General features: G+C 40.1%; 6 protein-coding genes and 2 long non-coding RNA genes across 8 annotated transcripts; 3 read left to right on the forward strand and 5 right to left on the reverse strand.

The window, feature by feature from the left end:
- Window positions 1–2,286: 2,286 nt before the first annotated feature.
- Window positions 2,287–14,660, reverse strand: LOC134793411 (uncharacterized). The gene is made up of 5 exons (XR_010144540.1): window positions 14,484–14,660; window positions 9,232–9,435; window positions 5,394–5,656; window positions 2,944–3,185; window positions 2,287–2,496 (listed from the first exon to the last, which is right to left on the reverse strand). It is a non-coding gene; the product is annotated as an uncharacterized LOC134793411 (long non-coding RNA).
- A 14,862-nt stretch (window positions 14,661–29,522) lies between these two features.
- Window positions 29,523–30,252, forward strand: LOC134793966 (uncharacterized). Its single transcript, XR_010144602.1, has 2 exons — window positions 29,523–29,694; window positions 30,026–30,252. It is a non-coding gene; the product is annotated as an uncharacterized LOC134793966 (long non-coding RNA).
- A 3,510-nt stretch (window positions 30,253–33,762) lies between these two features.
- Window positions 33,763–39,350, reverse strand: LOC134793967 (cyclic GMP-AMP synthase-like receptor). Its single transcript, XM_063765678.1, has 6 exons — window positions 39,041–39,350; window positions 38,476–38,704; window positions 37,410–37,715; window positions 36,144–36,353; window positions 35,461–35,625; window positions 33,763–34,475 (listed from the first exon to the last, which is right to left on the reverse strand). Exons 1-6 carry the CDS (start codon window positions 39,328–39,330, stop codon window positions 34,107–34,109), a joined length of 1,569 nt encoding a protein of 522 aa, XP_063621748.1. The 5' UTR covers window positions 39,331–39,350; the 3' UTR covers window positions 33,763–34,106.
- A 3,521-nt stretch (window positions 39,351–42,871) lies between these two features.
- On the reverse strand, window positions 42,872–51,860 carry LOC134793968 (cyclic GMP-AMP synthase-like receptor). Its single transcript, XM_063765679.1, has 7 exons — window positions 51,473–51,860; window positions 49,609–49,810; window positions 46,758–46,975; window positions 46,278–46,413; window positions 45,597–45,728; window positions 44,045–44,188; window positions 42,872–43,705 (listed from the first exon to the last, which is right to left on the reverse strand). The coding sequence occupies exons 1-7, from the start codon at window positions 51,523–51,525 to the stop codon at window positions 43,334–43,336; spliced, it is 1,257 nt and encodes a 418-aa protein (XP_063621749.1). The 5' UTR covers window positions 51,526–51,860; the 3' UTR covers window positions 42,872–43,333.
- Window positions 51,861–54,922: 3,062 nt separating this feature from the next.
- On the reverse strand, window positions 54,923–64,328 carry LOC134793367 (cyclic GMP-AMP synthase-like receptor). The gene is made up of 8 exons (XM_063764929.1): window positions 64,264–64,328; window positions 63,483–63,605; window positions 61,526–61,733; window positions 60,293–60,534; window positions 57,992–58,115; window positions 57,270–57,422; window positions 55,900–56,061; window positions 54,923–55,331 (listed from the first exon to the last, which is right to left on the reverse strand). Exons 2-8 carry the CDS (start codon window positions 63,524–63,526, stop codon window positions 54,951–54,953), a joined length of 1,314 nt encoding a protein of 437 aa, XP_063620999.1. The 5' UTR covers window positions 63,527–63,605; window positions 64,264–64,328; the 3' UTR covers window positions 54,923–54,950.
- Window positions 64,329–67,721: 3,393 nt separating this feature from the next.
- On the forward strand, window positions 67,722–68,657 carry LOC134793921 (uncharacterized). Its single transcript, XM_063765636.1, has one exon. The coding sequence runs from the start codon at window positions 67,722–67,724 to the stop codon at window positions 68,655–68,657; it is 936 nt and encodes a 311-aa protein (XP_063621706.1).
- A 4,398-nt stretch (window positions 68,658–73,055) lies between these two features.
- On the forward strand, window positions 73,056–82,824 carry LOC134793406 (cyclic GMP-AMP synthase-like receptor). The gene is made up of 6 exons (XM_063764981.1): window positions 73,056–73,273; window positions 73,944–74,135; window positions 78,011–78,228; window positions 78,756–79,004; window positions 80,695–80,854; window positions 82,059–82,824. The coding sequence occupies exons 2-6, from the start codon at window positions 73,962–73,964 to the stop codon at window positions 82,779–82,781; spliced, it is 1,524 nt and encodes a 507-aa protein (XP_063621051.1). The 5' UTR covers window positions 73,056–73,273; window positions 73,944–73,961; the 3' UTR covers window positions 82,782–82,824.
- Window positions 82,825–88,850: 6,026 nt separating this feature from the next.
- Window positions 88,851–103,643, reverse strand: LOC134793397 (ADP-ribosylation factor-like protein 8). The gene is made up of 5 exons (XM_063764972.1): window positions 103,400–103,643; window positions 98,675–98,755; window positions 97,875–97,948; window positions 95,908–96,069; window positions 88,851–95,290 (listed from the first exon to the last, which is right to left on the reverse strand). The coding sequence occupies exons 1-5, from the start codon at window positions 103,520–103,522 to the stop codon at window positions 95,167–95,169; spliced, it is 564 nt and encodes a 187-aa protein (XP_063621042.1). The 5' UTR covers window positions 103,523–103,643; the 3' UTR covers window positions 88,851–95,166.
- Between the last annotated feature and the right edge of the window lie 439 nt (window positions 103,644–104,082).

A 104,082-nucleotide genomic window follows, 5' to 3' on the forward strand; every position in this document is an offset into this window, starting at 1 on the left:
CCAAGGAATGTTTCAACGCAAACTTGCCATGTCTAGAGCAAAGTTACACCATTTGAGCATATCAGTTTCAGGATACGTAGTTAAGAAGTAGTTGTTTTTGGTAAAGGTGTTAATTATCGTCAAAAATGGTTTATTTTGAAGTTGATTCAAGTCTGAATTAGTCAAAATGAACCATGTTTGATCATTTATTGATACAAATAGAATAACCTGTTTGGGACACGCGCTTGTAAGGTATATTACTCTATAGTTGGCACTTCCAATGGTTGGCATCTTCAACCTTATTTTAGCAGCAGCAGCAGCGACTTTCCTACAAATCAGGTACCAATTACTGGTACTTTTCAGTGCCAATCATTGTATAGTTTATTTACTCTATGTAAAGTTAATAATTTTACACTGCAGTACCTATACAAATACATCAAAGTTAAAATAAAATCAGGATACTCATGTTAATGTTTTATCAATGACTATACACGCGCAAAGCTTAACGCAGATGACGCTACAATCTTTAAAAAAAATATTGGATATGTCAAATCCAAAGTAACATAAACAACAGACTTGGGTTCCACAAAGCGAGTTATATTGATTAAAAATCGTTAGATATCAAGATATTAAGGGGAATTTTAAACATGTTGCCAGCAAAATTAATCCATTGAATATTTCTGCGGGACTATAAGTGCCAAATTCGACAGTATTAACTAAGAATTCGTAAACCTTATTGCAAAATTTGAGGTCCACAAATGGTCACATTGGTCACCCCTTTGACCACTAAAGACGTCAACTGACGGGTATGGCTACAGCCAAATATCAACCTTCGTCCATTCCGACAAGGTACAGTCACCACACGGGATTCTTATGCCATTTAGGGCTCTTGATAAATTGGTAATTCTATAGCCTAAGTATTGAACAACCAATTTAGCTAGGACCCTAAATGTCGCAACAATCTCGGAGCGGGATGATGATGAAGCATTGCACACGATAGGTGTGGCGTTCAAAGGTGTACGAGTTACTCATACTAATGTTGCATTAATTATTATTTGAATAAATCGTAAAGGCGCCAGACTGTCTAATTGAATGCAAATTCACCATTGTTTTAAAAATGCTCGGTGTTACTTAGTAAACCTATTTAGTTATCTTTACCTGACGCAATCGTAATACCAATTTTGAAATTGCGATTAATGTAATATCAACTGTTTTCAACGATAAAGCGAAACTTCGATAACTTTTTAACACTGTTTGAAAATAGCGGGATCTTTGGTTCCATCGTGTTCTTGCGAGACCGTTTTGAAGGTTTTTTTTTAGTCTATACTGCACTAGTGAGGTTTGAACCCACATTTTAGTAATTTATACGCCAATGGATTAATTATAAATATTGTAATCCAACCACAGATTTTGAGGAAGCTGACGTGGATTTTTTAAGCAAATGTACAGCAGCCATCAGATCCATCAGAGCGGTCAATGTGGTCAAAATATCTGAACACACCTCTATTGTCAAGGCGTTAAGAGTGCGTGTTCAGATAATTTTGAGCACCTCGGCCGCTCCGATAGGTATATCTGATGGCGACTATTTTGTACTGTCAACATTCGCTTATAAAAGTTATAAATTCCACGTCAGCTTTCTCAAAATCTATGGTTGAATTATAATATTAAAAATTATAATGTATATACCTACACGTGCGTGTCCCTTAGTAAGTTAATATTGTTTTAAGGCACTAACGTAACTGTTATACGGTTGTGTCCAGCCCGACTAATTAGTGTAAGAGCCGAGGAGGCGCAAGCATAATTTGTAACGAAGGTGTATTAAATATATTTTGTTTCAATGAGGTATTTTATTTTCATCCATAAAACGTGAGATGTCTAATCCTACCTGTCTAATATTGCGCTTGCACGCGGCGCATGTCGCTTGCACATGTTGATGTTCACAGGTTATAAATGCATAATGTTCCATGTGAACAACACGTAGAGGTAGACCAAGAAAAGTCTGCAGCGATGTTGATAGCCCACGCAGTGCAAGTGTTTAAACGTGAAACTTCTATGAAATTGTGACGTATAAATAACACGTGCACTGCATGGGCTATCAAAATCGCTGCAAGCTTTTCTTGGTCTAACTATATAAAGAACGAATAATATAACAAGTTTACATGAGCAGTTTAAAAGCAGTATCTCGCATCTTGTCGACGCACCCAGGAACAATCGGGTAAAATCGATGGTAAAAGTTAGTAGGTACGGTAAAGTCTATAACTTCTATATACTTAGGTGGTGTTTTAATAAATCAACACGAAGTTTTTTATTAACTTTGTTATTATTCAGGTCCATCTGGCTTAAAGTTTCTTCAAGGAACAATTACAAGTTTTATATGTATAAAATAAAAAATCACAGAATTTATATTATTTTGTTATGATCAAATAGTACCTCTAAAACTTCGATTTCTTTGGTAATCCTTTTTCTACGATGTTTATCTTAACTATCAGTGGCAGGTTTTGGGTCTTCAGGCCATTTCTGTAACAAGTAGTTATAATAATAATCAAAGTTTGTCATATGTATAAATTTAATATACCATAATATATTATAGTCTGTGCGGAAAGAGAAGAGTCGTAGAATGTATGGGCTCCTTTACATTCCACGACTCTTCTCTTTCCGCACAGACCCTTGCAGACTTCACTGTGGGTACGGATTTACGTCGAGAGCCTTCAGCAAAAAACCAACCCAATCGGAGAAGGCCGAGACGAGAAGGGAATACACACTCGTTCTGTGCCTGTCTCGGGGTCTCGACCAGTATGTACAGCTGGCATAAAATAACTCGCGGTACCTACCACACCTAAGCCTTCTCACATCACAAACTTTAGTACGGGAGCGAAAATATTTCTTTCAGTTGCATCCACGTTTAACGCATTTTAATTAAATTAAAAATAAGTACATATATATTTCAATTAAATATCAAATTACCAATCGGTGCTTCAAAATCCTAGGCTGTTCAAAACACTTGCAGCTCGCACTGCAAGGCGGTGGCGGTTTCGCTTTCTTCCTCGGTGGGCATTTGCCTTCCATCCCCCATACTCGACCATCTAGATTATCTAGAGGACCGCCTCTACAGTTGGAGCCCCAGAAGTGATACTTGCCGTAGTACCCTAGTAGGAGAAGAGCTAGGGCTGCGTTCCAGGGGCCTATAGTGCCTAGATAGTTGTATACTGGAAAAATAAAGTATAGGATTAGAAGAAGGAACAGATAGTGATCAAGCCGACCTGCTTGAAAGTGAAGCCAAAGTATGATCTCAATAGCTTTGGCTATTACCACAGAAAAAATAATAGTACTAGGTACAGAAGAATCACTCTCTAACAAAACGCGTCTGTTACGATCAACACAGGTATGGCCGCTAGGTGGCGACAGCGCCACGCGCGGCTTATGGCTAGCCACCAAATTGGGGCGGAAAGGATGTACTTTTAGCTACCTGTAGCAAAGCGACGTAATCGCGGAGTGAGACACGCCTGCTTTACCATAATTGCGAGAAATAAATTGCAATGTATTACATAAGTATGTCTGAAATGTTTCAATAGCTTCGTGATTTTTAGACTACTTATATAATAAGAAATAACAGTCAGCAGCAGCCGCGCAGGGAAGGTGTTCAAAATGAACAGCTAAGCTACTTCTGCAACTGACTGTACCTAAGCAATATTTAGGTATACGTTATACAATTTGCAGAGCAAAAAAAAACTACAGTTTTCCTTCGATAATGTATAAAGTTTCACTATAAAAAGAACAGGTGTAAATAACCGTTGATTTCTGAATTAATAACTTGGCAATTACTTGCCGGTACATTAAATAGGTTTTTCTGCAAATTATACTCATTAATACCTTAATCCGTCGCAAGCTCTTACAGGTAGGTACCATTACTAACTTCTGTCAAACGTGAACCGAAGTCTCTGTACAAACCCCTCCTTATCCCACGCCCCAGCCCCTGTTCCCCCACGGCCCACGCTGATGCCGAAATCGCGTTTGCCGGCGTTAACGTTGCCGCTACCGCTTACATATGCCCCGTTGCCGCTTTCGCATCTGCTTTCAATGCCGCTTTTCCCTTCGCTTTCATTACTAAATAAATAAAATAAATAAAAATTATAGGGACATTCTTACACAGATTGACTAAGTCCCAAGCTCAAGAAGGCGTGTGTTGTGGGGTACTCGGAAAGCGATATTATATAAGTAAATATAATATACAAATCCATGACTCAGGAACAAATATCTGTTCTCATCACTTTGTAGGCAGGGTCACTACCACTACCCACTAGGCCAGACCAGTCGTCAAATCTTGACGGTTATCTTGGCGTGTGAGTGAATTTTTTAATACGCTCACTAGATGAAAGATACCTCCGAAGGGTGCCATATATAAGAATGATGACGCAAGTAAATAAATAAATAATATCTACTTCCCTACGCTAATTTTGGTAACTTTATTTATCAACCCTCACGAGGTTATTACACTCGCACATTGGAGCGACGCGCCAATTCGTATCCAATGTGAAAACAGTCTAATATTGGAGAAGCGAATAGGGATTTCCCCGTATAGTTTCTCCGTTTAGTTTAATATTCAGGGATTCCAGATTGAAGCACGAAATTCAGTAAGGCAATTCGGGGATTCCCCACCAATACACGTGTCTGGTCAATGTCCTGATGTATGCATAGCTAGAAAGATAATGTTATCAACTTATCAGTCATACTGTATAATAATTAATAACTTTAGATCGAGATCGAGGCAAAGCATGAATCATATCAATCGCCTTGTCGATTTTCTTACATATGCTTAAAAATATGTATAAGTATACATAAAAACTAAGTACGCAGGTCTTCCATTTTCCGCTCTCAACTGACACAATACTCGTAAATAATAAACTCTACCTTGGCGGGTGTTTTGGACACCTTATGTTTTAAGACAAAGTTGTGCATTAAGAGTCCCTAGCGAGCTCTGTTCCCTATACAAACGTAGTTACGCTCTCATTTTCTCTGAAACTTTGTACTTACAATAGGATACCTAGTCTTGTAATTAGGATACCTAGTCTTGTAATGTAGCTTCAGATACCATAGTTACAAAAATACAGCGAATTTAAGTTTTCCATGCAAAACTTGTGTTTACTCTATTTAGTTTGTTTTATAAACTGGAGATATATTAAACTAATTACAGGACTAGATATATACCCATGATATACCTCATGTCATTTAATATTGTATATTCAACACGTAATTTTAAAATGTCAGGGAAACTCCGTTTGTATGGTAAGGTGAAATTCGGCCGAGCTTGCTGGTCGTCAGCGGACTTGAGAAGAGTCTTATGAGGAACCCACGGAAACCCAAGAAAGATTAGAAAAACCTAGTTACCCTTTCAGCAAGCTATTTCAAAAACTCACCAGTCACTAGGCAATACTGTCCATGTCCTACATCGTAACGGCAACATTGTTTCACAACTGGGACAACTACCCGAAATTCATTGCGACTACGTTTACGATTTACGTTGTTTTTAGTAAAACACAGACTATATCTGAGGATAATTTTATTCAGTTTACATGTTTTTGCACTTGAAATTTATTTTGATGTCAAAAAGACGCTGTCATTTTTCTCCCTGCCTGGATAACTGTCAGACTGTCAAAATGTATCTTCATTTTTGCGGGCACTGAAACAAGGAGGTAGAAAATATCAAAGGACATAATTCGATTTTTTCAATGGTACCTACCATTGACGATGTTGACGATGACGATACCATTGACGATGCCATTAGCCTTTATCAATAATATGTTGGATGTATGATCATAAGCGTACCCACGGTGGGGCAAGGTGGGGCAGTTGCCCCACCGTGGTCTCTGGCCATAAGCTAAGAATTTTTAGGCACAATAATTAATCTAATGACAAATTTAATTATTAAGGGGCTACCTGAGGTTTTCATCGATTTTGGACTAGTTTTGAATCGTATCTCCTTTTTTTGCAGTACAGATATAATTATAAGACAAACGGTTATCGGTTTTTCAATCCTTTATCTCCGGTTTTGTCCACCGGATTTTGAAAAAAATGAATACTAATTTTTTTATGATTTTTTTAAACATTGTCTAAAAAAACACTTTTTTCGTATCTAGTTTGCAGTAAAGGTTCGTCTTTGACGTCTCGAAAAACGTGTCCAGGGTTTTAATTTTAAACTAATTAACACAAAAGTTATGGCCAGAAAACCAGTTTTTTAGCCTAAAATTGTTCAACTTTGATGGCAAATATCTTGAAGACAATGTACTTTGTAGTAAATATGAGATACTATATTGCTTAAAGCCGTTGCTGTTAATATAATAAGCTACAAAAACCGGCCAAGTGCGAGTCGGACTCGCGTTCCAAGGGTTCCGTATATTACACAATTTTTAACAATCAGTGCCGGATTAAGATATTTTGATGCCCTAAGCATTTCTAGGTGCCCCCTCTCCCTAGGGTCATCAAGATTACATTGATTTTTTGGTAAATTGAGAGAAGTTCATTGCCGCATTACAGCTGAGAATGGAAATCAGTCACATCATTTTATCACGAAAATTGACAGTGCCGCAGCAGTAACGTTGCAACAGAGTAATGTTGCTGCAGTCGCCACCCGAATGGCACCTTTATCATACCTTATAAAGTAATTGAAAACGCGAGCGAAGCGAGCGCGAAAATTTTTCGATATAAAAACGCAATTTTAGTTTTAGTCCCAACCAGGCGCGAATCCAGGATTTCATACAGAGAAGGGATGGGACAGTTTTCTATCAGCCTAGCTTCGCATAGGGCTCGATATTTAAGGGTCTCAGCGAGGTTGTTTTCATGCATAAAATATGCAAGAAAGCAGAGAGCTTGGAATTGAATTGGCGAAGTGTGAGAAAGGCAGTAGGCCCAGCTGCGAAAGAGGAAAGCTTGGATTTGGATCCACGCCCAAGTGTAATTAAGGCAGAAGATCAACTTTGCCGTAAGGCAGAAGGCCTCGCATAAGACCTAGCGCCGAACCGCAAAAGAGTGGGTTGAAATCGAATCTATGCATGTAATCACGACTCTTCTACTGCTACCGATTGTTTCCCAAAGAATTACGCGCCATTATTTTTGCAAATTAGCTTTTGGACAGCTAAAAAAATCGTGTGGTAAAAACGATGTGTCTGTCCCTAATTTTAAAATTTGTTCACCTTTTTCAACCTGGCATTTTGGTGCCCTCCCTGAACGTGGTGCCGTAAGCACGTGCTTGTTTTGCTTATTGGTTACAAAGTCTTTATTAATTCAACCATTAAAGTCGACGAGTACAAAAAACTTTAAGCTAGCTCTCAATTTAACATTTTTTTTAAACATTATTTTTAATTTGACCTTACAATTACTCGTAAGTAGGTAAGACCGTTAAATATTTAAAATGATTATCTTATCAGAAAATTATCACCAATTACTCTAAGAAAACTACTACTCTAAGTAATCCGGCACTGTTAACAATGTATTTTTTATGTGAAACGTGAGTGAAATCTCTTTAAAAAATCCGTAAGGGTCGGATTAAAAACTGTAATTAAGTCCGACTCACGCTTGACTGTACATTTCTAATAGGTTTTCCTGTCATCTATAGGTATAGACCTATTTTATGTATTTTTTTCAAAATTTTAGACCAAGTAGTTTCGGAGATAAGGGGGGGGGAATGGTCATTTTTTGCCTATTTTCTTGAATAACTTCTAAATTGTTGATTCGAAAATTATAAAAAAAAATTATTTGAAATTCTTACAATAAGCTCTTTCATTTGATATGTAACATGATATAGTTTGAAAAAATTTTTTTTTTCATTTTTTCATTTACCCCCCAAAAGTGGCCCTCATGTTTAAAATTCATTTGTTTACGTTACATGTCCGTATTTGGGTCACAAACTTACATATGTGTACCAAATTTCAACTTGATTGGTCCAGTAGTTCCGGAGAAAATCGGCTGTGACAGACGGACAGACAGACAGACAGACAGACAGACAGACAGACAGACGCACGAGTGATCCTATAAGGGTTCCGTTTTTTCCTTTTGAGGTACGGAACCCTAAAAACATTAGAAAACTATGGGATTCAGATCGAAGGTCATTGGCGTGGGGTAGCCCCTTAAGTAGGTTACTATAATTTTTTTACGCAAAAAAATACAATGTAGGTACCCATCTGGATTCTGGACACGTATTTACCACACTGAGAGCGCAGCATTGCCGACAATCATGTTTATGGCTAGATAGTAAGCACTGCTCCTCTTTCCCCTTGACTCCTCTCTCTCTCTCCGGATAGTTTCGTAAATATTCGAGCTGTTTCAACCGTACCCTGTTACAACGTACCCAGCCTCCTCCACTTCTGCCCCATTCCTTAAAAAATGCTGCGTACGCCCATGTGTATGATGGATTAAGCAGCTTCCACAAGAGTGCAACAATTACGCAAATGACTATAGTAAGTCCAATGCTAGAGCGACAGCCGCGACCGCATTAGCTGGCAGGTGAATCTCATGTCCGGTGACGAGGGCGGGAAAATATCGCGCGCGGCGCGGGTGTCTCAATTCTCGCCTAGTGTGAAGAAGGTTAAACCATGCTTCATCGATCTTGCTGTCCCGCACTGTAAGCCAAGACATTATGCCCACAAATGGTTAAGTGTGTTGCTGTTAGTAACTGTGTCTTGGAGTCGCACTTGCACTGGAACGGATAGCCCATCTGCTGGTTAACGTCTTTGTTGTACGAGCGGCTGCCGCCTCAGTACTTGTAGAGCAGGGCTATGAGGGCTAAGACTAGAGATGCAACGGATAGTTGTTCGGCCGGATACCGGATACCGGATATTTGACCTGACCATCGGCCGAATATCCAGTATCCGGCCGCCGAATATTCGGCCAGCGGAACTATACCTACATTTCAGTTTTTCAGGTGCGCATTCTGAAGGTTTGACCTGTTTCCTTAGAGAACGTTCGCGCGGACTCATTTCTAGGTTCGAAATAAGTGCGCGTGCAAGTCAGTAGAATGATTAAATTGTTTTAAAATAATAATCAAGTACTTACGATTATAACCGTGTCTCTTTCTTAAATCCAATTTGTTTACTCCGAAATCAAGCAATGTTACTATCCGGTATCCGGACGGATAGTAGGTCACTATCCGGAATCCGGCCGGATAGTAAAATATTGGCCGGATCGGCTGGATACCGGATAGTAACCGAATATCCGGTGCATCTCTACCTAAGACCCCAGCCCAATGACTAACGTTCGTACCTGTGGCTCGCACTTGTAAGGGCACGGAGAGCCCATCTGCTTGTTGACGCACTTGTTGACCGGGAGGGCCGGGCGTTTTTCGCCAGAGCCGCCCCAGTACTTGTAGAGCAGGGCCAACGCTCCCAAGCCGAGGACTATGCCGGCCGCCAAGGGTACCCAGTCCTTCTCGCGGTCACTCATTTGAGTAGAAGTGGAATAAAAGCGCTGAGAAAGAAAAAAACTAGCATGAATAGCTAGAGGAAGCCGGTAAATGTGTAGTGTAGGGTGCTGTTATAGATATTATTTCATTTATTCAATTAGGGTCTTAGGTTAGGGTTTTACAATGTGAGTATAAAAGTAAAATATAAAAACACTTACAAAACATTACAAAAAATATATAAACACATTATAAAAACCTAACCTATAAGGGTGCCGCCGGCAGCGGGGCAGGGCCCAAGCTGCCGGTGGTCAGGGCCGCAGAGTGAGGAACCGACGTACTATACGCGCCGTGTCCAAAATTACCGCCTTCTGCATCTGACCCTTGATCCAACCACCCAGCGAGAGTCTCTCTAGGTGTTGGTCGAGACTCTTCGCTATGAGACCGTTCACTGACACGACTATAGGAACAATGATCGTCGAGTCAACATCCCACATGGCGGTCATCTCGTGAGCTAAGTCTAGGTACTTGCTGGACTTGTCCTTCTCGGCTTTCACGAGATTCTCATCATGGGGGATGGTGACGTCGACGAGCACGGCCCGGCGCTGCGATCGATCTATCAGCACGATGTCAGGCTTATTGGCTACAATAGTCCTGTCAGTGATGATAGATCGATCCCAATAGAGCGTGGCACGACCATTTTCGAGAACTGGTGCAGGTGAGTACTTGTAGTACGGCATTTCTCAGTCCACAAGGCCGTATAGAAGGGCAAGCTGCTGGTGAATAATTCTGCTACAAGATTATGTCTGTGCAAGTACTCGCCGTTAGCAAGATGAGAACAACCGGAGATAATATGCCTGAGTGACTCTCCGGGACGGCGGCATGCCCGACAAATGTCGACCGTACCGTCCTTCAGGATATATAGATAATTAGATATTATTCTCTTTATTCAATTAGGGTCTTAGGTTAGGGTTTTACAATGTGAGTATAAAAGTAAAATATAAAAACACTTACAAAACATAACAAAAATATATGAACACATTATAAAAAACCTAACCTAGGGTGCCGCCGGCAGCGGGGCAGGGTCCAAGCTGCCGGTGGTCAGGGCCGCAGAGTGAGGAACCGACGTACTATACGCGCCGTGTCCAAAATTACCGCCTTCTGCATCTGACCCTTGATCCAACCACCCAGCGAGAGTCTCTCTAGGTGTTGGTCGAGACTCTTCGCTATGAGACCGTTCGCTGACACGACTATAGGAACAATGATCGTCGAGTCAACATCCCACATAGCGGTTATCTCGTGGGCTAAGTCTAGGTACTTGCTGGACTTGTCCTTCTCGGCCTTCACGAGATTCTCATCATGGGGGATGGTGACGTCGACGAGCACGGTCCGGCGCTGCGATCGATCTATCAGCACGATGTCAGGCTTATTGGCTACAATAGTCCTGTCAGTGATGATAGATCGATCCCAATAGAGCGTGGCACGACCATTTTCGAGAACTGGCGCAGGTGAGTACTTGTAGTACGGCACTTCGCGGTCCACAAGGCCGTATAGGAGGGCAAGCTGCTGGTGAATAATTCTGGCTACGAGGTTATGTCTGTGCAAGTACTCGCCGTTAGCAAGATGAGAACAACCGGAGATAATATGCCTGAGTGACTCTCCGGGACGGCGGCATGCCCGACAAATGTCGACCGTACCGTCCTTCAGGATATATCTCCGGTAGTTATTCGTCATGATAACTTCGTCCGCAATTGCACAGGCAAAACCCTCGGTTTCTCCGAAGAGGTCCCCGAATCGTAGCCAGTTCACCGACGCGGGTAGGTCTACATCGGGTCCCATGAGGGCCTTGTAGAACCGCCCGTGTAGCTGCTTATCCTTCCATACCGCCTTGCGGTCCTCGGTGCTTAGTACTACAGGTTTGCGCCAGTTCTCGTTCGCCAAGGAGAGCGGCGTGAGGCCCTTGTCAGCTGCCACCACATCACGATGCATCCCACACTCGTTGTTGAGGAAATAATTCCTGAGATTGTACACCTCACGGTTGTGGAGATTTTTGGCGTTTAGAAAGCCGCGACCTCCACATTTCCGTGGGATGTACAATCTCATAACAGACGAGCGTGGGTGCAACATACGGTGTGTGGTGAGCAGCTGTCGGACCCTCCGATCCAGGGCATCCAGCTCGGTCTGAGTCCACCTTAGTATGCAAAAGGAGTATACGAGTAGAGGCATTACCCAGGCGTTGAAGGCGCGCACTTTGTTGCCTCCTGACAAAAGACTGTTGAGTACTTTTGTGAGCCGACTGAAAAAGCGCTCCTTCACCGACCGTCTAATACCTTCTTCCTCAATACCCAACGACTGTGACATACCAAGGTATTTATAGGTTTCTGATTCAGAGATGGATCTGAAAGACATTGTCTCAGAAAGTTGTAAATTTGTTGAATTTACAACTTTCCCCCGCTGTACATGCATAACCGCACATTTATCGACACCAAACTCCATGTTGATGGCATTACTGAAGACTTCGGTAGTTTTCAGTAGCTCCACCAATAAGTCTTGGCTATTTGGTGCAAATAATTTGAGATCATCCATGTACAGAAGGTGAGAAATGACTTCACCCCCTCTCCGAAGCCGGCAACCTAGTTCTAAATCCTTCAGCAAGGTACTGAGAGGATTCAGAGCTAGGCAGAACCACAGAGGACTCAGACTATCACCCTGAAATATTCCTCGCTCAATCCTTATAAAATCCTGCGGGCCAGGGCTCTCATCCCCGCCTCCTGGTTGACGAAGGACTGTGGTCCATTGCCTCATACACGCGCTTAGAAAGGCTCTTAAAGCTGTATCAACTTTATACAGCTCTAAGACCCTCTCCAAAGAGCCATGAGTGAGGCACCGAATCATAGGCCTTCTTGTAGTCAATCCAGGCTGCTGAGAGGGCCCCCCTGTTCCGCCGGATTTGTTGGCAGATGGTCATGTCTATGAGGAGGAGCTCTTTAGTACCACGGGACCCAACCCTACATCCATTTTGAGCAGAGGCCAAAATATTGTTTGCGACAATGTGCGCGTTGATTTTTGCTCTCAAAATGGATGTAAGGAGCTTGTAGAGTGTAGGCAAGCATGTGATGGGTCTGTAGTTCTTCGCTTCCGTGGTACTACCGGACTTATAGAGCAGGAAGGTGACACCAGTTGTTAAGGAAGGTGGGGGAGAACCAAGCTCGAGGGCTTGTTGAAATTGTGCTGCCAAGCAGGAGTGTGAGCATCGGAACCATTTTAGCCAGAAGTTGTGCAATCCATCCGGCCCAGGACTTTTCCAGTTCTGGGCCGTGCGAATGGCACAACTTACGTCATCGGGGCTGATGGTGACTGCCCCCATAGGTTCGATGGACTCGCACTCACGCTCGACAACACTCATCCAACTCCCCTCGGTGTGTCCGACAGGCACTGACCAGATGCTACGCCAGAAGTCATTCATGACAGTAGCATCCGGTGGCTGCGAGTAGGACGCACGAGGGTTGGTTTCCTCCCACTTTCGGTACATCTTCCTTTGGTCACTCTGGAAAAGACGGTTCTGCTGGAATCGGTCCACACGCTCTCTGTAGCGGCGAATACGGTTTGCCCATGCATAGACTTTCTGCTTTAGAAAGTCGATGCGCTCCGTAATGTTGGCCATGTAGTCGCGGGGCCTAATATCCGTCCCCGCGAATGCCTGGTTTACAAAGCGCATTACTCGGGGGCGATTGTTGCCCCCCCTGAAGCAGATCAGCTTTGCGATAAGAGTCCTAAAAGAGCTGATACGTCGCTCAATCCGTATTTGCCATGCGGGGGCACCCCCGGCGGTCCTAGGTGCACGTTCAGAGTCCGGAAACTTGACTCGTGCAACACGGCACGCCGCGATGGCTCCGCAATACATGATCGCGTGCGTATCATCTAAATCTTTACTAGTCCGCAAATATGGCTCTAGTAAAGCGTTTAGGGCTCCCATTAGCGCTAGATTGTGTCTATTCATAGGCAAACGTGGTAATCGTGGCCTAGTATTGGGTGGGAAGCGATACTGCGTAATCGCCTCATCCAAAGTCCTCCTCAGTTGCTCATTGGCTGTACTACTCACACTCTGCGCGAACTCCTCCTCGTCGGCACAGAGATCTACCCGCGGCGCCTCCGGTGCCTGGTCGGGTGCCGGCGCCGGATCCGGCGATGTGGCGGGCGGGTCTCGCACCGAGGTGGAGGCTGCGCGAGCAGAGAGAGCCTCCAGGCGAAGCCGATCAAGTGTCGAGTCATCCAACCGCTTTAGCCGCTGGATGACTCGCACCTGATCCGATAGCCGTTGCGCAGTCACGTCGATGGTTGGTTCGAGGGCCTGAAACAGTGGAAGCATTCGGACACGGTACGCGCATAAGTCGGTTCCCCCCTCTGTAGCCCCATAGTAGGCGCGCATGACGTTCTCATTCATGGTTTGAGACCATCTCATGCGACGCACTACACCACCGGCAGCGGGAGCCGTGGGCGGAGCAAGATGTCCCGCAGGCCCCAAGCGTGCCGGCAGCGGTGGCCGCCCGCGTCGCGCTGGTGGTCGTGGCGGCGGCGGCGGCGGCCCGCACTCGTCGCTCGACTCGCTGGTATCGGGCGCAGTGGCGAATTCATCGCCCGATGATTGTGAGGAGACGGACGAGACGGGCGAGGGTGGTGGGCGTGCGTTGGCTGTGGTAGACGCTTGTGAACGCGCTTTACTTCGTGTAATCATTTTCCTCTCTTTGTCATTCAACCATTGTTTGTCGGCTAGTTTCGTACAGTTACATTTTTTGCGGTCACGTATCCTTTTGCGAAGTGTCGCATTATTGTGAAGGTAACTTTTCCACAAAAAAAAATCAACTAAAATGTAATAAAAGCCAGTAAAAACATATTTGATCGCATATAAAAGGAAAATTTAGTAAAAAACGCGTCTGACGTTAGATATTATTATTATTATTTTATATTATTATTCTCGAAGGTAAGATATTTTAGATTTTCAAAATGATCCGGTTCTGAAGTTACAAAAATGCGTCAAATAAAATAAATAAATCATTCGTCAATATAGGGCCAATTTCTCGAACGATATTAGACTAATAACCAGAAATGAACTCACCAGTCACTAGGCAATACTGTCCATGTCCTACATCTAAACGGCGACATTGTTTCGCAACTGGACCAACTACCCGAAATTCATCGTATCTAATTTTATGTTGTTTTTAGTAAAACACTGATATCTGACGATCATTTTATTCAGTTTATTTGCACTTGAAATTTATTTTTATGTCAAAAAGACGCTGTCATTCTTCTCTCTGCCTGGATGTGTCAGACTGTCAATCTGTGCGAGCACTGAAACAAGGAGGTAGGAAATAGCAAAGGATATAAATCGATTTTTTCAATGGTACCATCAAAGAGTAAAGTAAGTGGTACCAATCTAAGATCTATCTAATACCCTTAACCGAGCAATAGGGGATATTACTGCAATGTTTTGTCGCCAGAGTGCACTACCGACTCAGTAAATTCATAGACTAACTTATACATACTGTGCCTTAAACTGTTTTTTGACAAGTTTTCACAGACAATAAAATATGACATTGATGCATCGAGGCGGTTTGTTAGAGTCTGGCTAGCCAAATTTTGTTGACAGATATTTCCTTGTTGTATCACTAATTGTCTATGATTTAAAAAAAAAGTTAAAAGTCTGTCAATTTATGTCATTCATTCAAATTATTCGCAGTTTATAAGGCGTTTATTTTAATTAATATTAATAATCACTATCTATTATATACCGAGTGAGGTCCGCAAACAATTATTTAAGCTCGTAAATAATTACGACAATGTGCGAAGTCGACGTGAAGCGTTGTATAACGAAAAACTGCAATGTTTACAAGTCGTAAACAATTTGGTAGGTTGGTGCTCTATTAATATTTTGATACTTTATGTACTAGTTCTAACATTTGCCTATTACTATGATTATGTTCGTCAATTTATTAAGCCTGAATCTCATAAACAGGACAAGTGTGTAAAGAAACGGATAAACTAGAAGTTCTGGAAAATATCAATAAAATGTAAACATTGGAACGTAAACATATGTGTTTGTCGTTGACTGTACTTTAAATAGTGGTAGAAATTATGTGAACTGACTTTGAGTGCACGTAAACGTATATTTAACTTATTTCCTTAGGTACCTTACGTGTGCACAGAAAATCAAAAATGTTTTCTAGTATCAAAACTATAATTCCTACTACACAAAGTGTGACCAGCCCAAGATTTTTTGAATTTCCCGCCAAATATTTGTGTAATATTTCAGTAGCCAGACTCTAACAAGGGCCTACCGGTAAACGCGAAAATCGAAATTTAGTTATCTGCCTCTTTATTTGGGTCATTCCCACTAGTTACCACCAAGTTGTTACCAGTGGTAACTACTGGGAATTTTTTTCCCAACCATTTACCACTGGTAACTACTGGGAATAAAAATTCCCAGTAGTTACCACTAAACCGAGTTGGTGGTAACTACTGGGAATTATACCACCAAAATTTTGTTACTAGTAAAAACACTATAAATAGTGTAGTATAAATATATAGAGTAATTTAATAAATAATTATAAGTCGATTAGTGTTTTAGTAAACTCCCTTAAAAGTGACCAAAAATATTGAAACAGTTTAACCTGTACTAGTACAAAAACTATGATATATGTACTTAAGGATAAATTTAATAATCCATTAAGATGATTTTTCAAGTGATTTTATTAGGTAATTCATAATAACTCTATTTATACTATTTATACCTACTGTTTTTATTAGTATTTAACTCTAACGAAGTTTTGGTGGTAACTACTGGGAATAACACTAAACCGAGTTGGTGGTAACTACTGGGAATTTTTATACCCAGTAGTTACCAGTGGTAAAAGGTGGGAAAAAAATTCCCAGTAGTTACCACTGGTAAAAACTTGGTGGTAACTAGTGGGAATAACCCCTTTATTTTTGTTGTTTTTTTATTCTCTCTCTTCATGTAATTTCAAACACAATCCTGTATTGTTCATGAATAAATACTATTCATATTCATATTCATATTCATATTCAATTCTTTATTGCAGATAACAGATGATCCATATTAAATTAAAATAATTAAAATTACGTACACAATAATAAAACAATAAATAGGTACACTTAAAAATGATTAAAATAATAAAATTAAAAATTAAAGTATTCAGTCTTACACAAAAAATAAAAGGTACATTTTGGAATTACAAACACAAAATAAATAATAATAATAGTTAAAATTCAGTCAATTATTTACATGCAAACTATTCCAGTGTCTCGCTATGGGGGAGTCCAAACAGCTAGCGATCACACTCAGAATGCCGTTGTTACTCCCACGCATACGGCGCATGATGGAGGCGACCCGCTTTCGAACAATGGCATGGAAGCCGTCTACTCGCATTTCCGCAAACATGCCCGATGCGCTGCAGCACCTGGGCAGTCTCAACAGGATCCTGAGCGTGTTATTATATTGCACCCTTAAGGCACTGACTGCCCGCTGAGTATAGTTCACCCACAGGCAGCACGAATAAAAAGACTGGCAAAACGCCTTAAACAAAGTAATTTTAACTTCATTACTGCATCGCGCAAACCTGCGGGCCAACATATTCCCCCGAACAGCCAGCGCCCTACGCTCCCTCTCAATGTCCAGGTCATCCGAGAGACACTCCGTGACCCAGTGACCCAAGTACTTAAATTTAGCGGTTCTTTTTAGTGGTACTCCATTCAACATAATATTCGGGACCCTATCCACTTTAAAACCGCGCGACTGAAATACGAGTACCTCACTCTTCGTCGTGTTGTACTTAAGTCCATGAGCCACCGCGTACCTCTCACATTTGCCAAGCAGCCTACTAACTGCACACGCAGAGGGCCCCAACAGCACCATATCGTCGGCATAGCTAATATTGTTCACCATTTTACCTGCCACACAACAGCCAACCCTGGTGCTGCTGAGATCCCCTATCAAGGCGTTCGCATACAGATTGAAGAGTCGAGGAGATGATAATCCACCCTGCCTCACTCCACACTTCAAACTGTACTCCTCCGATAATGCATCTGCCCATCTTACGACATTCACCTGGTTCTTGTACCAATAATCAAAAATACCGATCACTTCATCTGGCAGGTTTGTTTCTGATCTTAGTTTATGCCACAGAAGCTCATAGGACACCATATCAAAAGCTTTAGATAAGTCCAAGAAACACGCGTATACTGGAGTTTTTCTCTCAGTATAGTACCGGACAGTATACTTGAGACTTAAAATAGCTGCATCAGTCGACAGCCCAGGCTGAAAACCAAACTGAGCATCATGCAATTTAACATATTTACTAAGCTGTCGATCAAGCAGACCGTCCAGTACCTTGGCAATGGTAGTAGCTAGTGATATGGGCCTATAGTTGGAACTATCCGAATAGTCACCGGTTTTATTTTTGATTATTGGCACCACCACCGTTTTCATACACTTGTCCGGTAAGTAAGAGTGCCGTATACACAACGTATAAAACATGGACAGTACGCGCGGCAGATGTACACCGGCATGTTTAAGGTGCTCAATACTTATGCTATCGTGACCCGGTGATCTCCCCTTCGACATACTACGTATGACAGAGGCGACCTCACCAGCTGAAAAGGTAATAAGTGGGCCCGACGTGCACCTCAAACCTGTCCGAACGGTAGGAGACGTGATATGCAGTGGTTCAACTTTAAAGCTATCTTTAAACATATTAGCTATTTCCACCGGCCCACTGATACCATTAACATTGAGCGGGGCGCGCGGCTTAGGGTTGAGGCTATTAGTCTGCTTCCAGAAATTGCGGAATATGACTATGACCGCATAGCTGGCAGAAGAATGTCATGCCCGGTGACGAAGGCGGGAAAACAGCGCGCTGGTGTCTCAACCTATAGTTCGCTTTTTTTTAGCATTAGAAATAAGGTACTTAAACAATATTGATGTCTTTTTATTGAAAAACTCGTTTTAAAAATAAGTCACGGCAAATATGTAACAATTATATATGAATCTAATACGATTATTTATATTCTTCTGTTTTCTGTAATAGTTACTGATTTTTAAAAAGCGTTTTTCAATTAAATGACATGTCAAGATTACCTTCTTTCTAATGCTAAAAAATACGAACTGTAGTGTGAAGAAGGTTAAACCATGCTTCATCGTCAGGGCCGGATTAACCCTAAGTCAAAGTAGGCAACTGCCTAGGGGCCCCGCCTCGGCTAGGGGGCCCCGGCGGCGGCTCAGCACGCACCAAATAAAATTTTGTTCCATAGGGTCAAAATTCATGAGTAATTTTTTTATTATTATAATAATGAGTGAGCTTTGTTATTGTTTTTTTTTCGATAAATTCTTTAAATTAATAAAATACTGTAATAAAATTGAAGCAATACGTTACAGTTTACGGGGCGTATTCTGCGTACCTGTTGTAAAGTTGTAATAAGGGGTTTTCAGAAAAAATGGTTTACTTTTTTTCGCACAACCAACAACTTTTGGGTTATTTCGTCTCAGAATCACGAGGACTATTGATTAAAACAAAGAAAAAGAAAGAAGACGAACGTGTCCCCAGATTTTCATAGGAATGCTCGACCTACAGCCTCACATTTTACCTAAATTTACCATTGGTTTGTGTTCCACATCTCCTCTACTTAAGCTTAAGCCTATAACCTCGCTGCGTCAAGCTCGGCATGTGGTCTCGCTTTTTAATACAGTGGACATTGGTTCGTGTCTGTGCTCAACTATTTATCCTGAAGCCTGATGAAGCACGGCTTTGACTTCGCATGAATGCTCGTCTCACTGGGGCACTTCGAAATTTTAAGCCCAGATGAAGATCCATACCCGGCCTATTAACACACTTTCACAACTTTCGATATTGTTAACAAAAAATTTCGCGCTCGCTGCGCTCGCGTTTATTTTTGGTTCTTTGGTTACTTTAGGAAAATCTGCAATGATTTTGATAGCATACGCAGTGCAAGTGTTGTTTATACGTCATAATTTCATAGAAGTTTTGATGTTTAAAATAACACTTGCACTGCGAGTGCTATCAAAATTGTTGCAGGCTTATCTTGGTCTAACTCTACTAATTTAAGTAATTTTAACATATGGAAATTCTTTATTAGTTATTAGGTTAATTCTAATCGTGTGGCTCGGCGTTTGGTCTTATAGTCGGACAATCGATGTTCAGCCTCGCAAAATATTAACTATTGAGAAAATCAACTTTGCGGCACTAGTTGAGCTTAGCCTTTCTTTAGCCTCGCTTAAAATTTTCCATTAGATAGGAAAGGGACGCTGAAGCTCACATCTTTGGAATTCCACTGGGAATTGGCCTTAAGCCTAAAGGGCTCTCACCACACTTGACGCGACGCGGAATCGGCAAAAACCGATAGAATAAAGCTTGTAGCCGAGATAAATTGAGAGCAACTTACATAAATCCAGCAGCACCTTGGCGTACCACGTGGTGGTCTATGTATGATGATTGGGAAATCCTCTGCTTTATCGACAGCTGCATATATCCATAAGGGGCACTGGGTCACTAATTAGTCTCTGGTTGATTTTCACTTAGATCGCAGCGACGGGAACCGAAATATGAATTATTTTAATCGGAGCGCGGGTCGAACGCGGCCATTAGTTTTAACGGCAGGTGAAGAGCTTTTTTCCTCGCTAGGTGGCGCGGTTGTGTCGCGCCGGAAGGGCTTTTGAGATAAATGCAGTTGCCAGTTCAAATATCTACTACACGAAAATATATTCTTTCCTAATTGTGTTGCTTTGTATGTAAGAAAAATACCTATTTAAATATGCATAGAAAGTAATTAATACTAATCTGTTCCTCTACGGAACATGCCGCTCACCTTAAAAGCACGTAGTGTCTTTTAAAAGAACATGCGAAAGTTCAACAAGATAAAGAAACTTATACCTAACTTAAATGCTAACATTAAAAGTCGTAACGATTGTAGAAATTATTCTAAGGGTAAGGGACAGACCTTAACTACGGGTCGTTTGAACAATGTGTTCCCACTTTTTAAAGTTACGACGCGAATAACGTGATCAGTGCCCGGATGGACAGCATGAACGCGCGCGAGTTTCCACTGTAACGGCGGCAAGTGGTCATCGCATACCACAACAACAGTGCCTTCACGGATGGCGGGACCGCGATCTTGAAGCCACTTTGTACTCTGCTGCAGTTGATGGAGATATTCACGACTCCATCTACGCCAGAAATGCTGGACAGCTTGTTGTACCCAGCGCCAGCGCGTAAGACGACTAGGGTTTTCGTCGATCAAAGAAACGCCCGGTAGGGCCGTTAAGGGCTCGCCGATTAAGAAATGAGCCGGCGTAAGAGGTAACGGATCGGAAGAGTCTGAACTTAACACGCAGAGAGGACGACTGTTAAGTACCGCTTCGATTTGACAGGTCAGCGTGTGCATAGAATCATATGTTTGCGTCTGTGTACCTATTACGCGATATAAATGGGTTTTGAAACTCTTAACAGCCGCTTCGAATAGTCCACCGAAATGGCTAGCATACGGTGGCTGAAAATGCCAAGTTAATCCTTGTTTTAAAGTTTGTTGGTTGAGAGCGCTCATGACCGAATCGTTACGTAAGAACGCGTATAATTCTTTAAGGTAATTATTACAACCAACAAAGTTACGTCCGCAATCGGTATATATATCTGTACAATATCCTCGGCGGGACGTGAAACGTCGCAACGCAGCTAAAAAACCTTCTGTGGAAAGTTCGGAAACTAATTCAAGATGTACAGCCTTAACGCTCATACATACGAAAACCGCAACATAACATTTTATTATTTTTGCATTACGAACTTTATTAGCGCGAACGTAAAATGGCCCGCAAAAATCGCACGAAGTTTTACTAAATACGCGCGCGGGGCGCAAGCGGACCGAGGGAAGCATGCCCATGCGAGGTTGCACGCGGGTAGGGCGTGCGCGGAAACATGGAATACAACGATGCACGCGTAGACGCACAATATCGCGACCTGAAATAATCCAATATCGCTGTAAGAGCGAGTTTTGCACGCACTGCGGACCGGCATGCAATTCGTGTATATGAGTATCGTCAATAATAAGATTTGTAAGAGGATGTCTTTTAGGTAAAATTAATTGATGTTTTGATTCATAAGGTAAAAATGATTTATGAATACGTCCGCCGACGCGTAATAATCCCTCACTATCTAGAATAGGCGCGAGACGCCGCAAACGTAAGGAAGGGGATTTATTTGACGAGATATTTTTTATGTCGTCTTCGAACACTTGTTGTTGCGTAATCAATATAAGTCGCTTTAATGCAAAGTGGTACTCTGGTACGGTGATGTACTCAGGGAGCGTTTGTTTATGTTTTCTACATTTGTGGTAAAAACGAAATATTAATGCCGTGACGCGAACTAATTTACCTAGCGACGAAAATCGCGTAATAAGAGTATCATCGTCCGGGAAAGTAGGCAATGTGGAAACACATGCGCAATTAATATTTGTTGATTCAATTTTATTACGTTTTTCTTCCGTTGTGTTTACTACCGGTTTTTGTATAGGCCAGGAGTCGTGACTTTGTTGGAGCCATGTAGGACCATGGAACCACAAGTCATTTTGTACGAGCGCGGCGGGCAGCAGACCGCGCGACGCCGGGTCAGCGCTGTTGTCAGCTGACGGGACGTGACGCCAGCATCTCGCCGGGACACGGGACAAAATCTCACTGGTGCGGTTAGAGACAAACGTTTTCCATTCGTGCGGGGGTGACTTAAGCCACGCGAGCGCGACGGAACTATCTGACCACGCGTACACTTGATCGGGGCGAATGCGATCACCGTAAATGCGCATTACTCTTTCTATCAATTTTGACAGGATCACGCATCCCATTAATTCCATTTTCGGAATAGTAAGGCAAATCCGAAGTGGAGCTACGCGGGTTCGAGCTATGACTAAATAAGTTTGAACCTTACCGGTATTGTCCGTAAGACGTATATAAACACAGGCGGCATACGCAATTTGACTTGCGTCTGCAAATCCGTGAATTTCGATTGAATCGAAGTCGTCAGTATTAAAAATATGACGAGGAAATGAAATTTGAGATAAGAGCGGGAGCTCGCTAACAAAACTCGTCCATGAGTTAACTATATCGATAGGGGCTTCGGAGTCCCAAGGAACCTTTGCTAACCATAGCAATTGAATTAAATGTTTGGCAAACAATGTCACCGGAGATAATAACTCGAGTGGGTCGTAAATTTTTGCAATTTCCGAGAGAATAGCCCGCTTCGTACAGGCCCGAGAAGTACTTTGTACTTTGAAACTAAATGAGTCTGATCCCGGATTCCATTGAAGTCCAAGGACTTTGACCCCTTTGTCATTTTCCATTTCCGCAAAATGAACATTTTCGCGCCGCTCACCATGAGAATCTGGGGATCGCGTAACAGCGAGAATAGCTGGCGAGTTACTTTGCCATTTACGTAATTCGAACCCGGCCGTGGCACAAATACCTATCAGCTCCTGCTGCAGAGCGAGAGCCTCGGCTGTGGTATCTGCACCGGTTACCACATCGTCAACAAAGACGTCATTGAGTAAGACTGGGGAGGCGCGCGGGAAACGCTCACCTTCGTCGTGAGCTAGCTGTTTAATTGTGCGCAAGGCGAGATAAGGGGAACTACTTATACCGAAGGTAACGGTACGAAGCCTATAATCGCGCAGAGGCTCCTCGGGCGATTGGCGCCAAAGGATGCGCTGAAAATCCCTATCACTTTCACGCACAAGAATATTGCGATACATCTGTTTGATGTCGGAACAAAATGCAATGTTATGCACTCTGAATTTTAGAAGAACGTCAACAATGTCTAAGTGTAACTTAGGACCTGTTAACAAAGTGTCATTTAACGCGTGTCCACTTGTCGTGCGACACCCAGCGTCGTAAACTACGCGTGTGCGTGTAGTTTCGGAAATTTTTGACACACAATGGTGGGGTAGGTAATAACTCGCGCCAGCGGGGGGGTTATCGTCCGCGAGCTCCATGTGGTTGAGATCCACGTACTCCTGGAGGCAAGCGTGATAATCCGCCTTCAACTGGGGGTTACGTTCTAGACGGTATTCCAATTTATGGAATCGTGCTAGGGCAATTTGCCGAGACTCGCCGAGCGGCGGTGCATCGGGCTTGAATGGCAGAGCGACCACGTATCGCCCTGTTTCATCACGCGTATGCGTCTTTTGAAAAAAGGATTCGCATAGCTTTTCTTCGGGAGTGTAACTCCGCAACTCTGGTACTGACTCCAGCTCCCAAAACTTCTGAAGATTGTCGTTGTCAAACGACGTAAAGCAAGTATGGCGTGGAGTCGAAACATTGGAAGTAAAGTTCACTTTACCTCCTAGCAAATAACCAAACACACTATTAATTGCGGTGGGCGTGCCAGGTTTACCTCTGACAATGCCATCGCGAACAATATCCATGAAAATGTCCTCGCCGAGTATCATGTCGACCGGCTGAGGTTTGTGAAATTCAGGGTCGGCTAAAGCGAGTCCCTGCAAATGAGGCCAATCAGCGAGAGGTGCTAGTGGTACACTAGGCATTTGACGGGTTAACTTCGCCAGAATAGACGCCTCTAACGGAATGATTGGATTTTGTTTGCCCTTAGGCGAAATTGAGCACACGAAGGTACCCCTAGGTTCCAGCGGCAAGTCGCCGACACCGACCAGCGGTTCGCTAACATGTTGTCGCGGTAAATTGAGTCGTTGCATACACGATTCTGTAATCAGAGCTGCTTGTGAACCCCCATCTACCATACATCGAATCGTCGCAACTTTGTTGCCTTCGTAATAAAGGTCAACCAACGCCGTTGATAATAAAACCGTGCTAGGTTGTTTCCCTAAACTACCTAAACTCTGTTCATTCACGCCGTGAACTGCTGACGGGCTGCTAGGGCCGGGCTGCTCCGTAAGAGCGAGCGAGACGGCAACTGATTCCGTAGCTTCATTGATAATCGGCTGCGGAATGTTTGATTCTAAATGAATTAAAGTATGATGTCGTTTATTACACTTACGACATTTAAAACTTGATTTACAATTCCTTAAGTCGTGCCCGGGGCATAAACAATTGTAACATACATTATTTGTTTTAACAAATGCAAATCTATCTTTCACCGATAGGTCTAAAAATTCTAAACATTTATTAAGGGAATGCATTCCTTTACACTTCAAGCAAGATCGAACCTTATTTGTATCGACATAAGGTCGACTTTGAGCTGACGCCGTACTTGTTGCAAAAACACGCTTGGGTGTTATTTGATTTGAATTTATATTTGTATTATTTTTACTACTTAAGGAATGGTTTCGAGTGGACTGTGTATGGGAAACTGAAATCATCTGTTCCGCTGAAAGTTCGCGTTCGAGGAAAGTAATTAGGCCCTGAACTTTAGGTATTTCGCCCGGGTTGGTTAAGGAACGTTCATATTCTTTTCGCGTATTCACGGGAATCTTACGTAATAATAAATTTAACAGAACGAAATCCCATTCCTTAACCGGAAAATCCATGACTTCGAGCGCCTTTATATTTTCGTGATAAACATTAAGTAAATTTCTCATGGCAACAGCTGATCGCGCGGAACAAATATCTATATCGAACAACTTATCTAGATGTTGTGATGCAATAATGCGTTTATTGTCATAACGGGATTTTAGAATATCGAGCGCAATTGCATAATTACTTTCCGTTATGGGAATTGACTTAATTAAATTATGTGGCTCGTTTTTGACAGAAAGGAGCAAATACCTAAACTTCTCCGCATCCGTGTAAGCATTGTTATTGTGTACCAGCGATTGAAATAAATCGAAAAAGGCAGGCCAACCAGTCGGTTCGCCGTGAAATTCGGGAAGCGATAATTTTGGTAAATTTCGACGATCGTTGCTAAGCGTTTCGTTGGGGGTAAGCGCGCGGCTCGCGCGACGCCTTTCTACGTCTACCTCCTTTAGGTTATTTAAATGTGTAACTATCGCGTAATACAAGTCATTAAAATCGTTACGAATCTTAATATTGGCTTCTTTGTTGAAGCTTTGCAATTTAATTAACGCTTTTTCGATTTTAGTTTGAATCTTAGTAAACTTTCGCTGATGCACTGTTAAATCTGTCGTTCTTGAACGAAATTGATCTGTATTTGTCGCTGCGAACTGTAACGTTCTCTTTAATTCGTCGAGAATTAGATCTCGTTCGAATATGTCTTGTGTAATACACGATGTGTCGGCTTCAGTATTGCCGTCTGTAGGGTTAGGAACCATTTTGCGAGACAAAGATGGCGACAATGACAATACTAAATTGAACTACAAACGTGTCTAAACGAAAAAACTGGGTACGAAATACCGCAAAAATCGCAAAATACAAGAGCAACACAACCAGAGAAAGAAAAATCCGGATCGAACGGATCAAAAAACTATGTAGCCGAGATAAATTGAGAGCAACTTACATAAATCCAGCAGCACCTTGGCGTACCACGTGGTGGTCTATGTATGATGATTGGGAAATCCTCTGCTTTATCGACAGCTGCATATATCCATAAGGGGCACTGGGTCACTAATTAGTCTCTGGTTGATTTTCACTTAGATCGCAGCGACGGGAACCGAAATATGAATTATTTTAATCGGAGCGCGGGTCGAACGCGGCCATTAGTTTTAACGGCAGGTGAAGAGCTTTTTTCCTCGCTAGGTGGCGCGGTTGTGTCGCGCCGGAAGGGCTTTTGAGATAAATGCAGTTGCCAGTTCAAATATCTAGCTACTACACGAAAATATATTCTTTCCTAATTGTGTTGCTTTGTATGTAAGAAAAATACCTATTTAAATATGCATAGAAAGTAATTAATACTAATCTGTTCCTCTACGGAACAAAGCTTTATGTCCACGCAATAAGAACGAAAAAGACATCGCTCGATTTGGATCGGCTCGGCCGACGCCTGAAGATTGAAATTAAAAACGCAAACTTATTTCTCTGTACTGAATATGCTGTGTGCATAATTGCTGTAGGGGGCCCCGAGCCTCGCACTGCCTAGGGGCCCCGACATGCTTAATCCGGCCCTGTTCATCGTGTGTTACTCCCTCATCCAGGGTCTTTTTCCAGTGGAAGTGGCATAATTAACATCTCGCTGTACCACACTGTAAGCACAAATGGTTAAGCGTGTTGCTGTTTAGTACCTGTGACTTGGAATCGCACTTGCACTGGAACGGATAGCCCATCTGCTGGTTGACGCCCTTGTTGAGCGAGCGGCTGCCGTCCCAGTACTTGTAAAGCAGGGCCAAAACGCCCAGGCCGATGGCTATGTTCATACCTGTGACTTGGAATCGCACTTGCACTGGAACGGATAGCCCATCTGCTGGTTAACGTCCTTGTTGTACGAGCGGCTACCGCCCCAGTACTTGTAAAGCAGGGCCAAGACGCCCAGCCCGATGACTATGATCGTACCTTTGAATTGGAGTCGCACTTGCACTGGAACGGATAGCCCTTCTGCTGGTTGACGCCCTTACACTCCTTTTTGAGCGGGGAACACGGGGCCGCGCGGGTGTCGCCAGAGCCGCCCCAGTACTTGTAGATCAGGGCCAACACCCCCAAGCCGAGGACTATGCCGGCCGCCACGGGTACCCAGTCCTTCTCGCGGTCACTCATTTGAGTAGAAGTGGAATAAAAGCGCTGAAAAGAAGAAAATTAGCTTGAATAGCTAGAGGAAGCCGGTAAAACTGTAGTGTGCTGTTATATATAGAATAGTTAATAGTGCCGTAGCAACACACATACAGTGAGGATTCTGTACGTACATACCTATGTACACCCATGAGCCCATGACCCAGCTACATAATATATACCCGCTTTATGAAAGGAATTCATTCATAAAGTAGGTAAGTATTTGGTATCATGTACTTTTGCAGCTCGCTGTAGCAAGGTATAACAGAATTCGCACTGTCTAACAAAACCGATGCTGAAAGCGAAATGTCACAAGTCACAAATCACGACTATTGTCCCTTACTAACGCAAGGCACTGATGACAGTGACACGTTTTGTTCCTTGCTCAATAAACTGTGCAAGTGTGCATTAACGACAGATCAGAGCAGTAAGTAATAACCAGGCCTAAAACGGATAATGTTGATGCCGCGGGCTGGAAGGGAAAGAGCGAGCCTAATCTCGCGGTCAGTGGCGTGGCCAACGTTCTTTACCTATAGACCCAGAGCACCAAATCTTAAAATACAACACTGGCTGGTGTCACTGCACGTTGGTTGAGGTGTCACTGTATCCCATATGTCTCCGTCTAGACCAGGGTTTCCTAAAGTGGGGTCCACGGACCCCTTAGGGGTCCGTAGCATATTTATCAGGGGGACCCCTGATACAGTAGGTCAGTTACCTACCTACTATAGGAAATCTTGTAGTAAAGTTGATTAGACGAGACCTAAGTGTAATGAAACTTTATTTTAAAATATTTTTGACCGCGGATCGTTTAAATTTTGAAAATGGTCCGTGACTGCAAAAAGTTTAAGAAACCCTGGTCTAGACTTCAAATCATTACCTTGAGGGCAAGGCCTATCCAAGTGTTTGATAATTTTCAACGGTGTCATTTGGATTTTGGATAAACCACAGAAATGCTTTTGAATATATTATGGTTTTGTTTACTGATAATATTAATGGAACTGCGTTCTTCTTAATTCTTGAAGAGACATAATTGTTTGTATTTGTCCCGAGTGAAATTGATTTAATATTTTGTCATTTTTGACATGGTCTTGTCTAGCACAGCACCTAGTTTGTACTTATGGCCAATATAGAACGTAGTAGTGATTGTATTGTCTTTGGAAAAAGGCAATAAAGGCCCAACGTCAGTTACGGCAGTTCTTTTTATAAGCAAGCATAATAGAGTCGGACCGAGTTAACTATGCGCCGGCCCAATACATTCCACGATTCTTCTATTTCTGTATAAGTTCTTGTAGTTTGTACAAAGCACTAGTCTACATTTCCTACCTATCTACCTATTTCTATCTATTTACCTATTTATTTATTTTTTATTTTATTTATCTATACATTTATAATAATTATAATCCAGTAACTTTGTCGAATTTTGTAACCTGGCTCTTTTGCGTCAAATCCGGTAGTTCTGATTTTTTGCAGACTTGTTTATGATGTTGGCCCAATGAATAATCCAAGTTTGTGACTTAAAGCGCCGAACGCAATCATGTGGCTACCGGGCCAAATCAGCTTTGATTGACCTTAGAAACAATTGTGCCAACCGGCATCGCCTGAGACAAAAGTGTATACTCACTGCACTTACTTGGCCTACGAATACAAGTTCGAAAAAATTATACATTTTGAAAGGCTTCATCTCGGAAAATATTAGATGTACAGAGACAATTCTAGTGTCTTATTGTAGCAAATTTAGTCTACTTTAAAAACGCCCTAGGAAGTTAGTATCAAAAACTAGTACTTTAGGGTTATAATCGCCCAAATCTAAAAAAAATGCGGTTTATTCGATTGACAAAGACATTATTATTGACAAAGTTGCGTTCGGCGCTCGAGGTCACAAACTTGGATTATTCATTGGGCCAACATCATAAACAAGTCTGCAAAAAATCAGAACTACCGGATTTGACGCAAACGCAAAATGTATAATTTTACTGTATTATTACTGGTTATAAGCTATATAGGACTGCTAAATAAGGCCGCTTTCCCACTGACTCTGATTCCGTTTTAGTAGGTAGTATAGGTGCTAAGTGTTAGTGTTATTTTAAACGTCAAACTTCTATGAAATTATGACGTATAAATAACAGTTGCACTGCGTGGGCTATCAAAATCGCTGCAGACTTTTCCTGGTCTAACTCTAGTAACTTTCACACGAGGATTCCGTTTGCGGGATCCTGCATGCATACTATACAGAAAACTGGATCCTGCAAAAAACCGTATCCGCAAAAAACTGGACGGCAGTGGGAAACAGCTCTAAGGAAAGGCAATGTTATGCTTTACCACATCTTTGCCACATAAAATACAGACAAATAGGTGGTTAATCGTTTATTACAATAATCAGTCATTATCATTATAATTATCATAGGAACGTATTTAGATCTTTGGACCGTTATAAAACTAAAACATTCATTAACTTTACACTGCCATATATATTTTTTTTTTTTTTTTATGAAATAGGAGGCAAACGAGCAGACGGATCACCTGATGGTAAGCGATTACCGCCGCCCATGGACACCCGCAACACCAGAAGGGTTGCAAGCGCGTTGCCGGCCTTTAAGATGGGAGTACGCTCTTTTCTTGAAGGTTTGTAGGTCGTATCGGTCCGGAAATACCACTGGCGACAGTTCATTCCACAGTTTGGCTGTGCGAGGCAGGAAGTTTCTGGAGAAACGCACAGTTGAGGACTGCCAACCATCCAAGTGATGAAGATGGTAATGTTGTCGCGTAGGGCGATGGCGAAAAGAAGCGGCAGGGATTAATCCGAACAATTCCTCGGAGCACTCCCCGTTATACATGCGATAGAAAATGCAGACCGAGGCTACATCTCTACGCAGCGCCAAGGAGTCAAGCCGTTCCGAAAGACGCTGGCAGTCAACAATTCGAGCCGCTCTTCGTTGGATGCGGTCCAGAGGGAGAAGCTGGTATTGGGGTGCCCCTGCCCACAGATGAGAGCAGTATTCCATGTGTGGGCGAACCTGCGCCTTATAAAGCTGTAGGCGCTGGGCCGGTGTGAAATACCGTCTCGATCTGTTGAGCACACCGAGCTTCTTGGAGGCTAATTTAGCCTTACCCTCTAGATGACCGCGGAACTGGACTTCACTCGAAATGTCGACACCAAGGATTCCGATACTGGCTGCGGCACTCAGGGGAGTGCTCTCAAAACGAGGTGACGCGACAAACTCTAACTTTTTTGCGGTAAACGCGCAAACCTGTGTCTTGCTAGGGTTAAAACGGACTAAGTTAAGTCGACCCCATTCAGAGACTTCCTTTAGGGAAGTCATATTTGCATAGATAATTATAGAATAATTAGGGCATACCTATTTGGCAATAGGTTTGTACCCGGCAAACGGCAGGTACCTAATACTGTTTAAAATTAAAAATGTACCTTTTTAGGGCCAACCGTGAAAATCGAAAAACGAAATTTTATCATCTGCTTCTTTACTGCTCAAATAAGCAAGAGCGATAGAGAGGCAGATAACGAAATTTCGATTTTTAACGTTCGCGGTAGACCCACATCCCTCAATCCATCAAAAAGACGTGGCGGCCAAAATGTTAATTCAGTCAGACTCAATAGCCGTTGTATTTTCATCAGGTGAAATTTAATACACCTAATGGAGTTATAGGTAGGGTCAAGGCGGAAACAGTGGCTCAACTCGAACAGTGGCTCTGTCGCCCAAATATCGCCTCTCTCGGGTTGAAATTAGGTAGAGTGAGCCACTGTACCCGGCTTTTTTCTACCGAGCCTATCTTCCGTCCTTGAATTTCTATGCGTTTTTCTGAACACGACTGTAATAATAATGATTACATTGATTATTGATATAAAATTACGAATATTACGGATGAAACAATTAAGTAAAGATAAATGCGAAGTTACAAAAAACACTGATAAGTTTGAAAACGGGGTAATATCGAAAATCGCTAATTCGTTACGTTAGCAACACTTAAAGTATTAGACATCTACCGGGTGTGGCCTGTAATACGAGCAATAAATTAAACTGTAGGCTGTACTCCTCATACTGACCAACATTGTTCAGCAACTTTTAAAAATAACTTGTTGTTTGATTTTTAATACACTAAAGTTTATTCTAAGACGCAATGTATTGCGAATTTTGTTATGTTTAAGGCGTGACAAGCAACGTCAATCACAATGATATGGCGTGGCGATGGCGTCCATTGAAGATAATATTTATTTTGTATGAAAAATAGCGAGTCTAAATACTTCATAATTTTTAAAAGTTGTTGAACAAAAGTGTCCCCGTTTTAGGAGTACAATCTATGTTTTAATTATTTGCTCGTGTTACAGGCCACACCCGGTATAACGCTTTCACAAAATTGTCTCGGAGTTTTTAGAGAATCAAAAGGAGATATTTTCGATTTTCAAAATGACCCGGTTCTGAAGTTACAACAATGCGTCAAATAAAATAAACAAATCATTCGTCAATATGGGGCCCATTTCTCGAACGATATTAGACTAATATTTTTAGTCCACGAACTTTCAAATCGTATGGGTTACCATGGCATCACACTAATAATATTAGACTAATACCGTTCGAGAAATGGGCCTCTGGACTACCAATACAACAAACTTAATTATCACTTCTTATTAGTCACCATTTTAAAGATGTACTTTCGTATAAGATGTGCAAAGTCTATAATAAAATTGTGAGGCTTGAGTTGTCAAAACTGTCTAAACGTTGTGTTGCGTTGTGTTGGTCACGTTTGACACTGATAGTGAAAACGAAACATATGGCGCAGAATAACGCTATCTATTTCAGCTGTCAAATTAGGTGCACGATTTTTTTTAGACTTTACATTTCTTCTACTATCAATGACTATATGTAAGATATAATTATATACTATCATTTATATTGCTATACTCGAGGAATATGTAGGCACTTCATAAGCACCATACAATATTACTTATTTGTTTATTATGACTAAAATTACTTACTTATATTTCTTATATATGTGTAAGTACAAGAAAATTCAACACAACACAACACAATGTGTATAAACACTGGAGTGGTATTATGTTTTACAATCTCAACGTGATTTTTTATTAATATGATACAATCGCACGTGTCAAGGACGTATCATACAAAAAACAAATCAAGAATGTGAATACAGTACCTGAGCTGAGACTTGTATATCTGAAAAAAGTGCTATGGGCCTATGGGGAGAGCCGGTAAAAATTTTTTATCATAGATGCCGCTCTAGACGATGGTACATTTTTTTACCATAGATAATCAAATTGACAGTTACCCTATTGCCCCATAGACGCAATTAACCCGGTCACTATGGGTGCATGTATTTAAAAAGATGTGTCCTACTCCTTGTCATTTCGTACTAATTTATAAAATTAGTACGAAGTGACGAGGAGTGGGGCACACCTTTGTGAATTAATTAATAATTAATCAATTATTTTAACACATTCACTGCCAACAACACGTATGCGTGTTCATTTTACACTGGAAACGGGACGCCCGGCACCGAAAGTGTTAACTATTGATATTATCTTTAAAATTATAATCTTATCTAAATAATCTTTCGGTATTAGTAGTAGTAGTAGTAAACACAAAAACTTATTAGTACAATATTTATAATTAAAACGTTTCATATGTAACCTTGTATCCATTGTAAATATATTTGCAATTGTTTTTCAAAATAAACATTACTGAGTGGACAAAAACAACAATTCCGTTACGCATTTTTAGTATAGAGACATCGTCGGAAAAAAGAACTACCTACCCAATGATTCATAAATGCAATTTTTTATCATAAATTTTTTAAACGTAATCCTTAAAAAAAGGTTAGGTATAGTAGCAACATGCTTGGCCTTTATTTGTGTAACAAATATATTTTCTTCGAATTTGACAAATAATGTAGATGGCGTCTATATCCGTGCGGTAACTTTCAGTTGACGTTTGATAATTCAGTAAAGCTCTGCATGGTTTCCTAGGATAGCGGTGCCGTCATATAGTGGCCGTCTCCGTACAAAATACTCCATATATTTTACATTATACAAAACACTCCATCCATATATTTTGTATGGAAACGGCCACTATATGACGGCACCGCTATCCTAGGAAAACGGTTTACCACAAAGTATTGCGCCGTACAGCGCCATCTTCTTCAGCTGTCCAATTCAGGGCCACGATTTTTTAGGCTTCACACATCTTACATACAATCAATCGTGCGATTACATATTCTGACATTTCTGACAAATACCTAATAAGGCAATTCGCCAGTAACTGGCCGCCCTAAACTAAAAATAAATTATATTCACCTTTAAACAGAATTCATTTTAGTATAAGGTTTCAATAACTGGCCAGCTTTCAATAAGTGGCCACCTTATACTAAAATGAATTCTATTTATAGGCACAGAATATTATATTATACGACATTATACGACATTTATTACACAAATTGACTAAGCCCCACGGTAAGCTCAAGAAGGCTTGTGTTGTGGGTACTCAGACAACGATATATATAATATATAAATACTTAAATACATAGAAAACAACCATGACTCGGGAACAAATATCTGTATCATCATACAAATAAATGCCCTTACCAGGATTCGAACCCGGGACCATCGGCTTCATAGGCAGGGTCACTACCCACTAGGCCAGACCGGTCGTCAGAATAAATAATAGTACTACCGTACAGAAAGGAAACTTCCTACAAAACCGAAGTTTGACAGCGGTTCAGGGTCGAATCATGCTGTCCCTTTCTAATATAAGGCTCTATCCCTTTCGGCTATTTAGGGTTGTCAAAATTCAAGTGATTATCTTATCTGTGGTCGTGCACGCAAAAGGAAGTCAAGTGGTGCCAACCCTAATAATTGCTCGGAGCAATGATGAGCCGAGCGGAGCCGAGTTTGGCCGAAGTCAGGAGTTTCGCACCCATGTTATAGGTGAATAGAATTCATTTTTTGTTTGGGGTGGCCAGTTACAGCAAATTACTCTACTTACGTTTAATCGTACATATGGCCACTTCTCAAATGTGCAAGAATTTACCGTTGTACTCCTTAAACTGGCTTTCCGTCAGCAAATACCTCGCAGCCTGTTTATACTTCGACGGATCATCCAAAATCGGTACCAGTTTCTTCAGCTTATTCGCATAGCCCGTCAAAGTGGACCTCTCAATATGTCCAATGAGATTATTCTCTTTATTCCAGAAATAAGCAATTTCCCCGGACTCTAGATGCTCGATGAACCTTTTCACCATAATATTGAAGAGGTAGGACGGGCTGTTGCGCCAGAAATGGGGCTCGTATTGCCGCGCCATGGCCTCGTGGTAGAAGATTGTTTTTATGTAGTAACTCGCTATTTTGTTCAATCCTTGGGAGTCGCGGAGTTTTTTGATCTGAAAAAGAAATATTACTTACTATGCTTCTTTGGCCGTATTTTTATCCCTTATAAGGTAGAATACGATGAATATAGAGTTGAATTTAGTCTGTCGTGCCTGTACAAGCGTTTATTTCATCAAAATTTATTAAGTGTCTAGTTTAATAGTAACATACCAACTTTCGCATTTAAAATTAGTAGGTATTTACTGATATAAACATGATAACTCTGCTATTTATGTATTTCAATAACTTTGCAATGTTTCTAAATTATGACGTAACAATATTTTAAAGATAGTAAAGTACATATATCAAGTAGGTAGCTATTAGTTATCTTGAGATAGAGACAGTCTAGCAGATATATTATAAACATTAAACAAGTGATTCATTTCTCAGAAATAATTGATAAACATAATGTATTATCGCCCACACTGTTAACTGTACATCGGTAGCCCTTATGGCTTTTGTAATAAGGTATAGTTAGGAATGTTGCTGTTTGTACTACGGAGATATGAGATCAAGACAGGTTTTGACTTGATATTTGCAACATACTTTCAGTACCTTTCAGGGCTCGGAACCGGTACCTATTGAAATACTTGTTAATATCGTTGCAAAACCGTTCTTATTAAATAAATAACATTGACTAGTCATTCTAACAAGAACTAAAATTACCTACCTTAGTTAGTTTTATCGTAAAAGTGATTAAAAAAAAACATTTATTTCAGACCTTGAGTCCATACACTTACACCAAAAAAACTAACATATACATTTATAATATTTAAAAATTTCATAACTGTACTGTCTTACGTCATAATTTTATCGACATCAACTTGAGCTTCACTTGGCCTCGCACTTTTTAAACGTCAAACCAAATTGCAAAACAAAAACATACGTCATTTCAATTTAGGGGGTGGGGGGGTGGGCAAAAATCGTCAAAAATCGATGACGTAATTTATGGACAACCTCAGCCCCATACAACAATGGAATAAAATGAATATGAATTACCAGTCGTATGGCCTGACGCATGTTCTCTGAGGCGTGCATGATGTCGCGCTCCTGCAGGTGCATGGCGATTCGCCACGAGCGGTCCGTATCGTAGCGATTCAGCCCGCCCTTCATAGGCTTCGGCACCACCATGAATATATCGTGGTGGTTGCAGTTGTCTGGCACCTGCGAAAAATAAACTGTCTACATTCTTCATTTCAATTTCGCATTCGATCTCTTGTCCAAATGCCTTGAAAAAAGTGAATTAGGTAGATGATGCCGTCAGCGACAATGCCGAGATACAATGAATTCGCTCAGCTTTTTTCTTGTGAACTAAAAATAATAAGTAAGTACCTAAAGGTATGCATACCAATTCCAGAGCTTGTTTTATTTGTAACCTTCTGTTATTCAATAAAGATACAAACTGTAATTTATTGAGGAGCGTTAGCGAAGGTCTCTGTTTCAACTTGAGCAATGCTTTCGTTCTCCTCCGTTTTGTTCTCCTCTACGGGTCGCTATTCTCAACTGATTCTCGTAAAATTTTATGAGCAGGTTCGATGATTACATTGAAGTTACTTATTTGTCGATTTTTGGAAACATTTCAAAATGACGGAGCCATACAGATCTACAGCTCGCAGAGCCACTAGTATGTTATATATATTTTTTTGTATTTTGGGCCTCACGAAGACAATATAAGTCCCTACCTTTCTATACGGTCTGCAGATAGGCCAGCGTTCCTTAGGGAACTTGAGGGCCGGGACCAGATCCACGTCCAGACGGAACCCCCTCGAGTTCTCGATGATGAGCGTGATGGCGGGCCCGCTCGACGACAGCCGCAAGGTGTACGGAATACCATCCACGTTCATCACGCGGCGACCGGCTAATGATGAATGTGCGGGGAAACTGTTCATTGCCTGTGAAAAGAGAATGTTAATAGCCTAAAAAATAATAGAGAATATAAGGTAGGTAGAGAAGGCAAAAAATAACGGAAGCCTTGGTCTGTAGAAACAATATGGTACAGTCACCTGCAATAATATGTTAATCTTCGAAGGCCGCAAAAATATGTAACGCGCGCTTATATATAGCTCTACAAATAAGATCGTGTCAGATATTTTTGCGGCCTTCGTTGTGTAACATATTATTGCAGGTGACTGTAGGTAGGTATATGTCTGCAGTAGTACATAGGGGTCATCCATTAATTACGTCACACGAATTTCTAGGTTTTTTTACCCCTCCCCCCCTCCTTGTCACACTTGGTCACATTTGGCAAACCCCTCCCCCCTGGTGTGTTCTTCAACGAAATCGGCAAATATTTATTTAATATTTTATCAAAATATTTTTGACAAAAGAAATATTAGTAATTTTATAACCCAAAACTGATTAAGAAATAAAATTAAACGAATAAAAACGATTATCGTTTCAAAACCTTGTTATTTAAATGATAATTAGCGTATAAAATAATTTAAATACATTTTCGGTTACTGATGAAGATAAAGTGACGTCACAAAGTTTATGACTCCCCCCTCCCCCTTGTCACATGTCACATTTTCTTGACCCCCTCCCTCCCCCTAAACGTGTGATGTAATTTTAATGGATGACCCCATATTACATAATACTAGTACAGTGAGCTGCAAAGATAGCTGATCCCCATGCAAACAAGTTTTATGGGGAGTCAGATATCTCTGCAGCTTACTGTAGATTCATACTATACGTTTATAAGTTTACTGCTGCTTAAGTGCTTTAGGTTTAGGTCATAGAGTTCGTTAGAAAGATGCCAAAACTATTGTAACTAACAGTCATGTCAAATAAAATTAATACCTATAAAAATGTCATTATAAAACATGTCTATATACAATTTGAAAATTATATTACATTAGGCATTATATCAATGAAAGTTTAGATGAAATCACTATATAATAAAGGATACCTATAATAAGTTTGTTAATTTGCACACAGAATCAAAAAGGTACCTTGTTAACAACGCTCTTAAACCAGTCAGTGAACTTCGAGCGGAGCAAATAGTTTCTCTCATCCAGCCACTCATGCGCAGTTCTATTGATAACCCAGTCAGCGCCATCTCTCTTGGGTAAGTTCTGGAACTGTGTCCCGGCCTTCAGTTGTATGAAGCCGGGAGCCTTGGGTTCGAGGACTATGTCGCTGTTGGCCGGGTTGGGGGCCTCCTTGAGGTTGACAGGCAGACCGATGATGATGTCCATGTCGAATTCGTCGGGTTTATTTATGCGTAGGCGGTCGTAATGGCTGCCCGCGAATTGTACCTGAAATTAATAGGTACAATGTATTTGCGGTAGTGATAGTTTTTTGTTTACAAAGCTTGTTTTGATATTCATCTGATTGATGGATCTCAAAACAAGCAACGATCATTCTACTAATAGGGCTAAGAGAAGATAAGTAGTTGATAAACATTCGTGTTCTGAAACTTTTCTTGCAAAATGCCTTTTTTACGGTTTTGAACAAACCTACTATTTTTTTTGTGTTTATATATGAATTTAGAGAGTCCTCTATCTATCATATCCTTAGATTGATAGATTGATCTCTATGGAGCTCACTTTGAAAATGAAAGACTATGATTGTATTTCACCATATAAAAAAGAGACATAAGGATGGACATTATAATATGTTAGATAGATAAGTACAAAATTAACATTGCTAGGTAGGTATAAATTGTGTTGGTTGTCATGTGTAACAGTTATCTGGTACAACGCATTAAAATAAGAAGATAATTACTTTTATTTATTCAGCCATTTCCGGTTTATACAGATTGTGAGAGGGTCAATGAATTTTTTCAAAGTATTGAATGTAACCAGCCATAATGTAATAAAACTTTTATAAGTTTGTTTTTAAACATTGAGTCATCAGGCCAGTTTATTATAGCAGCTGGAAGCACATAGTACATCCTAGGCCCTTGTGCAGCAATTGATTTACATCAAAGTGAATAAGTGTATGAGTGAGTGTACATCTTAGCCAATATACCTATTCTCAAGAGCCAAAAGAAAAATAAAATAAAATGATACTCACAGTACTTGAATAGCGATTATAGTATTTATCTGCAACCTTCATCTCCTCATGCAGCCGGTAAAATATTGTCTTAAACACATTATAATGTTCCTCAAACTCTTTATCCTTCAACGCTATGTACCGGACATATATGTCATGGAGCAGCGCATTCATGTTTGTGATCACCGGATTATCTGGGACAACCACCACAGGCTCTGCGGGTGCAGCTGCAGACATCTGGGATCCCATTCTGGAAAAACAAATTAATTTTGTATAGACAGAATGACTTTGTTGTAAATTACTGAAAGAGTTAGTTACTGGGCTGGGCTACAGACTGGATCCCACAGGATATCAGGGCAGAGGAAGAACAAGACAGAGTGGCAGGACAACTAGACACATATCGGTAGGTCACACACAGAGGTGGCGGGAGTGTACAGTAAGCTGCAGTGATAACTGACCCCCCTGCATAGAAACTTGTTTGCAGGAGGGGTCGTGGGTGCATGTATTGGACCAATTAGCAGGCAAGAGGGGAGGACTTTGCCCAGAAGTGGAACACTCTTTCAGGCTAATAAAAAAAGGAACTAACATAGCGCTGCCTACAGCACAGGCCACATTGGTCAATAAATTCCATCCAGAATATCCTCCTTGGTACTCCGCTTCTTGCCTGGCCTGTTCCCTCTGTCTTGCCTCTGCCCTCTCCCTTTCTTCTTTTTTCTTCTGTTCTTCCGCTTGCGAGGATGAGGATGAAGATATGTAGTAAGCTCCGGCACCTATTGCTAGGCCGGCTAGCCCCACCAATCCTGCTACTGCCCAATTGCTTACTGACGAATCATCATCACTGTCATTGCTGTCGGTGCGATTTCGGTTTTGACTCATGATTACGGCTGAGAAAAATAAAGAATCACAATTCCAAACACCTATGTATTATAAATTAATTACTTATACATTATTTACTGAACCTCGTAGTCAGATTTTTGCGGTTATGAAGCGGCAAACCCTGACACAACAGCCTTAGTTCTAAAACAACACAGCAGCAGTTATTGGGGCTTATTTAAGATATCGGTAGCGAAAAGGAACAAGTTTAATATTAAATTCTATATCTATATTCTTATATAAATGCCTAACCAGATAATAGTTAGAAGTAAAAATTGAAAAAAGTAACGAGTCTTATTAGAATACAGTATGAACTCCGTTATCTATCATACTTATTTGAATCGAATAGCAAAGGAACATACTATGTTGAAACCAATGAAACTGATAATCAAGTGGCGTGGAAGTGGCTCAGAAGCATTTACAATCCAATGCCGCAAATACATGATTAATGTACGTAGATACAATACAATGAGAATAATTATTTTCAGGTTATGAACTAAAACTTACAATTATTACAGAACACAAACGTAACACCGGGATTCTAACACAAAATTGTGCACTTGCGATAATATCCACGCGAAAATTGTTTGCCCGTTCGACGACAGACTGCTTTTATATCGACAGCGGCACGTCAGTTGATACCAGCGACAAAAATCTATCTATTTTTATTATTCGGGGAATTCCAGCGTAGGGATGTGACAGGGTAATCAATTAGACAATTATATAACAATCGATATTATATTAGATAATCGACTTGCGTGTTTAATCAATCATTCAGATAAAATTGTGTTTTATTACTTTGATTAGTAGACTTTTTAGTATCTATCAGTAAAAAAAGCGGATTCTTAACGCAAAACTGGTTAATTCTTTAAAAAAAAATCGAAATTTAATCTTTGTAATCGATTCATGTCTTAAAATGGATGGTTAAAAAATTGTGTTTTTATTTAGTATTTTTCACAAGTATTATAAATATTTTATTAATCAATAAAAAAGAAACAATAAAAATCGATTTTTCAATGGTAAGTACTAATTGAAAAATCTAAAAACGGAGGTAGGTATAAATCAATTCACGGCTTGAGATGAATCGTTCAATACAACAAGGTTATTTTTTACTGTAGTAAAATCAGGGAATACATTTAAAAAGCGGGTTACCTACATTCTCGCGCGAGCCACGAGCCGAGCCGCGAGCCGCGCCACGAGACGCGAGTGTAAGCGGTGAGCTCGTGGCTCGTCTCATAGCCGGTTTAGACTCTCGCGCGAGCCACGAGCCGAGCCGAGCCGCGAGCCGCGCCACGAGACGTGAGTGTAAACGGTGGGCTCGTGGCTCGTCTCGCGGCTCGTAAGCTCGTCGAGCTAATATAATTTAAACACTAACGGCACGGCATAACGTTTATAACCGAATGACAAGCCGAACGCGAGTGTGTCGAGGCGAACCACGAGACGCGCCGCGAGCCGAGCCGCGAGCCGCGAGTCTAAACCGGCTATCACGGCTCGGCTCGCGCTCGCCTGGGTCGCGTGGAGGAGCGGTTTTTTGGGCACGAGCCAAAGGGGCTCGCGCGGGACGCGCGCTTGCGTTCACACTCGCGTTCGGCTTGTCATTCGGTTATAAACCTTATGCCGTGCTGTTAGTGTTTAATATATATTAGCTCGACGAGCTTACGAGCCACGAGGCGAGAATGTAATCATTAGCTCGACGTGCTTACGCGCTCGAGGCGAGCCACGAGACGCGCCACGAGCCGAGCCACGAGCCGCGAATGTTAACGGCCATAATGATAAAATTTATTGTTTAACGAAAAATCGATTAATCCTATTTATAAAACCGGCCAAGTGCGAGTCGGACTCGCGTTCCAAGGGTTCCGTACATTCCGTACAATGTATTTTTATATGTGAAACGCGAGTGAATTGCCTTTAATAAACCCGTATGGGTCGGATCAAAAACTAAGTAATTAATCCGACTCACGCTTGACTGTCATTCATAGGTTTTCCTGTCATCTATAGGTAAAGAACTATTTTGTATATTTTTATCAATATTTTAGACCCAGTAGTTTCGGAGATAAAGGGGGGGGGGGGTAGTCATTTTTATGCTATTTTCTTAAATAACTTCTAAACTATTTATTATAAAATGACAAAATAAATATATTAGAGATTCTCAAAATGAGCTCTTTCATTTGATATGTAACACGATATAGTTTAAAAATCATTTATTTTTTTAATGTTCCCATTTACCCCTCAAAAGTGGCCTCCAATGTTTAAAATTCATTTGTTTACGTAAGATGTCCATGAATTTCAACTGAATTGGTCTAGTACTTTTGGAGAAAATGGGCTGTGACAGACGGACAGACAGACAGACAGACAGACGCACGAGTGATCCTATAAGGATAAGGTTTCCGTTTTTTTCCTTTTGAGGTACGGAACCGTAAAATTAAAGTCGATTACCAAGGCTTTTCGATTATTTTTAGGGAATATTACGCTAAACTCCGCGTAGAGGGCGCTACTATCACAAACTCAGGACCAACCGCGAACAACGAAATTTCGTTATGTATATAATTCTCTATTTTTCTAGCATAATCGAGCGCTAGAGAGGCAGATAACGAAATTTTGATTTTCGCGGTAGACTGTAGGTAAACTGTAAACAAACCGTCTTGCAGTGTTGGCCGAACGTTAATTGCAATTGACCATTAACCAGTACAAATTGGACCGTAAACGGTAACGGGCTGTTACAGTTATCGGTTCAATTTATAATGGTTAATGGTCAAGAATATTCAATGGCATTAACGTTTCGGCCAACACTGCCGTCTAGATGCAAGTGAAAATATGTCAAAAAACTGTTTAAGGCATATTATGTAATTAATGGTTTACAATATGTGATAGTGCTGCACTCTGGCGGCAGAACATTGCAATAATACCCCCTATGATACTACAATCGATTTTTAATGCGAAAGAAAATAGTCATGCCTTTTTACCTGAAAGCTAGAGTATAAAACAGGTAGATTTTCATAAAATCTGGCACGTAGAAAGCTTAAACCCTGAAGATGGACATATATAGTCTACTCGTACCTACTAACCCTCTTACGGCCCAGGACGCCCTTAAGGGCTTCTCTACATTGACCTGTTCGTCGGGCAAGTGCCATCTTAGTAGCTCAGCTGTCCCCAATAAACGTATTTCATTCTTTTTAGGGTTCCGTACCCAAAGGGTAAAAACGGAACCCTATTACTAAGACTCCACTGTCCATCCGTCTGTCTGTCACCAGGCTGTATCTCATGAACTGTGATAGCTAGACAGTTGAAATTTTCACAGATGATGTATTTCTGTTGCCGCTACAACAACGAATACTTACTAAAAAGTACAGAACCCTCAGTGGGTGAGTCCGACTCGCACTTGTCCGGTTTTTTTTCTAGTTAACGGTGGAAATGAAACAATGCAGATTCTTGAAAAGTTTATTACAATAATTAATATAACAATTCTGCACTGGACCTTTGCCCAATAACACGAAATCATGTAGCTTAATTTTATAGAGATTATATATATTTATGTTCCATCAACGGTCTACCAAGGTCCCGCTTTATTGACAATATTTGTTAGAAAGAGAGGCAAACAGCGGTTACAATTACAAGTTAAGCTGTTACAGACAGGAGTACCGGACCGCGACCTTAGTCCGGCCCTGCCGGCCTAGCCAAGGTGACAATCGCTATCGCTTCGACAACGAATCGCTTTGTGTCTCTCTATCGCTCTTCCATATTAGTGTGACAGTGACAGTTGCGTTTCGATCGCTACGGAGCGATAGCGATTGGCATTTTGTCTACGGGGCCTGATCCATCAATTGGAAGGTGGTCCGCCGTACTTTCAATAAGGACGCAGCTATAAGTGAGAGCGAGAAAGAGATATGCTGACCGGGTGAAGTTGCCGGTCCGGAACGCCCGTCTGTTACAGCTTTAAAAGCCAACGGAATTCAGCCAATCGCTGTAAACTGTATACAGTCTATTATTTTATTTATCTCGGCAAAGGTTAAATCTTCAATAAATTCTTTTTATATTCCTTAAACTGACTCTCTGACATCAAGTATTTCGCGACCATTTTATACTCCGACGGATCTTCTAAAATTTTAATAAATCTCTTTAGTTTTTTCGCGTAACCGTCTAGAATTGTCTCGTCAATATTGCCTATGAGATTATAATCCACATTCCAAAAGTATGGGATGTTTTTTGTCTCCAGATATTGATGAAATCTCTTGATCATGTGTATGAAGAGTGTAGCAGGAGCATTCCTGCTCCAAAATTCTGGATCATGTTCTTGTTCGATGGACTCGTGGTAGAATATGGTCTTGATGTAGTAGCTATGTATTTTATCCATGCCTTGGGAGTCCCGCAGCTTCTTTATCTGAAAGAAATCGGTGAAGTCTTAGTTCTATATTTGTTGTCTCTTAGTTTTGGCCAGCTTGACTTCGGAAAAGGCAACGAACAGTGGTATTAACTAATCTAGGCGTAGCGGGTTTATTTACCCTTATATGTCAGGATTTTAGGTCCTTTGTCAGGCTTACGGGAAGATGTGACGAGTGTCAGGGTTTGTTTGGAGAAATGATCGTTCTGACCGATCGATTTGCGATACATTGCGGCGTGATCAATCGATTGAATTCGGTGCTCCTATATATCCGCCAATTACCTAAATTAGCATGCGATTTGTTGCAACGTTTGTAGAATCCTTTAATGTTTAGTATACCAGTCGGATGGCCTGTTTCATGTACAAGAGGTCCCACCCCTGTAGCTGCAGGGGGCGCCGCCAGGCCGCGTCCTCGTCGGGACCACCCTTCATGGGTTTAGGCACCACCAAGAAATTTCCTTTCTTGCGTCGCTTGCTCGGCATCTGTAGGAAATTACAAGATAAAATAAACCTGCCGTACTTACAAGCTCCAGATACTGAAACGACAATAGGGAATATTACGCGAAACTCTGCGTAGGGAGCGCTACTACCACAATCCATCACAATCTGGGGGTCTACTGCGAAACAAGAAAATCGAAATTTCGTTACCTATTTAACCTCTCTATCACTCTTGCATATTCGAGGGATAAAGAGGCAGATAACTGAATTTCGATTTTCGCGTTTCCCGGTAGGCCCTTGTTAACAAACCGCCTTGATGCATCAATGTCATATTTTATTGTCCGTGAAAACTTGTCAAAAAACAGTTTAAGGCACAGTATGTATAAGTTACTCTATGGTTTACTAGCTAGCTTAGTGCTGCACTCTGGCGGTAGAACATTGCAGTAATACCCGCTATTCGATTGTCAATTTTCCCCAGCCACTACTCCACCAATTTTGTATTAAAATGATATATCGGTTTGACAAGCTGGGGAACATTTTTTATGTAGACGAAGTTAGGGATTAGAGGAGAAATTAGGGCACTTGATGGTTATTATTTCTTTACGTTATTTTTTTTTGCACTTCTATTCTTAGGAAAATTATAATTAAAATAAAGCTTGACCAGTAATATATGATCATTGTCAAGGGCGCTGTTATTCTCATGTATAGGGTTACAGTTCAGTATAGTATGAAAAAATTCAGTGAAATTCCGCAACATGGCGCGTGATCATCTATTCCTGGTCAGGCTTAACTTTACTCGGCGAAGTTGGGCACCAAAATCAAAATTAGTTATGGTAAAAGTTTTGTTTACAAGTCAACAATGTGGACTAAGAAGATGCAACGAATTCAATCGAACGATCAAATTCCACCTTGTATCGATAATTGCATGCAATTTGGTGCAATGTCTATAAAGCCGTTTGTTTCAATGGATTGCTCCATTGACAACCACTAACCCTTGTACAATCCTTGTTGATAGACTCGAGAGCCGGGGCCAGCTCCACGTCCAGCCGGAACCCGCACTGCGGGCCCTCGACCATCAGCGTGTGAGAGTGGCTGCCAGTCTCAGGATGTACGGTGCCCCTAAAATGTCCTTTATGATCACTAACCCTTGTGCTATCCTTGTCAAGAAACTCGAGTGCCGGGACCAGGTCCACGTCCAGCCGGAACCCGCACAGCGGGCCCTCGACCATCAGCGTGTGAGAGTGGCTGCCATGTCTCAAGAGTGTGGGGTGCCCCTAAAATGTCCTTTATGATCACTAACCCTTGTGCTATCCTTTTCAAGGAGCTCGAGTGCCGGGACAAAGTCCAGGTCCAGCCGGAACCCGCACTGCGGGCCCTCGACCATCAGCGTGTGAGAGTGGCTGCCAGTCTCAGAGGGTACAGTGCCCCTAAAATGTCCTTTATGATCACTAACCCTTGTGCTATCCTGGTCAAGGAGCTCGAGTGCGGGGACCAGGTCCATGTCCAGCCGGAACCCGCTCTGCGGGTCCTCGACGATCAGTGTGTAGGACTGGCTGTCTGCCAATCGCAGGGTGTACGTATCTCCCTAAAAAAAACACATATCACTCCAGGTAGGTACCTACTTCACCAACTTGACAATTAACAACTGACAGTGAGTTTCCTGTACAGTACATTTCTGGGTCAGTAACGACGGTACATAGCAAAAGAATCAATGTTTACTTGTTGGACAAGCAAATTATCAATGTCAGGTGACCACTGTTAAAGCTGTTTTAGACGAGCGTACCGGACTACGACCTTGGTCCGGTAAGCATATCTCTTTCTCGCTCTGATAGCTGCGTCCTTAACGGACGAACGGCGGACCACCTTCCACTTGATCGAACAGGCTTCGGACCGGACTAAGGTCGCGGTCCGGTACGCTCGTCTGTTCCAGCTTTGTATGGAGAAGCAATTGAAGGGATGTTTACAAAAACAACATAACTGACTACACTGGTTGAGACGTGAAACGATTAACAATGTTCTTAAAAAAGTGTCAACCGCTCTAAGCAGTTATGTTGTTTTTGTAAACATCCCTTCAATTGCTCACTATCGTTTTAAATATTTAAAATTATCTCATAAATATAAATGAAATGATTACCTCAACCGTTATCACATTCATGGCGAAAGGGAGGTTATCTTCAGTCACATCGAAGAGGTCCAAGGCTTTGTCGACTACGCTCTTGTACCAGTCCATGAACAGGGAGCGGAGCAGGTAGTTGTCCTTGTCTAACCATCTGTAAAAACTAGAGAAGGCTCGTAGGCTGTTGATATGTAGGAAATTATATTACATACATCGCATCGGGAACTGCACGCTCAATATTGCGTTGTATAATAGACCGTCCTTACGGGACAATTTAAATTGTCAATTTATACAAGTAAAAAATTTCATTAGCTTGCTGATTCCACAATTGATTCGATTGTAAGATTATGACCAATCAAATCAGAAGGTGTGGATACAAAAATGCCAATTTTTGACGAAGCTAATATATGCGCGTATGGGGCCAACTTTGAAATTAAAATGCGCTCGACTGTCACCAAAAATCTAAACTTGGTCCCATCTGGACTGGCCTTAACTAACCTGTGAGCAGTTTGGATTATTCGCCATTCTCCTTCCCTATCCAGCAAGTTTTGCAACTGGCCTCCTATATTCAGCTTCACAAAGCCGGGTGCTACGTCCTCTATGACATCACCATGCGCAGGATCATGCGTGTCGACAGGCAGGCCGATGACGATTTCCATGTCCAGGTCGTCTGGCTTGTTGATGCGTAGGCGGTCTTTTCTACCCTCAAATCGGACCTGAATTCGTTAAAAATGTTATGTTCTTGTTGTGTCTGGACTTTTTTATATACCACGCCATGGAGCATATATATTATATAAAGCCGCGTACCTATCCTCTAGGGGCAGCTTGGAATCGAGCGGCTGCATGTGTCGCTCCAAGTCCGCGCAAATGGAGACGCTGCCCCAGAACCATCTGCCCAGAACTCACTGAAAATCGTCTTAGGTGGTACGGCCACGTGAACAGACGTAGTGATGATCATGTCGTCATAGTCGCTTTAACCTTTTGAACGCCACAGACGGCATTTGACGTCAACGCAAAATCTTGACAACGACGCCAAAGACGGCATTTGACGTCGATCGTTTTTTGATGAAAATCTACTGAAAAACATCCCACATTTAGGTTGGCATTATTTATTCACAAAACTAAATTTTACCCCCGTGGCGTCAGTAGCGCGGCAAATGGATTCGCCGCTTGGCGTTCAAAAGGTTAAAAATTCCGGAACTTAAGAGAGGCCCAGGCCGCCGTCCGCTGACCTGGTGGTCAAACGTAGAAGAAGACCCAAAACAGAGTAGCTTGGCGCAGAAGAGTGAGGAGGCCCGACCCCAAATAAAGGGAACAGGGAAAGAAGAAAGAGACGCTGCCCCAGGTTGACGCTGACCCGAGGCTGCCTCTAGTGGATAGGCGGAACAGGTGCTAGTTCTACGTATAAGACGCTTTCCTAGCTTACGTAATTGTAAGCAATACCTTACTTATTCCGCTAACATCTGTTATCCGAAGACCGTTGGAAATATTTGGAGATTTTTTTTGGTTTATCTACCTACTTACTTTGCAGTGGGTATTAACTATAGTCATTAAGAATGATGGGATCATGGATAACTTTTCGTATTTTATGATGATGATGATGATCGTTCCAGCTGATTTCGGCCATGGCGACCAGTTCGACTCCTAGTATGCTCGGCGCTCGTGCGCCCACTGCGCCCTAAGATGGCTGACGTAGCCGTTCGAGGTGCACCTCCGCGCACATTGAGGGCACGTGAGGACACCAGCCACGTAGTGGTAGTGAATGGGAGCAGGCTGGCATATTGGGCTGGTATTTTATAGTATACCTACTACTAGAGATGTTACCTCGAAACGAAACCTTATTGCGAAGTGCGTTAAGAGCCCATCAACGTGCAAACTAGCGCCGCAGCTAAATAATCGTGATTATTTCAATTTAACGAAAGATATTAAAAAAAGGGGGCCGTATTGTGTATTTAAGTACCTTTTGAATACCTACATCAACCGCTGATGACACCAATGCCGTTATACATGCTGATCACGTAGTAGAACTAAATGAAATAGTTAATTTTGCTTTAAACACCTTCCAGCAATGGTTTACAATTAATAATCTCTGCTTGAACACAGACAAGACCCAAATAATGTTATTTAACCAAAACTCCAAAAAAACTGACAGACTTCACATCATTATGAACGGATCCACTATAGACATAGTTGAAAATGTTAAGTTCCTTGGCATACGTCTCGACTCAAAGTTAAACTGGGTACAGGAGCTGGAAGCTATTGAAAACGTAGTTAATTCTGCCTGCTACGCCTTGAGAAGCCTCAGAGACGAAATTAGTGTAGATCAACTAAAAATAGTATATCATGCTCTAATTGAATCAAAATTGAGGTATAGCATTATGTTCTGGGGTAACAGTTTTAGATATAACGTGAACAGAGCTCTAACCGCTCAAAAAAGGGCAATAAGAACCATATTTCGTATTCCACCGTGGGTCTCTTGTAGGCAATTTTTCCTTAAGCTTGGTATACTTACCGTGCCCTGCTTATATATACATATACTGCTTACGGACCTTGTCAAACACAAGCAAAGATTTGAAACGCATGAAGAAGAGGAACTGCGATTTCTCACACGCACAAAAAATTTGAAAATTCATTTTCGCCCTACTTCACAAATTGAGGAGCACTGTGTGAGACATCAGGCTGTTAAGTTATTTAATAAACTGCCTCAGCATTTGAAAAATATTTCAAAGTATATTATCTTTAAGCAAAAACTGAAGCAATATTTGTTAAGAGGTTGTTTTTATAGCTTGGATGAGTTATTTGATACTGATTTAGTTTAGTTAGTGTATAAGCTTTGTATACTTAAGTAGTTCATAAATGCCTTATTTTTTGATCTCATTATGTATACTGTGTGAATGTCGTGTATAATGGCTAAAATATGTTACTAGTGCTTACTATTATTGTTATTATTATTTTCAAATGTTGATTATTTTATTGTAATTGTATTTTATGTGCATTTCAAACACAATCTTGTATTGTTGATGAATAAATATGATATGATATGATATGATACCTATATAGTTTTTATGTTGCTGGTTTCGTCGATCTAGGAACTCAAAACAAAAATGGCCGTTTTAACTTTGGACGCATAGATTGACGAATCCAGCAACATAAAAACTAGTTTAATGTTTAATGTAAAAGGTACTTAAATACACAATACAGTACGTAGCGGCCCCCTTTTTTCAATATCTTTCGTTTAAATTTAAATAATTACGATTACTTAGCTGTGGCGCTAGTGTGCAATGGGCTCTTAAAGACCAATGTTTGTACAGAGTCTGTACTACAGACCTACAAGTTAAAATATACTCACTAAGGAATACCGCTCATAGTATGGATCCACCTTCTTCATCAGATCATTCAACGTCAAGGACACAGCTTGGAACACTTTGAAGTGTTTCGGAAAATCCCTGTCCCTCACCGGTTTGTCTCTCACTTCGTATATGTCACGAAGTAGGCTGTTCAAATCTCTTACTGGTTTCTTCGGATTTCCTTGCGGTTTCGAAGTGTGGACTCTGGTAAACAGACAAATTCATTAATAATTTCTAGTTTAAACTGATCTTTTTAACCTTTTGAACGCCAAACGGCGCATCCATTTGCCGTGCCACAGACGCCACGGGGGTAAAATGTAGTTTTGTGAATAAATAATGCCAACCTAAAAGTGGGGTGTTTTTCAGTAGATTTCCATCAAAAAACGATCGACGTCAAATGACGTCTTTGGCGTCGTTGTCACGATTTTGCGTTGACGTCAATTGTCGTCTGTGGCGTTCAAAAGGTCAAGAGCGCTGGTGGCCTAGCGGTGAGCGTGCGACTTTCAATCCGAAGGTCGCGGATTCAAACCCCGGCAAGTGCTGCTAACCTGCTATAATATGTTACACAACAAAGGCGGCAAAAATATCTGACACGATCTTATTTGTAGAGCCATAATAAGAGCGTAGGTATCACATATTTTTGCAGCCTTCGGCGAGTAACATACTCTTGCAGGATGACTGTACTTACCAATGTGATTTTTGGAACTTATGTACGAAATATCATTTGATATTTTTACCAGTCGCTTTTCGGTGAAGGAAAACATCGTGAGGAAACCGGACTATCCCAATAAGGTCTAGTTTACCCTCTGGGTTGAGTGGGTAGGAAAGTCAGATGGCAGTTGCTTTCGTAAAACTAGTGCCTACCTACGCCAATTCTTGGGATTAGCTGCCAAGCGTACCTCAGGCTCCCATGAGCCGTGGCAAAATGCCAAGATAACGGGAGGAAGGAATTTGATCTTGTTAAGCGTGGTGGGGCTACTACTGCTATACATGCATAACGGACCCCAGGCTCCGATGGCTCCCATGAGCCGTGGCAAAATGCCGGGATGACACGAGGAAGAAAACGTATCATGTTATAAGTGTGTGGTGGGGCTACTCTAGGTACTGCGTACTGCTACACAAAGTAGGTAGGTATTAGTTATTTAATCAAACGCAGCTTGAGCTATATCTACGTTACAGAGGGCCTACCGCGAACCACGTTCGATGTGTTGCCTCCCTGTCACACTTACGTACGAATTTACAAGTGCGACAGAGAGGCAACACGTCGAACGTGCACGATGATAGCGGTAATGTTTATTAATAGTATTTATGCCTACCAGCCGGCGAGCTAAGAGCTAATAAGTATGTTTGTTTACGTCTACAATGCAAGATAGCTACAATGTAAGCCGATATGTTATAGTTATTTAGAAAGAAAGAAAGAAAGAAAGAAAGAAAGAAAAGAAAGAAAATACATTTATTTAACGCCACAACATATTACATCTAGAAAACAAAGACATACAAACATAAAAAACATTGGACGCTAAAATAGGACCCCACTCAGCATAATGCCGCGGCAATCCGTGGCGCTGGTTTTCAGTGGGGACCTGACTTAAAACTATGAGACGACAACACATACGCCAGCGACACACAAAAAACAGACATAAAAAAGAGAGAGACACTAAAATTTATACATACTGAACAACAACGAAAGAAAAGGAAAACAAAAAAAAACATACTAATAACATATAAAAAAAAAAAAAAACCACACTGAATTATAAAATATACATCAAATTTAAAAATATTAAAAATAAAAAGAAAAACTGTAACCTAAAAACTTAAAAACTTTAAACTAAACTAAACTTAAAAAATTTACCAAAATATACTTACCGAGCCCCACTGGCCCGCAGCTCTTGAAGCTCATTTGAGTAGAAAATCTTCATTGTATTTTTCCTCTTAAGAGTGAGACTGTGAGTTTTCAAGTAGGCTCACCCCAGACTACTGTAATCGGTGTAGGTAGGTACTAATTTCTGTAAAGGTAAGTCATAGGTAAGTATATAAGTAATAGACTTTGTCTCTAAAACCTATTCTAAGACTCACGCTAGGACGGTCCGGGTCCGGGCCGAGACGTCCGACACTTCGTTTTCTATGCCGGGTGATCGGTGATCACGTGATGCTTTCTATAAGTGGACTAGGACCGATCTAGTGTGCCATCGTTAAATAATAATTATAAAGACCGTAAAGTCATTATATTATTTTATTTATAATTTATAAACTTCATTAAGGGCCGGTACAAACGGACTGCAACCCGACTGCAACTTGTATGGTAACTGCACGCCGACGTTTGCAGTTGGCGTGCAGTTTATACAAATTAACATACAAATTTCAATCGGGTTGCAGTCCGTCTGTATCGGTCCTAAAAGAGATGTGCTGTTAAATAAAGATACAAAATATTGAAGGCAAAGGTACTTACTTTGGTCCCGAAAGTATATATACCCATAATATTACTTATATTAATTCTTTCTACACCTAAGTTTTTACTTTTCCGTTATATGCAGTACACGTGTAACGTCTATCGTTGCTATAATACAACTGGCATGGCATTTTGCTATCTTGTGACGAAATTGTTTCGTTGCCAGTGGAAAAAAAGTTTCATATTAGGGTAAGTCTTATTAGGGTATTTTTATAAACCTAACTTTAATGGTATAGGGTCGAATGTGTATGTTATATATCGGCACTACTTTGAAAAAATCTCGTATCTCATCACACTGCTACTCAAAGTTGAAAGGCAGTAACTCTGTATGCATCCCATACATAGATACAGTCAGCAGCAATAGTTGCTAAGCGGGCGAGGTGTTCAAAATGATCTTGACGCGACTTCATTGTTAAGAGAATAAGAGCAAGTCAAGATAATTTTGAACTCCTCGCCCGCTTAGCAACTTCTGCTACTGACTGTACCACATTTTTCTTCTGATTTTTCAAAGTAGTGCCGATAATTACCTTGGTAGGTACCTCGCTTCTTAACGTTCAGTTGCTGCCCGTTCTTTACTTTAGTTTACCTACACATTAGGTACATGCATTGTTTTTTGGTAAAGCGCTTGACGACAAGGACGCAGCTATACGTTAGACACGGTAGACATGTCTACATCTCACTTCTACGTATTGCTACTATAAATAAAATTTAACCCCTTGAACGCCTTGCGCGACGCGTCATCCTGAATCTTGTCGGAATCAGGGATGTTGTGGATGCAGATTTTTTGACATCCGCGGATGCGGATGCGGATATCAAGATTTGGTACTTAAAAAACGTCAAATATTACATTTTTAGTAATGTTTATTCAAAAAAACGAACGTTTAGTATTTGAGCAAGAATATATAATAGGTGCGTTTTATTTAATAAACAGTAACTTGGCCGACTTTTCGGGATCTAGACGATTTCGTTATATACACAATGACGAAATTACCTAGCACTTACGCCGCCGCTAAGACGTTCCTGTTACCGACTTGGTCGACATCCGCATCCGCATGAGCTCCGCATCGATTTTATGCGGATGCGGATGTTGAAAATAATGCGGATGTTCCCCGGATGCGGATGCGGATGCGAATATTCGCAACATCCCTGGTCGGAATGCACGACGGTTGATATTGGGCTGTAACCGCGCGCGTCATTTGACGTCGTTGGGGGCTGTCCATAAATTACGTCATCGATTTTTGACAATTTTGGACCCCCCCCCCCTAAAATCATCCAAAAATCATGCCTCCAAGGACCCCGTTTCCTCCTACGTCGTGCTACCGTCATCCGATGTCCAGACCCCCCCCCCCTAATTTGAAATGACGTAATTTATGAATAGCCCCTTGGCAGGTAGTCATAGAGTTAGAAAGTGAAAATAAAAGTCCTTAAATTTCAATAATCCTACATCTATTATTAGAAATTAAAAAAGTATGAGCCACAAAACATACAAAATATGTCAACCATCACCTAAAAGTTATACGAGATCCGACAAAATGTATTATGCTTTGTAATTATAACTATGCTTTGTAATTATAATTAAACTTAAGGACCTACCTATGCCTTAAATAGTGTTTTGTAGACCACCACCAGAGTGCTTATAATAAACTAAAAAAATATTTATATAATATACACGGTGGCTAAAAAACAACTGCATTTGTTAGCACCATAAACTTTTATATCTTATACCTAAAGATATTCTAATCTTAACTGTTAAACATTAAATTAAATTATTGACTTAAAAGTTGTTCCAAGGAGCAGCCACATGAAAACAAGACTGTTATTGTTAAAATCAAATATTAAATGATAATATTAAGCACGTCACACACTAGAAAAAATTAAGGGCCTAAATCTGTAATGTCACTAAATTCAGATATAGGTCTATAGCACTAATATTTTGAATGGAAAATGACAACAATCATGGAATATTTGAATTTATTCAGTGACCATAGAGAATTTATCTATGATATCCATATAACATCAGCGGCATCTACATGGTCACTTAATAAATTCAGATATTTCTATAGTACCTGTATTTTTGAATGGAAAATCTATATTATGGAGGGTAGTGGTAAGGAGAACAATCTATGTGTATATAAATTGTCCATCAAAAAACCTTAAATAGGTGGCGCCACAATACATCGCGAACAAATTTTTGTCTTTGACAATAAAAGTTCAAATCAATGACATGCACTTCACTTCGTCAATAACGTAAGTTCATGTCATATCCTTGTGCTACCCTATAGTTCGTTTTTTTAGCATTAGAAAGAAGGTAAGCGATCCTGACATGTATTTTAATTAAAAACGCTTTTTAAAAATCAGTAAGTATTACTTATGAAAGCAGAAGAATATAGTCGTATATATCGTGTTAGATTCATAATTGTTACATAATATTTGCCGTGACTTATTTTTAAAACGTGTTTTTCAATTAAAAGACACATCAAGATTGTTTACCTTATTTCTAATGCTAAAAAAACGACTATAACGCCACCGGAGAGATATAGAACTATTATTTACAGCTGCGAGCTGGACACTTTTGCAACAGATTTCCCATAAGAGATTGTTCTTTTTACCTCTACCCTCCATAATAGCTATGATCCCGGAAAATCAGCATTTCTTTAGTAACCACAGATTCAGGCTCTAAATTCCCGAAAATAAATATGGTCGTCTGTAAAGTCGGTTTACGGACGATAATTTTGCGTGATAACGTCATAAGAAAACATTGCCATTACATTACGTAACGTTACCATGGAGATTTGTCCACAACGTGACACTTTTTCGTGCATGCTACCAGTTATCATCGATTTATAAGATTTTATCACGTCAAAAACAAGACTTGCGTTGCGAAGCGTATAGCAATTATATGCGCAGTATTTTCTTCCTGTACAACTCAAATTGACTCTTCGTCAACAAAAACTTCGCAACCTTCTTATAGTTCGACGGATCATCCAAATTATCCAAAACCTTAACAAGTTGCTTCAGCTGATTAGCGTAGCTGGTTAAAGTCGAGTCATTAATGTGTTCTATCAGATTATTTTCTGGGTTCCAGAAGTATGGAATGTTCTTCATTTCCAGGTATTGTAGAAACTTCTTGACCATGTGTATGAAGAGATCAGCAGGGCTGTTTCTACTCCAGAAATCTTCATCGTGCTCTCGTTCGATGGCCTCGTGGTAGAATATGGTCTTGATGTAGTAGCTTGCGATTTTGTCCATCCCTAGGGAGTCACGGAGCTTCTTTATCTGGAATATTCAAGATTAGGAATTAGGTCTAAGTTGATTCACAGAAACCTAGCCGCCGCCATACAAACGAAGATACGTTTTTTTTAAAACGCCTGGCTTAAATGACATGAAACTTGGCAGGAACATTCAAGTAACATACATATCTGTCTCGTACCTACTAGTTTATGTTGCTAAAAATTGTATTATGTACAAAAAAAAAATTATATTTATTTAAACAACAAACTTACAATAAAAAGTAACCCAAAATTAAAACTACCTACAAAACTAAAACTAATACCTAAAAAAACTAAAAATCTATATCTAGAGATGGCCCCTGGGGCATAGTGCCAAGGATGCTGGCAACATTTCCTCGCTGAATCGGAACGGTTTGAAAAACTCGCGCGGCTAAAAGATGTTGATGTCAACTTTAGCCAGTCTTCTCCGAGACCACACGGGGACAACGCCGTCCTCGAAACGTCGGAGGTAAATCTTAAAACTTCAATACGCGATTCAGTCCCATTTTACAATTTAATAATGTGTAACAATCGTGAAGGTTTAAACCAGTGTTATGTAATATACTATCACATACCAGTCGTATGACCTGCTTCATATGACAGGTGTCGTACATGAGGTCCTTCTCCTGTATATGCATGGCCAGGCGCCAGGAGCGGTCCGAGTCGAACGGGCTGCGGCCGCCCTTCAAGGGTTTCGGCACCACCATGAAGAAATCTTTCTTGCAACGCTTGGGTATCTGCGTGGTAAAAACGTAATAGAATTGTATTGGTCGTCCACTTTAACTGAAAATATGTAGGTAAACGCTGGGTAAACGTTATTAACTTATTACAAACTGAAGTTCAAACTAAACTGTATTTTGATAAACCATGTGCCAAAATAACATGGACCAGTCATCCTACTGTTATAGGGACCGTGCGCGTTGGAGGTTCTGCCATCTTGTGGCCTGAATCGGAAACATATGTGCACATGTACATTGCCTACCGTTCTCGTCGGTACGTTTCCTTGTGCATAGTAGGATCTGCCATCTTGTGGGCTACATCGGAAGCATAAACGATACATTTACGCCTCGCGCCAAAAATCTGACGACTCCTATGTTGTCCCCTATAGTTCATGCGCGGGGCCTATATAACACTTTAAACTCTCGCGTTTTGTACACATAATTAATGTCATTACGTAAAATATTGAAATTTAAATCACGTTAGACCCGTTAATGACATTATGTCATCCTGCTGTTGTAGCAATTTTGACTAAAATATCAGATCGGGTCAAATCGGGTTGACAAATTGATGTAAATTGTAAGCTTTATTGGGGTAATTGCGAAAGGAAAAAAACACTCCGAATAGGGACCTTATTGGAAGGAATTTGACTGATTTTTGAATAATTTTCGAGATTAAGTAGGTATCTAATTTCCGAAATGACCCGAATACACTTTAATCGTCTGTTTAACTGTCACTAGTATTTTATTTGGGATCTATTATACATACTAAATTTTTACCAAGCCCAGGCGAAGACGACATTTCCAGACATTTCGCTGGCCCAATATTACAGGGTTCTATGTTACATTTTCAAGATAGTTGAAATTCGGCTTAATGTCACTATGACAATGTTCAAATTTCAGTTCGATAAAATTGAAACATAGAACCCTGTAATATTGGGCTAGCGATTTGCTAGCCATGTAACTGACTTAGTTTTTGCAGAACGTTGCCGCACATAACAATGAGGGATTCCGCGACCGAGATTTTCACTAGATGGCAGCACCGTGACGAGAGGTCTTTTTGACTGCTGCTGTCAAAATCCACCAATAAAAAAAAACATAGTTAAACATGATTGGTGGATTATGACAGCTAGACCTCTCGCCACGGTGCTGTCATCTAGTGAAAAACTCGATCGCGGAAACCCTCATTGCAATCTTATCTGCTATGTCACGCGCACAAGTTTACAAACCCTTCTATATTTCTTGGTGATAGGCCAGCGATCCTCAGGAAACTTGAGGGCCGGGACCAGGTCCACGTCCAGACGGAACCCGCTATTTTTGTCCTCGATAATGAGCGTGTAGGCCGGGCCACTGGCAGATAGGCGGAGGGTGTACTTAGTCCCCTAAAATGGTTTAAAAAAGGTTTTTTGAAGCAACTTTAGTAGTAAAAGAAACTTACTTAATTAAAATAACGCTTGACGTTGAAAAGGGCCTATTTCCACTGTCCCCAAGTGGAAATAAAAACAAAAAAAGTCCCATCTGTAACCGCTGGGGACAGCTGGGACCAAACAGATCCATAAGGCAACAAATTGAGAATGATTCATTCACAAAAAGTATTTACATATATCACAACTAATGTAATGGGTCAGTGAGAAAATAAAAATATTGTATTGATGCGTGTAGGCCGAAATGGCGCTTTACGGTCTGGCCTAGTGCGTAGTGCCTGTGAAGCCGATGGTCCTGGGTTCGAATCCCGGTAAGGGCATTTATTTGTGGGATGAACACAAATATTTGTTCCTGAGGTGTTTTTTATGTATATAAGTATGTATATCGTCGCCTAGCACCCATAGTACAAGCTTTGCTTAGTTTGGGACTAGCTAGGTTGACCTGTGTAATATGTCCCCTAATATTTATATATGTATTTATTAAAAAAAATGACATTTTGTAAAATATTTCAAATGATAATGTTTACCTCAACGTCCATATAGGGCTCACCGTACTCGTCCTGATCAAAGAGGTTCATGGCCTTGTCGACCACACTCTTGAACCAGTACATGAACTGTGAGCGCAGCAGGTAGTTGTCATCGTCTAACCATCTGTATCAGATATACATATTTGTTTTAATAAACTGTCAAAATCCTAATTTTTAACAAGTCAAATTAAATAATTAGAGGTCCCGATTGTGGTAAGGTGGTAAACATATAAGTACGATAATGGCGCCATAATCCCTTTTAATTTTTCTATAGAGTCTGTTCGGAAAGAGAAGAGTCGTGAAATGTATTGGGCTTTACATACATTCCACGACTCTTCTCTTTCCGCACAGACTCTAACTTAACTACTTACCCCCTTATTCATAAACGTTTACTAAAGTTGACATGCCGATAATAATTGTTTGTACCTTTCCATCATATCGATACGTCGGAAAGGGACAAACGATTATTATCGGCTTGTCAACTTTAGTAAACGTTTATGAATAAAGGGGATAGTAGGTACAAGTACCTACCAAAGAGACGCCTTTCAGCTTTCATTATCAGTTATTATCGTCTGATATCCTGAATAATGTATTTAGTTCGTATTTAGTTAAAATAGCATAAAATTACAATGTGCACGTATAAACAAATGCCTCTGTCTGGCTTATTGGCTACCTATACTAGACATGTGCGCCGCGCCGCCGCCGCCGACGATTTTCCACGCCGCCGCCGCCGATAAATTTGACCGGCGTATAATCGGCGTGGGAAATTGGATACCTAACGTATCTTATTGCATGTTGCGTAGTGAGTAGATAGTATCAGAGATATAATTTGAAGATCCTTATGCTTTTTCTCTAATTATTTGCCAGTGAACCAAATTAGCATCATTTTTGTCGTTGCGGTGTTAGCTGTGATAACGATTTAGCGTTAATTTAAACAAGATCTAGTTTCTGGATCACAGGTTATTATTTGATATTTTATCGCACAGCTTTTTTGTATAACGCATTTTGTTTTAGTCTCTTGATTGTCAATTTAATCACTTTAATCAGTGAACTAAAGTCAAGAAAATTGCAGGTTCATATAAAAATGACCTAGGACATAAAAATGATATTTTCTTCTTAGGATCTCCAGCCAGCTTTCACTACGATTATAATTGCGTATTTTATGATTTTTCGTGTGATGCTGGTGACACGCATAAGGGTCATCATATGATAGATATGGTTTGATTTATTTATCACATCATATACAATTTCATTTATTTTTTAAACAATCAACACACGATCAATTCTTAGTCATTTTATCGTGATTATCGGCTACTTTTCTTTTACTTAACAATATAATAATTCAATTTAAATTATAAAAGTCAGGTTAAGCAATTACACTTATAGGAACTTAAATCACCAAGGGTGAGCTACCAGTAAAGAAAACAAAGTAGACCTTAATATTCCATAAAACTCTTTTATGAAATACAATGTATTATCTCATAAAAAGTTTCTCAACCGATTTTACGTTAGAGGGCTCGTCTATCAAATCTTTGGGTAGTCGCTCGCAGTATGTAGGTCTGAAGAACCGCGGGTTTTCCCCTGCAAGTGCCATGCGACACGGGACACTTCAAAGACATTCTGTTAAGCGAATCAACCTGGCAGAGACGTTTACTTTCGAAAACGATGACATCTTTATTCTAACATATATTTCTGATAAACTTCAGTTCAGACAAATGTAAAGTAGTTCATCATTATTTCGTAACAAATCCTAGGTGAGGCGACAGCGGCTGGGAAAAGTCAATATAGATTTACGACTTAACTTATACATAATTATTTATGTGTTTTATTTGTATTCCGCTTACAAAGTCATTATACTGCCTAAAATGTAGCGTTTTAAAGTACCTATTCTTTTTATGTTAATATTTAAAGATACCGTTGGTAACCGTAAGGTTAGTAAGAAATGGTTGCCAAATGCCAAGTGACGTGATGGGATATAATTTTCGACCATAATTTATGCTTTGGATAGCCTAGTAAATACTCAGAAGGCTTTAATGTAGAGTTTCTACAGCCACGTTCTCATGCAGAATTAAAAATTATGCCACGCCGATCATGCCGCCGCCGCCAGTCAAAAAATCATCGGACGCCGCCGCCGATGATTTTGCCATCGGCGCACATCTCTAACCTATACTTAAAATCTAGATTGTCGTGTTTTATACACTTTGTCATTTATAAATAAAAATAAAATATTCAAAGAAACATCATTTTAAAATAATGTTTGTTGAGTTAAATAAGAAAATGGAAGTATTTGTCAATCCTTACTTGTAAGCCGTCTGGTTTATTTCCCAATCTTCCCTCTGATCCCTATTCGGCAGGTTCTGGAACTGTTTCCCCATCTTCAGCCTCACGAAGCCAGGCGCAATATCCTCCATGACCACGTCGCTTTTAGCCGGGTTTTGGGGGTTTTCGTCCGCGTTGACGGGCAGACCGATGACGATATCCATGTCGAATTCATCGGGTTTGTTTATGCGTAGTTTGTCGTAGTGGCTACCCGCAAATAGTACCTATATCACAGAATAAATAATAGTAGGTAACAAAACACGTCTATTACGACATATGACCGCCAGGTGGCGCAAGCGCGAGCAGGCGTCCGTTCCGTTAGCGGTGCGCGGCAACTATACTACTGCTAGACACCAAAATTGGTGTGGGCCACATGTACTGTTAGCGACGCGACGAAATCACGGAGTGAGCCACGCCTGCCTATATTTAGAAATAGGTATTAAATGAAATATTATGGAATTTAATTTAATACCTATTTATCAATACCTACATTTGTAGCCTAATGTCAGTAGAAGCGGTGGTGGCCGAGTGGACATGACGTCCGACTTCCAATCCGGAGGTTGCAGGTTCTAATCCTGGCTCATACACTCATACCAATGAGTTTTTCGGATCTTATGAACGGAATTCATTTGATATTTACCACTAGCTTTTCAGTGAAGGAAAACATTGTGAATAAATCTGCATACATATACATCTGCTAAGAAATTCATAGGCGTATGAGAAATCCCTAATCCGCATTGAGCCAGCGTGGAGACTATAACCCAAGCCCTCTCGTGCATGAGAAGAGGTCTGTCTGTATCCAGCAGTAGGACGTATATAGGCTGAATTTTTATTATTACCTATATTGTAATATCAGTAAATGTTTAGTAGCATGTTTTAAATAGCGTTCAAACAGAGTTCAGTCAGCTGTATTAGGTGACTGACTCACAGTCACAGCTATTTATGGCACAAGGATCTTAATTTTACATTGTACTATAAGAAATATAGGTAGGTACCTATTTTTATACAGATTATTCTATTGTGAATTCAATGAATATCTATTAAAATTTAAATACATATTTTACCTGGGCAAAGAAGGGCTCCAACGGTAGTTAGGGTTTCCTATAGTAGGTATATCCTTTTGACAACCCTAATTTTCAATAATTGCAAAATTAATATGGGTATGGCAATAGGGTTATTATTATTACATTATTTTTAATGTATTGATATACTCACATTGCTGGTATATTGCTTGTAATACGGATCTGCTTCTTTCATCAGTTCATGCAGTTTGAAAAATATTGTTTCAAACACATTGTAATATTTCTCAAAATCCTTATCTCTTAGTGCTATGAAACGCACATATATGTCGTGTAGGAGACTATTCAAACTTTTGATGACTGGTTTCGCTGGAACTTTCACTTCGGGCTTCAAGGGAAAGATTCTGGTAAAGAGATAAGATATATTATTTAAAAAAACCGGGCAAGTGCGAGTCGGACTCGCGCACGAAGGGTTCCGTACCATAATGCAAAAAAAAAAACGAAAAAAAAAAGCAAAAAAAAACGGTCACCCATCCAAGTACTGACCACTCCCGACGTTGCTTAACTTTGGTCAAAAATCACGTTTGTTGTATGGGAGCCCCATTTAAATCTTTATTTTATTCTGTTTTTAGTATTTGTTGTTATAGCGGCAACAGAAATACATCATCTGTGAAAATTTCAACTGTCTAGCTATCACGGTTCGTGAGATACAGCCTGGTGACAGACAGACGGACGGACGGACGGACGGACGAACGGACGGACAGCGAAGTCTTAGTAATAGGGTCCCGTTTTACCCTTTGGGTACGGAACCCTAAAAAGTGAAAAGATATGTACCTACAGCTAAAGTATACATTTTATCTTATCTTAAAATATACCTACAGAATATACAAGAGAAGAAACAGGATAAAACTGCCTTTCACTCCCACAAGTCCCATAGCATAAGACAACATAGTATAGTAAGCAATGTTTTGCATAATGAGAACCTCCTTTTTTGAAGGCAATTAAATGGGGGTAACGGTACGGAACCCTTCGTGCGCGAGTCAGTCAGATGTCATTTAAAAAAACATTTCAAAAAAACCATCCATAACCAACATAGAATAAAACAAGGATTTGAGATGCTAGAGCAGAAATAATAAGGCTGCACTTCCACCAGAGATGTGCGCGGACGGGTAGTGAGGGATGTGTTTGTTAAAAAACTAATAAAATCACTTCAATTACATATCCTCGCTCAGTGCAGCTGTAGGGGACAATATTCTACTAGTTCCTAACATGGTATAATAATATACTCCGCCTGGTACTCCATTCCGAGATTCGCGTATGACCTAACTGACACGCGCCTATCATCATGCTGTTTACAGGTTCTCAAACTTTGAAATGTGGGAGAATTTTAACCAACGGTGAAAATTATTTTAACGGCATTAATTTTAAGTTATTCATGTAGAAACATAGTAAAATAAAACAAATCTAATGTATTAAATTAAACTTTATTTATCTATACAAGACAAACGTTTAAAAAACTAATTCACAGTTACACATTAATTACCAAGCTTACGACGTGAAAAGTTTGGAAAACACTGCGACTGCTGACACTGAGCGAGAAGGAAATAACAATTAACACGCGTTCGACAAGGATGACGGTCAGGGCATGAAGTTATCTAGATCCGAATTGTCAAATGTGCACAGCGCTATCCTGTGTTGCCAGTAGTATAAACAGAATTACCCGAAAGTCTGAAATTTCTTTCGTGAATCGGAAGATATTGCTAACGAGTAATTAAAAATGACGTGTTATTGTAAAATTTAAGCTAAAATACATATAAATGAAAATTATAAAATTATAAAGAAATATTTTAACTTATTAACCATAGGTATAATGTACCCATGTAACATGTTATGTTGAAATAAAGTGGCAATGTTATTGTGACGTAGGCCCGTGTCACTCTGGGAATGGAAGACCATGTTTTATTAGACCATGGTTCCTAACAAACAAATCCCTCCTACCCTACAAATCCTTGCACATGTCTGATAGACCGCAGCCTAAATAAATTAGGTGCCTGGTCCCTTTTTTTCAACACCAAAAAACCTTGCTTATAATTAATGGGCGGACGACGGATGCAATATACATCAAAATCATTCATGACTATAAAATTACTTACTGAGCACCCTGGGCCCGCAGATGGTCTGTAAAGAAAACCACCATGGTGTGCAAAACGTCTCTTCCTTTGTAGAGTGTTTGGGCTATTCTTCTGCTATTGTACCAGGCACGATGGCACTAACTTCTGCAAAGGACACAATTTCAGGGACAACATCAACTAGGTACTATAGTAGGTATCTACATATATAAGGCTGTACGCTTTCTTGTATTATGTGTATTTAGTCTCACATTTTGCTTAATTAGAGAGTGAGATGCAATGCACATTGGACAGATGGAATACCACCCTATCTTCTGTTACTTCTGGTTGCTTCTAGTATAAAACTATTTCAACATTATTTAATTAATATAGGCACAGTAGGTATATAACTTATATAAGTTACACTTATTAGTTAAGTTTTTATTTAACAAGTAGACTCATTGAAAAAAAACTATTTGGAATTAAAATTCACGCAATGAAAATTAATAATTGTTAACCAGGGCTCGGAACCGGTATTTTTTAATAACCCCGAAATAGCACAATATTTATAATTATTTTATGCTCTTTACGTAGGACTGAATCATGTATTTAGGTAACGACTTTGTATTATTAGGTTATTCCTTTAAAAATGAAATGATATACCAAAGAACGAAAAAGAACGTAATAATACCGGTATTTTTGTATGGAGCAAATACCGGTTTCCGACCCCTGTTGTTAACAAAGAAAACCAAAAAGAATTTTTGAAAAAAGTTATTTAGATTTAATGATACCTAATTAATAGTTAAAAGAAAAATAGTAAACATACCTTAGCATGAAAAAAACAGTGTTCCACTTCGTTTATATTTGCGGGGAAATGAATCAAGTATCTTAGGTTTAAAATAGGAATCACACTAGAACTCTCTTTCTGCGCGGACGACGAAATCCTTGCGAAATAATTATATGCGAAGGATTGATTGTTACCAGCGGAAAAATATAGGAAAGCCATAGGAAATTTTCCTTATTACTTATTTTCTATAGTTTCTCACCAATAAATATAAGATAAACTAGAGTAAACTGCATATATAAAACAAACAATCTCATTTGAAACATTATCAATGTATTTCTGAATTTTGTGACTGACAGGAGCATGACAGGAGTAATTATAATTTTTTACGTAGCAACATTTTGCGGGAAATGCGGGAAAGGCCGGGATGTTATAATAGCGTTCACCCATAGACTTATAATATATAGAGACGGTGTCTCAGCGAGCTGTCACTGTTGCCACTTTTGTTTAGTGTACGATTAACAATGAGGCCCACCTTGCTGTAGCCATGTCGATAAAGTCATATCGATAAACTATCGACATTTCTTGCAATTTTAATTTTACTTCGAAGGCTTAACGATACCTAAAATGACCAAAAACGCTTTTATTCTTTATTGTGGTTATCAGATCACAATTTTATAGTCACGCCCCAGCAGGGAACCAAGGGAAAGTTCAGATATTTAATTAAAATACATAAATACCTCCTAAAATAGGTGTTCCGCAATAATTGAATTATATTATTATATATAATGGATAATGGCTAATGGATAATGACATTAGCATTTCAATTATGTTTATGTTTAACGAAGATATTGAAGCTTCAATTAATCGCTATTTCGTTCCGCTGTGTAGCGTTTATCGATATATAACATGATTAAAATCGACTTTTCACATGCCTAAAAGAGCACACATATACGCTTTTACGCAAACATACACAGCCTGGGCGCATCAAGAAAGGCAACACTTGATTTGAAGTCCACCTTGTCAACAGTATGGTTCTCCTTTTTTGACAAACGGCATTTTTAAAAGAGCGAGGAGAGAGAAATGATACTAGTTGCTGCGCCGTGAAAGAGAACAGAAAACGTTGGGCCCTTGCGTTCACCCATAATCTGCCCATAATCAAATACAATACATATTTTAAAATATATATTTTCAATAAAAGATCATTTTAGTATGAATTATTATTGTAATTGTAATTTATGAAAATAAAATAGATCAAGCATATTTCATATAAGGTTTAAGGTTTAAAGACATTTATTCTCATAAAGACAATACATGATTGACGTGAGAACATTTTTAAAATACATATTTACATCTAATATCGTCGTCGCAACATAACAAAAATAAGATAAGTACATATTTTATGTATTAGGATTAACTGAAAAACATATAACACATAGGGGAGACCGGGAACAATAGAAACAATTTTCCTTTAACCGTCTGTAACCGTTATATTTTTATGAGTAGAAAGATGTACGCCCAAAATATTTCAAGGTTAGTTATCTGGTTCCTAAATTAAATGTATTTGGATGGTCTATATAGTTTTTTGACAATAATTTAATAAAGAGAATGGGGCAGCATGGTTCAATTGACCTCACATGACTGTCAATTGAAACACTATGTAAGGTCAATTGAAACACTCGAATATCTTCGACACAATGAAAGTCCTTATATCTGTTTTAATATTTTTCATCACTACCTCTGCATACAATGAGCTCATCAAAAGTTCGCAAGCATAAAATAAATATTTCTCAATTTATGAGCATCTGAACATCTCGATAAAAACACGCGGGGAAAAAGAAAAAGTATACGACTTTCAGTTTTCTTTGTTGCTGCTACCTTATACATTTATCTTAACCAAAGTAGTTTTAATGCAATTATAAAATATAACGATATAGAATCGCAGAAAAAAGCATAATCATGTTTCATACAAAAGTGCTTGTTTCAATTATAACAATGTTTCAATCACAACCAATCCGTGTACCTACCCTGTGACAACGAGTGTTGCAAACGTCGGGATGTAAAATGAAATAATAGACGCAATAAAATAATCAGTTTAAATTGTTTTATTAAACAAAAACATGGCGATATGCCAAATCAAAAAATCCTAAACTCTCTAAAATGAATAACTATTACGTAAGGTTTGTCACCGACTTTAAAACGTGATTAAAATGTAATCTGTACCTAAATGAACGGATTATTTTTGGTTTGTCAGTTTTTATTTAAGGCCGTTATTTTTTAAATATTTTATCTAAGTTTCATTATATTTTTATTTAAAATATATTTTTTTTTTGCTTTCATCATCAGCTTATCGTCACAATCACCAAATGATTCTTTTCGAGAGCAGCTGCATGAGTTACTAAACATTTGTAATATTGTATACCTACAAACATACGGTTCAAACAGAGATCCTCCTTCCCTTCAAAACCTTCTCCAGAATGTAACAAACACTTTTCTGAAAACCGCATTAAAATCGGTTTAGCCGAACGCGAAATATCGCGAACAAACATACATACAAACATACGGGTCAAACTGAGAACTCCCTTTTTTATTAAGTCTGTTAAAAACAAATGTTCACATAAAAAAACTGCAGTTTTCTAAAAAAAACTTCGTAGATCCATAATGTATGAACTAGGTCAAAAACTACATAACTAATAGTGAACATCAATAGAACAAATATGTGCATCAAATACAGAACCTCCTTATATTTTGAAGTCGGCTACTTTTGGGGACGATTAAAACGCGAGGACGATTGAAACGTTTCAATCGTCCACAAGCAAGTTGTTTCTATCGTCCCCATGTGGCGTAGCCTATACAAATTTTACCTTACTTAACACTATACAACCTAACATCTTATAAATAATAGATTTCATAAATTAAATCTCAACATTTACATATCAACAAAATAAATCCACAATAAATAATATTTTAAACGAGCATCGGTGTTTAACGCCTCAAATTCGACATACGCATCGCGTAGTATAGGTATCCATAGCGCGCCGCCGCGCGCGCTTATGAATGAAAGCTTGACTAGTCGATACTCGCCCTTCACGACGCAACCACGCGGCTCGCCTGCGCTCGCGCGGCCATATTTCGATTTACGTGTGGACTGTAATTGTTATTATTTATACTAACGTTACTAACTATGTTTGTGCTTGCGATTGTGCTTATCAAGTACCTAATAAACTAACAAGTGTGTGCTATAAACTAATCTATAAACCGAAGACTTACTAACTAATGCGGTGGTTGTGTTTATACCTACATAGACTTATCTATCCTGTGCAGCGCCTTCTATCTTATGTTTAAATTGGGTTATTTCTACTGTAAAGAATAGTGACATTCTCTGTTCGTGTTTCTTTTTGTGCCTGCATATTTAATTAAATAAAAGACATTAATAAATAAAGCAGTGTTATCAGTTACTACGAAACATCAACCCTATACTGGTGACCACGACAGGAGCCATGGGAACACGGGATAACCAGCCGCCGTCGACCGCTCAACCACCAGTGATTCCTGGAAACGCCGCTAGTGAGGAGACAGTGCCCGCGAGCGAAACACCTAGAAATCTGCTACCCGGCACTAGTGATGGGAACGTGTCGGTGTCGGTAAATAGTCACGACGTATTTAGAGTGGGGATAAAAGTGCCTCCCTTTTGGCCAGAAGAGCCAGACATCTGGTTTGCGCAAATCGAGGGACAATTTGACCTGCAAAGGATAACGAGTGACACGACCAAATTTAATTACGTCATTAGCCACCTAGACAATCACCACTCACGGGCGGTCAAAGACATTATTATTAAACCTCCCCCAAGCGGCAAGTATGAAAAACTCAAAGGTGAGCTGATCAGAAGATTGAGCGACTCGAAAGAAAAGCGCATCAAGCAGCTGATGATGCACGAGGAGCTGGGCGAGCGGAAGCCGTCGGAGTTCCTGCGCCACCTCCAGGGCCTAGCGGGCGTCAGCGTGGACGAAGATTTTATGAAGACCATGTGGATCGGCCGCCTGCCGCACGGAATCCAAACTGTGTTGGCCGGGCAACCCAGCACAGCGACGCTAGAAGCCCTGGCTGACCTGGCGGATAGGGTCAACGACCTAGCTTCAGCGACGCCACGCGTGGCAACCGTCGGCAACGCAGTACCCGGCTCAGTGATCAGCGACCTCGCCAAAGAACTGGCGGAACTTCGGCGGGAGCTTCGGGAGTTGAAGACTGGACCTGGTCGAACCTCCAGATCCCGCACCTCATCCGCGCGAGGCAGCCGCAGCAACTCCAGGCAACGCTCCGAATCGAATTATAGAAAATACCCAACATGCTGGTATCATAGCAAATTCGGAGAGAAAGCCAGCAGGTGCACCCGCCCATGTGACTACTCTTCGGAAAACGCGAAGGGCGGTCGATAATGGCGGCTGACGATTGCCCTCCAACTTCAAGAGGCCGCCTGTTCGTGACCGATCGATCTTCGAAGACGCAGTTCCTGGTCGACACTGGTAGCGACCTCTGTGTCTACCCAAGGTCATCACTTCGCGAACGTCGTTCAAAAACGAACTATAGTTTATGCGCAGCTAATGGTTCTAGTATAAGTACATATGGGTATGTCCATTTTGATTTAGACCTTAGTTTACGTAGAACATTTCCATGGCGCTTTGTAGTGGCAGATGTGACAAAACCAATAATTGGCTTAGATTTTTTAAACTTTTATGATCTCTTGGTTGATTGTCGCCGTAAACGATTAATAGATAATCTCACGTTGCTCTCAGCTGCCGCTACCTCAGCCCATGGTTGTAATATTTCATCTGTGAAAGTAGTGACTGGCGAGTCTCGTTATCATAAAATACTTGACGATTACCCCGAAATCACTCGTCCAGCCGGTACACATCACACTGTTAAGCATAACACCGTACACCACATTAGAACAACACCAGGCCCTCCAGTCTCCTCCCCACCCCGCCGTTTAGCCCCCGACAAGCTCAAGATCGCGCGTCAGGAATTCCAGTCTATGCTGGCCAATGGTACAGCTAGACCTTCGGAAAGCCCGTGGTCATCACCACTACCTGGCGCCGAAGAAAAACAACGGGTGGCGTCCCTGCGGCGATTACCGTAAGTTAAATGCCCGCACTGTGCCTGACATGTATCCGATTAAACACATTCACGACTGTACGCACAGTGTTGCAGGTTGTAGCGTATTTAGCACAATTGACCTCGAAAAAGCGTATAATCAGATACCTGTCAGCCCCAAGGATATACCAAAGACCGCTATTACAACCCCTTTCGGTCTATATGAGTTTCCCTACATGGGGTTTGGCTTCAGAAACGCGGGGCAAACTTTTCAACGGTTTGTTGACGAGGTGACCAGAGGCCTCGATTTTGTCTATGCGTACTTGGATGATTTCCTCATTTACTCACGCAGTGAAGCTGAGCATGAGGAACATCTCCGCAAAGTTTTCCAGAAGCTGAAGGACTACGGCCTCATGGTGAACGCAGCCAAGTGCGTGTTTGGTGAAAAAGAGGTAACATTTTTAGGATACCGGATCTCAGAGAGAGGCTGCAAACCGCTTGACTCCAAGGTACAGGCAGTTAAGGAATTCCCGCCTCCTACAAACGTCCGGCAACTTAGAGGTTTTCTGGGTATGCTCAATTTTTACAGGAGATTTCTTCCGCGAGCAGCCCAGATCCAGGCTCCTCTTCACGCTTTACTGACTGGTTCGGTAAAAGGTTCCCAGCCCATCACTCTCGAAGGAGAGACTCTAGCAGCCTTCGAAGCCTGCAAAGAGAGCTTATCCAATGCTGCTCTGCTGGCTCACCCCGACTGCTCCGCTAATCTCGCTGTGGTTACAGATGCATCAGATAAAGCCCCCGGTGCGGTGCTACAGCAGTTCAGGGACGGCACATGGGAACCGCTCGCGTTCTTCTCGAGGAAGCTTACACCTTCACAAGTTAAGTACTCTCCCTATGACAGAGAGCTGCTTGCCATTTATGAAGCCATAAAATACTTTCGGCACATGCTCGAGGCCAGGCATTTTGTCGTATATACCGACCACAAACCGATCAGTTTCGCATTTCACGAACGAAAAACAAACTGTTCGCCGCGTCAGTACAGACATCTCGACTTCATCTCTCAGTTCACAACGGACATCCGGCATATATCCGGAAAGGATAATGTTGTCGCCGATACACTGTCGCGTATCGAAGAACTGGGAGCACCGGTAAGTCTCGAGGCGCTAGCCGAAGGTCAAACTTCTGATCCTGAGTTACAAGCACTTCTAAGCGAAGGTTCATCACTGCAACTGCGAAAGCTGCATGTACCTGGTAGTCGTGTCCCTCTGTACTGCGACATCAGTACCCCGACCTCCAGGCCTTATGTCAGTAAGTACTTTCGCAAGCAAGTTTTTGATAGTTTGCACTCTCTTAGCCACCCCGGATCCAACGCGTCGGCTAAGCTAGTCGCCGAAAGGTTTGTGTGGCCCGGCGTTCAGAAGGACTGCAGAGAGTGGACTCGCGCGTGTATCCAGTGCCAGCGGGCTAAGGTCAATCGACATGTGACCGCCCCGCTTGGTACCTTCAACTTACCGCGCACCCGTTTCAAACAGGTTCATATCGATTTGGTCGGTCCTCTTCCTCTCTCGCATGGATATCGGTACTGTCTGACAGCCGTAGACCGGTTCACCCGGTGGCCGGAAGCAGTACCGATCGAGGACATTACTGCGGAAACTGTTGCCAAGGCTCTACTATCAAACTGGATAGCTCGATTCGGCTCTCCAACAGACATTACAACCGACCGCGGAAGCCAGTTTGAATCCGAGTTGTTCCAATGTCTGTCAAAGTTGGCCGGATTCGAACACAAAAGGACAACAGCCTATCATCCAGCGTGCAATGGATTAGTGGAGCGATTCCACCGTCAGCTAAAAGCCGCAATAGTATGTCACGCGAACGAGAAGTGGACCGAATCATTACCCTGGGTTCTACTAGGAATAAGAACTGCCTTCAAGGAAGACTTACAGTCATCTTCAGCCGAGCTGGTGTACGGAGAACCTCTAAGGCTTCCTGGTGAGTTCTTTGACTCAACCATGACTGGTACAACAGACATGTCTGTGTTCACCGCCAGACTCAGGAACTTCGCCGAAAAGCTAAGACCTACACCTGCTTCTCGACACACAAAACCTAAGGTATTCGTTTACAAAGAGCTTCCGACCTGCGAATACGTGTTCCTCCGAGAGCACCCATCGCGAGGTCCACTGCAACCAGCATACTCTGGACCCCATAAGGTAATATCTCGTGATGACAAGGTTTTCAGGATTGTTCTGCACAACACAGAGAAGACAGTGTCCATAGACCGACTTAAGCCGGCCTTCACATTGTCTCCCGACGTGGGAAGTGATAATCACGCTACTGTTCCACCTACGATAGCAAATCATCACTCTCGTCAACAGATCACTCCTAGTGCTACACCTCAACAACCTGATCAGCCTGTAATAATTCCTGCAGCTACAACTGAACAGAACGTCACACGTTCCGGTCGTCAGGTAAGATTCCCAGATCATTACAAGGATTATTATCGCCCTGGACGGTCTCTGGGGGGGAGTGGTGTGGCGTAGCCTATACAAATTTTACCTTACTTAACACTATACAACCTAACATCTTATAAATAATAGATTTCATAAATTAAATCTCAACATTTACATATCAACAAAATAAATCCACAATAAATAATATTTTAAACGAGCATCGGTGTTTAACGCCTCAAATTCGACATACGCATCGCGTAGTATAGGTATCCATAGCGCGCCGCCGCGCGCGCTTATGAATGAAAGCTTGACTAGTCGATACTCGCCCTTCACGACGCAACCACGCGGCTCGCCTGCGCTCGCGCGGCCATATTTCGATTTACGTGTGGACTGTAATTGTTATTATTTATACTAACGTTACTAACTATGTTTGTGCTTGCGATTGTGCTTATCAAGTACCTAATAAACTAACAAGTGTGTGCTATAAACTAATCTATAAACCGAAGACTTACTAACTAATGCGGTGGTTGTGTTTATACCTACATAGACTTATCTATCCTGTGCAGCGCCTTCTATCTTATGTTTAAATTGGGTTATTTCTACTGTAAAGAATAGTGACATTCTCTGTTCGTGTTTCTTTTTGTGCCTGCATATTTAATTAAATAAAAGACATTAATAAATAAAGCAGTGTTATCAGTTACTACGAAACATCAACCCTATACCCACACCTCGTTTATCACTTCAAAGTCAAATATTATATATAAGAAAGGCTCGAACGCGCTGATCAACGGCCCTTAAAACAATCGTTTATTCCTAACTCGAATACCAAAATAATTTGATTAGTCAAAATACAAGAGTAAACGAAGTTATAAGAAAATATACGAGAGCAGAAGTTCTTACTTTTTACCGCGAAAAACTGGTTTAGCTCGTGGACACCCCTGTCTCGCACCATCACTCGAGCCCTACTGGTCAAGGATTCAAACATGGCCGACCGCGTGTACCGAGTATTGCGTCAGACGCGTAGGTATTATAGTTTTCGAGAAATTTGACTTGTTTCAATCATGACGTGTTTCTATTGTCCCCGGTCTACCCTAACCTTAATTTTTAATTTACTAAAAATAAAATCACACTGTTTATTAAATATCAGTATTTAAATTTTCAAATGATCTTTGCAAGTCAAATAGAGAACTAGAATTATTTTTACTCCATCATATTATTAGCATTAGCATGATATTAAATACTTAATTATGAACGCAACTGTAATAGAGGTTATGATTTTTGTAGCGCTGACAACACCACAATTGGCTGCCGGCTGGGATTGCGATCGCCGGCCGGGGAAGATTTGATGAACTTGTGAGTGAAAAGGACGTGATATTCCGGAATGTAGTGACCAATAATAGAAGGGCCACGTCTCCCGAAGCCGACTACGGCTTGCCATCATTTTCGTACTCCCAGAATAGATTTGTGCGCCGGCAAACACACAGGAAACATCGCAAAACCAAGAAACATTTTAGGTAAACATGGTGTCTTATCGTTTCTAAGTACCTACTTGTAATTAGGTAGGTATCCGTCTAATGAAATCTAATCTTTTAGTATTGATACTGCGCTTTCTGATAATCTGTGTTTGTATTGAAAATGTACATAAATTATTGATTCGTATATTACTTAACTATGTACTTACTTTATTTATAGTTCCAATAATTTTTAGAAAGTTGTTAACTTAAGTGTTTTCAGAAACTACTTCTGTTCATATACCTATTACCTACCTATGCCCAGAACTAGTTTTCAGTCTGACCCTCCTAAGATATTTTTAATGAGTTACCTAGTGAAAGTTTTTTTAGAGGGTTGAAAATACTAATAAATTCCAATAAAAGTTATGTATTTATTTTACACCTAAATAACAGTAATAAGATAAAGGCCAGAATAAAATGTTTCAATTTCTGTTGGCAATTATACTCAAGTGCTCTCTCCATTTCTTGTTGTATTGTAATATAACATGTAACCTTGATTATTCGATTATAGTACAAACAGCAACACTCCTAATCGTACATCAGTGGACAACATGTGAGCTATCATAATCGCTGCAGACTTTTCTTGGTCTAACTCTAGGGATGTCTTACTGCACGCGTTTTTTTTTTAATTCACTCCGGCTTATAAAATGTTTTTACTAATTTATTGTTACAGCATACAGATCAGCTGAAAATGGCAGTGAACAAGAAATATATGGACTTGTACCTCACTGAGGTCTACAAGAAGTTCATAGCTATAAAGGATGAGGACTACAGAAAGTCACAGGATATCTTTAAGAAGGTGTTCGACCAGGTCAAACAGAAAATGGGCGAGAATTGCAACTACTTCAGCAAGTACAGCAAAGAGGTAGGTTTGGTTTGACTGCAACTCTGAAGCCATCCCTCTCACTCACTTTAAAAACACGACTATCCCTCTTATGTCGCGCTCGCACTACACGACGCTTGTGTGCAAATGAGAGCAAGGATGCTATCAGGCGACTGACGACTTGACAGACGGGCTTTCAAATAAGTCCCACTGAATCATAGGGATCATCCATTAATTACGTCACACGAATTTATAGGTTTTTTTACCCCTCCCCCCTCCTTGTCACACTTGGTAACATTTTGCAAACCCCTCCCCCCCTGGTGTGACGTCACATTTTAGGCAATTTTGTTTTCAACGAAATCGACAATATTAACTCGGCATTATTATTTTAATAAAAAAATATTTTTGATATATAAATATTAGTAATTTTATAACACAACGAAAGTTACATCCAAAATCTCATTATTTAACTGTACAGCGAATAAAAAAATATAAATTAATTTTCGGTTACTGATGAAGTTAAAGTGACATCACAATGTTTGTGACTCCCCCCTCCCCCATGTCACAACATGTCACATTTTCTTGACCCCCTCCCTCCCCCGAAACGTGTGACGTAATTAATGGATGACCCCATACGTAAGGGCGTTATAAATCTAAGTTTCGTTAATATGTCTCTCTTTCACTTGCATAATCGAGCGATAGGGAGGCAAATTGATGAACGATGTAATTCGCAGTAGTAGCCCAGTTTGGAAAAAAAAGAAAGGTAATGATAGGTATCTATTTTATTTGTGGCGAATCAGACGTTTAATAGTAATTAACGTTATTTTTGGGTTACTAATGGATTACCGAAATATTTTTGCCAGATTTTCATATCCCAAACAATTTATCCCAAAAATATAAAATCCAACTAATCATTTCCCAACTAAACAAGTCGAAAAAAAATATTTTCCAAGAGAATGATATGCAAAAAAATATTTTGACATTTCCTTACTTTGGCAACATTTATTTTACCAAATTTTAATTACTCGAAAGTATTAGTTGGCAAAGAATACAAAAACCATAACAAAACATGACAAATGTAACAGTTATCAAAAAAAGAAATTGCCAATTTTTATTTGAACAAATTTTAATTTCTCCAAATGAGTACTTACCAAAGAATACAAAAACCAAAACTAAACGTGACAAACTATTGTATTTTGTCATTTTCTTATTTTGACAATTATTATTTCACATTTTGTTATTTATTTAATAAATACTTTAAATAATTCCAAATTTAGTAATGGCAAATATTACAGAACAAATGTCAAAAATTATTATCTGTAGGGTTACCACCCTAGTATTTTAATTTGCATTTCACTAATATTTTAATAAGTGGGTAGGCTCCGATAACAATCCCTTTTTTTAAAGTAAGTGAGACCCGGCAGCCGGTCGACGAAGCCCCGCTTCGCGGGGCTTCTATTTTCTGCTCTAAGGAACACAAGGTAACTAACGAACCTATCTAGGTGGAAATATACGTAATACTGTCGTGTTTTTTCAATGCGGGGGGCTCCGATAACAATCCCTTTTTTTAAAGTAAGTGAGACCCGGCAGCCGGTCGACGAAGCCCCGCTTCGCGGGGCTTCTATTTTCTGCTCTAAGGAACACAAGGTAACTAACGAACCTATCTAGGTGGAAATATACGTAATACTGTAGTGTTTTTTCAATGCGGGGGCTTCGCCCCCCGAGCCCCCCTTTCGGGGGGCTTCGCCCCCCCGTCCCCCCTTTTGGTAGCTTTCGCGTGGTTTAGACTAACGCAACATATTCTAAAGTATGACTTAATTAATAAAAAAACAATTGTTGCATATTACAATCCCCTTTTTTAAAGCAAGTGAGACTCGGCAGCCGGTCGACGAAGCCCCGCTTCTCGCTTCGCGGGGCTTCTATTTTCTGCTCTGAGGAACACAAGGTAACTAACGAACCTATCTAGGTAAAAATACAGGTAATACTGTAGTGTTTTTACAATGCGGGGGGCTCCGATAACAATCCCTTTTTTTAAAGTAAGTGAGACCCGGCAGCCGGTCGACGAAGCCCCGCTTCGCGGGGCTTCTATTTTCTGCTCTGAGGAACACAAGGTAACTAACGAACCTATCTAGGTGGAAATATACGTAATACTGTAGTGTTTTTTCAATGCGGGGGGCTTCGCCCCCCCGTCCCCCCTTTTGGTAGCTTTCGCGTGGTTTAGACTAACGCAACATATTCTAAAGTATGACTTAATTAATAAAAAAACAATTGTTGCATATTACAATCCCTTTTTTTAAAGCAAGTGAGACTTGGCAACCGCTCTAAGGAACACAAGGTAACTCACGAACCTACCTAGGTAATAGTGGTTTTTTGGGCAGCTTTCGGGCTGTTTAGTTTCCCAAACCAAACTAAGCACCCACTTTACCTAACCTAGCCGTAACACATTTTTAATAACCTAATGTTTTGGATAGACATAATTTGTCCAGTAGTGGTTTTGCAATACATTTGTTTGAACAAACATTTTTTAAGTAAAGATATTTTTGGAAAAAATAATTTTGTCCAGTGATTCATTTGACGAAAATAAATTTGAGCGAACATTTATAGTCTAAGTAAAACATTTGGAAAAAAAACAGTTGGTCTTATAAAAGTTGCAAAGTAATAGTTTGGGAAATGATCATTTGTCGGAATTTAAGTTTGTTAAATGTTCATATGGGAAAGATTGAGTTGACAAACGTGCAGTTGGTAAAATTTGGTTGGGAAACGAAATTTGGTCAAAAAAGTTTCGGTAAATTAAAAGGATCCCGTTATTTTTTTTTATTTTTACAAGCTTTTATGTATTTAGTTTCACCTGACCGTTGTCTGTCTGTTTGTCGGTCTGTAATAAAATCTTGCAAGTTAAATTTGATCCACTTCCCGGTTTCCGATTGAGCTGAAATTTTGCATGCATGTATAAATCGGATGACAATGTAATATTATTGTACCATATCGAGCTGATCTGATGATGGAGACAGGAGGTGGCCATAGGAACTCTGTGATGAAACAACGCAACCTAATTGTGTTAGGGGTTTTTAGAATTGTCTCGATGAGTATTAGTTGTCTGTTGTAAGAAAAGTACAGTCAACGATAAAAGCTTGTACCAAAAATGATTTTTTTGCCAATAACTTATTATTTTATTTATTCAAACAAAATTTATACAGTCTGACAGTATGAACCAAATCACTGAACAATTTAGAGTTAACTTATATGCTATGGGTACACAAAACTTTACAAAAACAGTTTTATAAAATAACACTACCATCCATCGCCTCGCAATACTTCAGACAGATACTACATACACTTGCCCATCAACTTGCAAATGCAAACAAATCACTTTCAGGAGCCCATGACAGAAGCGCGTTCAGAAATTTTAGAGCGCGAATGAGAGGAGATTTTAGGTGTGCTGCAGTACGCGTTGGTGGAACTGCAAGAAGGTTATGGTGTCTAGGCCTTAGTTCCTGCTTGGATAGGAAAGGCACAGAGAGCCTCACTATCTGTGCCACTAGGTCAGGGCAGTCGGAATCTCCGCGCAAAGTTCTACAAGCCACTACCAGAAGATTATGGTTATACCTCAGAGAGTTGAATCCCAGGGATCCTAACAAAAATATTGTAGGGTATAAACATATATCATGAGATAATGACAAGATAAAAGGCCCTACCCAATAGCTTAGCTAGGCATGGGCGAAGCTGCCCCTTGCCCACGGCCTCGCCTAAGGGGGGCCAGGAAAGCCAACCCTTTTTATTCGCTTAGGAATACACATTGAAAGAATAGGGCCTCGCAGATGCTACTTCGCTCACGGCTAAATTAGTTCACGCTACGCTACTGGCCCTAATTATCTGTTCTAATACAAAACATCTCAATATATAATTTCACGTCCCAGGTCCTATACGGCGGGAGCGTATCCGATGGCATAAAGGTGTCCAAACTGGACGAATTCGACATGGACATCGTGATCCGTCTCCCCATCAACTACGACGACGGAATCTGCCTCGAGACGGACATTCCCGGCTATGTGCGGATGAAGATCACAAATGCCTTCGACCATTTGGATAAACAGCCGGATTGGGAGAAGTGTCATAAAGTCACTAGAGAGTGGAGGTGCGTACACAATGTACACATACTACTTACTGTATCCGAAGTATAAAGGTGTCAAAACTGGATTAATTCGACATGGACATAGTGATCCGCCTACAAGATACATACATCCGATCTGCCTCAAGAGCAGCATTCCAGCTAGGCGTTTCTTCCCTTCTTGCAACTCAGTAGGCACCTATTCTTCTTTCATTCTTGAATCAAATTCACCTCTTCCATCCATTTTTCGTCGATTCACAACATTATAGATACATCATGCAATTCTTCTATCCTTTCCTAAATATTCCTCTAATCTAATACAATCACTGGGTGTAGCATCCCATTTCACCCTATGGGTAACTTGTAACGTGTGTCACGTCAAGATCGTGCAGTCTTTTGTAATGCTAAAAGAACGAGGTATATTTTTCGTAATTGGCCCTTTGAGGGGCTGGCCTTTCCCAGTTTGAAGCCAGTTACAGATTGGGGTTTTTGTCCTATTTCGACTGCCTACCTACCAAACTGTATTAATGATGGGATTGAACTTCTTTTTCTAGGGACAACGACAAATACTTCCTCCAGAACAAGTTCCGCGCCTGGATGCACGGCATCGTGCAGCGCGCCGTCAACGACATGAAAGGGGAGGTCCGTGTAAACGGGGACCTGTATCTGCTCAGCTACAAGTCAGCTGGCCCCGCGTTCACTTTGAATGTGAAGAATGGACCTGATGTCGCGCCGTTCAAGTTGGATGTGGATCTGGTGCCGGTTATACGGTTTTCGGTGCCACGGTGGCCTGATGGATACAGGTGAATATTTTATTCTACTATAGAATCTGGTTTAGCCGATTTAGGCATGATAGGACTAATATACTTTGGGTCATAGACTTGTATCTGCTCAGCTATAAATCACCTGGCCCCGCATTCACTTTGAATGTGAAGTATGATATATGTTGCGCCGTTCAAGTTGTAGGTACGTGGATCTTGTGCCGGTTATTATGTTTACTGATTGGGTCAGAGGCCTGCAAGTTTCTCAAGAGTCTAACGACTCGATTCGGAAAATGAATTAGATTTCTACTAGACTTCAACAAGTTACGATACGGATAATTTAAAGATATTTGTAAGATAGATATGTCAAATTTGACGTTTCTGTGATTCTGGAGGTCCTCTTGAACGATTTCGACAAGTTATGACTTAGATATCCAAGTCACATCTAGTCGATATCTAATGTAGATCTAGTTGATCTCTAAATCGTCTCAAGATCTTGTGATTATCTCGAAATCCGAATAGGCCTATAAGACTGTTACTTTACACAAAAGTCTTTGCATAAATAATTGGCATGATTTTCAACTTGGAATTGGTACTATTGGTAGAATATAATTATGTTGACCGTGACCATTAGGTACTGACTATATAAATAGCGATATAGGGTACAGATATGATTGTAATAGTTGAATGTTTGTCCCAACATTATGCAATGACACATCGCTAGAAAACCCAAAACGTTTTATCAAATTAAATATCCGGACCATTGCGTTCGGGACTCAATCGGGAATTCTAAGTACTACCAACAACTGACGACTCGTGAACCTTACGTCTTCTCAATAAGGTCTGGAATTGTCCGGTAACAGTGTATTGTAGATAAAGACACGACCACTTGAGTGGGTTGAGTGGGTCCCGATAACTTGTTGTGGTGACACGAAATCTCATAATGTTTCTTTGGTTTCCTGTAGATAAGTTTTTTTTTCGCTCGAGTCTTGGAGCTGTTATTTGTGACAGGACGAAAAGGTTAAAATAATTTTAGCTATTTTAACGTATTCTCTGTTCGTAATCGCTTTCCTCTACAAAGCGGGAAAACGCTGGGTTCGGCTACGATCGTAGCGCTACGAAAACGTTGGCGTTGAATGCGTTAAAATGAATTATGATGTGTCTCCAAAACTATTCGACGGGAACTGGATCTGGATTAAAACTTGTTAATTATGTTAAGATATTTTCTGCGCTTCTCCAAAGCAGTTAATCTTTTATTTATTTATTCGACCCATATTCGACCACGTCTAAAATACTGAACATAAACAATAATCTTTGACCTCTTTTAGAATTTTCTCCTACGCAGAATCATTTGAACTATTCAGTGCTGAAGGAGGTTTGAACTCTCGACCTGTGTTTTAGTTGATTTATTTTATGTTATGAGTTAAAACTTTGGGAAACAAACAGGCATAAACAATTCACATTATTACCTAATAACATTATAGCTATTCAGTCCATAAATACTTGCCATTCCGTTGTCTGTTTATTCAATCGAAAACATTATATATTAATCGAAAACATCGTAATATCTTTTGTCCAGAGGCTCTGTGTAAGGGTGGTATTCCATCTGTCCAATATCCAATGTGTATTTGCGTTTCACATTTTGCTTAGCGAGAGAGTGAGACGCAATGCACATTGGACCAAGAAATTGGAGAGGTGGAATACCAACCTAACACATCAGACTATTGTCCAGACAAATGGAGGGCAGCCAGAGTCGTGACTGGCTGGTGGTGCCGAAACCCAACAAGGGCCTCGAGGACACGCAGCAGAACCGGTGCTGGCGGCTCTCCTTCCAGGACTTCGAGCGCGACATGATGAAGGGGTGCCAACAGTTGAAGAGCACCATACGATTGGTAAGAGTTACTACAGGCTGATGGTCCTGAACTATAAGGGTCTGAGGACCAGCAGAATCGGTGCTGGCGGCTCTCCTTCCAGGACTTCGAGCGGGACATGATGAAGGGATGCCAACAGCTGAAGAGCACCACACGATTGGTAAGAGTTACTACAGGCTGATGGTCCTGAACTATAAGGGTCTGAGGACCAGCAGAACCGGTGCTGGCGGCTCTCCTTCCAGGACTTCGAGCGGGACATGATGAAGGGATGCCAACAGCTGAAGAGCACCACACGATTGATAAGAGTTACTACAGGCTGATGGTCCTGAACTATAAGGGTCTGAGGACCAGCAGAACCGGTGCTGGCGGCTCTCCTTCCAGGACTTCGAGCGGGACATGATGAAGGGGTGCCAGCAGCTGAAGAGCACCATACGATTGGTAAGAGTTAATACAGAGTGGTGGTCCTGAACAATAAGGCTCTGGGGACCAGCAGAACCGGTGCTGGCGGCTCTCCTTCCAGGACTTTGAGCGGGATATGATGAAGAGCACCATACGATTGGTAAGAGTTCCACTCTACAACAGAGGCACTCGCAGTGGTGAAGCCAAATTTTTGGTGTGGGAAGGGCTTGAGCTCAATTAGGGACCCTATTTTTTTTGGAGGGACTCGGATACTATTGAGAGGCACTTGATCCAATATACTTGTTGGCCATGCCAATGATTTTCGACATAATAGGCTTTGCTCTATCTGGCACAAAAATACATAAGGTCATAGCGTACACATTAGCAAAGCATTCACTTGTTGTAAGTACTACTTAAACGACGTCTACTGTAGACTTGTATGGAGGTATATAATCTTTTTTTTGTTACCGATAAGGAATGATAGCAACAATTGACAGGATGCGATGATTAGAATACTAATGAAGTAATTATCTTATACACGAATATAGTTAGCATTCATAATTAATTATTAACTTTTTAAAAGCTCCAGGCAAATTTCTATTATTACGGCGAAAACATGAGGGAAGGTTATGGATTTCACAGTGTAAGTATACGAGTATCTGTGGATATTCCACCGTAGCGTCGAGACTATGAATGAGGTGCCAATCGAATCGTTCTAGACAGTTGGCTAGTTGATTTGTAATTTTATGATGAGCTGAGCGTGGTAGTTTCAAAAACCCATTTTTAGTTACTTCTAAAGAAATTAAATACTTATGTATACTTGCAGGTAAAGAAGCTACGCGACGCGCTCGGCCTCAAATACATCGCTAGCTACTACATCAAAACCCTTTTCCTCTGGAAGATCACGCAAGAAAACGACCGCAAATACTGGCAGAACAAAATCGCCTTCCTCTTCCAAACCATGCTCGAAGACCTACACAACGCCATCGAGAAAAAAGAAATCAAATACTACTGGAATGATGAACTCAATCTCATTGAGGGTTTAAGACCGTCCCTGCAAAAACTCTACGCTGAAAAATTACTAGAAGTGATCAATTCTTTAAAAGCAGGCGCTATTGAAAAAGTAGTAGCCGCTTTGCTGAACGCTGAAGAACTCGCGGAATATAAGGAATCAGAATTTTACGAACAACATTTGGCCGTTCTTAATAATGCTACGTTAAAACACCAGAGTTCAGTGAAATCTGTAAGTAGTAATTGCAGCAATGGGAGTCAGGATGATGTTGACGCAAAAACTCAAATTGACGCGATCGGTTTGAAAACACTTATATCAAAGATGGATAAGTTGTCAGACAAGTTTGATAAAATGAGTGTGTGTTTGTTGGATAAAGTCGATGCGTTGTCGGATAAAGTAGATGCGCTGGCGGATAAGGTGGCGATGCAGGAGATGATATTGGAGGGTTTGGGTAAAAAGAAGGTTGAGAATGATATGGTTTTGAATCTTCTTGGCGCTGATCCGCTGCCGGGGGTTTTTGCAGATGTGGTACATTAGGCAAACTTGTGTTTGTACAGTTGAGGTACAAGTTGGAAGCCGGCGACGTGTCGCTACTGCAGACGACACGACTGGTTTCTAGGTATTTCTATGAAGACCATTCGAAGTTAGTGACGCGTCGCCGAGCGACTTGTCGCCCTACCGCAGATCAGCATTGCCTCTCTCACTCTCACTCGGAGTCAACTGCATATGCAGTTGGGGTGGAAATTTTAACACAGCGACATGACGCCGCGACTTGAACATCTGCAGTTGTCGTCTGGAGTCGCGACACGTCGCCGGGTTCCAACTTGTACCTTTAGCATGATTAGTAGCACATATGACAACACATGAAAAGTATGTGCCAACTTCTTAAAAAAAATACTTATCCCTGCAGTTCGCGTTAAGAAACTATACACTAAATTGTTTTGCATGTAGAGACAAGTCTCTCAATGTATTTCCGGACCGATACGACCTTCAAAACTTCAAAAAAGACATTGTATTACAATGGGATTAGTTATACATGTAGTACATGACCAAAAAATTGTCACCTAATGCTTCAGATGCATGCTGTACTATTTTTGTTCCGTCTAATGGTGCTTTTTAAAGAGTTGGGCGCGATTTCAAAGCACCTTCACCTTCAGGGCGTAGCCAACGTGCCAGTCGTTAACGCTCCGTACCGTATCATAGTCATCTCTCTCTCTATCACTCTTCCACCCTAGTGCGACAGTGACAGTTGCATTTCATTCGCTACGGAGCGTTAACGATTGCACGTTGGCTACGCAGTACGATCTCTTTATTTTGACTACTTTAGATAAGGTTTATAATAAGGCATAGTAAACGCAACTACTCGTAATAATAAGTATATTATGGTCGTAGTGCAATATATAAGACATCACTTTTTAAATTATGTAAGTTTTAAATACTTATTATGGACGTAGGCAGGTCAGTCCACGGTTACTCTGCACTGCCTTGACAAGCGATAGTGTTTGAAATGCCACAATAGACGTCGAATTGCTATATAACTAAGAAACAACGTTTCATAAAGATATATTCGTTTCATAAGAAATTGTATATAGGGTGACTGCTATAGTTATTGGCCACTCTTAAAAATAAGACTTCTATTGCCTTGTTTCTTTCTACCTTACTACAGAATAAATAATAGTACTAGGTCCAGAAGACTCACTCTCTAACAAAACGCGTTTGTTACGATCAGGACAGATATGGCCGCTAGGTGGCGACAGCGCCACGCGCGGCTTATGGCTAGCCATCAAAATTGGTGTGGAACGGATGTACTTTTAGCTACCTGTTGCAAAGCGACGAAATCGCGGAGTGAGCCACGCCTGACCTTACTTAGTGTCCAATAACTATAGCAGTCGCCCTACTCGAGAAAATTATTCATCTATCGCCGTGACTCGGGTGGCCGAGTGGTTGAGGCATGAGGCAGAGGACGCTGGTTTGATCCCAGCCCTGGGCACTAGATGCCTTGGTCACTTATTCTTTCATATATAACATGTGTTTCAGTCGAATTGCTATTAAAAAACAATGTTTACGGTGGCACTCAACACTTTATCCCTGCAGAGTCAACTTAGACGGATTTTAGTAATTATTTTTATACGTAGGTATTATTATTTTAGAATACAACGAATGTCCCCATCTGTAAAATAAGGGATTAAAACGATTAATTCAATTTTAAATATTACTACGTGTCTTGTAGCATTTAAATTTAGAATGATAATTATAAAATTTAAATATTATAATTATGTGACAATAATAAATACATACAATTAGGTATACATTAGTAAATAAGTGTTTCGTTGCAGGAGATGCATCCCTTCGCAATCGTGTCGCAAGCGAACAGGAGCAAGCTATGAGTAAGCATTCCTATACTAAAGATAAGATAAATATCTTTTATTCTTCAATTTAGGCATACGAGTAGGTATGTAGAAACACCCCACACTAGCATCTTTTGAGCGTCAGCGTCTAGTCAGCGTTGTGAAAAAAAAGACGCTACGTACTTGTGCTAACGTTGCCTCGAGCAGCAGCCAGAGTTGAGTAGACGCCGACGCTCGGGAGACGCTAGTATGGGTTTTATCTGACAATGTGGCTATGAATGTCAAAAAGGAAAACTGCTGTACCAAAGATTCATTATATAAGCTATGTAAAGTCTAAAGGCCTGTCTCCATATTGCGCGGCAAACTATCGAACATTGGGTCGCGAGGCAGCCGCGCACAATTGGCGGGTTCACAAGTTCCAATGTTCGATAGTTTGCCGCGCAATATGGAGACAGGCCTTAATCAAGTTTGTGCTTCGAATTTGACAGCTAATAGATAGCGCCTTAAATAATGCGGTAACTCTGGTTATCAAAGAGTTGGCGACGGGCGATATTACCAGAAAATAGAATATAGCGTCATTATTACCTGTCAAACTCAGCGCATGATTTCTTCTCTTGACTTTACACACATCAATGAATCTTTTATAAAGATCGGTTTTCCTAGGATTTTTTTAAAAGGCTTATTTGAGTTATTTGTCTATGAAAACCGTACTAAAATAAGCACTCTTAAAAATATACTCAAGTATCTTTGAGTAGTAACGTTAGCTAATAATTCTATTGGCGCCACTTGCACCATCCCATTAACCCGGGGCTAAGCGGTCAAACCGTTAACCCAGTGTCAAATTGTATACTACGATGGTAGCTCCCTTCCGAGGTTTTCCCGAGGGTCTACAGTATGGGGTTCTTCAAAAAAAGAGTGTACAGGTTTTTAAAAGATCGGCAACGCGCATGTAAGCATGTCTGGAGTTGCAGGCGTCCATAGGCTACGGTGACTGCTTACCATCAGGCGGGCCGTATGCTTGTTTGCCACCTATGTGGTATAAAAAAAAACAGGTTTAACCGGTTAGCCCAGCTTAGTGGGATAATGCAAGTGGCGCTTAGAGGTATAAAATGTACCCACCGACTTATTAATCGCTTGCATAAGTAGAGTAATTGCATATTCAATATGCATCACTTAGACAAGTCTAAGCCAATTTTAAACCGACTTAGCAGCGCCACTATCCCTAATAATATTATAATACCTCTTCAAGCTTGCACCGCTGACATTGCTATACTTTTATTTTTAATTGGTTTTAATGACACGCATATTGAGAGCCAGAGTATTGTACGCCAAATTCTGGCTGATTGTGATGTAACCAAGTAGGTACTAATACCACCATTTATAACTCGCATTCAAACAATTTGTATTAGAACTGATTTAGACAAAATTTGGTATGGCGATAGTTTGAGGACCGGGGAAGGACATGGATAGTTTTTAAGCAAACAATGTGGCGGGCACTTTTGACTTTGACTATAGATAAGTATAGATATATAGTTTAATTTTTATTCTATATTTGTGTCACTATCCCATTCAATTGACATCATTGGCCTAATTAAACATTTTTATATATGATTGTCTTAATCAATAATACATATTTTATAAGTATTTTATTTATTTAACCACTATATCGTAACCGTTAAGTTATATTTTGCATTTCTAAATCACACAGTGACAAACATTTTAGAACAATTTAATTTCAAACATAATACCTTGTGTAAATGTTCAGAATTGCTATATTTATTTAAAACAAATGGTTATTTTAACATTAATATTATTATGTAATCTTACGCAGCTTATGTACTGTAATCTAACTGTATTAACAGGTTCTCTGTCCCTTGTATCACATATGTGACGTTATCTATGAAAAGGGACCTTAATGTCGATGGCGCTTACGCAATTATCAACGATGCTGCAATATAAATACATTCCGTGCGGCGTAAGCGCCATCGACAATAAGGTCCCTTTTCATAGATAATGCCCAATATAATTCTTAAAAGTAGGTATTTGTTCAGGGAACCTATTAGAAATATACCAAGTGCCTTTAGTAGTATATATTTTTAGGAATAAAAAATTGTAAAAGGGTATTAGCAAAAAAAACCGAGATATATTTTATTTCTCTATGTTTATAAACGTTTATAATAAACGTTTTTATACTTTTAAAATGTTTTATTTGTACCAATAAATGAATAGTCCAGTAGCTCTTATATCATTTATTTTTTATTATAAACAGAGTATAAACTAGGAAGAGAAATATTAATTTACAACGCATGGAATACAATGCTCTATTGCTTTAAGCCCGTTAACATGTTAAGACAACACGAATATTCACGGGACACAGTTATACGTTAGAGGGGGAAAAAGCTTTAAAACCTAACTTCTTAAATGCTAAGACGCAGATTTTTTGGTAAAACACTGTTTCAAATCATAAAATATCAGACAAAAAATTTGCTTCCTAGTATTATTCAGAAGTAGAGGTGTCCTTTGACGTTTTATGTCATAAACACAATCGCTAAGATCCTGGGCACAAGCGAGCTAATGTAAACCCTACCCTACTCGTATTAGAGTGAAGGTTACTTTGACAGCGTCCGCCATAACACTAGTGGTCGTTGGCGCGGTGGGCACGACTAGTAACGACACCTTTAGGTGTTATTGGCGTTCATAAGGTTAAAAAGGAGGCGTTTCGTAAGCGATGCTAAAGGAACACCCCATACTTTTCTGCACACACAGGATTGACAGACAGCATTGATTGTAATCCACATCTCTCCGCTCAGCTGGATTATATACAACCAATGCATCTTCGCCTCAGTGGAAAGGCAGCCTTAGGGATGATGACTGCATGATATGCCAACGTTGTTACACTGTCGTTCTCTTCTAGCTATCTGCATCTTTTATTTTAATTTCATTTTACGTTTCTGCCTACGATAAATCAAATAAGGTATAGGCTGGACTCCTATAAATAATAAAAAAATATATTCCCTAAAAATAATACAAAAGCATGCTTTTATTGCACATATGCGAGTTATTTAAATACTTAAATAAATCTACCATTAATGATGCCTAAAAAATATAAAATAAAATAGGTATTGCATCATTGCATCTTACCACAAAATTAAGCAAGTTGTAACACAACGAATAAAATTATCAATTACTTTGTTCGCTGACTAATTTATTAATTACATATGTTATTTGTCGAGCTTCACCCAACTGTTATTGTCAGTTGACAATTGTCAAGTTAAAATCGGATTTATTGGCTTGGATAGTAAAAACACCATGACTTTTTTATATTCATGTTAAAGAAATCATTTATAATTGTGTGTGTTGATGTAACGTTTTTGTGTATAAAAAGTGTCATGTCGCCAGACTAACATAAAAATAAGATTTTTTTTATACAAGACTGCCTACGTAACGATTTCTAGACAACTAGGGAACAAATCAAATTATTTCATTAAATATTTTTTTATTTGTGTTTGCCACCGGTGGACTTGGTCACTTTTTCTTTAGTGTCTCTCATCAATTTCAATTACTAGAAACTAGTCACAAAATTCTGAGCAATTTAACTAATTTTTTTTCAATTCCCATGCCATAATTAATTGCTCAGGTAGTCAACAAAGCGTAGTATCTCATCTGGGAATTAAAAATAAGTTCTTCATGTAGGTTAAGTAAAATAAGACACCCCATTTTATGTGTTCAAAACGTCATATACAAAAGTCTAATCGCGCTTGACTACTTTTAATTTGGGCTAATTAACAAACTAACATGTGGCCAACAAGTTAGTAGTTACTAACTTGTTAGGTAGGTAGGTACCTATAGACATTTATTGACTCTATTCCGAAGTTTAACGCTTAGTTCAGCTACGATTTACAGCCCGACCAGACTTGAAAACACTGCTTTAACATTTACATTCAAACTTTTTTGTCCTTTCTTTTGACCTTTTAACGTATTTGACTTATGTTAATAAATCGACAAATTGTATAAAGAAGACTCATGGCGTATGGATGTAACTGCCAAACAATTAATACTAATCTACGTTTCCTGTGTATAACTGTATATTTGAGAAGAGTCTTTTCAAAAGGGTTTATTTCTCTACAAACACCGTACAAAAATAAGCTCTTTTGAAAAGACACTCCTCATTTTGTCTCAACAGATTTTCAAAACTAAATCGGGAGATTCTGAAACGTCCATTGGTCAACCTCTTCCAAACATCTTCAATAAATACAAATTGGCATTTTACATATCAGTTATATTCGTGAACTCTTTACTACTATTCCCATATCATATAAAAGAGATACCTACATAATTTTATTTATATATACTATATATACAGCGCTTGTCATTAAAATCAGGTGCGATCAGGTCTAACACTAGGCCCTTATTAAACCAATTGTCATGTGACAATTGACATATTTCGCTCTACATTTCTGGTCCAATTAGTAAAGTTTCGTACAATTGTTACTTATCGTTTCAGAAATGAACGCCGAATTATGAAGTGTCAGACGCCAATTTGTCATGTTGGTTAAAAAAAGACATGGGCAAACGTTGACGTTATTTGAGTAAACACTAAATTATTAACTACTTTCGCGTTATGCGGTTATATTGGCTGCAACTTGATAGTTGCAATGTCCCATTGTGAGAACAAAAATATTTTTGCGTATTATACAGTGACCCAAAATTTTACCATTTTAATGACCGCTCGTGTATAGGTAAGATATAAACTATTTATATATATCATTTGATTCGGCCCACTCCGAATTGAACGAGTAAGTAGGCACCGTAAACATACTATACATACACGTAACATAATTTTTGTGATCACATTAAAGACCGCCTAACAACAACAGGTTTACGTTATTTTTGGCATAACTTTTTTACTGGGTTCTTTTAAATGGCATGTTTACATTACCCTGTCGCCTCGAAACAGTACGAGAGAAATCAGTCGCTGGCGAGCGGACTAAAGTAACATGCCATTTATGTTACAAAACGAATTTCTTAAATATAGGCATCATTACATTACTTTGGGTGCTGAATTCATACAAAACAGTATAAATCGACCTAGGCTCTGATTCATCATAATGACAATTGTCATCTGACAATGACAATTCACCGTACATTGATGGTCCAACAAGTAAACAATGACGCTAAGACACCGTCGCTACTTACAGACACAAAAATTAACTTAAAATTGTCAATGTCATAGTCAGATGACAATTGTCAAGTTAATGAAATAGGCGCATATTATGGACGCGTTTTCATGCCTCACCGCAGTAGATGAGACATGTATCCCATTCGGACAAGTATACGAGAATGAAGAATAATGTCTCATCAAAAATGATAAGTACCTATAATAAAAATTCGACCATAATAAGCCTACATACTGTAACTATGCCTCATCTAATAACTGGTTCCTGTAACTATTGCAAATAACAACGTAATCACCTATCGGCATTCTTTCCCTCATGAATTTCACCTTAAATTATTCTACAGTGTGCATTCAAGCTGTAAACAATTACAAATCTAATGACTTCATAACTATAACATAAGAGTAATAAATAATTGTAGCGAATATCAACTCGGTGAAATACCAAAACAATAGATTTGTCAGAAGGCCCGTATAAACCGTATAAACCAATATGACAATTTACAACTGGCACTGATAATTCGCAATGCATTGGTGAATCGTCATTGTCAGGTGACAATTCTCAGTGTGGTAAAACAGGCCTGATTTAAATATTTTTTTAAATTTGTCATCAATGGATTGTCATCACGCTAATATTATTTACTATTAATATGAGTAAACTCGTTTGCGAGCCTAATTTTGCTAGATAATCTTAAAAAAAATAAAAACTTGTAAATAATAAATATTTCCTACGTATAAAGAATATTTTATGAAGCAAAATTAGTCCCTCATTAAATTTTCACCTTATCGTTACTAACAGTATGAGTTAAGTATATTTATAATATATATATATTGCGTAATGCTAGTATTAGAGGATCTAAATATTCTAACATAGTACATTAGTCGCTCAACATATAGTTACTTTAGATTTTGAGTGGGTAAGCGAACAGTAACCAAACCAACATATTGCCACCTTACAACAATCCTATCAATGTACCTACGTACCTAACACTCCATATTAAATTTCTTTGGATTTCATTTAAGTTACCTATTCTTGATTTTGATTTGACCAAATTGGAAACAAAAATCAGAACTAATAGTCTTTGATTGAATGTACGTCAGTGTGTTTGATATTTTATAAAAATCACAGATTTTCGGCATATTTGTATTTTTATTATATGTTTGTTCCACAGTAGCGTCAACTTAACCATGATTGTGATCAATAAGGTGTTAATTAATTGTCTGGTTTTAGTCAATATTATAACCGTCTTCCAAAAAAAGGAACAAGTTCTATTAAAAAATAAAAACAACGGGTTGCACTCCGGGAGTGCCGGCAGAAGTGAAAACTCAATGACATTGTAACAGTTTTATTTCGATCAGGTCACGTGTCCTTCTTACGAATTTTCAATCTGTCGAATCTGTCGGTTACGTGACCTGTCGCGAGTTTAACATTTTTTCCCCATCACAAAAAGTGCACAGCGCCGCTAAAGAAGTTTTCACTTCAAAAATTGAACTCGTTATTGGTAATTATGTACGCCCACAGGATTGTCCTCGATGAACAATAATAAATAAAAGAAAGCTAGTGATATGTGGCTAACGTATCCATTAGTAACTATACACTGGCCGAATGTACGAATGAGGCAATATTCTCATTTGGAATGAGGCAATTTTGAAAAAAGTTTGAAAATACTGCCACAGTCATGGATGAAATCTCGACGTTTGATCATAAAAAAAACTGCCTGAGCCAATAAATGTTAGAGTCGTTTCAGCTATAGTTGTACCATTTAACTGAGGCGATAAATAAGGGTGGTATTCCACCTGTAATGAGAAAGTGAGACGCAATGACATTAGACCAAGAAATTGGACAGGTGGAATACCATCCTTAGCGGTTTAATGAGAAGTGATTATGATCAGCTCCGGACTGGTTAAAACTGTTGAAAGCGGCTACATGAAGATGATTTGTATAACGTTAAGTAAAAACTTAACATACAAACTAGTTTTAGTTCCAAAGCTCAGGTACCTTCCACTAGAATATCATCGCGCAACTTCTTTACCGACCGCCTGAGATAAGGGGTAGACCTATAACTGCAGTCTCTACACAGACTTTGGGGTGACAACGTGTGGGAGTGCCACTATAAACGTCAATGTTTCACATGTCACTTCAAAGTTTGTGCAGAGTTAGCTTGGTCTGACTCTAAAGCCGTATCACATGTATCACCTTAATAGGGATTTGAAAGCAAAAACCTGGCGCGCTGAGGAATATACATACAAAGCAGACTATAAAATGGTTTCCATCTATCTCTAATCCGTCCAACATAATGTATATTATCAAAACGTGTATATTACACATAGATCAATTTTAAAACACGTTTTATAAACTTAAAGGAACATACAGACAACAATGACTAACAAATTTAATTACAAATGCCACAACAAGGCACGATAAATCAGCACGCCTTGCCTTCCAACAAGCGCCTATTTCACCAACTTGACAATTGGCACCTGACACTGACAATTCCTTGAAAATTTCTAACAATGACGTTACATAGCGTAAATATTCACTAGTTGAACCATGTACAGTGAATTGTCAATGTCAGGCGACAATTGTCAGTGTGGTGAAACAGGGTACCTGGCCAAAATGACAATCGTACATCGACAAACGCCGATCGATCGAATAGAAAAAATGTATCAGGATGACAGATGCAACTAAAACTCACGTGATCATTTTCATATATTATTTCACTTTGGATTGGCGTTTTCTATCAATGATTGTCACCCAGGGGCCTGGCTGTATAGTGTATCGTTAAATCGGTGGTCCAATTGTCACGTCTGTATAACCTATAAATATCAAGCCAGCTGGGGTATTATTAGGTACGTCGGTTATATAATTGACAAAAATCTTGACGTGTAAATTTCAAAAAGGAGGAGGTTACAGTTTTCTTGTATCAGTGACACCATCGAAGTTTACATAGACATACGCAATGGAAGCCAAGTTAATTTTAAAAGTGCGACAATAAGGCTCTGAATCTGCATAGTCTTTGCGGAAAGAGAAGAGTCGTAGAATGTTTGGGTATGGGTTCCTTTACATTCCACGACTCTTCTCTTTTCGCACAGATTCTACGCGCGTTTAGATGCAGGTACGTGGTTACACTGATGCGTATTCGTATATCGCTCCGGTGTGTAAGTTCGCACACTGAAGCGAAGCAACAATTTGAAGACGCCTTACTGGCACAGTCAGTAGGATGTGCAGATTTAACGCTAAAATAATTTTATCACACTCGTGCTATTATTAAACATTTTTTAACCTTTTGAACGCCAAACGGCGCATCCATTTGCCGTGCCACTGACGCCACGGGGGTAAAATTTAGTTATGTGAATAAATTATGCCAACCTAAAAGTGGGGTGTTTTTCAGTAGATTTTCATCAAAAAACGATCGACGTCAAATGCCATCTTTGGTGTCGTCGTCACGATTTTGCGTTGACGTCAATTGCCGTCTGTGGCGTTCAAAAGGTTAAGCACTTGTTCGCGTTTGCTAGGTTTTATACCCAGATAACATCTACTAGATACTATAGGCACAACCAAGCGTTACTCAATTTTCCAAATCTTGTGTATTTATTTGTACTTTTATGTGTCAAATAAGGTGTCAGATATTATTGCGCGATTATAAATATTATTGCAGATGTATAAGACTGGACTAAGCCGGATAGATGGAAAAAATAATAAAGTTATTTCTATAAACGGTAATACATCAACAACTTTTTGAAAAAAATGATGCATTTATACATTAGTTATTTTTAAGGTATTATTCAAAACTCGAGCGTGCTGGTTTGTTTTAAACATTAAATATTTCAAATTAATGATATATTCGATGTTTAAAACGATTAGCAGTTGAAATATGTTTAAATCGAGTGCGAACCTTTAGACCACTTATGCACCGCGCTCGATCTTTATGCTAGAAAAAGTGGCTTTCCACAAGAGAAAGGTGCCACGCTTCATATGCAATAAAGACTATTCTATCAGAATTTTTGTTGGAATTTCAGACGAAAACCTCCTTATTGCACTTGAAGCATAAGGACCCCTCTGTGCTGGAGAGCCACAAATAATTATTAATTCTAATAGAAAAAGACAACTTAAAATGTGTTAGCATAGTTTATAATAATGTCAGCACTCATCCCTAAAATGTCTTATTACAAAACTCATTAGTCATTAGTAAAATCAAAAATTTACTGATTGTTTAAATTGTGTAGTGTAAGAAAAACTTGTGCCTCTGATTTAACAGAGCTAATGCAGATGGCGCCTCTGTACAATCCCGTACATAATGCGGTAACTCTGGTCGCCTAAAACAAAAATTTACGTCTAACAATTCAGTTGCTAACTTGCTGCCTGCAGAACCATCTACTTCACAATTCTAAAATCGAAGTACAAATTTGTCTTTGACTTCGAGCAGGGAGGCGGCATTCGCACTATTTCCCCTCTGCCTAGGTACAAGATCAACTGATCTAGCGCGGGTAATAAAACTAGTTGCGCTCGGATTTTTCACTAGACCGAGTCCAGACGCGCGCGTGAACACAGCAGCAGAAAAAATGCCTAATTGCTCGGTCTTTTGTTCTAAAAAGATGTCGGGGACATCAAATTTACAAAAAGTAGGTGTTACATTTCACATGTAATATTTTGTTGAATTACATTTAAACACAATTATTATATTTTAGTCTCATGTAATTGTTGGATTTATCGATTGTGCGCGCCCAGTACAAATTGCGGATCGGTCGAGCGACAAATCCGACTTCTCATCTCTCAGAATACAATAAAATTCTTCGACGAACATGTGTTAGTGTGCGTGTTGTGACACTTGTGACTCATCCGTACACAAAATGAGATCGAGGTTTGCAAGATTTGTCTTTGACGTGTGTCATTTTCTATGTATTTGTGTCGTCATTACAGATTGGATTTTGTATGTAAGTGTGTGAGAAGTGCGACTGTGTGCACCTTTCCCCCCGCAAAAAATGACAGAAAGATTTGTACGGTAAGATATCGCTTGGGCCCCTCCCTTCCGACGTGTCGGAAGCCGGTGTTGCTCGAAGGTCTTTGACTTCACACAGATAATGTGTACAATCAGTGTGTGTATACAATCAGTGAATCTTTGCTTCTACAGATGTGCATAATTATTTTCCATCGTACTTTCACGGAAACGTACGAACGTGTCTTGCTATTTCAGCCAGTCTCGGTACAAAAAATACTGAGGTTGACTGAAGTAGCATGACAAATACGAACGTTTCCGAGAAAATACGATGGAAAACAATGATATACTACATCTGTGCTAATGTATTTAGTGATACAGCCGTCTGGTCTGGTCTCAAATTAAGATCGAGCGTTGTGCCACGGGTGCAGGTCTAGAAGCGGTACCTAGGTCTAGAGCTAGGCCTAGCGCGCGGCGCCGGACTTGCTGTGCTGGATGAGCCACTGCAGCGTGATGTCGATGTTGTCCTTCTCCTTGCAGGAGATCGAGTAGCAGCAAATCTCGCGGTCCTGGATTGCCGACAGGTTCCTGAAACAAACATGTATATTTTTTTACTAAAAGTACCCTTCGAGCGGATCTCGGGATCCCATGAGCCGTGGTTAAGAGCGAAATAGTTGCCATAATACTTAAGAAAAAGTGACCAAGCTCTTCAGTGGCCGGATCCAAACTTAGGGTCTGCCGCGAAAATGGAAAATTCCTTATCTGCCTCTCTATTGCTCAAATATACATGAATGATGCGAATATGATAATAACGTAATTTCGATTTTTGTGGTAGGCCCTCTGGTATTTCAGCTAACGCCATAACCTCTAGCTAGGCTACCGGGTCACATCGGCACCCGTCTAATTTTCAAGACTATGCAATATTTGAAAACGCAATAATTTCGTCAGTTGATCGACAATGGTGAGGTTTGTGATGAATGAATTCATTCATAATGTTTCCATGCAATTTTGCAGCTCATTTTACAAGGAAGCTGTCAGTAAAGATGATAACAACATTTAGGCCGTCATTTTGTCGACAAGTTCATTCCTCTTTGTCAGTTGATGTGTTCAGTGACAGTGATAGCAAAAATTATAAATTTAATGATTCCCTGACAGTATTTTAACTTTTATCTCGTCTCGTCGGTACATTGCTCGCGTCCACTTACATTCGCTCGATGAGTCCGTGCTCGTCGAGCGCGTGCGGCAGGTCGCGCTTGTTGCCGAGCACCAGCACGGGGATGCCGGTGAGCTGCTGCTTCTCGAGCAGGCTGTGGAGTTCGTTGCGGGACGCCTCGATCTTGTCGCTGTCGGCCGCGTCCACCATGTAACTGCAACATTCACATCATCACGAGCTAAATTTTGTATACTTGGTCAAGCAAATCTTGTCAGTAGAAAAAGGCGAAAAATCGCGGGTTAGCAACACTGTTTTCGAGTAATACCAAAATTGCGTGACATCTGTGTTTTATCTGTGGAATTTGGGTCGTAAATGACAGCCATCTTGTTTGTTTACATTCTGAATCGTTGCTATTTCAAGAGACATTTCTGCTGTCACCATTAAATACCAATATATTAAATAAGATTGTGCATGAACTTAAGCAAGTCAAGGTGCCTACAATGTACAATCATGCTCGTTGATCGTAAATATTTGTAAAATTTGAGGTTATGATAATTACATGATTTGGTTCGATGTACATTGCTGCTTTTCTTAGCGCAAAAACTGCTCATTGAGTGTTGCCCTACTTCACTTTGCTGTACATTGCTACTGACATCCTTTGCTTGACAGACTCTATTTTTGGATATAAATATTGGAGGAGGAGACAAGAATGGCCACACCCAGCCAGAAACATGCCTGCTCCGGACTAGTCCGGGACGAAATTTTGTGGGGAGTGACACGCTCTGGGATGGGGGAGGGATAGTTATAATCATGCTATGCAGCCTAAAGCCAATATAGGAAGGTATGTAGGTATAAAGAAATAGTACATTGTGCAACATGGGGCGTAAGTTGAATATTGCAAGCGAGGGTAAGTTAAATCGCGACGGCTTGCCGGAGCGATTTATAGACTCGAGTTTGCAATATTCAACTTACGCCCCAAGTTACACACAATGTTTTTCATCACACTTGCGATACAAAAAATAAGTATAAAGACAAAAAACTGTTAATTATGGCACTAGAAACTTCATAACTCCCAAGGGAGAACGCTTTTTCTATAACTCCCGCTAAACCTGCGTGCAATTCCTCATTTACTGAGCGAGTGTGATGAAATAATTATTTACGATACAAGTGCGGAAAAGAAGAAATTCGAAACGAGTCGCGATGAATTAAAACACGACCAAAGCGAGTGTTTTAAATCGACACGAGTTGCGAATTACCTTTTCGCACGTGTATCGTACAACGTTTTACAGTAGGTACATATGGCCCTTTAAACTTTTGACACACGCACGGAAAGTGCCTTTTCCCACACTAGTGCGGGAAAGTAGGACCATATGTACTGTAATAGATATTAGACATTCCTTAAGAGGCCAACAGAAAATACACGTAATTATTCCTTACAAAACGACACGAGGTCGCGGCCATGGGATGATACCGGCCGGCTGGCGATATTTTCTCGATAATCGGTTACATAAATATACAATTTCGACGAAAAACTTGTATTTCCGCATTCTCCACGCTGTTGTACAAACAGCAGCACTCTTCCATCGGTGAACCTTATGCCTTATGTAATAAGGTTTACGAACTGTCAGTTAAGTTTGGGCGATGGTAATAGCACCTTCAATAACATTATGGGCCATTGTTGTCTATCAATATGTAAATTGAATATAATTAACACATTCATTGCCACCAAGTAGTTACGAATTTTATATTAAAGGAAAAACGAAAAAAAAAATTACGCTTCCATTCCATTTCATTCATTCATTTCCATTTTTTCCTTTAATATAAAATTTGGAATATCGCTCGCAGACGTATCTGCTTGTTTTAAAAGTGGTTACGCTCGTAGCGCGTAGCCACGGATTCGCCGTATGGAGCGCGTAGTCGCTACGAACAGTGTACCCGACAGTCGGGTTCTTGGCCATGAATGTGTTAAATAGCCGCTATTCATTAATTAAGAGAAGTACATAGTAAAATTAGACTCACACTATAGCATTGACGCCTCGGCAGTACCTCTCCCACATAGAGCGGAACCTGGGCTGACCTCCAATGTCCCACACCTGCACATACAAATATACACATTCATACATATTCATAGAAAAATTTATAGCCTAGCGACAATGGTTGATAGTAGAGATGGGTCGAATATTCGGTAATTATTCGGTATAATCGGTAGTCGGCATAATTTTCAATGGTCGTATTCGGCCGAATAGTTCGGTTCGAGCTGCCGAATATTTACCGAATAAACAATGTTTTTAAGGGCGTACGCTAGCTAGCGCTAGTTAGCGCGGATGCACTTTTCCGTTTCTCTTCATAAACATTCCTGGTCGGTTGGGAGGAGAAGGGTCAAAAACACGTTATGAGTGCAGACCGCGAAGCTGAATGAACTTGTTTTCAGCGTTGTAGGCAGTTTTAGCCTTCGGTATGAGCTGAACCGAATATTCGTATTCGGCAAAGTCAATATTTGGCCCATCTCTAGTTGTCAGTCAACGACCGTGTAACTAAAGCCATGACATGATCGTGATCGGTGTCATTTAACCTTTCGTATGTATGTGGTCAAAAATCGTGGGTTCATACCTCGGTCGTGAAAAAATCGTTCTCCAGAACGCAAAAAGGTGCCTAATCTCTGGAGTTGCAGGCGTCCATAAGGCTACGGTGACTGCTTACCATCAGGCGGGCCGTATGCTTGTTTCCCGCCAATGTGGTATTAGCTTATACCAAAAATGAAATTCTTGTCAAAAACTTATTGAACTATTATTTTTCTCGAAATAAATTGGAGGTGTTACCTTGATAGTGACGTTTCCTTTAGTGATTTTGCGCATATTGAAGCCGACGGTGGGGATCATATCTTCACTGAACTGGCCAGACTGAAACAGACGATGTTCATGTAGTTAGGTCATGACTTCAACGTTAGGTAGTAACCAAAAAGAATAGATAGTATAGAGGGGTCCTGTCATTGTAAATTTTGTAGTCACTGTAAATTTACTGCCATCTATCGACACACGACTAAAACTCAAAATGAAAACGTATAAAGTTATCAAAATATGTATATATATGGATAAATGATTTTATTATTTTTATATCATTTTGATCCATGTTCATTCACTGATATCTATGTGTTAAAATTGTTAAATATGAAACGGTGTCGTCACGCCATCTAGCCGAGGATAGGCTAAAGGTGTGTGCGGCATCTATTCGAGAATGACTTTTACTTGAATTCCGAGGCACGTTTTTTCCTTAGACTTTATTCGTCTTATACGAAGTTACATATGTCTTTGGTAGTAACTAATAGTAGGTAGTAGCTTCGAGCCACTATGGTTAACGTTACAAAATGAATAGGGAGTACCTATTACTGAAATATTTTGCCGCCAGAGTGCGGCACTACGTTGTTTAGTAAACCATAGAGTAACTTATACATACTCGGCCTTAAACAGTTTTTTGACAAGATTTTACAATGACATTGATGCATCAAGGCGGTTTGTTTACAGGTGTCCTACCGCGAAACGCGAAACCCGAAATTTCGTTATCTGCCTCTCTATCGATCGAATAGGTAAGAGTGATAGAGAGGCAGAAACCGAACTTGTAATATTCGTGTTTCACGGTAGGCCTTGTGATACCGCTTTCGACGCCCTCTACGCAGAGTTTTACGCAATATTCCCTATTAAGCAGAGCATCTGCAAAAATATCATAATGCACAGAAATAAACGTGGGAAAACTCACTCCATATAAAGTCTGTGTGCATATGAAGGATATGGTAGAAATATAATATTCGCTGTCTACGGGTAGGTGTCGGTAGCTCAGTTGATAGAGCGCGGGCGGGGCTATAACCGCGAAAATCGAAGTTCGCAAATTGCGGACATTTTTCTCTGTCACTCTAATTACGCCTTCATTGGAGTAAAAGAGAAAGATCCCCGCAATTTGCGAATTTCAGTTTTCACGGTAAGCGCGCGGTGTCCCGAGTCTCGCCCGAGAGTCGAGTTTTCCACTTTTTCTTTATATTGTTACAAAATGTGCATATACATACATATTTACGAATGCGTCTGATTTACCTACTCTCCTCTAATAGGTATTAAATGTCTTTAACACATTGACCGCTAAACAGCCACAAACGGGTACGGTGACAGTTATTAACCTCCGTGAATTCCAATTAAAGTTTACGATTGAGCATTATATAATAGGCGTGGCGTTCAAAGGGTTAAGAATGGAATGTACAGGTGTTAAAGGGTCGGCTACGCTTATGTGACACCCCTGAAGTTACAAGCGTCCAGTACTTAATAGTTTAGAGCTGTTTCCCAATGACGTCCAGTTTTTTGCGGGTACGGTTTTTTGCAGGCTCCAGTTTTCTGTAGTATGCATGCAGGATCCCGCAAACAGAATCCTCGTGTGAAAGTTAGGTACTATATTAGCAAAACTGTACCCGCAAAAAACTGGACGTCAGTGGGAAACAGCTCTAACCATTTACTTTATAGATTTTGAAGTTGCAGTTGAATGCAATTCTTATTTGCTCACTAATCTATAAGTCAATAATGTTACCGATAAGAATGTCAATGAACTTGAGCCGATTGTCAGATAGGCACAACCTGAACATTGACATTATTGAGACAGTCAAGGTTGACATGTTAATCGGATTTTAATCGTTGCCATTGCAATTAGAATCTTACCGAGAGGGGCGTAAGGTCAGTTTTCGCTTTACGAGCTAGTCCAGTCCACGACTACTCTTTGAAAACCTCGTATCTCAGTACTACGCGTTAGTTTAGTAGTCAACATGTTTTTTGTGAATTGGTTCTAAATTATTTAAAATTTTTAGTATGCGCACGATATTGGATACATTCAACGATAACGCAGTTTCTACATCAATTTAAGGGGCCCACAGATTACCAGTTCGCCAGATGATATCAGCCTGTCAGTTAAACGCAAAAGGTGACAGTTCCGAACAACTTACCCATTAGCCTTGAAGTTAAATTAAAATAATGTATGCTTGCAATTTTGACTCCTGTACCTAATCGTTTTTATTTGTATTGTAATTCATTATTAACAATGTATAAAAAAATTGCATGCTGTTTATAAACAGCTGAAGAAGGTGAAACGATTGTATGTAATGTAGGACATACTACACTACATCTACAATCTTTAGATTTCAGGCTATTTTTGAAGTATTGAAATATGTACTATAATACGGTCCAGCTAACTCTGCAAATGCCTGCGGCGCATTCTGGGGATCTACTGGCCGCGAACCATCTCAAACGTCAGACTATGGCAGATGACGGAACAGAAACCCATAGGAAGGGAAATCCTCGAAAGGAAATGGCGCTGGATCGGACACGTACTCCGTAGGCCGGACAGCCATCTGGCCAAGCAGGGTCTCCGCTGGCATGCGGCCGGCAGTAGGCGGTCGGGGAGGCCGCGGCCATGGAGGCGATCAGTTGAGAAAGAGGCTGGCTCAACTGGACTCGGCTGGAAAGAGCTGGAAGAAGCCGCTCAGGATCGTGACAAATGGAGGATTCTTCTGCGAGCCCTATGTCCCTAATGAGGGATAACAGGAATGCATCATCATCATCATCAACTCTGCACCAACTTGGCAAACGACAAAGTGTGGCGCTACCACCATAAACCTCAAATTCCTATGATGGTGTTGAATGAATGATTGGCGTTCTAAAAGTATCATTTGTGTCGAAAGATGGCAGTAAATGTAGTGACTACATAATTTAATTTGACAATATTCCTCTAGTCTAAATTCTCTTTGCCCATACTCATGTAAATTAAAAAAACTGTGTTATAGTAGCCTCCCACGGCCCAAGGTCCTACCTAATAGTACTTATTCAGTTCAATGAAATTTAAATCATATTCAATTGGAACAAAGTTGCATTTCTTTTGTTACATTCAGTTTTCAAACAAAAGAATATCAACTATATTCCCTACACTACGGGTTCAAATTTCAGTGGCAAATTTAGATTTTTTCATTTATATGGCTGGGCCGCACGAGGGTAGAAAATGGTGAAGAATAATTGGTGCTTCAAACAGCATTTTCAAGTAAAATTGTACCAATATGTGGCGACTTGCACTCTTTCTAAACACTTCATAATGCGGTGTCTATGTAATTTGTGAGTATCTATAATGACCTGACATTCTACTCTGAATTAAAAAAATGGCTGACTAGAAATGCCTTTTATGACATGTCTAAATATTATAATAATGATTAAATGTAACACTTTAAACTCTCGCGTTTTGTAAATACACATATTTAATTACACAAATGGGTTGGGTCACAATGAAATTATATCGCGGTAGACCCGTAGATTTTAAATTTTATTTATTTGCATATTTGAATTGAGTTGATTATTTCAATTCTGTTTTATTTTACTTTAAGTGATGAATGTTATTTTAGTGAATTGTAATTATAATTATAAATATTAATAACCCTTTTGACATGTAAAGTTTATAATTTTATGAATAAAATGATATGATATGATAATATGATGACTCATGCACACGGAGCCAGAGGCGACCTCGAACAAGATGGGAGGATGAACTCAAACTCACAGCGGGCCCGAACTGGAGAAGAGTGGCCCACGACAGACCCCAATGGAAAGAGCTAGAAGAGGCCTTTGCAAAGTGGCACACTGAGCTTAGAGACACTCTAACTTAGAATAAAAGGGCTTAATAGATAGAATAGATAGATGACTCATTCACTTGTAGCGGAAAGAAAAATTGGCAGTCAAATTTAAATCAAGATTTAGATCAAGTTGACAATAGAAAATTGGTGAGAAACCTATTTGATTGTAGCACACCTAAAAGTAGTGTAAATACCTGAAGAGTCAAATAAGAAATAATTTCATGTAAGATTCACGATTGAGTTGCTTAACTGCAAACTCTGGTAAATCCATGTGTCAGATTATGTGATTTAGAAAAGGCAATAGGGTAGATAGTTGCTGAGGGTCTAATGGATTTACCCGAGTTTGAAGTTAAGTGACACAATTGTCATAGTTATAATAGCCCCTGTTCGGAAAAAGAAGAGTTGTGGAATGTATTGGGCTCCATTCCACAACTCTTCTCTTTCTGCACAGACTCTATCTTGTCTTGTGACTGACTTATCATTGTTACCACTAAAGAATATTAATATTTAAATTATCCTTTCACTTGCTATATGCAAATCATGGGGCTGCAAACGCTATATTAATGAATAAATCAGAAAATCTCAGATAATGAGGTCCATATACACTTTCAAACAAATTATTAATTTATTTCAAGAAGTTTTGTTGACTCGTTAAATTATTTACCGAATATAGAAGTTATTACTAACAAAGCACATTATATAAAAGCAATACGCAAGCCGAAATAACTTAGTCATTATTCACGAGCTAGACAACACACCAATATTACAATATTATTGTCTGAAATGCGATCCCTCTCAAAACTAACGGTATCAGCGTTCAACAGGCGTTATGTTTATCGCATAATCGCCAACAATGACTATGTTTAACACTTATTTATTGTTTTCCAATGATACTAACTGCTATGACGTTCACAAATGTTGTTTTCCCCGAGTACTGCAGCCCGACCAGCGTGAGCTCCATCTCTTCTTTCCAAAACAGGCTTTTGAACCAATCTAGGATACGATTAATCAAGGCTAACATTTTGAATTATAATAATCACAATAATTTAGCCTTAAAACGTAAGAATTATAACGCCTCTCGCGAAAAACTGCTGTCGACAATCGACATCGACTGTCATCAGCAGCGTTTAGTTCGCAATTCGGAAAACAGTTAGTAACTACGTGTCACTAAACATATTTGTTTAGTCACGAAATAATTACACTATAATACGTTATTTTTAATTTTTATTACTTAAGTTGATGGCGTAAAAATGAGGAATACACCTAACTATCCTAATAATATTCAATTTATTATGTCTAACTTGCAATACATTCTTTTTGCTTTATGTAAAACGAAACGTCGCTGTATTGCAATGTTGCATGGTATAAATTTAAATTTCCCTATCAAATGTCAAATACTGAATACTGAAATGTAAGAATAGGGGATATTACTGCAATGTTCTGCCGCCAGAGTGCAGCACTACCGACTCGGTAAATTCATAGACTAACTTATACATACTGTGCCTTAAACTGTTTTTTGACAAGTTTTCACAGACAATAAAATATGACATTGATGCTACAAGGCGGTTTACAAGGGCCTAC

Source organism: Cydia splendana, chromosome 9 (genome assembly GCF_910591565.1).
Source record: "Cydia splendana chromosome 9, ilCydSple1.2, whole genome shotgun sequence".
Lineage (NCBI taxonomy): Eukaryota > Metazoa > Arthropoda > Insecta > Lepidoptera > Tortricidae > Cydia > Cydia splendana.

Bases quoted from the DNA above. Each gene is read 5' to 3' on its own strand.
- LOC134793406 (XM_063764981.1), top strand. From the start codon at position 73,962: ATGGCAGTGAACAAGAAATATATGGACTTGTACCTCACTGAGGTCTAC. The intron at 79,005-80,694 runs GTGAATATTTTA...ACTATTGTCCAG, and splicing joins CGGTGGCCTGATGGATACAG to ACAAATGGAGGGCAGCCAGA. The intron at 80,855-82,058 runs GTAAGAGTTACT...GTATACTTGCAG, and splicing joins TGAAGAGCACCATACGATTG to GTAAAGAAGCTACGCGACGC.
- LOC134793967 (XM_063765678.1), bottom strand. From the start codon at position 39,330: ATGAGTCAAAACCGAAATCGCACCGACAGCAATGACAGTGATGATGAT. The intron at 37,716-38,475 runs GTGAGTATCATT...TATTAATTTCAG, and splicing joins ATAATCGCTATTCAAGTACT to GTACAATTCGCGGGCAGCCA. The intron at 35,626-36,143 runs GTAGGGACTTAT...TATTTTTCGCAG, and splicing joins TCTGCAGACCGTATAGAAAG to GTGCCAGACAACTGCAACCA.
- LOC134793397 (XM_063764972.1), bottom strand. From the start codon at position 103,522: ATGTTAGCCTTGATTAATCGTATCCTAGATTGGTTCAAAAGCCTGTTT. The intron at 98,756-103,399 runs GTTAGTATCATT...CGTCTGTTTCAG, and splicing joins CATTTGTGAACGTCATAGCA to TCTGGCCAGTTCAGTGAAGA. The intron at 95,291-95,907 runs GTAAGTGGACGC...TGTTTGTTTCAG, and splicing joins CACGGACTCATCGAGCGAAT to GAACCTGTCGGCAATCCAGG.
- LOC134793921 (XM_063765636.1), top strand. From the start codon at position 67,722: ATGGGAACACGGGATAACCAGCCGCCGTCGACCGCTCAACCACCAGTG.
- LOC134793968 (XM_063765679.1), bottom strand. From the start codon at position 51,525: ATGAAGATTTTCTACTCAAATGAGCTTCAAGAGCTGCGGGCCAGTGGG. The intron at 49,811-51,472 runs GTAAGTATATTT...TCTGTTTACCAG, and splicing joins CTGCGGGCCAGTGGGGCTCG to AGTCCACACTTCGAAACCGC. The intron at 46,414-46,757 runs GTTAGTTAAGGC...TAGTTTTTACAG, and splicing joins ATAATCCAAACTGCTCACAG to ATGGTTAGACAAGGACAACT.
- LOC134793367 (XM_063764929.1), bottom strand. From the start codon at position 63,526: ATGGTGGTTTTCTTTACAGACCATCTGCGGGCCCAGGGTGCTCA. The intron at 58,116-60,292 runs GTAAGGATTGAC...TATCTGATACAG, and splicing joins ATAAACCAGACGGCTTACAA to ATGGTTAGACGATGACAACT. The intron at 55,332-55,899 runs GTATGTGATAGT...TGAATATTCCAG, and splicing joins TGAAGCAGGTCATACGACTG to ATAAAGAAGCTCCGTGACTC.